Source organism: Rhododendron vialii, chromosome 12a (genome assembly GCF_030253575.1).
Source record: "Rhododendron vialii isolate Sample 1 chromosome 12a, ASM3025357v1".
NCBI classification, from domain to species: domain Eukaryota; kingdom Viridiplantae; phylum Streptophyta; class Magnoliopsida; order Ericales; family Ericaceae; genus Rhododendron; species Rhododendron vialii.
In genome coordinates, this window is record NC_080568.1 from 30,697,966 (window position 1) to 30,840,430 (window position 142,465).

Below are 142,465 nucleotides of genomic sequence, written 5' to 3' on the forward strand. Positions count from 1 at the left end.
CAAGGTGGTAGAGGTTTATTGGTAATATAAGGTTTTTGTGCTAGAGGAAGTTGAACAGAGATAAGCCTACCAATGAACAGAAAATTGAAAATAGAGCAACGGTGTGACAACATACATTTTGGACTTCACTTCAGAAAAATGATCAAATTGGGATTTTAAAATCGTCTCGTCTCCAAATTTCTTGACCACAAGGAAGAAAGAAGCGAAAACAATTGATCACCTCATATGGTCGTCACATGTCGCGGGATGAGACTCACTATGCGCGGTCCCATTCAACGATTTGAGTTTTTTTTTTTTTTTTTTAAGTCTTGATGTGTTTATCGTCGGGAAATGATATTGGCACTCCAAAAATTGATACAGGCACTCCAAAATCAATGTAATTCCAAAGCCATTTTCTTTTATTTTTGGAGTGCCAATATCATTTCCCTTATCGTCTATTCAAAAATCACGTCAATCGTATATTAATTAACGAAGCCTTGATAGAACCATATTTGTCTGAAGAGAAATGAATGGTGGGAGGATGGCCATCCATTTATCTTGTGACGAATAGTGGTGAATCTAGAAAATTGATGTTGGGGGCACTTTTCAATTATAATCTAGGAAAAAATTCCGACGCATAGAGCATACCCAACTTAAACAATTCTCACTACACATAAAAAGTTCTAATGCACTTTTTTACAAAAAAAAAAAAATTAAATTCAAACACATGCACGAAAATTACACTGTTCTACACATGAAAGGGTGATTTTTTAGGATTATTAGGAAACTTTGACATATTTGGGGTGATTACTGATGTAGTCTTTTTTTTTTTTTTTCTCGGCAAAACGAAACTTTTATTACTGATGTAGTCTTTGAAGGAGATAATTGAAAAGAAGTAGAAAACTAGAGGTAAAAGTGAAAATATCAAAAATTCAGGGGCACAAACCCCCTCTTTACTAGACCCACTCGACAAATATAGTTCGTTCCCACAGATACTGATGTCCGATTCACCTAAACTACCTAATTGTTTGCATGGACGATAACATATCAAAAACTACAAAATGAACTATTCCAATTGCTGAATAAGACTACCTGAAGGATTTCTATCTTGTTCTTTTTTCAATGCATTTTTACACACATCTAAGGTCACCATTGTAAATTCATGTGTATAAAGACCAAAAAAAAGAGTGTTAATTGTAAAAAGAGGGGTGTTAATATCATTTCCCTTTCTAATATTTCTTCCAAGTGTTAGAAATTTCCTAGTTTAACATTCTGCAGAACACAATCCCTAGGGTTGGAGTCTTTGGACAAAGTTGCTAAATGGATGGTAACATTGTTTCGGGATAAAAGAAAAAAGGAAACCGCTATGTATAACGAATATAAAAGTTGAAGGGCGAAAATATAATTTTAACCCTCTAGCACCGAAGCTACCAAAATCAGGGGTATGAATATCGTACCGGACCGGTAAGGCCGGTACCATTTTTGTAGATATTCCGGTACACTAAACTTTCAATCTTGGAAGAGGTGCAAAAGTAACAAACGTGTATAAAACTTAAATAAGAACAAAATTAAAAAGTTATAGAAAAAGTTAAGTGGAATGGGATCTCAATTGTATGGAAGAGGATACAATGCCTATATAAGTTTCTCCGAAGAATGTGTATCTTTTTAAAAATATAACTACTTAAAGCAATCAATCCAAAACGATACCCGGTATTTTATCAAGAATGGAACTTTACCATAAAATAATCACTTTCAGAACCTTGCGCGCTCCAACCGCCCCACATTTTCAATCCACTCTTTCATGGCATTTGATGCATCCTACAAAAGAAAAAAAAATGTTCATGTGCCATTGGTTTCTCAAAATATGGTAATTACTAAAAGATAATGCGCATTAGCAAAAAATAAGCAAAGAAAACAACCTTAAATTCGGTTACTAGATTTTCCTCAAAGAATCTTGAATTATGTTGTTCCTTGTTCATTTGCACAATCTTTCGTAATGCCTCCTCGAGCTGATGAAACCACAAGCAACCTTTTAGGATAGAGATGAGAGAATGAATATGTGCCATGACTCGGTAGTGTACTAATATAATTCTATTGGATATAAAACACAACACTAATTCACACCACTAACAATCAATACGATTAGAAATTTGATGACAGACAGCAGATGCTTCTGGGTGTGGTATAGGCACGTGAAAGTGTCTCATTGACCAAAGATGCAACAGATATAACTCATTAGTTCAATTTGTTTTCTCTTGGGGGGTTTCAAATATGTGAAATAACTAGCACTTCGATGTGTAAGTACATCGAAGCCTCAAACTAAACCATGTATCGTAGGAGAAAGGGACATGGATCCAAAATGGGTATGCATAGACGACAGATTTCATAATGTTCAGTTGTGCTGCACAATTTGCAATAACTCTTAAGACATTGTAAACTAGTCAGAAATTGTCCTTCACTATCAAATGTGAGTTTCTTTCTGTGTTCTTATTCTCAGGTATAGGGGTTGGACACACCGTGTATCTACCGTTGCCTAAACACCCACAAGCCCATTTCGAAACAAAAGCAAAAAGAAAGCCCTAATAAAGGCAAAATATAAATACCAATACAAAATAGTAAAGCATGTAATTATAATTGACATCTTTGCCAACATAACATTGGAATACATAACATCAAATTAAAGAAGAACAAAAACTAAAAAGGAGAACATAAGATAGAGAACGCCTAGGTAACTAAACACAAGCGAACAATGTCCATTTAAGTACAACACTACTGATACTGTGATACAGCACATACCTTGGTTTCTAGCGACTTGCACCTATCTCTTTCATTCTGTATATCATGCTGCAAATCACCCAAAATCTTTTGTTCCAACCGCCTCACCCTTTCCAACAAGTCATTGATGGTATCTGATGCATCATCCTACAAAAGAAAAATGGAAATAATTTCATTTGCGCCCCCATTTATCAGAGAACGATAATTACAGAAAGATTAAACGTATAAGGAAGAAATAAGCTGAGAAAACAACCTTTATTAACTTGGTTCTCAGATTTTCCTGCACTCTCTCTAAGAAATCATCTACTGCAATCTTATCCATCTCCTTATCCTCTTGTAATTCTTGTAATTCCTCCTTGAACTGATGAAATCACAAGCGACACTTTAGAATAGAAAAGACACTAAATAGGTGCCCTGACTCGTTAAGGTACCAGTTTAATTATATTGGATGGACAATGGAAGACCATTAACAATCAACGCAACTGAGAATTTGATGACATGCAACAGTTCCCTCTGCATATGTGTCTACAGGTGTGAAAGACCCTCTTTGGATGGAGATGCAGACGGATATGACTTATTTCAAATTCTTTTTCTGGCGGGTCTCAAGTATGAAAGTGGATAGGATAGATGACAAATATCATAATACTTTATTGCGTTGCACAATTAACGATAACTCTGACTTAAGAATATGTATATTAATCACGAATTTACTTTATTTCAAGAATAGTTTGGGGTAAAAATAAATTTTTATACAAAAAAAAATTCTCATTCAGCATTAGATGGTGTGAGTTTCTTTTAATTAATGGTGTACATTAATCTCCGGTACAGACCGCATATCAAATACCATTTACTATAGTTTGAACACCCACGACCCATTTCGAACCAAAAGAAAAGAAAGCAAAAACAAGCCTAGATGAAGTAAAAATTAAAATACCGATATAAAATAGTAAAGAAGAAAGAAATATAGCATTTACCTCTTGCATATCACGCCGCAAATTGTTAATGTCTTCTTGTACTGAATTCAACCTATGGGAAAAAACATACCAAATGGAAAAAAGGGCGAAGTCCAGTATTGACATATCAAAAGCAATAAACTTAACTCACCCTTTTCTGAATTGACGCGTCCCTTTTTTCAACCGGCAGTTCTCTTCCTCCAACCGGCGGTTCTCTTTCTGGAGTGGAATAACATTAGGGCAAAGCAATTTACCACAGAAAAAGGAATTTGATCTAGCTATCGAGAAGAAAGGAGACACGGGGAGAGAGAGAGAGAGAGAGAGAGAGAGAGAGAGAGCAAATTAAATTTGGCAGAGCCACTTGAAGCAATGGCGGCCGCATGATTTGTGTGTACAAGGGCCCGAAAATCGTTTATTTTCCCATTGATAATAAAACATATATTTTATATGTATATATTGCTACATGCGAAGTTCGAAAAAGAGATGATATTGTGTGTATGTTCGCACTACCGTTTAATTTTATACATTCAACCCAAAAATTGAATGATAACTTGAAAATTTGGGAAATTTTAACCTACACATATAGAAAATTTAAAAAAAAAAAAAAACTTCACACAAAGGACTTTGCAGGGCTTGATCCCATAGAATTTTTTCTAATTAACCTAAACCAGCGTAGCACCCCTTGGGATTGGCAGTGACCCGAAGTTACAAGTCTTCGTCCATGTATAGACGTATCATTCATGTATCCATATAGACACACCAATATTCAAGCAAATAATGTCAAAAACCACGGAAACTCACCACAAGGAGGAACCAGCTTTTGATTCTACTGTCACGCAATCCCCAAGCAGGTCTTTTTAGTGGGAGTTTCTACGAGGGCCGAAATTCAATCGGAACACGAAAACAATAGGAATGAGATCAAAATCGAACACGATAAAACAAGAGACCTGGCCATGGCTGGCGGAGTGAGAGAGAAAGAGAGAGAGAGAGATAGAGAGAGATAGAGACCCGAGCGGCGGCTGTGCGATAGCTGTTATTGAAACAAAACCCTAGTTCTTGTGGCTTCACTATCATCAGCTTCCTCCCGAGTAAACGCAGAGCCATTGTTTGGTTGGTACTTGGTATCTCAAACAGAAGTCTAGAGAGCTAGGGCTAGGGGTGGTTTCACTTAAATACGTTTGGAGTACATTTTATATTCATTCGAAAAATTTTGTAGTATTTGTTAATTTTGCTTTATTCTTTTGTATGAATTATTACTTGGTTTTGAGAGGAAAGGAATCTACACATATCGGATTTGAACTAATTTTTCATGGGCCCCACACGGTATTCGGTGGCCTTGGGTGCGGTGATTCTAGACTTTTTGTTAATTTTTTACTACCGTTCATTCAGCAATTCAAATATGCCAAACGGAAAAAAAAAAAACCCCTATATCCTCTGAATTTGGGGATGGTGTTGTGCAGTGGTGTGCGCAATACCGAGCTGCGCATCTCCGAGCCATCGGATCGTGCATTCAACAGCTCGGATCTCATTTAGGCAAAGAACAGCTCTCGATCGTTTGTTGCCGAGATGAGATCCGAGCTATCGAATATACAATCCGACGGCTCAGAGGTGCACAGCACCAACCCATATTCTCCATGCATGCCCAGCTAAATTGCTGTAAACTTCCAATAAAGGAGAATTAAAGTAGTGTTGCAGTCAAATCTAATCTCCAAAAAGATGATAGTCGTGTATAGTCAATTGCGCACAATTAAGAACTAAAAACATATGAAATTGGAGCTTACATTTGTCAATATTTTGTGCTTATAATTTTTTAGAACTTCATAGATAATACGGCGTAATAAAGAGTCAATACAGCCCCAATCAGAAATACAAAAAAAAAAAAAAAACTACAGAGTTATATGATAAATAGATACAGGAAGCATAACTAAGAGATACATCTTCCAAAGCAAAAAGATCTATTGTGAATTCTATCCGTTTGTCGAATGGATAAGATGAATCCAAACTCCGAATGGATCCTAAAAGATGCCTCAAATTCAGCCAAAACACGCGGTTCAAAAAAAAAATATCCAGCCCAAACACATTCTCACACGACTACCGATATCGAATAGATGTGATTTATTTTGGGGAAAAAACTGAAATAGTCCCTGTAGTTAAGTGTTTGTATCAATTTGGTCCATGTAGTTGTAATTGGCTCGATTTACACTCTGTACTTTTCATTTTGTTCCAATTTGGTCTAATTACTAACTTCCTTTAGTCCGCCGTTAGTCCTTTAAACAGCAAAATCAAATGGCCCCCTTTTTTGGGGTTAAAACAGACCCGTTCGGCTAAATAAGCCAACTGGCTTAATTTTTTATCTTTATTTAAATTTTTTTCGTATTTGTTAGTTTTTCGTCAATTTTTTGGGGTTATTGTCATCATGACGAGAGAAATCTAAAGTAAAAAATTATGATCAAAATTCATTTTTTCTAATAAAGACGAAAAAATTGGCTTAGGTTTATTTTTCAACATTCCTAGTCAAGAATCAGTGCATGGACCAAGTATAGGAAAATGAATGGAATGACATGGCCCTATTTTTTGTAACCACTTGGGCTGTTAAGTTAGTTTTATTGTAACCTAGTTGAGTGGCTTGTTATGTCTATGTATTAGGTTATGACTTGTTAAATTTAGAACTGAGTTTATGTAATATTCTGATTTTTGGACATGGTACTTTATCATATTGTGACTTTTGAATCTATATCATGTTGTGACTTTTGGACGTGATTCTATATGCATTTTTAGTACTATGCAGAAAAATAAGACATCTTAGTATTTGTCCACAAGTTGAGCTGGTAGACAATACCGGTGGTTATGATACTTCATGACTGATCATGAAAATGATGAATTTGAGGGCAATTTTTTGAAGAAAACTATAACCAAATTTCTTCTCCGGTGCCTCCTTATCAATGGAGAATGAAAGAATGAGCTGTGTTTTGGTTTAGAGGTATGTTAGGGCAAGAGGGGAATGAGCAACCCTGTTCAATTATATAAGCCAACTGGCTTATTTTTTGTCCTTATTCAAATATTTTTCGTATTTGTTAGTTTTTCGCCATTTTTTTGGGGATTATTATATCGTCATGACAAGAGGAATCTAAAAAGTAAAAAATTACGTTCGAAACCTAATTTTTTTGAATAAAGACAAAAATAAGCCAATACGAAAAAAATTTGAATAAGGATAAAAAAAAATAATGCAGTTGGCTTATTTAGCGGAACGGGTCTGTTTTAACCCAAAAAAAGGGGGCCATATGATGTTGCTGTTTAAAGGACTAACGAAAGTTAGTAATTCGACCAAATTAGAACAAAATGAAAAGTACAGCGTGTAAATCAAGCCAATTATAACTACAGGGACCAAATTGACACAAATACTTAACTACAGGGATTATATCAGTTTTTTCCCCATTTATTTTTTTGGTACAAACAAAGTGTTCATTGAACGCCATAAAATAAAATAAATTATTCCAACAACAATAAGCTCGAGAAAAATCCCACCGAATCCCATTAGAATCTCGTACTGCACCAGTACACTACCAAAACAATAATTCTAACACCACACCCACTCACACACCCACACTCACAATAATGGTGGGGCCCACACACACTGAATGTGTAGTGTGTGCGGGCTCCACCCTTGTTGTGAGTGTAGGTGTGTAATTGAGTGTGTGAATGGGTGTGGTAGTAGAAGGACGAGTAACACTACAGGTACAGAAATTTTGGGACCGAATCCGGACCCACGGCCGCCGGCGAGACATATACACATACGAAAAGGGGTGCTCCGATCAAGCACCCTACACACCTCGGATGACGTTGATTCCCGCGTGGGGCCCCTCGGTTTTTTTTTTTAGAATTTTTGGACGGCTCGGATCGGCCGTCCGGTGGCCGGAGATGGCTCGCCGGCGGCCGTCGGTCCGGATTCGGTCCCAAAATTTCTGTACCTGTATCATTTTTGATTGCCCAGTGAGATCATCAAAGTCCAAAAGGGATTCCCTGTTGGTCTTGCCCAGATACGTAGAAGCGGTTTCCTTTTGGGGCCCTCTAAACCCCGTCTGTACCTATTAATGTGAAACGGGTGGGTGACGGGTTAGCAGCAGAGGTGGTAAATGAGCGGATTTGGTAAGTTGAAACAGATCTGATCGAATATGGGTCAAGTCAAACCAAAATCTGTCCGACCCGACCCGCTCCCCCCCTCTCCCTTTTTTTTTTTTCCTTCCTTCTCTACTGTCTTCCTCCAATATGGGTTGAAGCACATTCACAAATAGGTAAAACTCCATGAGATCTTTCGGCTATTAAAGCCTTCTTTCTTTCTTTTTAATTGTACGTTCTGCGTCAATTTTTTGATGGTTATTGGTTCTACTCAAAGAGAGGAATCAAAATTTTAAAAAAATTGGTCCAAACCCACCCGACCGGTCCCGCTTTACTTCCTTTTCTCCCTTTCTGAAAAATAGGGGGAGATCTTTGTATATATACATGTTGAAGGGAATCAAAATGTTGGTATGTACCTAAGCTAAAATATCCGGTATACCAACGCCGGCTTCGGGTGCGTTTGGATTAAAAAGTGAGCATCTTTTTTTCTTTATTTAAATTTTTTTTTGCATCAAATTTTTGTAGTTTATTAATTCGTCTCTACGAGAGGAATCGAAAAAGTAAATATTATGATCGAAACTCATGATTTTTTGAATAAAGATAAAATAAGTAAAAATAATAATCTTTTTCTTAAAAAAATTCTGAGTTTCGATCAAAAAAATTTACATTTCCGATTCCTCTCGACGAGACGAATCAATAAGTTATAAAAATTTGAAGCAAAATTTAAACAATACGAAAAAAAATTGAATAAAAACAAAAGAAAATTCATTTTGACTTAACAAGCCAAACCCATCCAAAGTCTTCTTCTCTATCCTTTAACAGAAAATCTTATTTGCAGATCGTTCCGTGAAGAAGGTTTTACGGAGGTCAATCGCACAAATCCAAAATGTTTTTGGACGGTCCATATTGAAAATCAATTATGACCGGTAACAATTAATTGTGACTAGTCATAATTGAAAATGAATCTTAGCAAATTGATTGCGTGAGTGGAATTAGAGTTAAGCTTCAGTTTTTTTCGAGTTTAAAAAAAAAAAATTTAACCTGTAGTTGAATCAGTTTTGTTTTGGTGCTCGGTGCTGAAACTGAGCACGTGGAACTCCACGGTTGCTTTTAGGATTAAAATAAAAAAGGGATTTTTAGCTTAACGATAGTGAATGTGTCTTTTAATTCCAACCCATTTTTAACCCATCTAAACCCATGTAAGTATGGGTTGAGATGGGTGAACCCATCTCAACCCATTATATAGTATGGGCGGATTGGATTGGGTTATAAGTGGATGGATTTGGGGGTATTGAAAAATATGAATTGAAATTGTCACCTCTAATTAGTAGGAATTAATTCGGGAAAATGATTTTGTCACTCTGTTTTTTGTTAATATCACTCCCCTGCAAGTGTATTTTTGATATGCAAATGTATTTTTGTATAAAAAATATACTTACAGAGGAATAGCGTTAACGAAAAAAAGAAGTAGCAAAATCAGCCGCCTTAATTTGAGATGCGTATGTATAAACTGGCCCGAGACATTCTTGTTACTGCTATTATTTTATTACAAAAATAAAAAAGAGGATAGACTGTCCGGTGAGATCCAAATCTAAAGAGCGGAAGCCGATAGCAGAATTGGCTGCGCGTGTTCACTATTGGCTACCGTTTTGTTTGACTTATAGTTTGCCTAGATCCTAAAGGAGTTGATCGAGCACGTCCCACAACAAAGCAAAACAGACTAATTAAGCCCTCAAAAAGGTCAACCAGCTTCCAGGGGCCGACATTTATTATCCAGATCCGATGTTCATGAATTTTTTAAACCAAAAGTCTACGTCACACATGCACCTCTCTCTCACCACTCCTCCCCCACCACTCAATTTCATCGTCTAAAATAATTTTAGATGGTCCGGACCACTAGTTGTCAAGACGAACAGTAAGATTGAACAAGTGGTGAAACAGAGCGGTGAAATCGTGTAGTGGGAGTAGATGGATTGTTAACTTGAAAGACTGTAAGAGTAGTAACCATAGATTATAATTTTGTTAGTACGTGCATCGGTGCATGCACATGCATGCATCTGTTTTATATATGTTACCCGCAGGGGCGGAGGCAGGCAGTGAGGAGGGTGGGTGTGGCAAGTACCACCTCCAATTGCAAAAAAAAAGAATGAAAATTGCAGTAATGAAAGCAGAAAGTCTACAGTTACCGATCGGAATCCCGACGCTCCGCCCGGCACTCTCCGGTCACCAGATGGCCGATTCGATCCGTCCAATAATTCTATAAAAAAAAACCGAGTGGCCCCTAGGGGAGAATAAATGGCATCCGATGTGTGTAAGTGGCCGATCCAAGCACTCCTTTTTTGGCCAATCCAAACACTCCGTTTTTGGACGATCCAAACACAAAAATGGAGTGTTTGGATCGGCCACTTACACACATCGGATGCCGTTTATTCTCGTGAAGGCCCCCTTGATTTTTTTTTTTAGAATTATTGGACAGATCGGATCGGCCGTCCGGTGGCCGGAGCGTGCCCGGCCAGGCGTCGGGATTCCGATCGGAATTTCCCGATTGGTAACTGTAGACTTACTCTAATGAAAGTTGATTAGGTATTTATCGACATCTGAACTGCTTAGTACTTTTCTGTTTGTTTTTTTGTTGCAAAAATTAATGATACTAATAACCATCCGAGCCGTTTGTTTTTTTGTTGCAAAAATAAATTATACTAATAACCGTCCGAGCCGTCCAATTCGACATTAGACGGCTCAGATTTCATCTCAGCCGTCTATGCGTGCATTGCCGAAATTGGACAGCTCATCAGGGACAACACCCATAGAGACAATAGGGTTCCCGGATTTTGATTGGACGTTGAAACTAGTAATTCAAAAGATAGACAGTTCTTATCATAAAAGTAATACGTATCTCAATGACTTTTCTTTAAAGATCCCAAAAGAGTTGAACCAAGGCTTTATTCATTTTCAACAACAAAAAAAACACACTCGGGACGAAGTCTGCCTTTATTGTTAACACATTCTTTTGTATTGTTTTGAACGACATGCGATAATACCAATGGACTCCCAACAAATAGCGCCACTCTTCTACCCAAATCCTACTCCGTTACGTAGTTCGGAAATTTATATAGATACAATTGCGCATGTTTCTTTCGTGTTTGATGGGTTAATTAAGTTCATGCAAATCACACGCTATCATCAATTGTACCAAGTGGGCTCATCAGTCATACATACATACGTTATATAGTTGAAAAAAAATCACAACCGTGACAATTAACTTCTTTGAATAGAAAAACACATACATAAATACGTACTTCACAAGGCGAGATTGAAATTTTTCGAGTTCGGACGAACTAAAATTCAACCCGTATCCGCCCAGTTGTCATTCCTAACTTTGCTTGTCAAAACGTATACAAGTTTATTTGGTTTCTGTTCCTGATATTTTTGCTCGAAATTAATATAATAGTATTATCTTTATATCTAGATGTATATCCTTCTGATAGCGCACGAATACATATAAAAATGTGTAATTATTGATCCTTAGCTGTTTGTCGACTACATCGAGGCGTTGAAACTTCCAAAACAATTGGCCGTACTTTTGAATAATATATATATATATATATATATATATATATATATATATATATGTAATTAAGCAAATATATATATATATATATATCAAAATACATACATATTTTGATATACAAACTCTTTATGAAATAACAGTGGCTAATTTATTTTATTTTGTTGAACTGTATTATCTATTTATTTACAAATTTAATTGAATTTTTCTTCATTCTTGGCTACGTATGAATAATTCACTGTCGACAATATATAAAGAATTAAATAATACTCCATATGTTAAAATTCTAAATTTTAGTACATTATTTGAGCAGAGTGGGTTCGCTTGAATCTCCCCATCCATAGTGCAGCCAATCCTGATTTGCCCCTCCTTTTTGATAAGGTAAATATATGCTACAATATATATACTATACTAGTAGATATGTTTAACCACAAGGGATTTGACCAAGTGGTTGTAAAAAAGTAATAAGTGCTAATTTATGAGATCATAAGTTCAATTCCCACGGAAGAAAAACATTCTAAATCCTAGGGCCACTAGGGGTTATGTTTGGTTGTTACCTTCAGGGCTTCAAAATTAGACGAGATGCGCGCAAATTGGCCCAGACATACGATTATAAAAAAAATGTATACTATATATTTATTGTCCATTCAAACTATTATGGCGTTGACAAATACAAAATGGAGTAGTCATGATTAGTTGGAGTATCCATATGGACTGGTACCGTATGGGCCTATATACTCAGTTTTGCCTTTCCTATGCAGATTTTGCCCAGATACCAACTCACAACACCCTTATCTTCTTGATCTCACTTCTCTTTTTAAAGACTTTTGGATTCCTCAACCACTCCACCAAACTTACAAGTGCTCTCTCCCCTATTTTTGTGTCCTACTATAGCTTTTGATCAAAAACTCTTGTTTGATTTTCCTTAGATGATCAAAAGGTTTTGTTGCGAGTTTGTCTCGAATTCAATTCAAATGCTGTTCATAACCCGTTGATTGTTCTCAATTTTCGGTTCCGCGCTTTCAAGTTAGTTATGAGTAACCCGACAAGCCCAAGGACTAGGCCTATGTCCGATTTGGCTTACGATCGAGGTTGATAGGGAAAACCAAGCACCCAATTTCATTTTTTTTTTTTGTTTCTTCAAAAAAAAAGCTTGTAGATTTGTCTGGAGTGTGAGATGGATGTTACAAAGGGCAAGGAGAAGAAGAAGAATTTCCTCGTCAAGGCATGGGAAAAGTGTCGGTCGATTTGCGGCAGAGGTGATCACATGAAGTCTCCGTCTTACCCATCGGGAAAATTATCGAAGAGCAAGTCGTGCCATGTCCAAGTCGCTCCGGAAGGTTGCTTCTCGGTATACGTGGGGCCGGAGAGACAACGGTTCGTGATCAAGGCCAAATTCGCCAATCACCCGCTGTTCAAAATGGTGCTGGAAGATGCTGAAACGGAGTATGGGTTCAATTGTGACGGCCCTCTGTTGCTCCCTTGTGAAGTTGATCTGTTTTACAAGGTATTGGCAGAAATGGATTGCAAAGAGACTTCACCTCATTGTGGATTCGTGTATGGATCGTGTAGCCCATTCAGCCCGTGTCGTCGTCGTCGGGGGAAGGGAAGTATGGGCCAGGGTTATGGATCGTATGGGCTTTTGACTCCGTCGCGATTGCTTAAGATGAACCAGTTTTAGCTTAGTAGTATGAGGATATCTTGGTTTGACTTAACAAAAAAAAACAAAAAAAAAGCTGGATTATAGGCTTATTCAAATCCGGCGTACTAATTTGCCATACTAGTACTACCCCGTTCGGCTAAATAAGTCAATTGGCTTATTTTTTTTGTTCTTATTCAATTTTTTTTTGTATTTGTTGGTTTTTCATCAATTTTTTGGGAATTATTGCATCGTCATGATAAGAGGAATCTAAAAAGTAAAAAATTACGATTGAAACTTTATTTTTTTGAATAAAGAAAAAAATAAGTCAATAAGCCAATTTTTTCGTCTTTGTTCAAAAAAAATTAAATTTCGATCATAATTTTTTACTTTATAGATTTCTCTCGTCATGACGATGCAATAATTTTCAAAAAATTGACGAAAAACTAACAAATACGAAAAAAAATTAAATAAAGACAAAAAAATAAGCCAGTTGGTTTATTTAGCCGAACGGAGTTCGTTCGATAAGCCAATAAGCCGAAACTTGTTGGTTTATTGCTTCCCAATAAGCCAATAATCCTGGCTTATATATTTTGCCAAACCAGTCCTAAGTCACTTTAGAAGGAATCACTTAAATTGTAGTTAAGGTTTAGCCGTTTAGGTAGTTTTTTCTGGTGTGTCTTTTGCTACTGAATCACTTTAATTAAGCTAGTTTCTCTCTCTGTATGAGTACATCCAAGTCCAAGAACATCACTATGCATGTCCTACCCATTAGGGTAGGGTAGGGTAGGGTGGGTGAAGTTTGAAACCAAACTTAGTGTGCAGTGGATGATTTTTTTTTTTTTTTTTTTCTATTGTAGTAAATAGGTGTTACAGGGTGTTCAGGTTAATATTGGTGTTTGATGGATCTGCATTAGTGTTTGTTTGACAAGAAATTGTTGTGTATAAGGTCTACTTTGGTTGTAATATTTCTTTCTTTCTAATGTCAAGTGATGGGAGATTAAACTCACCCAGACTATAGAATTGCAACAAATTGTTGTCAATCTTATGTGATAATCCTTCAGGTAGTCCGTTATGTGAAAGAAAAATAAGACTCATCACGATCTTATTTAACAATTGGAACCGTTCATTTTGTAAGTTTTGATGTATAATCGTCTAGGAAAATTATGCCTCTCCGTGTTGGTGACCCTGGCCATTGGGGAAGAGACCGTGTCAGGCCGGTGGCCCTAATGCTCAACGGCATTCTTTCGCCGGATTGCCTTAGGGTAAAGTATCATAGGCTGCAAACCCTCATGACTCTAAGTTCGATATTGGATTCAATCTTAAGATATATATTTGTTGGCCATGGTACTATTTGGTTGTGGTTCCCCATTGTTGATGGTTGTAGTGTTGTGATCACCACCAAGAATGATTATTGGTTTAATTTGTTATGTAATTATGTTTAATGGTAAACTATTTTTATCCCCGCTTCCTTTCTAATATTTTCAGTATTACCCCTAGTCTTCTACTTCTTTTCAATTGTTTCCTTCAAAAAAACTACATCAGTAATCACCCTAAATGTGTCTAAGCTTCTTAATAATCCTCAAAAATCACACCTTCAAGGGTAGGACAGTGTAATTTTTTGTGCTCGTGTTTGAATTTTTTTTTTTTTTTGGAAAAAAGTGCATTAGAATTTTTTGTGTAGTGAAAATGTTTAATTTCGATACGGAGTATTATTTAGCTGTGCTCTATCCATGGGAATTTTTTCCTAGATTATGATTGAAAAGTGCCTCCAACATCGATTTTCTGGATTCGCCAAATGGATGGCCATCCTCCCATCATTCATTTCTCTTCAGACAAATATGGTTCTACCAAGTCTTCGTCAATTAATATACGATCGACGTGATTTTTAATTTGAATAGACGATAAACACATCAAGACTTACATAAAATGAATATCGTCGAATGGGACCGTAGTGAGTCTCATTCTGAGACATGTGGACGATCACATGAGGGATCAGCACATAAGGTGATCAATTGTTTTCACTTCTTTCTTCCTTGTGGTCGGGAAATTTGGAGAAGAGACGATTTTAAAATCCGAATTCATTTTTTTGAAGAGAAATCCAAAATGTATGTCGTCACACCGTTGCTCTATTTTCGATTTTCTATTCATTGGTAGGTTTATCTCTGTTCAACTTCCTCTAGTACAAAAACCTTATATTACCAATCAACCTCTACCACCTTGATCTTCATATCTCTGCCACCAATTTTCTAACATGTTTGTCTGCTTTGTGGTTCAACAAAAAAACATACTATTATTCTACTTTAAAAACAACACCCCTACAAGTGAGTCGATCAGCATTACTCGCTTCATGTGGGCCCCACACGAAGTTCTATTTTTATGATAAGGATCGTTCGACTTGTACTTTCAATTTTTTGGCCTATACTACAAAAACTCAAGTCAATGCCGCCACATCGATTAGTGCTTGATCAAGAAGAACTAATTAATCGATGTGGTCGACTTGGTCATAACCTCCTATCTTGTAATTGATTGGACACATTTGTCTTGTCTTGTAAATAACGTTCACGATTTAGAATCATCCAGGCCCATTTGATGATCCAAATCGTTCACGATTTAGAATTTGTCAATAACATCAACCACGCAAAAATCAAGCTGATTGGACGCCGATTGATATAATTTTGGAATGCATTTGTCGCGATATAATTTGCTTAAATGAGTTCCGATTCGGTTTTGTAATCTTGTTACGTTTTAAAATAAATACGTGTTCCGAATCAGCTTTATTTTTGGTGCGACAAATGTTCTTGACAACTTTAAAAATGTGGACAGTTTGAATCATCACAGTAGATCTAGGACGGGCCTACGAACAGGCCCACTAGAGAAGAGCTGATTCCGAAAGAATAAGATGAGATGCATCAGATCTCTATGATTTCCTTATGCGACGGCTTATAAAAGGGGCGGGTTACCTAACTTACATTTAAGGACCATGAGTTTGCTTCTTTTTTTTTCTAAGCAAACGAATTTATTAATTTTTATAAAAGATTAAAATGATCAAGAGCACACCAACAAAAGCCACCCGAGATCTAAAAGAAGGCAAAACGCCAATTAAAGCCCAAAAAGAACCACCGAAACCCAAACAAAAAGCAATCAAAGACCCAAACGAGCCTCACACCCAAAGCCTAAATCCCCACCAACAACAACAAAAACACAGAGAGAAAGCCAAAACCAAAACCAAAAAGCCGCCAATCAAAACCAAAAAAGAAGCAAGACACCTCAAACCCACCCAAACTCGAGATCAAAAAGCCATAGAGAGGGATGCATCCTCCACGAAATTACCATCGTCCTCCGAGATATCCTCTTCCTCAAAATCATCTATAGGATGTATCCTATCTTTTAACTAGGGTTTGCCCGTACCTGAAGGCACGGCCAACGTGAGATTTAATTAGTGGCAATTGTGCAATTAATATTGTTTGAGAGAGAAAGGAAGAGAGCCGTAGGATTTATAGAGCAAATCAATGGTTATGATTTATAGAGAGATAAGATTCAAAAATTGTTCTCCATTATTATGTAGACTAGTGTTTACCCCGTACCTACGGCCCTACCCACTCCGGCCCTTGCCTACGGCACTACTTATCCCAATTGGAATTGAAATTACCATTTGAATCTTGATAGTGGCTCAAAACATTATTTCAATTTTTAGGTAGCTATAAAAATTTTAGAAAAGATAAAGGAAAATAGAGAAAAAGATAACCAAAACCAAAAAAGTACTACGTATCAGAGAAAAAGCGATAGAGTATGTTACCAAGGACAGTAGATTCCGGGTTCTAAGTGACTCACCGGCAAGGACGATGATTGTTTGTGGCCAGATAATCAGAGGAGAGGCTTTGAAGAGGGGGAGGGCGACTACGGGTTTTTTTTTTAATAAAAAACAGAAGCTGATTGGTAGGGAAAGAAAACAAATTGATAGCGTTTTTGTAATAAATTTGTAAGAGTGTGAGTGTTTTCTTAAGAGAGTTGGAAAACACGCATGAGCCATTGGATCAAATGAATCCTAACCATTCCAACAATTTGTCCTCACACCCTTCTATTTTATAATAGTGATTCTTCCTCTTGCATTTCAACAAATCTCGTCAGATTATAATTCCTCCCTAAACTTGTCCAACTATTTTGTTATGGTCGGTTATTTGCAACGCGCCTCTCGCATGGGGGAGAGAATCTCGTGAGTAATTTCTTATAGGTACAAGATACGCGCGTGTTGCGATTATTTATATCAGAACGTTCATGCCCCAAGTTCAGCTAGAGATTCAATAAGTGGAAGATTTTCCAACTTCAAGTTTAAGATATTAATTATGAAAATTTGCTCTTGGTATTGAAGAAGAAATGCTATTCCTGTCAATATTGTGTTTCCATGCAGTATATGCCTACTATATATAGGATCTTGGATTTGCTAAGAAAAAGGGAAAAATTAGGAACACATTTACTTATATATGTTATATATTCTCGTTGTTTTTGTTGTGCTTATATTTAATATTCTTGCCATTTTTAATGGTCACTCCACGGTTTCCACCACATATCTCAACCTGGATCTCTAAATCAAGACACAAATTACTACCAGTCTCGGTCTCTTTTTGTGTTCCGAAATCAAGCAAAACTTTTGAAAATTTGGACATGCATAAATACCTTAAATCGGAATCTGTCACTCATTTATCATTCTTCATTTAGGATAATCTCATTAGAAGTAATATTCCTAACACAAGCTAAGGGTTTCTCGAAGATTAGGGGCCCAGCTAGTGCCCAAATTAATATCTTGGAGCTCATCCAATACAAGTTTGGATTCTTACCAAGCTCTTATCATTACCTATTTGTGGCTTTTGTCTCTATTATTTTGGTGTGTGGTTCACCAAAACCACTTCCCTTTACTCACTACTAGTATAGGCAAGGAGTTCAAGACTCCTTCGTTTTTGAACTCTTGCAATGAAGTCATCAGCTCTTTTGTTCAACTTTTCAACTGGCGAACCTAACCCCTCTCCCTCTAATTCCTCTTCCGCGTCTCGTTTCTCCTCTTTCCATTCTTCTAATTTACCCTCCGACGAATCTAATTCCTCTTCAGCGTTCTGGTTCTCCTCTATCCTTTCTTCTAATTTTTTCTCTTCCGCGTCTAGTTTCTCCTCTATCAATTCTTCTAATTTTCCCTCTCCATCTGATTCCTCTCCCGCATCTTGTTTCTCCTCTATCCATTCTTCTAATTGCCCCTCTCCACCTTCACAACCAGTAATAATTCTCTCTTCAAAAAACATCTCCAAATTTTCTTCTTCCTTATTGTCAAGTGGAGGGAGATTGTCAAGGCTTTTACAACAAACATCGCTAGTGGAAGTAGCGTATGAGGTAAAAATCTTGGACTCACCAATAAGAATGATGAAGATAAGGTTTCCGACGACGAAGAGAAACTTGGAGCTGAATAAGACTGACGCGATTTGTGGGTTAGGGAGAACAAGGAGGACCTTAATGCAAGAAAATAGAGGATGTAAAAAGGGAGAAAAACACAATAAACTAGAAGTCATAGCTGTTAAAGAATAAATGAAGAGGTTGTCCAGAAGTTGCTGCTTGTTGTGCATTTCTGTGGCTTTGAAGTGTGAGGTCTAAAGGGTTTTAATCTGACTGAACATAGAGCAAAGGAAACAATGGCTTATATAGTGAGGGAAATGTGGATTCTTGGTGGAATTCACTACCCTACTTTACTTTACTTTGTATGGGAAAATAGCTTTTGAAAAGCTAAAAAAGATTTGATTTGAGTTTATTGGGGGGCTTTAAGTCCCACTTTTGATGGTGGTTCTCTTTTTGTTTCGCTTTTAGAACCATTCAGGGGAAGAATTATTTCTTTTTTAAGTGCAAATTGTCAGCACACTGTTTTGCCCTTGAGAAATGGCCGCATGAGTTTTTTTTTCCCTCGTGGCCACATGAGTTTACCTACCCATTTTCCATCAAAAACTTTGTTTCACCCTTTTTTTTATGAGCCAAAAAAAAAAATTATTAACTCAAAGAGATAATAGGAATTTGGATACAACGTCCTGACCATTCAAAACCCTCTTTTCCAAATCACATGGAGGAACTAATTTAGGCCCAACACGCTGAGCCTAAATTATAAAGAAAACCCCTAAAACACCCCTAAAGTTGGTAAGGAACCAACCCAACCCAAAACCCCAGCCCAAAACAACTAGTTCAAACAAACAAAACCTAAAAAAGAAAAACCCTAACCCTAGAAAAACTGCATCAACTGCCAACACACCTTATAACAAATTATCAGACCAGTTTACATGGAACTTTGACTAATTTCGGAACCTTAAAGTTAGTTTTCGATCGAGCAAACATATACTGGTCCCAAGAGTTTTTCGCTAGTGGTGTGAGTCGAACATGCAAGCTCGAGGGTAAGCCCTTTAACTAGCAGGAATTGATCGGACGATCGGGAAAAGTGAAGTATTTTGCCCCATTTTAAAATTTCCATATATTGACATGAGTGTAAACATTTTGATCAGTTTGTGTTATAGCTTAAAGAGGAACTCCACTCAAAAAAGCAAATTTATTTCACTTTTGTCATGGGATGTTCACTGATGAAACTGAAGTGGGGGTTTCTTTTTTCCTTTTTTTTGAAAAGTTACCTTTTTCATTTCATAAGTAATTGAACTGATGGAAGGCATAATTTTCTGTTTTAGGGGTATGTTTTAACTTATTCTTAAGAAGGTATCAAGGCCGGTACTGAATCAAGCAAGCAAAACAATGGTAGTAAAAGTTTTGAAAAGAACCGACTTCTTGCAGGGAAAGGTTTAGCCGTTTAGTTGGTTTCGAGTCTAGACCTAGTAGTCTTTGGACTAAATCCTCGATACCTTTGAAAGGTTAATATTTACATATACCTCAGTCTTCGCCATACTTACAATCCTACTAGTTCCACCGGTTCTTCCAAACACGCGTGAGCGGGCCCACCTCTCTTTTTCATCAGGAAAGTGGAATATTTTTATTTTTTTTTCATCAGGAAAGTGGAATATTAATCATCTCCAACTGTTCAAGAGTTTCAAATTTGATAATTTCTTCTAGGCTTATCTACTTATTTGATACCTACAAAATATGCTCGGTTTCAATTTCTTCCTCTTAAAATTTTTAATTTCAATTTATGACGCTTTTCAATGTAATCATTTCCGTCAATAAGTAGACGGAAATTGCTTAGGGAGGCTGATGTGGAGGTCAATCTCTCTCCCTCTCCAACTCTCCATCACACCTAATCTCTCTCTCACCGCTCTCCATCTGCTAACGTAGCATCCTCACGTACATCTTAGGCCGATGCCAACTCCGGCCAAAACCATTGTCTCTGTCACGTAATCTTTTTCTCTCTCCCTCCCTTCTCCATCTCACGCAATCTTTCTCTTCCTCTTCCTCTCAAGTCTCACCGCTATTCAGCTTGACGCTTACCCAGATGGAAAAATTACAATCTACTAGGGATGGCAAATTGAACCCAGATCCATCAACTAAAAAATAGACCCAACCCAACCCATTTATTAGTTGGGTAAGAATGGGTCCAAACCCAACTAACCCATTATTAGTTGGGTCTTAATTGGGCCTTAATTGGATCAACTTAAATGACCCAATAGGCATGAAAGTAACTCATGAAAAATTCTCCTTTACCCTCCAGAAGTCCCTCTCTTCCTTTCCTCTGCTTCTCTCTCTCTCTACAACTAGACCTAAAAACACCATGTCCATTCACCCCCCCTCTCTCTCTCTCCTCTCTCCTAACTCTCTTCCTCACCATCTCTACCCTCCCACACCCATCAACCCCTTCCACCCAATCCTTCCTCTACGGCGGCTGCTCCCAGCAAAAATACTGCCAAGGCACGACCTACGAGTCCAACGTCAACTCGCTCCTCACCTCCCTAGTCAACTCAGCCTCCTCCTCCAACTTCAACGAGTTCAAGATCTCCGTCCCCGGCTCCACCCAGGCCAACATCGTCTACGACCTCTACCAGTGCCACCGCCACCACCTCCGCGCCACCACCACCGCAACCATCACCCCCTACCATGCCACCACCGCCATGCCGCCGCCGCCACCACGCTACCCTCACCTAAAAAATTTGACAAAAAACTAACAAATGCGAAAAATATTTGAATAACAACAAAAAAATAAGCCACTTGGATACGTTGCGATTCGGTAATTAAGAGTGACCAATATGGTAATTAAGTGTATAGGGGTAATTTGGTCATTTTTGTAGTACAGGGATAGTACGGTAATTTTAGTGTACATATGTATTTTTGTCATTTTAGTATATAGTATGTAATTGGGTTAATGGGCGGGTTGGGTTTGCTTATAAATAAATGGGTTGGGTATGGGTATGGGTAATTAGACTCATAATTAATGGGTCTAAATGGCTTAATGACCCATTAAAGATCCAACTCACTTACAATTTACCTATTTTGGCCTAAATCCGCCCATTTGACACCCCTACAATCTACTAAGTTAATTCTCAAGTCTTTCACAAACCCAGTGTAATAATATGTACGAATGCAAGAAACAAATGCCAAAACCATTAGAATTTGAGCTATTGTCTGCAATCTGGGAACCAGGTGGGAAAAAGTTAAAAAGCTTAAATGTACAAGTTCGTTGTCAATTTTGTCAAAACTAAAATAGAACAATTGAGTAGAGTCCGGATTTGAGCTATTATCTGCAAAATGGGTTAAATTAGGGATATACTATCATGTACCCAGATGGGGGAAACGAGAAAACTGAAAGCAAAGTCAATGTTCAAGGGTTTTCATGCAACCCTGTCCACAAATCGAGCTTGTGATGTTTGTAGTGAACGAATTTGGGGAGTTAGATGTTGTTAACTGTAAAGTGGATTTCGGGGAAACGATTTTGCCGATTTGAGGTTTGGGACCAAAAGGATTTGGAGATTTTAGGATTTAGGGCTTTTGGCCGGGGGTGGGGAAGAAGTATAAAAGCTAGTCCTACAATCCACATCACCAAGCTGGTTGCCACTTGGGCATTTTCCGTCCAAGTTTCTAACGGAATTGAAATCTGTTAGAAAGTGGAAGGGTAAAATTTTAGGAGGACGAAATTGAAACCGAGCATATTTTATATGGACCAAAAAAGTAGATAAGTCTTTTTTCTACGGTTCTACTTTTTGTTCTAACTATAACCAAGGATGAAGACGGGGGTCTAGTGCAGTGACCGTCACGACAAGAATTTTAAAAACTACAATTATCATATGTAAAAAAAATTATCCCTAACTCATGGATCCGCCACCGCAAGATTTTTTTCATTATTTTTTGCTATATACTAGTTCTTAATTCTCTATTTTTTTTTCAAGAAAGGAAACCGAAAAAACTATTCCAAAATTAAATTTAATAGGTTAAAGTGAAATAATATAAAGGATGAGGGAAAAAACTCCACACTTTGTTTTTTTTACTCTATATGAATATGACAAGACAAAAAAGAAAGAAAACAAAACTTAAAACAATTTAACCTAAAGGTGTACACTATTCACGACTCCAATGCCAGCAGTAGTAGTCGTGTGATGTACTGGTATTGAGGAATGGCTTACCGCTCGTCGAGACTTCCGAAAAATTAAAAAATTATTTTAAATTCCACAACAAATAATACATATAAATAGTTCAAAACCACCCCTAACCCTAACTGCAGACTTGTGTTTGAGAACCCAGCAAGGACCTACCGAACAATGGCTCTGCGCCTACTCGGGAGGAAGCTGATGATAGTGAAGCCACAAAAACTAGGGTTCGGTTTCAGAAACATCTCTCACACAGCCGTCCATGACAATCCACCTTTGGACCCACATGCTCGCATCCGTCGAAGCGTTAATATGGTCTACGTCCTGCCAAACCAATATGAGGATGACGTTCTGCTCTCTCTCTCTCTCTCTCTCTCTCTCTCTCCGTAGCTAGATGGAATTTCTTTTACTGACGCAAGGGTGGGTAGAATGGAGGCATTTAAAGCAACTGGTAAATTGCTTTGCCTCATAATGTTATTCTTATTCCACTGCAGGGAGAGAACCGCCGGTTGAATGAAGAGAACCACCGATTGAAGGAAGAGAACAGCCAGTTGATAGAGAACTGCCGGTTGAAGGAAGAGAACCGCCGGTTGATAGAGAGGCGAGTTGAGTTTATTGCTTTTGATACCTAGCCCTTTTTTTTTCCATTCTCACACTTGGTTTGTTTTCCTATAGGCTGAAAACAGTGGAAGAAGAGATTATAGGTGATTTGCAGCATGATACAAACAAGGTAATTAGTGCTCTATATAAAAAAAAATGCTAAAATGAAGCCCTTTCCGGTCATTTTTTTCGCAAGTACTCTTAAAATCACGTTCTGCACACAGCACACATTGAGCGGCTCGGATCATCGAAATTCAATCGGGAAGGAGAGTCCCGCATTTTAAATTAAAATGCGGGATCCCTCACCAGAACCTGACTGTATATATATATATTTGGTATGCTATATATATTTCTTTCTTTCTTTTTCTAATCAGAAGTGTTATAAAAGTTTCCTTTTTTCCCAAAACTCCTTGTAAAATAAGTAATTTCGTGATTAATTTATAATGTCTTATGAGTCAGAGTTATCGTAACTTGTGCAGCACAATAGGATATTATCACGTCTGTTGTCGACTGTAATCTATGCATACCCACTTTCGTGGATCTATGTCCCTATCTCCTACAATTAAGATTTAGAGAGCTCTGAGGCTTAGATATGCACTTCCACACCTTGTACTCGTCCTCTCACATATTTGAGACCGGCCCACCAGAAAAAGAATTTGAAATCATTTATATCCGTCCGCATCTCCATCAAGAGAGGCTCTTTCACACACCCACATCCAGACATATACGATAGGGAACTGTTGTCTTTCGTCAAATTCACAACTATATTGATTATTAATGGTGTGAATCGGTGTTCCGTTGTCTATCCAATAGAATTGAATTGGTATGCTAATGACTCACGGCACCTATTCACCTCTCTATTCTAAATTGTTGCTTGTGATTTCATCAGCTCAAGGAGTCGTCACGAAAGAAATGAATTTAATGGACATTAGTAAGAAGGAAAATTTGAAGGTTGTTTTCTTTGCTTATTAATTTCTTGCTAATATGCTTCATCTTTCTGTAATTATGGTTCTCTGATAAGCGGAGGACATATGAAATTATTTTCTTTTTCCTTTGTAGGATGATGCATCAAATACTATCAATGAGTCGTTTGAAAAGGTGACGCGATTGGAAGAAAATATTTTCGGTGATTTGCATCGTGATAAACAGAATGAAAGAGATGGGTGGAAGCCAGTTGAAACCAAGGTATGTGCTATATTTCTTTCTTCTTTCTCGAATCGATAGTGTTGTACTTAAACGGATATTGTTCGCTTGTGTTTAGTAATAACTATGGTATTTTTTATTTTTTTTTTCTGTTCGTTTTAGGTTTTTTTTTGGTATTTTTAACTTGAGGTTATGTGTTCCAATATAATGTTGGCAATGCGTGGCTATCTTTAGGAGATGATTAGGGCTTTCTGTTTCCTTTTCTTTTCTTTTGTTTCGAAATGTGGTTGTAGGTGTGCAATAGTAATGGTATTAGATGTACGGTCTATCTAACCATCGTACCTAATAATATATAACCACACAAAAAAAAAAAAGTCACATTTGATAGTGAAGAGCATTGTTTACAATTGAATCAGTGTTCTATTTTATATACAATAGAATTTAATTGGTACACTGCCGAGTCATGGGACCTGTTCGTTCTCTCCTCTATCCTAAAATGTTGCTTGTGGTTTCATCAGCTCGACGAGGCATTACAAAAGATGGAGGAAATGAACAAGGAACAGCATCATTTAAGATGCACTGCGGAGGAAAATCTTATAGCCAAGTTGGAGGTTGTTTTCTCTGCTTATTTCTTGTTAATCCGCTTCGTCTTTCAATAATTAGCATTTTCTGATAAATAAACGACACATGTAAAGATTTTTCCTTCTCTTTTGTAGATTGCATCGAAGACGATGAACGAGTTGAATCAAAGGGAACTGAGGGTGGAGATGCAGAGGAACCATGATCTCTACTGCCGTGACGGCTGTTCCTCTGTTGCGTATACAAAAGGACAGGCATTTTCTTAATGGTTTATTTGGATTGGTGTTTGAATTTTTTTTTTGAAAAATAGTAGGGGTAATAAGTGGAGAGAGATAGAGAGAGAAATGTTGAAAGTAGGGGAAATTTTTTAAAAAATTCTTTTTAAATTGTAAAGAGAACAAATGAATCTTTCATCGATGGACATTTTTTTTTATCTTTTCCTCAAACGTCTTTTCATTCAGGGTTTTCTTTTCTATTTTTTTGCTTCTAAATTTACAGCAGTTTATTTGTTAGGATTTGGATTTGTTTTAAATTAATTTCGGGATTGAATGCTTGACGCAGCATGGTTTGCTAAATGTCCGTTTCCAAGGAAAATTCTACACGTAGATTTTTCAGGATCTTAGCTTTCAAGAAACAATAGTGAGTACTGTATGTACAAAAATGTTACGCCCTCCGTCCCTAAATAAGTGTCCGACGCGCAAACTTAGGCCTTCAAAAAGATGCATTTGTTTCATTAAAAAAATCAAATTTTTTTCACAAATCAATAGATAGCAATGAGTTTTATTAGATTGTGAAAAAAATTAAATTTTTTAATGAAAAACATACGTATTTTGTAAGGCCTAGTTTTTCGCGCCGGACACTTATTTAGGGACGGAGAGAGTACGATTTTATTTATTTTTATTTTTTTGCGGGGGGGTTATAGGGATTCTCAAAAGTTTAAAAAAAAAAATGGATTTTAGCTGCCAATTGATGACGCTCAACCATTCTGCTATCGGCTATTCGGCTTCTGCTCTTATGATTTTAATCTCACCGGACAGTCTACATCGAAGCCCTTCTACTCTAATTATTGGATACGTTTATATGGTAGATCTCGTCGAGACACTATACTATGTAAAAAATTCTGTTAACTAATTTACTATCATAACACATTTGATTTACCAAAATGGATCACATGGGTTTTTTGATTTTCTTATTTTTTTTGCCAAAACAAATTTGTTCCCATCTTGTGTCCGAAGAGCATCAGAATGTGGGAGTCCTTGTGGTGGCATGGGTATTCTATCTCTTCTTGATAGCTTCTTGAATGTGGAGACTGGAGACGTGTTTTGTGAGATGGAGTGAGAACTATTGTGTATAACTCGATGTTAACTAGCTTTTTGAGCCACGCTGTTAATTAGGTAAATAGTTAACAGGTCAGCTAGCGCGAGTCGGTACATTTGATTTCGACGAACCGAATTCCAATAGTTCAATATTCAGAAGTAATTTCATTTAAATGTCTGAACTAATTTTGAAATCGTAGCAAAAAAAATATTGATGTAAAAAATTTATTAGAGTCGCGTCTTCCTTTTTGTATGAATTGAGCAGGGAATCTAATAGGGGGAAAAACCAAAATGGTCCCTGTAGTTTAGCTTTTGTATCAACATGGTCCCTGCAGTTTGAATTGATTCGATTTACACTCTGTAGTTTTCATTTTGTTCTAACTTTGTCCAATTACCAACTGCTGTTAGCCGCCGTTACCCCCAGACACAAATGGGGTTCCTTTTCTAGTGAATTACCGAACCCTTTCTTTTCTAACCTCGCAGACCTAAAGCCTTTTCCTAAAAAGCAAAACAGAGTCAATCTTTTCTAAAAATCGGGTTCTCTGGCCCGTGTTCTTTTTTCTAAAATATTTGAATTATTCTTCCGATATTCAAGAGATGACCAGATACACCTAAACTCTATGTCCGGCGGAGACTCTAAATTTTTTTCTAAACCCCTTTTGGAGCCCGAACCACAACAAGATCAGATTCTCCTTTACCTGGATATATGTAGGCAGTTTGATAAAAGCTCCGTCCCTTTTTAAAATAAAATCCACTTCATTTTCTAAAAATCAAACATTTTTCAAAAATATCCAAACCCCTTTTATAGAACACAAAACTCATCATTTTTCCTTTCTTTTCAATAATCACGTCGCAATTCATAATAATCGGATCATTTATCCAGGCCCTAATCCCTCTCGTTCCTTCCCCCAGAAGGCGAACGAGACACGTTTCGGTCGAAGGTAAAATCCCGGGCGTGACAAATGGAGAATGGAAGCTATGAAAAAAAATAGAGAATGGAACAATGAGGTTATGTGTTTTGTTTCAAAGGTATATTAGGGTAAGAGGAGAATGGCAGATTACGGTTTTAACCCTAGAAAAGGGGCCCATTCCTAGCTGGGGTTAACGGAATCTAACGGCAATTAGTAATTGGACCAAGTTAGAACAAAATGAAAACTACAGAGTGTAAATCGAGTCAATTTAAATTGCAGGGACCAAGTTGGCACAAAGACTAAACTACAAGAATCATTCCATTTTTTTTCCAATCGAATATTATTACCTAATAATAAATGAGCAAGGCAATTCTACCAAGATAAGCAATACTTGTATCCAAACGGCGTCTGAAATCATGGGATTTGGATGGACAGCAATAACAGCATGTAGAACCCACGTCGAATAAGGAGTTAGTGGGAGCACGAGTGCGAACACGTCATTTGAAGATATCTATCTATCTTCTATCTTCTATATGCTATAGAAATGCGTGAGTCTCACAAGTCTTCAAACCATTATTCCCAATTTCCTGGATTTTTCACTTTTTTTGTTTATAAAAAGAAAAAAAGAAATGTGGGGAAGTGGGAGATATAGAAAGAGGGAGGGAGAGAGGGAAACGTCGGAGAGGGAGGGAGAGAGAAAAAATATTATTCTATACCATTGGGCACTGTCACATGATACTCCTAATTCATTTTTCATCACACGTCTTTCAGTGTATATAAAATGAGACCAATACTAGTATACATCGAACACGAGACCGGATAAAATATTAAACCATCTTTTTTATTAATTAGCGTTTTTGCCCGTTCGATAAACGAGACTGAAAATAAACCAATGAAAATGCTAGTTTCAAACTATTAAAATACTATGTGAGAGCGAGAATTGAGAGCAAAAATATTAGCGGAAGCGACAGGTCCTATAGAATTAATTATGTTAGCTTGAATACAACCCAATGAAGCCCAATGGGCCAAATCAAGTCCATATTTGTTTTAGGATTCAGGATTTTGAATTTTCTCACAGCGCACGGTCTCCAATAAATTGGGAATGAGGTGCGAGAATACGCGACTGATCTCCAACGAGCTGCAGCCTTGTTCAACCCACAACTTGTCCAGATGATTACTACCCTCAACAACAAAATAGGCAGCCATGCATGTCTTCGTTGCTGCCAATACACAGCAAATGCAAACATGGATTTCATCGCTAATCCTCGAGCATATGGTACGCATCCGCTTCTTCTTCTACCTCCAAAATCCAAGTCTATTCAGACCTAGAAAGAACAATATCAATACCATTTTACAATAACATATCTCTGGCTTTTACCCTTAATTGATTGTTTGGCAGGATTTGTTACGTCAAAAATAACATGTTGTGGGCAAGGACCATATGTATAATGGGCTAGGACCATGCACACCGGCATCCAACTTGTGCCCTAACAGAGAGCAGTACGCGTTTTGGGATGCATTCCATCCGTCGGAGAAGGCAGACAAGATCATCGCACAACACATCGTGTCGGGCTCGAACAAGTACATGCACCGCATGAATCTCAGCACAATCATGCCATTGGATTCTATGCATGGCATGATGAATAATGTGATTGATCTCTAGCTACAAAAGAAAATCTCTCTACCTCTTTGTTGCCCAATATCTTTGCTGATCACTCTCAGTTTGTTCCTCTACTTGTTTTTATTTGTTTCTGTTTATGCTTTCTACAGGGTTATTCCGCTGACTCTAAGCCTATTTCCGACCATAGTTTTAGAAGCCGAATCATCATTGCCGACTTGTAGCGTTGATAGATGATCAATCTTGAAAAATGCATTTTGGCTTTTTCTTTTGACTATGGAATGCAAGGATATTGGCAGGGGTTTTTTTTTTTTTTTTACTTATTTGTTGAGTAAGGAATAGAAAGATGTTGAATGATGAAATTTTTTTGATTATAACTCGGCTCCTCGGGAATCTTAATCATAGCTCCACCACTGCACTCATCTCTCTCAGCATGATTTCTAATAAATTTTCTTCCCACCTATTACTCTCATCTCTGTCTACCATTCAGCTAGAGAAATTATTGGTGGGGTTGGTTTTCTCGGTTAGGAAGGGAATGAAATTTTTTTGGAAAAGGAAATGAAATTCATGACAGCGGAAAAGAGGCCTTTTTTTGGGCCCTGCTATTCACAAGGAAGATTTGCAGGGAACTACGTAAGGAAAAACGAGTTTAGACCTATTTCGGCTCCCACAAAAATCTAAAAAAATATCCATAAATTTTTGAATATTATTTTATGGACTCCTGTAAAAAATCAGCTCCAACGGACATCGATAAATATTACTTTTGGATTCGTATGGGCAAATTCCCTGCAAATCTTCCTTGCGATTGGAATTTCCGGGAGAAGAACTTACTTACGGAGGGTTCCGTCAATAAGTTTTATGAAGGTGAATTGCTAGTGTCCAAAAGTGTTTTTGAACGGTCCAAATTTTAAAAAAACTTTTCCGAAAAAGAATTTATCAGAACCATTAATTTTAAATTCCTCAACTAGTAATACATATAAATAGTTAAAAACCACCCCTAACCCTAGCTGCAGACTTCTGTTTGAGAGACCTAAGTACCTACCGAACAATGGCTCTGCGCTTACTCGGGAGGAAGCTGATGATAGTGAAGCCACAAAAACTAGGGTTTTATTTCAGAAACAGCTATCACACAGCCGTTTTCCATGACAATCCAGTGAATTCACCTTCGGACCTACATGCTCGCATCTTTCCAAGCGTTCCGGAAGAGTACCACGTCGACGTTCTGGTCTCCCTCTCTCTCTCTCTCTCTCTCTCTCTCACACACACCCACCGTGTGTCTCCGTTCTTCTCGGTAGCTAGATGGAATTTCTTTTTCTAACGTAAAGGTGACTAGAATGGAGGCATTTGATGCAATTTCTAAATTGCTTTGCCTGATCATGTTAATGTTATTCTACTTCAGGAAGAGAACCACCGATTGAAAGAAGAGAACCGCCAGTTGATAGAGAACCGCCGATTGAAGGAAAAGAACCGGCAGTTGATAGAGAACCGCCTCTTGAAGGAAGAGAACCGCCAGTTGATAGAGAGGTGAGTTGAGTTTATTGGTTTTGATAACTCGCCCTTTTTTTCCATTCTCACACTTGGTTTGTTTTCCTATAGGTTGAAGCCAGTGGAAGAAGAGATCGTTGGTGATTTGCAGCGTGATACACACAAGGTAAATGCCGTATTTCTTTCTTCATTTTCTAATCAGCAGTGTTATACTCAAATGGATGTCGTGTGCTTGTGTTTAGTTACAACTATGGGGTTCTCTATCTTTAGTTCTTATTTTTAGTTTTTTTTTTTTTTGTTGTCGGACCGCTTTTCCACCGTCTCTCCTAAAATCAATTGGTGGTAGAAAAGATTTCAATTAAGTCTTTTATGACATTCGACATCACATCCGCAAGTCTGTCCTTAGAGCGGTCGCAGAGAGTGGCATTGTGTAACCAAATCCATAGGATCCCTCCCTCACGATGACGCTCCCGCGCCTCAAACCCATGACTTCTTGGCTCTGATACCACTTGTCGGACCGCTTTTCCACCATTTCTCCTAAAATCAATTGGTGGTAGAAATGGGTTCAATTAAGTCTTTTATGACATTCGACATCGCACCTGCAAATCTATTTTTAGAGCGATCATAGGAAATGGCATTATGTAACCAAATGCATGGGATCCTCCAGACCCAACATTTGTTCTTCATACTTTAATGTTATGTATACCAATATAATGTTATATTCGATATGCAGTCTGTCCAACCTCCCGTAGTGGAGATTAACACTATAAAAAGAAACTCACATTTGATAATTTACAATGTCTTGAGTCAAAGTTATTGTAACTTGTGCAGCACAATAGGATATTATGACGTCTGTCATCTATGCATATCCACTTTGGTGAATCCCTTTTAATTGTTTACAAGTTTGAGCTGTGGATTCCTTTTGATCCTCTGTTATTTAGACCGAGATTGGTTCTTATGTACCGGCATTATCGCGGGGCCTGCTTCGGCAGTAGGTACTTGAGATCGACGTTTAGGTTACTTTGATTCTTTCCTGTATTTGTTTTGAAATCTGTTTGCCCAGTGGGCTTTTGATGAATGAATGACCTTTTCAAAAAAAAAAAAAAAACTTTGGTGAATCCATGTCCCTATCTCCTACGATTTAGGGTTTAGAGAGGTCTGAGTCTTAGATACACTTTCACACCTTGTACTCGGCCTTTCACATATTTGAGACCCGCAAGAAAAAGAATTTGTAATCAGTTATATTCGTCCACATATTCATCCAGAGAGGCTCTTACACACTCCCACATCCAGACACATACCCAGAGGGAATTGTTGAAAACAAAGTTGAAGGTTGTTTTCTCTATTTATTTCTTGCTAATAAGCTTCATCTATCTGTAAATATTACCGTTCTCTGATAAGCGGACGAAACATGAAATTATTTTCTTTTTTCCTTTGTAGGATGATGCATCAACTACTATCAATGAGTTGTTTGAAAATGTGACACGATTGGAACAAAAGATTTTAGGTGATTTGCATCATGATATACAGAATGAAAGAGATAGGTGCAACTCACTTGAAACCAAGGTATGTGCTATATTTCTTTCTTCTTTTTCTAATCAGCAGTGTTATACTCAAATGGATATTGTTCGCTTGTGTTTAGTTACAACTATGGTGTTTTCTATCTTCGATTCTACTCTTTTTTTGATTTTTCTTCTTCTTAATTTGAGGTTATGTATTTCAATATTAAGTTGGCAATGCGTGCCTTCTACTCTTTTTAAGGTGTTTTTAGATGGTATTCGGAAAATAAAATTGTAACATAATCCGTAGGGGCATCTTTCAACCTTTTGTTGGAAGATTTGTTTTGTTTTTCTTATAGTTGTGCTGGTTGTCTTTGGCTCCTTGAGCAAAGATATTTCGTCCTCGATGTACCCCTTTGAAATATATAAAATCTTTCGTTTGCCGAGAAAAAAAAATTTGAGGTTATGTATTCCAATATTAAGTTGGCAATGCGTGCCTATCTTTGGGAGATGATTAGGTGGAGTTGTTCAAAGACAAGATGAGGGATTGAGCAAGAACATTGGGCCGATTACAATTACATGTTTTACTATTTTGTACCGGTATTTTTATTTTGCCTTTATCTGGGCTTTCTTTTCTTTTATTTCGAAAATGGGGTTGTTAGATATTTGCATGTCTAACCACCGTACCTGAGAATAACCACACAAAAAGAAACTCACAGCAATTTCTATATAAAAGTTTCCTTTTTTTTCCCCCCAAAACTCCTCTTGAAGTAGAGTAGATTCCTGATTAGTTCACAGTATCTTAAGTAAGAGTTATTGCAAATTGTGTTGCACGTACAATTGAATTTTATGACGTCTGTCATCTATGCATACCCACTTTGGATCCATGTCCCTTGCTCCTTCGATTCAAGGTTTAGAAAGGTCTGAGACTTAAATATGCTTGCACACCTGATACTCAAATGCTAGTCCTTTTACATATTTGTGACCTGACGAAAGAAATAAACTGAACTCATCATCAGTTATATCTGTTGCATCTCCACACCTAAAAGGAGTTGTTGTCTGTTTTCAAATTCCCAGTTGTATTGGTTTTTAATGGTGTGAGTTGGTGTTCCATTTTATATCTAATAGAATTTAATTGGTACGCTACCTAGTCATGGTGCCTATTTGTTCTCTCCCTCTATCCTAACTAAAATGTTGCTTGTGGTTTCATCCTAAAATGTTGCTTGTGGTTTCATTAGCTCGAGAAGGCATTACGAAAGATCGAGGAAATGAACAAGGAAATAACCAAGTTGAAGGTTGTTTTTCTCTGCTTATTTCTTGCTAATGCGATTCATCTTTTAGTACTTAACATTTTCTAATAAATGAACAGCACATATAAAGTTTTCATTTTTTATTTTTTTAGAATGCATCAAATTCGATGGACGAGTTGATTGAAAGGGTGACGCTGTTGGAGATAACGAGGATAAACAAGAAATCGATGACTCATATTTTTCCCAACAAGCGCTCAATTCGAATCGTCCGTCCCTAGATGAACGGTCGGATACCGCTCGACATCCTGCTTGGTACGGGCTGCTCTGCAACATCCCGGATGGGGCAAAGCCAATAATATAGTACTTTTCTCTCTTTTGGTTTGCTATAATTTGATTTTGGACTTCAACAAAATTAGATCGCACGGGTGATATATGGTAATTAAATATTGAGCTGATAGCTGTTGAAACATGGAGTGATAGTTATTGTTGTATAACTCGATATTAACTTGTTGGGCCACGTTATTAAGGATAGAGTTAGCAGGTCAGCTAGCGCGGATCGTTACATTTGATCTCCACGAACCGGATTCCTATACTTCAATATTCGAAAGTAATTTCATTTCAAATGTCTGAACTAATTCAATAATTGTGGCAAACAATATTGATTTTGAAAATTTATTAGAGTCTCGTCTTCTTCTTTTTTACGAATTGAGCAGGGAATCTATATTCCTCTGCACAAAGTACATTTCCCCCATAGCTGCTGCTGCTGCTGCAATGAATTCGCCATTACAAATTCCTGATTACAGCTCCGAAACCTCCCCTCAAACTATCCTTAATCCAAGCACCATCCACGATAATTTTGTTAAAAAAAACCCGGGCACGGTCGCTGCTGTGGGACGGTCGACTACGTTATCTGCTCTGAAGCTCTCTGAAAATCCCGTTCTAACGGTTGTCAAGTCTGTCCAGACAGTCGATATGCGGTACAACCGATTTTCGGTTGTATTCTGGACCTCCTCTAAAGATTGAGTTTTTGATAGAGTTGTGTGAGTAGACAGATTGACTGAGTTTTTTTTTAACTTACTGTGTTTGGGACTAATTTGGGATTAATCTCGCGGCGGTCGCTCGATGGTGATAACAGGATCCAGTTGTAGTCTTAAAGCTTTGGAGCTCACTACCATGCATGGGAAGCTTTAGAAGACGATTCTGACTTTAACTGGGATTTGGCTAGTCGATCTCCTAACTCTTCCGATTATTTTACTATGTGTCGTGATATGCTTCACCATTTACGTACAATCCTCATATTATCTGAACGAGCCTATTCCACGGATGTTATTCCGCTAACTCTAAGCCTATTTCCAACCGTAATTTCAGAAGCCGAATCATCATTGTCGACTTGTAGTGTTGATAGATGATCAATCTTGAAAAATGTATTTTGGCTTTTCTTTTGACTATGAAATGCAAGAATATTGGTAGTTTTTTTTTTTACACTTATTTGTTGAGTAAGGAAACAAAAGATGTTGGACTTTGAAATATTTCCTGTTATAATTAACCCGGCTTCCCGAAAATCTTAATCTTAGCTTCGCCACTGCAACCATCTCTTCCAACAAGGTTTCTAATAAATTTTCTTCTCGCTTATTACTCTCATCTCTCTTGGTGGGGTCGGTTTTCTAGGTTTGGAAGGAAATGAAATTTCATATATGACAGTGGAAAGGAGGCCAGGCTGGCCATACATGGGTAATATGGAGGTTTTTTTTTTTTTTTTTCCTTTTCCCGTTTGGTGTATAAGAATTGCTGGATGAACGTTAGGAAAAATTCGTAATCCATTGTGATAAATGTTTCCAATCGGTCGATCATCCATTCGCTCATTGTTTGATACGGTGGGCGGCGATTTTAGGGTTAGATTTTTTGAGTTTTCTTTTGGGCTGGGCTTCCATTGTTGTTTCTGGGCATTTAAGCCTTTTGCGTATTTTGTCTTATTATTGTTTTATCTAGACATTCTAAGTGTGTATTTTCAACTTTTAGTTGGAATTATTCCCTTCTCCCCTAATGAAAAATGTCGCTCATCAATGATTTCTGTCTTTATTAAGAAAGTTGATTTGAAATGCATTATTTTTTTACATGTTAAATTCCTCAACTAATAATACATATAAACAGTTATTTACCGAAAACAAATACATATAAATAGTTAAACCCACCCTAACCCTTGCTGCAGACTTCTGTTTGAGAGACCCAAGTACTAGGCTACCCGAACAATGGCTCTGCGCTTGCTCGGGAGGAAGCTGATCTTAGAGCCCGTTCCAGAAATGGAAAAAAGTCCTTATTTTTTAAGAAGGCAATTTCAAACTCAAAAATTATGGGTTTATTGAAATTTAAAAATATGCAATATGGATCTTGTTTGAAAGATTTCAATGAGATCTTTAATACGATGCAAAAAAAATTAAAAAATTATTTTTTATTTATATTATTTTTGAGTTTGAAAATGTGAAATAAGCTGCTTATTTTTTAAGAAGGTTTCTGGAACGAGGCCACCAAAACCAGGGTTTTATTTCAGAAACGGCTTTCGCACAGAGAACCAAGATCTTTTTTTGAACAGCAAAGAAAATTTATTAATCTTTGAAAATAGATTACAAAGATTAAAATGATTCATAGCATGAGGCATCAAAACAGAGCAAAGAGAACTCCGACAATCATATGCCATGCTGCTAAGAACCAGAAGGGAAATAACCACCCATAGATGACAACAAGTCAACCCGGCCCAAAACCCAAAAAAGAGCCAAACACACCCAAGATCCAACTACCTGCCCCTGAGATGACTAATGATCGATCATGAGATTACTTAAGACTTCCTCATCATCACCCAAATAATCTTCGCCCAAGATTTTCTCAATAGACCGAGTAGCCTTTGCATCATCAAGATGTAACCCGTTAGTGTCTTTGGAAAAAGCGGATAAAGCCGCAGCAGCAATTGCAGATCTAAACAATACGCATTTTTTCTTCTTTCTTCCTACTTTCTTCTTAGAATTAGGAATGCCCAACATTTTCTCATTCGACTTATGCTTCGAATTTCCTTTCCCCATTTCTTTAGTCTTCTCAGTTGGGTCAAGGTCCACAACTAACTGGATGCCATCAATAGATTTAACATGGGTCGAATTAAGTTCAACCATTTCCAAATCAGCTTGATTAAAAAAACCCACTTCTGAGAGGTTCCAGAATCCTTTGTCAAACACCCCAACATCCGAAACTGGATCATGAATCAATAATGGGGTTATATTCTCAGCTGCAATTTCGCCATCTTCCAAGACCAAATTGCTAGAATCACCCATCACTGAATTCACAACCTTGGGACTAAAGTCATCCCCAATGAGTCTAGAGTCAGCTCCACCACTTACTGAAGAGTTTTCACAATGGGTTCCACTCTCCTGGACAACATTAAGCTCCACCTCAGAAGATGACCCTTTGGTTTCACTAACGTGTGATTCCAACAGAGGGAGCTCACAACCTGAAAAAGACCCGTCACTCGTAGATACATCGCCAACCTCTTTATCAACAGTAGTATTTTGACCAGACCTACTCCGGACCTCAACACCAAACGCAAGAGGATCTTCCCTAACCTTGACTTTGTAGAGAATACCATCAATGTCGAGTTGAATAGAATCGTCAATAGTGGACATGATCTCAGTAGCAACCATAACCCTCCCATTTGTAAGTGATAGACAATGAAGAGTGGAGTCATCAACCTTCATGAAAGCACCCCATTTTTCACCAATCTTTCTAAAAGAATCCAAGTTCCAGACATTTAACGGCATCCCTATGCAGTTTAACCAAACAAACCTTTCAGCCATTGCAGCTTCACCTTTCCAAGGCTTAATTTCACTAAACCACCTTTGAAAGCAATTACCTTTGATCATGGTATCCCTAACCTCAGTAGTTTTAAAAGTAATCAGACAATATCTTCCCCCCATGCTTCTAATCAAAGACTCCTTAATATTTTCCTTTTCCAGTTCCCTCATTAGCTCCTCAACCTCCATAAATTTATGGAGTTTGGCCACCCCACTCCTGAGGAGCCAATCATTACCCATTGGCTTAAGCTTTAGAGAAACTGACTTGACACCACTTCCCAAACCACCTTGGTTGTTGCCTTTCAGCATTTGGGCATATGAAAAGTTTCCACCCATCAACTCCCCTCTTTTGCTGGATTCGGCACTCGGAATATTAGAATTCCCAATCAATCCGGGATCTTTTCTGAAGCTTTCCAATCCAGTGACAACCTTGGAGGACCCTTTGTTCAATCTCACATTCCTTTCCTTATCATTCTGATCAAAGCTCGCAATTTTAACAAATAGCTTTCTGTCCTCCATCCAAAGACCGTTAGCTTTGGATATAGCAACATCAGCAGAAACTGCACAATTATATCTAACAAAACCAAATTTTCTCCCTGTCGCCTTGCTTCTTTTTTCTGGAATGAAAACATCCCTAACAACGCCGAATTTCGTGAAGAATTTTTTCAACCACGCATGGCTTGTGTCTTCCGGTAAGTTATCAACAAAAAGAGTAACCCATTGAGCATCCCCTTTTCCCCCTCTGTAGAGATTTTCATATCCCACTTTAGCATCCAATTTACGTTTGTTACCCAACACAGGAATCCAACCTCCTGCTTCACTTCTCAGTTTTTCCATTGCCACCCAAAATTATACCATAGACATAATCACACCAAAATCAAAGCCAGCAGGGAAGAACACCAGATAAACAAATGGAAACAAACCCCAAAAACAAAACAAGAACGAACACCCACAGAGCCGTGCAAAACCAGAAGCCTCAAAAAGATGGAACTGACCTTTTGTGCTGTTTCTCTCTGCTGCGTTGCTTCCTCAAGCCCACAAGTTGCGGAGGCTGCCGGCGACCCAAACCCAGAGATTGTAGACGCCCAACGGAACGGCCAGAGAACAATCGGCGGATCTGGAGGCCAACAGACCGAGAGGTGGATCAGTCAGTCAACGAAACTGGATGAAGATGGTAACCAGAGAGCGGCAAGACGGTGAATCGGCGACGATTAGGAGTTTTGGGAGCAATAAAGGCGTGGTGAAAAGAAATTGGTAAGGGGTACGGGGAGGGTAGATGTGGGAAGGAGTAGTTCATGGGAAAAGAGGGGGTGAGGGGAGGCCAGCCGGCATTGGCCGCCGGCGTTACGGGGAAGGAGGTGGAGTTAGGGTTTCATCGCCTATTTCGCCCAAATCGCAGGTTGTCCGAAAGTTGTTTTTTCAGAGAACCAAGATCTTTATGACGATATGGTCTCTCTCTCTCTCTCTCTCTCTCTCTCTCTCTCTCTCTCTCTCTCTCTCTTTACATCCAAACTTTCTGTTGGATGTTTGTTTTACTTTCTTTTTCTTTCGAGTAAGTTCATGTACTTATCTTGTTCCGCCCTCGTGTACCCTTTTCGAGTTTATATAAGTTTCGTTTACGGAGGAAAAAAAAAAAAGAATGCTTCATAAATAATAATTAAGAGTTTACAATTCTAGGGTCTGAAACCCCAACCAAATCCACATGAAACAAACTAGAAAAACACTAGAGATATACGGTAGATAAGAAAATCTTCCACCGAGACTGGGGCGTCATTTGCCAATGCATCGGCACACCGACCTTCATGGTAGACGTGCTTGATAGAGACCACTTCAAGATCTTGAATCAGGGACCTGCAATCAAATCAAATAAGATATTGCCAAATGGATGGTTAACCATATTTTGATTCGAGATAAGTTGAATAACCGCTAGTGCATCAACTTCAATTTCCAGACGACATAAGTTATTTTCCTTCACCAACACTAAACCATCTCTCAAAGCCCAGACCTCACAGACTGGAATTAGTCACCACATTCCTATGGAACCCGCCAATCCATTGGCCACAATGATCGCGAAGAATTCCTCCTGTAGAGGTAGTCCCGGTTATTGAGTTGAAGGTGCCATCCGTGTTCGATCAGATTTACACAATTGTAGCTTGGAGGAACCCAACCCACAATAATATCATTCTGCAGTTTGGGCTTCTTGGGCTGCACCAGAAAGAACCACTCCGCAGATTTGCTCATGATAGTTTTGACCGTATGTAAAGGGTCCGGAAAACTCAAGTTGGAATTATGCTCAAAAAGACATTGATTACGGGCATTCCAAATCTATCTCTCTCTCTCTCTCTCTCTCTCTCTCTCTCTCTCTCTCTCTCTCTCTCTCTCTCTCTCTCTCTCTCGGTAGCTAGATGGAATTTCTTTTTCTAACGTAAGGGTAGCTAGAATGGAGGCACTTGATGCAATTGGTAAATTGCTTTGCCTGATGATGTTATTCCACTGCGTGCAGCGAGAGCAAGATTGGTTGAAGGAAAAAGAGGTTCCCCGGTTGAAGAAAGAGAACTGCCAGTTGATAGAGAGGTGAGAGTTGAGTTTATTGCTTTTGATACCTCACCCTTGTTTTCCATTCTCACACTTGGTTTGTTTTCCCATAGGTTGAAATCGGTGGAAGAAATTCTTATATGTGATTTGCAGGTAAGTGCTATATCTTTCTTTCTTCTTTCTTCTTTTTTTTTTTAACAGCGAAAAAATTTTATTAATCTTAAAATTGTTACAAGACTAATAGGAGTAAGAAAACAACGTCATGTTAAGAAGAACAGTCGGTCCAATTTGAAATCCAAACTTACGATTGACAAGAAACTAATCCAGAACACCCAAATGGGACAAATTCCAAACATCGTATATGGATCTAAAAACCCAGATCAATACAAATATAGCACAAAGAGGCCTAAAATGTCTAAATCATACAATAACACTCAACAGTGGGCCAAGCCCAGTCCAAATGGAACCAAACCTGGTCCAAACCGCAAACCTAACCCTAACCAACAGAAAGCCACCACACACCCCTGCCCCAAACCGCCGACCACCATATATACCCTGGTGAACAACCACCACCAAAGACCCGAACAAGGCCGTGAGCAAGACCACCAGACGCCGAAGCTGAAGACCTGCGCCCACCCACCAAATCGGCCGGAGACAAGCAGCACGCCACCAAGTCTTTCTTCCTTTTCTAATCAGCAGCGTTATTAATTTCGTGATTAATTTACAATGTCTTAAGTCAGAGTTATAGAAACTTGTGCAGCACAATAGGATATTATGACTTGTGTCATCTATGCATACCCATTTTCGTGGTTCCATGTCCCTATCTTCTAGATTTAGGGTTTAGAGAGGTCTGAGGCTTAGATGCACTTTCACACCTTGTACGCGTTCTTTCTCCATCTAGATAGGCTTTTTTACACACCCACATACACATACCTAAAGGGAATTGTTGTCTGTCATCAAATTCCCAATTAATTGTATTTTTTTTTTCTCGGCAAACGAACGATTTTATATATCTCGAAGGGGTACATCGAGGACGAAAAATCTTTGCTCAAGGAGCCAAAGACAACCAGCACAACCATAAGAAAAACAAAACAAATCTTCCAACAAAAGGTTGAAAGACGCCCCTACGGATTATGTTACAATTTTACTTTCCGAATACCATCTAAAAACACCTTAAAATCTTCCACAGAGTACACTTTGATATCGAATTTTGCCTTCATCCACATCGTGACCCTTGTTTTGATTAGGTCCCCCACCTCCCAAGCCTGAGTTGATGCATTCTTAAAAACGTAGTCATTCTGAACCAACCATAAAGACCACAGAGTAGCAAAGAAACATGCTTCCCATATGTGTCTTTCCAGATTGTGGAACCCATGACTGAACCACCAATTAGATAAGTCTAGAACCGTATAAGGGCACACCCATTTGACATCCCACCATTTCATAATTACTGACCATACAACCCAAGAGAATCTGACATCCCATCAATTAATTGTATTGATTATTAATGGTGTGAGTCGGTGTTCCGTTGTCTATCGAATAGAATTAAATTGGTATGCTAACGAGTCATAGCACCTATTCATTCTCTTCTCTATTTGTAGCAGGCCGAGCAAAATGGCTCGGGCCATTCCGAGCGTGATCTAGTATTACTTTCAACTCCAAGACATCTTTCTTTGGACGTTCGGATCAGCAACCGTAGCCGAAGGTCCCTGTCGCCGAGGGTTCCTCTAATTACGCCTCCTTTAATGCTTCATTCCCTACACCTGCTCGGGGTGGAGGATACGTTCGTTTGGATAGCTGCCGAAGGTCCCACAACATGCTCGGTGCCGAGCATGGCTTAGCCGACGATCCAGCTCATCCGCGTCAGAACAGCAACCATGGGTATGATGATGGTTGTGACGTCATCCGAACGGTTATAAGAACAATGATGGTGGCACGTGAAGGTGCCAGCTCATCATGAAAACGGTTGCAAAACCCTAAACGTGATGTAACAGTGACATCAGCCGACGCGTGTCAAGCGTTGGTGCAATCTTGGAGACCAAGAGAAGGTCTTCTTATAAATATCCCATTATGCCTTCTTGGTGCAGGTACGCGAAAACAAAACCCTAGCTCCCAATCTCTAAACTCTTCCTTACAAGCAAACTGACTCTTGCACCGGAGGGCCATCCCGGAAAACCTCCGGTGTGGTCTTTTAGTCGTGCTTCGTTTTACAGGACTGATCAAGGAGATAGAAGCTAACCAAGAGCCCACATTCAAGAAGTACGAACCATCCAAAACGGAGCCCCACACTATTCTAAATTGTTGCTTGTGATTTCATCACCTCGAGGAGGCGTCACAAAAGACTGAGGAAATGAATTTAATGGACATTAAGTCCCCGTTTGTTTGGGTGTAGAATATTTTTCTTATCTTTGGTGTTTGGTTGTGCAAAAGACAAAAAATATTTTACTAGGTAAAACATTTTACTTCATTTGGTTGAAAATATTTTCTGCTTGAAAAGGTAGTAAGTCACTTTCCAAACTTGGTTTTGCTGCTCGACTAATAATTACATTATTTAACTGAGCTCTCCTATAGCCCAATCTTATCCACCTATTTGACAAATCCTGACATGGAAACGAATTAATCAATAATCCATATTTGACGCAAAACTAAAAAACAAGAAACAAATTTGAATAAGGAAAAAAAAAAAAACCTCACTCTGCAAAAAAAAAAAAAAAAAAGACATTAATTTGCGCGCGCTCTGTCTCTGGAATTTCTCTTCCTTACGGAAGGGTGGCTACAATGGAGGCATTTGATGCAATTTCTAATTAAATTACTTCTCCAAATTAATTATGTTATTCCATTGTAGGAAGAGAACCGCCAATTGAAAGAAAGGTGAGTAACGAGTTTATTGCTTTTGATATGTGAATACTGAACCTCGCTCTTTTTTCCCATTCTCACAGTTGGTTTGATTTTCCCATAGGTTGAAGCAAATGGGAGAAGATATTATAGGTGATTTGCAACGTGATACACAAAAGGTAAGTGCTACTACGAGAAAATCTTATTTACGAAAACTTTCCGTGAACAAGGCTTTACGGAGTCTCAATAGCGCGCGTTCAAAGTGTATTGGATGATCTGAATTTTAAACAATTTTTTTTTAAAGTCCGGACCGTTGATTGCCGAAATGGACGACTGTAATTTAGCGCCTCTGCAAATGATCGACTTATTTACGGCTACTCTAATTACAATTACATACTTTAGGCCCCGTTCCACTAAAAGAAATAAGTACTTAATTTCTTGAGTTAAAGACGATACATTGTGAAAAAATAACCTGTCTCGTAAAACAAAAAAATAAGAATTTAAAAGTTAAAAATTAAAAGACTTAGCAGAACAGGATCTTACCATTTTGTGCCGGTATTAATATTTTGCTTTTATGTGGGCTTATGCAGTCTATCCACTCCCGTATCGGAGATTAACGCCACAAAAAGAAACTCACATTTGCTATTGAAGAGAAATAAAGTAAACTCCTAATTAATTTACAATGTCTTTAGTGCATCTATGACCCGATCTCCTATGATTTAGGGTTTAGAGAGGCCTGATACTTAGATGCACTTCCACACCTTATACTCACATCCTAGTCCTTTCACATATTTGAGACTCGCCAAAAAAGAAACTTGAAATCAGTTATATCTACATGCATCTTCATCCAGAGAGGCTCTTTCACACGTCCACGCCACACCTACATATAGACACACACACCGAGAAGGAACAGTTGTCTGTCATCAAATTTCCAATTGTCTTGGTTGTTATAATGGTTTGAGTCATTGTTCCGTTCTCTATCCAATAGAATATAATTGGTACGTTAACGAGTCATGGCTCCCTATTCATTCTCTTCTCTGTTCTAAATTGTTGCTCGTGGTTATATCAGCTCGAGGAGGCATCACGAAAGATTGAGGAAATGAATAAGGTTGGGGAGAATTTAAGAGATATTCTATCAGAGGAGAGAAAGCGGCAAGACATTAAGAAGGAAAATTTGAGAACCAAGTTAAAGGTTATTTTTTCTGTTTACTTCTTGCTAATACACTTCATCTTTGTAATTACCGTTCTCTGATAAAGGGATGACAAATAAAAATAATTTCTTTTTTTTTTCTTTTTTTTGTAGGATGATGCATCAAATACCATCAATGGGTTGTTTGGAAAGGTGACGCAATTGGAACAAACGGTTTTCAGTGATTTGCATAATGAAAAAGATAGGTGCAAGTCACTTGAGACTAAGGTATGTGCTATATTTCTTTCTTTTTTTCTAATCAGCAGTGTTAAACTTAAGGAGGCGGCTTCTCTGCAGTTGGACTGTAAAGAGTCCCTGCAGTTGCATCGTAACCGTTCAACTTTTCATTCAACGGTGCAGATTTTAAAAAACTTTTCAGGGAATCCCCGGAAAAGTTATTTTTTCTTAATCTCAACCGTTAAAATCATTATCCGACGATTGCAATCACTTGGACCGCAGAGAAGCCAAATTCTATACTTAAATAGATATTGTTTGCTTGTGTTTCGTTATGACTATGGTGCTCTCTTTCTTTAATTTTGTTCTTCCTTTTTAGTTTTTGTTCTTTTTAATTTGAGGTGGCTATCTTTGGGAGATGATTAGGTAGAGTTGTTCAAAGACAAGATGTGGGATTGAGCAAGAACACTCGGAGGATTACAATTTTTTGCCTTTATCTGGCCTTTCTTTTTGCTTTTCTTATCTTTTGTTTCGAAATGGGGTTATGGGTGTTCATGCATCGGTAATGGTATCAGATATACAATGTCTTACGAAAGAGTCATCGCAAATTATGCACCACAATTGAATATTATGACGTCCGTCATCTATGCATATCCACTATGGATCCATATCCAAGTTTCTCCTATATATGATTCAGGGTTTAGAGAGGGTTTGGAGAGGTCTGAGGCATAGCTTCGCTTGCGCACCTAGTACTCCAATGCTAGCTAGTCCTTTCACATATTTGAGACCCACCTGAAAAAAAGAAATTGAAATCAGTTATAACTTTCACATGTCCACACCACACCCAGAAGGAACGATATATTGTCTGTCATCAAATTCCCAGTAGTATAATTGATTGTTAATGATGTGAATCGGTTGTTCCGTTTTATATGCAATAGAATTAAATTGGTACATTAACGAGTCATGACACTTATTCATTCTCTTCTCTATCCTAAATTGTTGCTTGTGGTTTCATAAGCTTGACAAGGCATTACGAGAGAATGAGCAAATGGATAAGGCATTACGAGAGAATGAGCAAAAGGACGAGATGCTTGATATGGCATTACGACAGAATGAGCGAATGAACGAGGAACTAAATAGGCTAAGATGATACTGTTGAGGAGGAAATTCAAGTTGTTTTCTCTGCTTATTTCTTGCTAATGCGCTTCATCTTTCAGTAAGTACCGTTTTCTGAGAAACGGATTGCACTTGAAAAGTTTTTTTTTTGTTTTTTTTGGGTCTTCTGTAGGATGTGATGCATTTCTTTGCTAATGCATGAACAAGTTGATTGAAAAGGTGAAGCGGTTGGAGAAGATGAAGAACCCCAAAGCGCTAGTTGTTTTGCGGTAGATGTACGTCTGCCATTTTCTTAATGGTTTATGAATCTCTAAACTCTATGGACATTTCTATCGTCTCCTGGTTTTCTTTTTTCCTGTAAATTTACAGTAGTTTAGCTGTTCGGATTTGGATTTGTTTTAAATTAATTTCGGGATTGGAATGCTTGATGCATTATGGTTTGCTAACGTACGTTGACAAGGAAAAATCTAGAAGTAGATTTCCGGGATCAGAGGGAAAAATATAGAAGTAGATTTCAAGAAACAATTGTGAGTGTATGGGAAAAAAAATGTTGTGAACAATTTTTGGGATTAGAGGGATTCTTGAAAGTTTTAAAAAAAAATGATCTAAAAGTTGATTTTGGATAAATTAGGGAAATTGAATTTCACACTCCCTTTTTTGTCCAAGTGCACTCTATTTTTTTGTCTTCATTCTTGTGAAATTACAAAATTGCCCTTCATACATTTTTCTCTCCACACGTGAAAAGGGTAATCATGTAATTCCATATTACCACAAAACAAAACAAAACAGTGCATATGGATAAAAGAAGAGTGAAAATCAAACCCCAAAGTAAGATTTGAAATGGTTACGGGAGGATTTTGGATTCTTGTTTAAAAACCTTTTTTTTTTTTTTTAGCTTTTCTGCTACTATAAAATATGGAGTATGAGATTTAGTAATTATAAGCTCAAGAGCAATAACGGACACGTGTCAAGGTGTCTTTAGGTACGACAGTCAAAAGTTTAACTTTTCTTCTAGGAAATTGATTTCCATAATCTCTTTTTTATATTCAAACTTTTTTTATTTTTAGTGTTGAAAGTATATGTATTTTTTTTGCTAAAAGACAAAAAAAAGAGTGCGAATATAAAAAATGAGAGTGTGAAAATCAATTTCCTTCTTTTAATGTGGTAATCTAACTATTCTAACAGTACTATAAACATTAGATAAATTTTCGTAAAATACATGTTTGTAGTATGTACTCTTTCGATGCACATAAATTCCCCACGTAGATGTAAAATTCACAAAAACCAAACCATTTATACTTATATAGAGCAGGATGTGTGTATGTATTTGTGCAGAATGTGTATGAGACAAACTCCACGTACCCTGATCATTTTCCTCTCTCATACACATTCTGCACAAATATATACACACATCCTGCCCTATAAGTATGAGAGGAATTTACGTACACCTTTACTAATCTGATCATTTTCCAAATGAGAAAAAAATGATCATTTTTTGTGTGTGTATGAGAGGAAAAGAGTTGGCTCCACGTACCATGATCATTTTTTATGTTTCTTTTATTAGGTCTCCAGACGAATTTACGTACACCTCGACTAATCTCTTTTCCAATTCGGTCAAAGAGAGATCATTCACGTTGAAATTATAAAATTTACAAAAAAATTACCTTCTTACTCGCTGTTTGACCTCTAAAATTGTACTCTAATTAATTGTTCGGAAAGCCAACTCATTTTTACGATTTTACTTTTTCATGGTTAGCATTTAGATGTAATGAATTATACTCCACTATTTGTGGTGCATGTGAGTGTGTTTGTGTCTATACACTTTTTTGAGGTGTTAGACATTTTTTGTCCTTATTCAATTCATCCTCTATTTGAGAGCATGGTTTTCGGAGGAAATGTAATTCAAACCTATTCTCAATTTCATCTTCTATTTGAGAGAATCAAGTTTAATACTCCAAATCTTATTTTATTCATCAAATTAGTTATGATACGTACATTTATTTTCAATAAATTTAATTATGAAATAAATTAATCAATGATAAATGCGAAAAATTTTATCATTGCCTTTATTTAAAAAAATAATTATGAATATATTTTTTGGCATTTTAGATTTCTCTCAAAACAAACTCATAATTCATAGAAAAATAAATAAAGCAAAATTAACAAATACCAAATTTTCCGAATGAATGTAAGAAACAAAACTCCAAACGTATATTTAAGTGAAACCACCCTAAACCCTAGCAGCAGACTTCTGTTTGAGATACCAGGAAGGACCAACCGAGCAATGGCTCTACGTTTACTCGGGAGGAAGCTGATGATAGTGAAGCCACAAAAACTAGGGTTTTGTTTCAGTGACAGCTATCGCACAGCCGTTCCGGCCGTGGTCTCTCTCTCTCTCTCTCTCTCTCTCTCTCTCTCTCAGCCGGCCTTGGCCAGATCACTTGTTTTATCTTGTTCGATTTTGATCTCATTAATTCCTATTGTTTTCGTGTTCCGACTGAATTTGGGATCTCGTAGAGAACACTTGCAAGAATCGTAAAACCCAAAAGCTGGCCCGAGATCCAATTGGTGAGGTTCCATATATTGTTTGACATTTTTTGCTTGAAATTTCTTTGCTCTTTTTATAATCCTTATGGGTGTATGTGTGTCTATTATACATACACGGATGATACGTGTATACACATAATTGCACTGATGAACACTTGTAACTCCAGGTGGCAGCGTCGAACTTAGGGCTTGTTTGGCAACAATAAGCCTCTTAGCTCTCTTTATTTATTTTTTCCCTATTGTCTTTATTTAAAATTTGACTCATTTGTTAGTTTCACGTTAAATTTTCGTGGATTATTGATTCGTCTCATCCAGAGGAATCGCAAAAGTTAAAAATTATGATTGAATAATAAGTTCAAAAGACGTTTTTTTGGCTAAATTTTATCTTTGTTCAAAAAATATTTAAGTATTTTAATTTCTTGATTCCAGGCATTGAGATGAATCAATAATTCTTATTTGACAGTAAACTAAAAAATGAAAAAAAAATTTGAATAAAGGAAAAAAATAATAATAATAAGCTACTTGATTTATTTTTCCAAAAACAGACCTTAATTTTGCGCGTGCCCTCTCCTTCTGTAGAATTTCTTTTACTTAAGAAATGGTGGCTAGAATGGAGGCATTTGATGCAATTGATATATTGCTTTGCCTAATTATTATGTTATTCTACTGTAGGAAGAGAAAAATCGCCAATTGAAGAAAGAGAAGGAAGACAACCGCCAGTTGGAGGAAGAGAACCGCCAGTTGAAAGAAAGGTGATCGAGTAATGAGTTTATAAAGCTTTTGATATGTGAATACTGAACCTCGACCTTTTTTCCCATTGAGATCTCACGTTTGGCTTGTTTTTCCCATAGGTTGAAGCAAATGGAAGAAGAGATTAGTGGTGATTTGCAGCCTGATACACTAAAGTTGAGTGCTATATATGTACTTAAATGGATATTGTGTGCTTGTGTTTAATTACAGAAAAGTCATAATTCCCCCCTATGACGTATGTAATCTATGCATACCCACTTTCATGGATCCATGACCCCATCTGATCTTAGGGTTTAGAGAGGTTTTGATGCACTTTCACACCTTGTACTCATATCCTAATCCTTTCACATATTTGAGACTCTCCAGAAAAAGAACTTGAAATCAGTTATATCCGCCTGCATCTCGATCTAGAGGCTCTTTCACATCAACACCACACCCACATGTAGACACACACCCCGAGAGGGAACTGTTGTCCGTCTTCAAATTCCCAGTTTTTTTATTTGGTTTGAATCTGTTTTTCGTTGTCTATCTAAGGAGTAGAATAAAATTGGTACGCTGACGAGTCATGGCATCTATTCATTCTCTTCTCTATTCTAAATTGTTGCTTGTGGTTTCATCAGCTCGAGGAGGCATCACAAAAGATTGCGGAAATGAATAAGGTTGGGGAGAATTTAATAGATATTTTATCTGAGGAGAGAGAGAGAGTAGGGAGTAGGGCTGTAAATGAACCGAGTAGCTTGCGAACTCGGCTTGGCTCATTTACTAAATGAGTCAAGCTCAAACTCAAGTTTTTGGGTCGTTTAGTAAATGAGCCGAGTGGAGCTCGGCTCATTACACAAAAACTCGTCTTGTTAAGGGTGGCTCGACTCGATTAAAGAGGCTTGTTTAGTAAAAGACTAAGCTCGGCGCATTAAAGGCTTGGCTCGTTAAGGCTTGAGTCGAGCTCGAGTTTTTGGCTTATTTAGTAAACGAGCCAAGCTCAAGCTCGACAAAGCTCGGCTCAGCTCGTTTACAGCCTTGGTGACAAGATATTAAGAAGGAAAATCTGAGAACCAAGTTAGAGGTTGTTTTCCTTGCTTATTTCTTGCTAATAGGTTTCATCTTTCCGCAATTACCGTTCTCTAATAAATGGACCGCAAAATGAAAATATTTTCTTTTTTCTTTTGTAGGATGATGCATCAAACACCATCAATGAGTTATTTGAAAAGGTGACGATGTTCGAACAAAGGAATGTGCTCCGTGATATACAGAATGAATTTAACTCACTTGAAACCAAGGTACGCGCTATATACTCAATTGGATATTGTGTGCTTGTGTTTAATTAAAAAAAAAAAAGTCATTATTTTTTCCCCCAAACTCCTCTTGAAATAAAGTAAATTCGTGATTAAATTATAATGTCTTAATTCGGTGTTCTTGTAAATTGTGCACCACATATAGATTATTATGACATATGTCATATGTGCATACCCACTTTCGTGGATCCATGACCCTATCTCCTACAGTTTAGGGTTCAGAGAGGTTTAAATGCACTTCCACACCTTGTACTCACATCCTAGTCCTTTCACATATTTGAGACTTGCCAAAAATGAACTTGAAATCAGTTATACTCCTTTCACATATTTGAGACTTGCCAAAAATGAACTTGAAATCAGTTATATCCACCTACAAAGAGGCTCCTTCACACATGCACCCACATATAAACACACACACACACACTGAGAGGGAACTGTTGTCTGTCATCAAATTCCCAATATTTGGATTTGGTTCGAATCAGTGTTCCCTTGTCTATCCAATATTTGGTTCGGTTGAGGAGTTCAAAGGGTTTTTAGATGGTATTCGTTTGTTAAAATTGTAATCCTTGAGGAGCCCTCTTCCAATCTCCTGCTGGATGAGTGTTACTTTGTTTTTCTTTTCGCTGTGTTGAGTTAGTTTGCTTCCCAGCATTTCCTCTCGATGTAACCTTTCGAGTTTAACAAATTCTCTTTTGCCGAGCAAAAAAAAAAAAAATAGAATAAAATTGGTACGTTAACGAGTGATGGCATGCATCTATTCATTCTCTTCTCTATTCTAAATTATTGCTTGTGGTTTCATCAGCTCGAGGAGGCATCACAAAAGATTGCGGAAATGAATGAGGTTGGGAAGGATTTAATAGATATTTTATCAGAGGAGATAGATTGGCAGGACATTAAGAAGGAAAATCTGAGAACCAAGTTAAAGGTTGTTTTCCTAGCTTGCTACTAATAGGTTTCCATCTTTCTGTAATTACCGTTCTCTAATAAATGGACAGCAAATTAAAAGAAAATATTTTCCTTTTTTCTTTTGTAGGATGATTCATCAAATACCATCAATGAGTTGTCTGAAAAGGTGACACTGTTCGAAAAAAAGATTTTGGATGATTTGCAGCATGAAATGCTAATTGAATTTAACTTCCTAGAAAACAAGGTACGCGCTATATAGTAGTGCTATACTTAAAATGGATTGTTTGCTTGTGTTTAGCTATAACTGTGGTGTTCTATCTTTTGTTTTTCTTTTTCAATTTTTGTTCTTCTTAATTTGAGGTTATGTATCTATCTATTCTAATACTAGGCCAGGGTATGTCATTGCTACGTGTTACGCACGATCGATCATGCCTGTTGATTCGGTAACATTAATTACTTTGCGAATATTGTCCCGTGTCATTGTTTATGCTCTGTATGCAATCTTGACCTACCCTGCCCCACTCCATTGTCATTCCTAAGCCACACCCCGCGTCTTTTCTTGGAGAGACCCAAACCAAGTTGTTTTTTGTTTTTTTTTTGGATAATCTCATGGTTTGAAATGTTTGACGTACGTGGGAATGGAACCTGTGACATCATAAAAGAGCAGTTATTACTTTCTCACAATTACTTGGTCAAACCCAGGTTTTCCTAAGTATTATTCTCTCTTATCCGTAATTTTTTTTTCCTCTCCCAACAAATTGGTTGATGTCCACAAAAATCTGTGATCCCAGACCCCATCAATTAAATCTGATTTTCAATCCTTGATTATGGGCTTCTCATTACCAATCCTGAGGCCACCGGAAGTATCAAATTCAACATCTACGAAATCAAAAGATTTTTGTTACTTATTTTTTCCGTTGGAAAAGTGACTGATGGCTTTCATTTTGAAATTGGTCGGATATAATGAAACTTGCATTATAATTTTTTTTGTCATATTAACCGAGCAACAGACAGTTCCAATCTGTATATGCTTAGATTCAATTCGAACCGTTCATGTCGAAATGAATGGGCGGATAACGCTCGACACCCGCTTGGCAGCATTCCCGGGTCCTCTCACAGTCTCATGTACTCTTGAGAAAATTTATGATCTATTCTTGATGCTTACTTTTAGTTTATTTTGTGCCCATACTTCCTTAAAAAGACATGCACTTGGACATCATTATAATAAATACCACTGGGCACACGCGATGCGTGTGTAAATTATTAAATTTTTATAGGCTATGAAAAATCGCTTTCTGCCTATTGTGTGTTTGATTAAATTTGACAAAATATACAAAATTTGACTTACACACATTGCGTGTGTGCCACGGGCTCTCATTCCAATACGATGTTGGCTATGTGTGCAGCGTAGCTATCTTCGATCGGGAGATGATTGGGGGGAATTGAGCTAGAACACTGGGCCGATTACAATTACATGCTTTACTATTTTGTAATGGTATTTATATTTTGCTTTTATTTGGGTTTTCTTTTTGTTTTTCTTTTCTCTTGTTTCGAAATGGGGTTGTGGGTGTTCATGCAATGGTATGTCCCTTTCTCCTATGATTCAGGGTTTAGAGAGGATTTGGAGAGGTCTGAGGCTTAGATGCGTTTGCGCACCTTTACTCAAATGCTAGTTCTTCCACATATTTGAGACCCGCTAGAAAAAAAAAATTTAAATCATGTTGATCTCCAGCAAGAGAGACGCTTTAATTTCACATACCCACACCACACAGAAGGAACTATTGCTTGTCATCAAATTACCCGTTGTATCGATTGTTAATGGTGTGAATCATGTGTTCCGTTTTATATTCAATAGAATTAAATTGGTACACTGATGAGTCATGGCATCTATATTAATTCATTCTCTTTTCTCTTTCCTAAATCATCGTTTGCTTGTGGTTTCATAATTAAGCTTGGGTTGGCATTACAAAAGATTCGCGGAATTAACGGGGAACCACATCGTTCAGGTTGTTTTCTCTGCTTATTTCTTGCTAATGCGCCTCATCTTTCAATAATTACTGTTTTTTTGATAAATTGACTCACTTGAAAAGTCTTCTTTTTTTTTTTCCTTTTATTTTGTAGGATCCATGGAATACCAATTTGATTGAAAAGGTCATGAGGCGGTTGGAGAAGATGAAGAACCCCTTTCCAGTAAAGTTGATGACGACTTAACCAGGTGAGATGGGCGTTATTTTGCGGTAGACGGCTGCCATTTTTTTATTGGTTTATGAATCTCTAACTCGATGGACATTTCTATCTTTTCCTGGTTTTTCGTTTTCTTCTAAATTTACAATAGTTTTAGCTAGCTGTTCGGATTTGGATTTGTTTTAAATTAATTTCGGGATTGAATGTTTGATGCATCATGGTTTGCTAATGTCCCAAAAAATTAAAAAGTAGATTTTCGGGATTTTAGCTTTCAAGAAACAATTTTGAGTTTATGGGAAAAGAATGTTACGAACAAATTTTGGGATTAGAGGGATTCTTGAAAGTTTAAAAAAAAATATGATCTAAAAGTTGATTTTGGATAAATTAGATTTGGAATGGTTTCGGGAGGATTTTGGATTCTAGCAATTTAAAAGCTGTCTTTCAGCTTTTCTGCAATAAAATACTCCTATGGAATATGAGATTTAGTTATAAGCTAGCTAATAAAATTCTCCTAGCACAGTTTGTTTATCTCGTCTCCCTTCGGTGGAGGCCGGAGTCTGAGCCTCGTGAGAGGCGGATTTGGAGATCAAGGCTATAAATAGACTCCGAATCTCTTGTTAACTAACACTCTAACACCTTGCTAAATCCTGTGAATGTATAAAGTGTTGAAAAAAAAATTCAAAATTATAATTTTAGTAGCAGGACAAAGTCAATTGGTTCGAGTATGATCGTAAAATTGTGAAAAGCTAATCGACAAAATGCATTCTTTCTTCTTTTTTATAGAGATTATGAATTCTTTCCACCGGTAGTGAAAAATCGATCTCCCTCTTTCACCACCACCCTTTTCAGTCCTACCGTATGTTTATTGTTGATCTAAACCGTTCATTTTGATCGGACATCGATAGGAGTATCAAAATTGAATTTTGCTTTATAAAATGGGTAGTTTATATTTATTATTATTGACAGAAATCAGATTGTCCATTTTATAAACTAAAATTCAAATTTTAATATATCTATCGATTTCCGATCAAGCTGATTTTTTTGAATGACAGTACTATATTGTGGGTCTTAAACTATGAACAACTCAAATCACAACAATAGACACTCGATGGGGCTCATAATAGGCAGTAGTAGAAAAGTGAGATTTTACACCGGCAGTAGATAGAAATTTTTTATTTTTTAATATATCAACGACGAAAAAGGTGAAAAACAAATTGTTTTCCATCAGTAGGTGGTCCAGGCTTTGCTGGGCTTGGAGAACTATCCTGAGGCCCATTCCACAACAAATCAGGTCCGAAAATATTCATATAGCCCAGCCCACTGGGCTTAAACCACAAATCTCAAGCGCTACAAATCAAGGCCGGTTAGACCTAGCTAGACCGGCCTTATGTTTTTGACGAGCAAGATAATTTTTGACGACCAAGCTAAATTCCGACGTACCCAAAAAAATAAAATAAAATAATTCTAGCGTGGGACAAACTGGTTGTAAGGCTAACTTCTTTTCTTTTTTTTTTTGAGAAACGGAAATTTAATTTCATTGCAAATGCTGAAATCTATCTAGAACTATGTACATTGTACGATGGGAGTGCCATATACCAAAAAGGGGAAAGGATTCACTAAAATTCGAAGATACAAAAAGTAATTAGGCTCCGTTCTAGAGAGGTCCCTTAAAAAATAAGTACATATTTACAATGTTCAAGTTTAAAAATAATAAGCTTACTGAAATCAAAAAATATGCAATATAGATCTTGTTTGACCTTATAAAAAAATTTAAAAATTATTTTCGTAAACTCATTATTTTTAAATTTAAAAATAATTCTTTATTTTTTAAGTACTTATTTGAGTTTCTGGAACGGGACCTAAGCCACGGTCTTTCGTGGTTGAATCTGCATTGAACTACGGTGATAATAACATAATCAGATCAACTCTTGGGCTAGGCTTTTACCCTTTTCAGATTTTCGGTTATTTTAGGCTTCGTTCACTTGGGGTTTTCAGAAGTCAGAATCACCCCCTCTCTCAACACGGTTTTGTAATAAATCTTTTATCTCGACACATTACTTTTGTGAGAATTTTTGTTAGATTATTTATTCCGTCTCGACAAGAGAAGTCGAAAAAGAAAACAATCAGAAGCCGTTCCATTTCAACAGTAAAAAGAATGTTAGAAAAAAAAAGGTTTTTCAAATTCAAAAATCATGTGTTTACGCAAATAATTTCTCTATCAATATGAATCTTATTTGATAAATCTCATTGCGATCTTTTAAACGGTGCAAAAAAAATTCAAAAATCATTTTTAATTTTCGTTATATTTGAGTTTGAAATTACGGTTTTTTTTTTTTAAAAAAGGTTTTTGGAGATGCGGAGTAGGGCCAATCATTAATCAAATTTTTTAATAAAGACACAAAAATAATACAATAAATCTGTTTGATTCACCATTTTTTACGTTTACAAGGACTGTAATGCCCCGTTTCAGAAACTTTCTTAAAAAATAAGTAACTTATTTCACATTTTTAAATTCAAAAATAATGTTAATAAAAAATATTTTTTTAATATTTTTTTATATCGTATAAAAGATTTCATTAAAATCTTTCAAACAAAATTCATATTACATATTTTTAAATTTCAATAAACTTATAATTTTTAAATTTAAAATTACTTTATTAAAAAATAAAAATTTAAAACTCGTTCTAAAACTGGGCCCAATACCTTTCGTTTTCGTTGAAACGAACCACTAGTTTAAAAAAATTTGTCACAAAAGTACTGTACTCTGTAAGAAATATGAGTACGAAAAAAGTTGTACAAGCTACACCAAAAGCTTGAGAAGTCACATCACTGTGATTTGGGATTAAATGGGTCGCATCTTGGTTTCTGTTTGGTCTGTTCCCTATGGACAAGCTACACCAACCACATCCACATGCAACCAGCCCCTTAAATGATGTACTCCAAATCGGAGGCCGAGTCCCCGCCGTGCTTGAAAAGCGCTGGAAAAAGCAGCGCCTGCAAACGTCGTCGCTTGGGGCCTAGTTAGACAGGCCATTCATTCACCTTTTGCTCCTCTCTCCCATACTCTATCTTTTGCTCCTCTCTTTATTGTATGAATTATTTTGACCATTAAAATATTATTTTTATGTTAAAGAGTTATCCATTAAAATATTACTTTTTCTCTCTCCCTATCACTCTCTCATCCTCTCTTATTTTTTTTATATATTATTAAACAGTTTTAAAAAAATTAAGTGCTCAAATTTACGATCTATTTTATTTCTGAATTTGTAGGGGCGAAATTAAGTAGTTAAGTAGTTTCGCCTCCACAAATTAAGAAAAAATCCTTACCGATATCGGGTTGTGCTGATTTTTTACAGGGCTCCATAAAAAAATGTTTGAAAAATAATGGGTGGTTTGAATCATCTTTGTGGGACCTGAGATGGGCCTCACAAAACGGATATGTACATAATATGTACATTTCATATGTACCCCTAGTATTTTTGGTAATTAAAATCCAAAACCCCAAAACGAACAGGGTTAAAATTAGCGAGAAAGAAGAATGAGAAAAGCCACGTGAAAACTTTATATCCATTTAAAAACTAATTGTCAATAAGTGAAGAGGTCTCAAACGTTATCAAGTGATCACGCATCCCACCCCCAAGTAATATGAGACTCTATTTCCTTGAGATCCCCCTCACGTGCATCCTTGTTTTGAGGTATGCCACGTGTGGTGTAGATTGTGAATATATTTTTTAAAATGTGGAGTGGAATGGATTCCCGCTCTGATACCATGTATAAATTTTGTGTCTATCTCAAAACTCATTCCAGTCCCAAGCAATATGACTTTATTCGGTTGTGGGATTGGAGATTTGATTTTGGATTCTCTCTACTTTTTACCTATATTTTCAATCATTACTTTTATTTTTCTCTTTATCTTTTTCTAATAATTACCTTTATTTTCAATCATTATTTTATTTTTTTCTATACTTATTACGTACAAAATCTAAATTCAAAATTCCAAAATGAATCGGCTGGACTCTATTTTCTTAACAAAACGCAGTGTGAAAATTGAGATCGATTGCACATAACATTTTAGGCCCGTTTGATAACAATGCTAGATGATTGTGATTCATAAGGAGATAGAATTATGATTGAAATTGGTAATAAGAATGAATTGGTAAGGAGATGAGATTGGTGATGAGTATGTTTTTTTTAGATGAAATTATTAATATCATGTTTGTTTCACATGGGATATGATTGGCTTGATAGTATACATTTTCGTTTTTGCTCTTCACATGGGATATGATTGGTAAGAAGATAAGATTGGTGAAGGCTATTTTCGTATTTGTGCATTGACAAAGAGGGGATTGGATTGTTAATATCAAATGAGAGAGATCCTTCTCAATATCTCTAAGGACTGATAATCCTAACTCATTTTGGATTACTAAACACAGTATTAATAGTCCCATAGAATTGATAATCCAATCCCAAGCGCTAACATGGTTATCAAACGGGAGCTCAAGGGATTATGCGTTCCAACTCCTTTTCATATCCATTCAGCGCACTGGTTTGATAGGATGGCGGATGCTATTGAGGCTGTCTTTGACTTCACTTTCCAGATCTGTAGATCTTCAGATACAGGAAAAAAGAAAAGAAAAGAAAAAGAAATTAGTGTGAGAAGGGATTATGTGAGAAATTTTTTGATGGAGACAGATAGATTGAAAAATTTATTAAGGCTTTCCGTTTTTGTAAACTTATTTTTCTCTTTCGTTTTGTGTATTTTGTTTTTTTTTTTTTGAATTTTTGTCATATTTTTTTGAATTAATCATCCGTCTCGATAAGAAGAGTCTAAAAAGTATGAATTTATAATAGAAAGCAAAAAAACATTCGCTAAAGACAAAAAAAGTCTTAAGCAGCTGTCTTATTTGTCTAAAGTGTCGTCTTATTTTAATTTTTTTAACATCGGTCCATATTTTTATACTTTTTCGATTATTGACATTTCCAAGCGATTTCTTTTTCTAATGCTAATTGGGCTGGAACGTCCATGAATTTGATCAATTACTCCTTCGCGCTTTATGAGCGAACATGGATATATGACCTATGTCCACTTTAATAGCCATGAGTCTAACCTGGCCTTTTTTTTGCACCTCATAGTGAGGATAATCTCCCAGTAGTGTTTAAGGACGAGGTTTTGCGAAAGATAATTGATATATGATTTATTCGAAGCTATCACCGGTATCGTAAAAAATATCGAAATAAATTTTAAACTTATAAATTTTCAAGATCGCAACCTAAGAACCGTGCAGAGAATAAAAGGCTAAGTTTAAAACTTGTAAATGAACAAAGTGGACTCATGTACGATTCTCTCTTGGTTCTATTCAAGGTCTAAAACAACGAAATCTCTAATAAATATAACCAGTTCATTTGGACAAACAACTCATTCAAAGTAGGGATGGCAATCTCAGTCGATTCGTTCGAACCCGCCCCGTTCCCCCCCCCCCCCCGGAACTTCGGGGATTCGTTTGGGGATTGGGTAGGATATGGGGATAGGTCTGTCCCCGCCCCGAACCCTACTCGTCCCCGTTCCCCGTACGTTACCCGCCCCGTCCCGTCCCCGAATCCCCGAAATATATATATTTATATATAAAAAGTGATAAATATGGCCGTTCCTGATACCTTACTTTATTTTATTTTGTTGATTTTTCTAATTCTGTTTGTGGAGCTTTGTTGGTTCCTAACTTTCTGGCCAACCGACAACCGTTATTAGTACTGTTTCCTCAGCCCTTTTTCCCTGGAAAAAAATACAAAACAATCCAAGTCCTTTCGGCTTTCACATGCTAGTATATGCTGTTAGGTGCTGAAATTGTGAAATACAGGTGCCCAAATTCCGAATCCCCGTTTTGGATCCCCGTTCTCCGTTTGGGTCGGGAATGGAAGAAAAAAACAAATCTCCATTGGAGATCGGGTCGGAGATGAGGATGAGGTGGGGGGTAATGGGTAGGGGTGGAGGTGGAGGTAGTACCCCGTCCCCATTGCCATCCCTAATTCAAAGTGAGTGTTGTAAGTCAAAAATATAGTTGCCGTTATTTTTCAAAAAAATCGATTGCCCATAGTCTCGAATGGACAAAGCCTATAACCAAAAAAGCTTGGCTCAATGTATGATTCACAATAATGATCCAAATAATGATCCATAAAAGTTATTTGACTGAAGATCAATATATATTTCGAGTTTATCTCTCCTAGCGTTTTCAATAAAAAAATTCTACATTTTCTTTCCGTTTCGTTAAGCTTTTTATTTTTCGCTTTACGAGACATGTTATTTTCTAATAACAATACATCACATTCAATTCAAAAAATAACCCTTAGGTACGACAAAGGTGGTCAAAAGTTGATATATTTTCGTCGAATATATTTTGATTAGTGGAACATCACCCTTAGGTACGACAAAGGTGGTCAAAAGTTTTTCATTTTTTTTAGGTGCTAATCTAACTATTCTAAAAATAATAGTTTAGAAATTTGATACTATTTTCGTAAAATATGTGTTTGGACTCTTCGATGACGTAAATTCCCCACGTAGATGTAAAATTCACACACCAAACCATTTATATAAATCTTTTATATTTATATTTGTGTGGAACCTATGTGTATATATCTACCTATATGTCCATTATATTTTCCAAAAATCTACTCCTACCGTTCTCGTTCTCGTTCTCATTTATTGCTTCCATTGTCACTCTTAATCACACCGTCAAAATGTGTTTTGAAGAATTTAGATTTAAAACAAACTATTAATGATCTAAATTATTTATTTCCGGTCAAATCTTAAAAATATATCTTAACCATTTATCACCGAGAAGAACGATAAAATTAAGCGAGGGGTAAAACAGAGCAGGTAGTCGGACTATTATATTTTTGGGCCCCAGCCCTAAAATACGGGGGTAGATCATAGATGGCTACTGGCGAGGCAGTTCGCAGACAGAAACTGTGGGCCTCTGCATGCGAAGTTAAAGGAAAAGTGGACAAAAAGTTCCAACACATTTTAAAAGATTTTTTTCAAACATCTTTTCCTCTCTCTCCTCCCGTTACGACAGGAAGATTGTTTCTTCTCTCTCTGTAACGCCGCCCAACCCAATCATCCCACGGACGAGTTTACGAACATCTTGATTATTTTCATTTTTAATTTGATCCAAAACGTTTCATTAACACCGGAATTAGGCGATGAAACATGATTTTGATAATCCACTCTCTATAATGGCACTTTAAAATTTATCTTTTTATTATGTCTTATTATGTATAATTTTTATTTACACTAAAAAATATATTTTGAAGTGTTGTTATAAAAAAATAGAGTGTCAAAATCATTTGTCTAAAGAGACGCATAAGAAATTACTTTCTTACATGCGATTAACCTAAAAAATTGTACTCTGATCAATTGTTTGAAAAGCCAACCCTTTTTTATGATTTTACTTTTTCATGGTTAACTAACCTTTAGACAGTGGCATTTTATTTTTTATTTTATAATCTCACATGATTAAGATGCAAAGTAGAGTGACAGTGGTTAAAACTGGAGTGCTAAAATCAATTTTCTTTTGACCTATTCTCAATTTCATCTTATGTTTGAGAGGGTCAAGTTTGATACTACAATTTCAAAAAATTAGGAAAAAATAGGGGTTCTTCTTCATTTTTACTACCCAATCACATTTCATCCATCAAATTAGTTATGATAAATTTATTTGCAAAAAAAAATTAATACCAATCACAAGATATTTTAAAAAAATTAAAAAACAAGATCAACATTAGATATATTTTTGTACTAATGAACGCTTTGTTTGGATTGATGTTTGAAATTTTTTTTGAAAAATAGTAGAGGTAATAAGTGGATAGAGATAAAGAGAGAAATGTTGGGAGTAGGAGAAATCTAGGAGGAATTTTGTAACGCCCCGATTTTTGGGTACGTTAACGAGGCATTTATTACATAATAAAGAGAATCTGGCTCATAAATACATCATAAGTAAATGGTACATTTATTCAACAAGAATGGAAACTAGGGTTCCTAACACTATTTTGCTTGCTCTTCCATCTTAGCAAGCTCATCTGCTCCAAAAGCTTCCACGTTGAACTGTTTGTCTTGAACATCGATCTACAAGGTCTGACACATTATACCAGCGTCGCCACCGATATAATATGTCAGGGTCACCAAAAGGTAACACCGTGAGCTACAAAAGCTCAGCAGAACAATCTCATACCCGCTAACCCATAACTTACAAACAACAGGTTATACAATCATCGATTTCCACATGATACATGTATACACAGCTAACAACGACACATCCATATTCGTTAATCAACTATCGTTGGTGTCCAAGATTTTCTGAGTTTCTGCTATGCGACTCATCGTAGACCGTGTCAACATTTTCACATACCAATCCATCTTTCAAAAAATTTTTTTTACACACCCAACCTCGGTTCCGCCGTTCCGAGTTCTCGAGTATCCTCACAATGGTTCTGCCGCACTGGGTTCCCATTGGCACACAATTGCATTGGCTCCTTTCTGCGGATAACCAAGCCACAATTCAAAACCCTTGGTTCCACCGCTCCGTGTTCCCGAGTATCCCACAATGGTTCTGCCGCTCCGAGTTCCCATTTGGGTTTTCGAAAATTCATCCCTCGGTTCCGCTGCTCCGGGTTCTCGAGTATCTCCACAATGATTCCGCCGCTCCGGATTCTCATTGGGTTTTTCACAAATCTTTCTTTTACACACGCACACACACAACTCACATTATGCAACCAAAATCGATCATAATGTAGTTTCAAAATATTTCCTTCCTCGAAATACATTTCCTTTCATTGACCACACCCTAAGTGCCATATTTTTACTTTCTCGATTTTCGTGTTTCGTTTTCATACAAATACTCCGCGATAGGACAAAAGCAAGCATGAATCTAACAAGATCATCCAACTTCATAATATACCACAAGTAACACAATCAATTCACATATGCAACTCAAACTCCTCGAAATATCAAATGCGAATACTTCGATCCAAATAGTAAGTTTTAACTTTTTCGAAAACCGTTCTTTCTTAGTAATTCAAAACAACAACGTTATACTTGAGTAAGTAAGTAAATAGGAAGTAAGTAAGTATTTCCTTACCATTCTTCTAGGCGGTAGTAACGGCTTACGGACGGTAATCAGCGGTCGGACGGAGTAACTTCCTACAGTATGCCTTCGGGAGTTTCGAAAGAGAATAGTTTCTCTCGAAACTTCTTGACTAACACTACTCTACTTTATGGATCGAAGGGTGGTCGGGTGGCGGTTTAGTGGCGGCTTTGGATGAATTTCTTGAAGAACTCAAGAATACTCAAGAACAAAGTAAGAACAAACTAGAACACTAGAATTTTCTAGAGATAGAAGTTGCTAGGTGAAGGTGTGAGTTGAATGAGAAACATAGGGTGCTATTTATAGCCAAAATCTTGGGCTCTCCCTCCCCTCTCATGGCCGGCCCTCTCTCTCTCTCCAAATCCTCCATGGATTTGCTCTATTAACTTGTCAAATCACATCACATGTCATGCCATGCCTTGTCCAATCGTATCTTAGATGTAAGGCTATAGAATCAAGTAAGATCTTAGGCTTTTTAGGTGAATCTACGTAATTACAACCTAGGTCTAGCTTGTAATCAAATCTTAGGCTAACAAAGGCTAGGATTGTGTCATAATGGCCCATCAATAGGTTGTCATTAGGCAAATAGGCTTAGGGCTATTAAGTAGCTTGGAGTGTACTACACACTAGCACACACCTCGCTTTCTCTTTCCTCTCCCAACCGGCCTCCCTCTCTCTCTCTCTCTCTCTCTCTCTCATGCTAGTATACACACACATATGTATATAACCAAGTACAACTACAATTAAGTACTATATGAATCTTTCTAGATTGCAAGTACAAGATTCCCTCATAAAAGAAATCAAATAAGCACATGTTTTTATTAAACTATAATATTAAAGTACAAAATAATCTCAAGGTACAAGTTAAATCTTCTCGTCTTTCAAGTACAAGTCAATTAAAGAATGACTAATGGTATTAACCAATGGGTAATAATTTCTCTAGCAGGTAAAGACCAATGGATAAAAGAAGTACAAGTACTTTTATACTTAAAATAAGATTTATTAAAAGACTATATGCCCTATATGTACTTTAAACAAAATATAATAATGAAAAGGTTATTAACCAATGGACAAAAGTTATCATAATATTATGGACCAAAGAATAAAGAATAAAGTAAGTTTGATGAGAAAATTCGAAGTGACAAGATTGGCTTCTAGAAAACAAGGTACAAGATTCTTTTATTATGACTAGTCAAATCAAATTTATTGGAAGATTTTCTAGTCACATCGGTACTTTATTGGTCATAAGACTCTATTACCCAAGGGTTACTAACTTCCTTAACGGTTATTATCCAATGGGTAAAGGATCCAAGGAACTAGGTAGTTGGTTTCTAACTAATCGGTTTAGAATCTAGTTCTATGTGCTCGGGAAACTACTTAGCCAATGGTTAAAATTTATGGATGAAAATTTAATTATCACGAAATATCGGAAATATAGAAGGAATATAAAAAGTAGAAATAAAATTCAAATATTTAACGAAATTTTTATTGACCAAAATTCGGGGGCGTTACAAATTTTTTAAAGAATGCTTTTTGAATCTTAAAAAGAACAAGGCAGAAGTCAAAAAAAAAAAAAAAGAGAAAAAAGAAAAAAGAAAAATATAGAAAAATGTGTTGGAGAGGGTCTTGTTATTTCTCCAGAAACACTACAGTCACCGACTGGGAGGGTCGGTGACCGGCCACCGATCCTGTGTGAGGTCCACTCCGGGCCTCGCACAAATGATCCGAGCCGCTCAATAATTTAAAAAAAAAATTGAATGGGCCATGTGAGAAATAAGCTCAATCCGATATGTGTACGTGCTCGATTCGAGCCGTTCCAAAATCAGATGATCCAAGCCGTTCAAAAATAAAAGTTTGGAATGAGCACGTACTCACATCGGATTGAGCTTATTTTTCATGCAGACCACTCGGTTTTTTTTTTTTAAATTATTGAGCGGTTTGGATCATTCGTGCGGGACCCGAAATGGACCCCACACGCGGTCAGTGGCCGGTCACCGACCGGGGGTCGGTGACTGTAGCACTGCTGTTATTTCTCGTGCAAGTTTGGCGTGTGTGAGGGGCCCCCACCATCCATCAGTCGCAACGTGCTGTGCGTCTGCGTGTGGTACTAATAGGTAAAAAATATTGATTTTTACTAGATCGAGGTTAATCCACGGGTGCGCACTATTTACTGTCACAAAAGTCGTCCTTCTTCGGACCTGTTCTTTGAATATCCCTCTCTCTCTCTCTCTCCGGCCGGCAAAACTCCTTCCTCATCCCAACCGCCATTGACATGGACGCCATTCAAGTTCGGGTAAAGCGAGAAGTAGCCGACAACTTAAACCCCCCTAATCTAAATCCGAAACCCCAGCCTTCGAACCCTGCTGCCTTCATTGATCTCAGCAGCAGCGACTCCGATTCCGACGATTCCTCTTCCTCATCCTCCTCCTCCGGAACAAACGGGAAGAGGCCCAGGGATTCGTGCGGGGAGGGTTCGCTCAGCAAGAAGAGTAAGAAACAGGAGAAGCTCGGTGTTGCCCTGCCGTTAGGGTTTCTGGAGCCCCTGCCCCCCAAGAATGCGCCGTTGCCGGCTCTGCCCCCGCCGCGGCAGTTGGCGGCGGAGAAGGATCGGGCCGCGCCGCTTGCGAACGGGAATGGGAAGGGTGGGGAGATGGTCGATGGCAGTAGCAAACAGTTCTGGAAGGCGGGTGATTTCGAGGACGGGAAGGGCGGCGATTGGGATAGTTCTTCAGGTATGCATGTAAGTTTGGAGTAACGAATAGAATGGACTAAATGGTTTCACGGATTCCTAGGCGGGGACCATTTAGCGGAAACTACCAAAATGTTGTCATTCACTTATCTTTCAAATGACATGGAGATTGTGCGCTGATTATTCGTGGCGTTTAAATTTCACGGGTTTTCGATTTTTGGAGGATACTCTGTAAATAATAATGTACTTTAAATAGTTAGACGGTGATACATTTTCAGGTATGCATGTAAGTTCTGGTATTATTGTAGGCATTGAGGTGTTATTGTTTTATTCGGACTTGGCTGGGGCTTCTCTCACCTTTTTAAAGACATGGAACTCTGAAGATTCCGTGTTGATTATGTCGTGGGATTTAGATTCCATGGGTTTATTAAGAGGATACTCTGTAATTAATACTGTACTGAAGACAGTTAGATTGATTATCAAGGAAAGTTAAACATCATATCTAAGATAGACTGGCATTGCCTGATCTGGATGATCAAAACAATGAATGATAGTCGAACCATGTTTTTTACTTTCCTATTTGGTATCTCCAAGTTATTAAGAAATAAGGGATTGCATTTTGGTGGGTTATTTCTTATCAAAGTCTATGTAGGGAATGTAATTAAAGGAATTTTGAAGGGCTAGGTTTGGGGGAATGAGTTCTTTGGTGATGATTGTTCTTCAGATTGTTTATTCTGACCTCATCATAGAAGGTTTTTCCTTTTTTCTTTTTAGGCATCCCATTCTTGTGATAACTGATATGTTGCATGATTGAGGCATTTTTGACGAAGCCCACCTTTATTTGGCTTTGTTGATGACCTTCCATTTGTTCTTATTACTGTGTTTAAATTGGCAAGGTCAGCAATTTAAGTTAGAAGGGCCAACCATGAGACTTTTGTGGGAATCATGAAGATCAATAGGCTATTAGGTTATACATGAGTTTAAGTTTTTGGTGATAGAAGGAAGGTATAAATTGCCGAGGCCAGGTATTAAAGTTAGAAGAACTAGACTACAGGACTTCTATTGTTGGTGTCATCAGATCAATGACCATACATGGTTTAGCTTTTCTTTTTGTGCTCTCTATCACCTTTCAGGGTAGGTAAATAAATGGTGGTTATTGTTTGCAAGTTTGATTCTAGTGGGGCTGCATTGTTTCACGGCAAAATCTGATCGAGCTGTTGAAATTTTAGTTTTGATTGGCAAAGTAGATAGCTAAATTTGAATCTTAAGTTATAGGGAAACCTTATTCTTTTGTTATTATTTGGTTTTGGATTGTTAAGGCTAACTTACAATAGATGGAGTATGAATGTAGAAAGATCAAAAGTAGGACTAATGGCATAGAGAGACAAGAGATGAGTGACTCGTTGGTCAAAAAATAAAAATAAAAGTATTTATGAGAGTGAACTTTTTTATGTTTCATTTTTTATCTTAAGTTATGTTGTTGTGAGTATTTGACCCATAGAAACAGTGTAGGATGACTCTTATAAGAATTGCATAGGGAATGTGGGTGATCCTTAGTTTTTATATTTTAGTGAATTATTTGTCCTTTGGCTTAACTTTTTGCTGTCTTTTTTGTTTTCTTTTAATTTTTACTAGATTCGAGCTAAATTTTTTGTATTTATTGTTCGTATCAATGAGAGGAATCGAAAACTTATAAAATTATGACAGGAAGTCGTAAAAAGTTCAATGAAGACGAAGAGAAAGTATGAGAGACAGTTTCACGTCTTTAGCGTTGTCTTATATATAGGTTTTTTTCAACTTTGGGCTATATTTTTATAGTTTCTTTATTCCACTCATCAATACAAACTAGTAATTCAAAAAAATTGACCCAAATCTTGGAAAAATTAAGAGAAAACAACCAAAAGGACGGAAACCAAAAGACAGCAAAAAGTTTAGGCAAAGGGACCCTAAGTAATTTGGAATGGATGTAGTTATGGGTGACTGTTGGCCTGGGCGGTTGCTGAGGTCATTTGGGGATGGGTTGGGGAGAGTAGAGCCAAGGTGACTGAGGGCTTTTTTGTATAGAGACCGAAGTAAAAGGGCCTTGTGTGTTTGCTTTGTGTTGTTGGTTATTGGTTAATGACTTGGTGTGTTGGCCCTCGGAGTTGGGAGCCTTGCCATGCTGGTGAAGTCCCAAAGACAACTTGCTAGGGGGATATATGATCATATCAGGTGCATGCCACCTCATGAGGTTGGCACATGGGCCTCTCTGATTGGCTGTGATTCAGCCATGTGTCCATGCCACAGGGCTGAGCCCATTAGGTAAAGGTCTACGGTCTACGAAGTGACCACGTAGTTGTGCCACATTGCGGGAGCTGACTCCGTCTAACTACCGTTGTCAATTTGCTTCTTTGGTCAATACCATTAATCACAGTTAACCGTTTGCATACAACAATGTAGTTTTGCATTAGTTGTTACTGTGTGAGCTGAATTTCTGCACTCTCTTTCTTTCCAGGTGGCATGGATCATGTAAGGGTTCATCCGAAGTTTCTACATTCAAATGCAACAAGTCATAAGTGGGTTCTTGGTGGTAATCTTGCTGTCCCGAGCTACAAAACCTTGTGTTTATATATGCAACCGTATATGCTTGATTGGAGGCACTGCCTTAATCTTGGTTTTATTGAAGTCAAATGCTCTGATCTACTTGCTGTGTGTGTGTGTGTGTGTGTATATTCTTGCAGCTTTTGCGGAGCTCTTGGATAACTCTTTGGATGAGGTATTCTCTAAGCTATAATTTCTTATTCAGACACCACTCTTTTTTATTTAAGAAATATATACGAGACTTTCTTCTTGATACCAGGTTTGCAATGGAGCTACATTTGTGAACTTAGATATGGTGGAAAATAAGAAAGATGGAAGCAGAATGTTGTTGATTGAAGGTATTTAGTTTTATTCGTTGAATGAAGGTGCTTAGTTTTATGTGATTTTTCTCTCATCTTTGTTAGTTTCTTGTATGGTAGTAATGTTGATGTAGGACGAGTGTGGCATGCAATCCCACGTATGATGGTGAATAAATTGGTGTAGTATGAGTGCAGTCTACAAGTGGTGATGGTGAGCCCAAACTTCCCTTAGACGACATGGTAGAACAGTTTCTGAGAAGTGACTGAGTTCATTCTGTGTCCGCTGTTAGGTTTCATATAGAGTTCAAAACTGAAACTAGTGCAATCATTCTGCAGCAATGTGAGAATATTTCTGGGACTAAACAGGCTGCTCTAGCTTTATAGTGCATAGATCACGAAGAAGATCACCCATTGAATTTGATCTTTTGTGTGCAGTAATTTGTGGATTGAAACCCAAGTGAACTGGGCTTGTGTTACGATTCTAATAAGATATAGCAAAGCTCAACTTGGATTTAAAGGTCTACTTATCAATATTAGTTCCATTCCCATCATGCCTCACTTTTGTTGAAGTCTTGCGCTGTGTGAGACATGGTTTCTTACTGTTTTTTAGATAGTGATATGGTGATAAAATATGCATTTTGGGTACTGCAAAGTTACTTTGGATGTTATCTTAACTGGCTTTTGGCTCATAGAAGGTGTATTTAATATCTTTTGCAGATAATGGCGGTGGCATGAATCCAGATAAGTTGCGGCATTGCATGTCCCTTGGGTATTCTGTGAAGAGCAAAATAGCAGATACTATCGGTCAATGTGTGCCACCAATCTTTCTGAAAGCACTTATTTGATCAATTGGTTAATTCCTTATCTCCCTTCATTTGAATACCATATTCCATTCTTTTCGGAACAGATGGAAATGGTTTTAAGACTAGTACCATGAGGCTTGGAGCTGACGTAATTGTGTTCTCCCGCTGTGTTGGACAAGATGGAAAGAGGTTGGCTAGTTTGATCATTATCCAGTTTTGCTTTTCTGTTTGTTTTGCTTTTGTTGTTTGACCGTATAATGTTACTTTCTCAGCTCGTTTAATATTTGCTAGCTGCTTGCCAGTTTTAAAATGTAGTTTGAAGCAACTTAGTGATCTTGTATTGGCAAAGTTTTTCTGTAGTTTCAACTGCCTTGTTTAAAACATAACTTGGCAAATCCTTATCAAAGGAACACTACACTGAATTGGTAGAAGAGTTCTTTTTGCGTTTTCCAGTTATTTGGCTAACTGGTTATCTGAAGTGGATTCATGCCGAAATAATTGATCTGATCAGAACCCAGACCGGGATATGACCCAAGTGCAATTGTCTGTATAAGGAGATAGACATTCCAGTTGGAAAGGTGGCACCATTTCTTTTCAATTATGTGGAAATGGGCCGCAGCTTGAGACATCCACAATTTGGCTGGTATAGCTGCATAGGTGAGGCTATCAAAGGTACGGAGAGAACACAGGGAAATGCTTTGGTTAGAAAAACCCTCGTCACACTTTTGATTCGACCCAAACATGATAATCGTTTTCACTTGAATGTCGTGATGACAATCGTAGTTTGTGGTGTTTGAGCACTTGTGTAATATTTTGGAAGTGCTTTTTGTTGACATCAGCTTTTATGAGAGTCTTGTGAGATGTTAGGGGAGTTACTCGTTCCAGTTCTGAGTTTTCCTGTGTCTTGGGCTTCCTATTGGTATTTATGCTTGTTTTGTAATTTACTTTTTTATATTGGTTGTTTATTGAGTGATTGGGATCTTGTTTTAGGCCAACACAGAGCATTGGGTTGTTGTCATACACTTTTTTGAGGAGCACAGGGAAGGAAGACATTGTAGTTCCCATGGTAAGATATTTCAGTTCCCATTATAACTATATGATTTGTGACTAGTATCGTTTTATGTGTAAGATATTGCAGTTCCCATGGTAACAATGTTATTTGTGACTGGTATCCTTGTATGTAACACAAGTTTGTTAAATCAAAATTAGGCGGGGGTAGTGTGCTTCTATACATCCATTACGAATCTTTTGGTGCACTAAGATACCATATTGCAATGACATGATTTTAGACAAGAACGAACAGCCTAATACATAAGCGTGCTACCTTTACAGAGAAAACTGTTATTCCTATTCTCATTTCAAGTGCTAACGTTTAATCATCATCTATAGGCTAGAAAATTAAACTAAATTCAATTTTATAGGACACTTGATGTTCTCAAATGGTGTTTTTAGGATGCTTGGTTGATCTTGTGCTTTATTATTGTGGTTGCAATTCTCTGACCAAGTGTTTGACAGACATTACAGACCTCTCCATTTTAAGAATGGATGGCCTCAAGAAGAGATTTGTAGATACGCCATTCGACTCTAGTCAAATTTTATACCTCTAAAAAAGTACAGGGCAATTGTTTAAAGGCAAATATCTTGATTTTGTGGCCTAAGCAGCTGAGATTGGTGAAGTTGGATGTATGGGATTATGTGCGTGTTTTCCAAAAATTCTAGGAGTAGATTGTGGAGCTTTTAAAAAGCTGTTATCAACTGATTTTGGGTTTCTAGTGATTCCTAGAAGCTGAAAAATGGTCTGAAATCCCATTCTAGAGAAGTTGGATTTGGATTGCTTTTCGGGGCAAATTTTATTACATTTAAGTTTTTGGAAGCTGATTTCTGACTACCAGCTTTTATTGCAACTTGGTCATAATTTCACAGCCTTAGTAAACAAGTTCATATGTTTCTACAAGTATAATCTATAATTTGAAGCAGAATCTACAGCTATATTTTAAAATTTGTTCCCATAGGTATTGCAAACAACACCTATGTGTTTCCTGACTAGCACATTCAGTAGTCAAGGTACGATATTAGTCTCACCTTGGATGTATAAAATAATGGACCTTGTCTAGAAGATGTTGCTTTTGGTGAGATGTATATAATAATGCGAACCCTTTCTAGCAGATTTAGGTTTCAAGGAATGATATGTGTGTGTGTGTAAACATGTAAACATATATGTATATACGTTTAGATATTTTTCTTGCGTTTTCATGTCCTGTAACTTCCATAGATAAAATTGTTGTTTGGACCTTGACTGCTTGAACTAGCCCCTTCGCCTGAAGCTTGTTTTATGTAAGCAACAAAAGCTAACAACAAGCAACAAAAGATATTCTCAACTGATGTCTGTCATCATTTGTTGTATGTGGTCCCTTCCTGCTTCTGGCACATGGTTGAACAAAAAAGATTTGCTGATGAACTCTTTTAATTTTTCGTCGCATGTGAATGCGAAAATGTAGATTCAAAGTCTTCCTAACAGAGCATATGATGATTTGCTTTGGTAATTTCCCTTACCATAATTGTTGTTGGGTAATATAGATGAGCTTTGTGGTTAACCTACTGTCTCTCTCTCTCTGGATTCATTATAGTTTGTAGCAATCTATGGACACCCCATTATGGTTTGATTTTACTGTTTTGACAATTAGTCACACAGTGAGTTAAGAGCAGTGTTGAGCAACTGCAGTTTGCTCATGTCCATTAGTCAGTATCTTTTCGTTTATGTTGTTATATATGGCCTTTTGACAATGAGGGTTCTTTTAATGACATGAAAAGCTTGACTACGAAGGTGGGGGACAAGAGTGGAACAGAATGAGAAGATCCTCTGCCAGTGATTGGAACACAAATGTAGAGACAATTTTGCAATGGTCTCCTTTTTCAAGCGAAGCAGAACTCCTCCAACAGGTATTATCATATCATGTACAGAAGTTGGATTAATGATGGTATTCGTAATTCAATGCAAGGAAGACCTAGCACTTTGTTATTGACACCTTGATTATCTACCGAGTGCTACTTCTAGATTTGGTATTTCCTAATTATATGCTACTTTCAGATTATTTGCTTATTATGGTTGATGAGCATAATTTTTTAATCTGCTTTGTCTTTTTGGTTGTGAAGTTGTATCTTTTATCCCACTGATGAAACATATTGTCTTCTACTTTGCTTGTTTGTAAACTCCCCCCCCCCCCCCCCCCCACGCAAAAAAGAAAAGAAAAGAGACAATGTATGAATCACAATTATATATGATTGTCGCAAATGAAAGTTAATAAGGCTGGTATGTTATCCATTTTGTATTCTGCATTCAGCAAACTGAAATTATGTTTCTGAGAAGTCATGTAAGGAGTTCAGTTTCTTTTGTGTTGACAAGTGCCTATAGTTAGCTTGTGAGAGATTAACTTCCTTTACTGTCTACGCTTCTCTTTCTTCTCTCTTGCACGGATATTGGATTATTGGATGGTGTGCATTGTGCATTATGTTGGTAACCTTGAATCTCTGACCAAGTTGAATGCTTACCATTGGTTGTATATTGTGTTTTTCACCTTTAGACATGGCTTATACGCTTTATGAACTCTATGTCTCATGTTTGGTTATTTAATTCTGAGCCTATTGTAATTCAGTTTCCTCAAATTCCTCAACAGTTCAATCAGATGAAAGATCATGGTACGCGCATAATCATTTACAACCTTTGGGAGGATGACCAAGGACAGCTGGAACTTGATTTTGATACTGATCCATATGTATGCCTTGGGTGCCATTATATTTTAGTGTGGACCATTTTGTTTCATTTAAGACAATTATCTGATTAATTAATCTCTTTTTCTTTTATTTTTTTCCCGCTTCCGCGGCTTAACCTCATACGAGACATTGCTTTGCAGGACATCCAAATTAGAGGGGTCAACCGAGATGAGAACAAAATACTGATGGCAAAACGATATCCCAACTCCAAGCACTTCTTGACGTATCGACATTCATTAAGGGTAATTCTATCGTTCTGTGTCATGTTGATCAGCAAAATTGTTAGTTTCCCCTTCCTGAATGGATGTTTGGTTGTTTTTGAAGTGTGAGAATTTCCTTAGAACTTAACATATGCTTCTCGCATTTACTTAATGGTTCCCCTGTTAGCTCAATAGTATTCCTAATTCATGATATTCTTCCTCTTAATCTCTTTTGTTGTTGTTTATGGCCCTTGGTAATGTCATACTTCGTTGTGATATGATTATTTGATGTTCCTATTTGGAGTATGGGACATGTAAAGTGATTTAGAGGTATGTCAATGCTTATATGGGTTCTTTATTGGTTTGGATGTGGATATAAAACATAGCCATGAGCTCTTCTTTCTCATCTCTCTTCTATTTCTTCTATAACGTTACTATGGCCTGTTTCCTTGACCAAATGTGAAGCGTCAGGATTGAATTCGAGTTTCTTAATAGTCCTCCTCTCTTGTTAATCATTAAACTCATCATTTGTCCTTGAGCTGAAGGCCTAGAACTTACTATAGGTCTAGGATCTCCTACATCAAATGTATAAAGGTGGAAAGATACCCTATTGGGATGAATTTGAAGCTGGAGGGAACTCGCTTCATCTGTAACTTGTTTTCCAAGTTTGAGCGTCTCTTCCTGTTAACCTGAAGGAAGTAGAGAAGAAAGTTCTTGAAAATTTCTGGACCCTTTCGATACTTGTAGCATGCTAAATGCTAGAAATGAAATTAGGCAATATATTAAATTTTAAAACCTGCATATGAGTTAGAAAAAAAGAGTACCCAGTGCATGAGGCTCCCGCTACTGCAGGGCTTGAGATGGGTTGGATACTTGGATGTATGAGGCTCCTGTGACCAACAAGTCACATTTGAGCAACCTTACCGTTGTGCCTGCCCTTCTGAAATGGGCGTATGAGTTGTTGCAGTAAATTTTCTTGTTCTGAGGTGATACTTGTTTTTCTTAGTTGTTTTAACTCTCATTCTTATTGTTTAAATGTTCAGAGTTATGCATCAATTCTCTATCTCAGAATTCCTCCACGCTTCCGTATTATTCTTCGTGGAAAAGATGTTGTGCACCACAACATTGTGAATGATATGATGCAGATAAAGGAGATGACTTATCGCCCCCAGCATGTTACTGATGGGGTTCCAAACGATTCTCAGGTAATGCTTGGTATTGTTTGATTTCTGTGAATGGTAAGTTCCACATTTGTTGTTGTTGATTGTCTGCCATTTTGTTTATCAGATTCTTGCTGTTGTAACCATTGGGTTTGTGAAAGATGCTAAATATCATATTGATGTTCAAGGATTCAATGTTTATCACAAGAATCGACTCATTAAGGTTTGTTTCTAGTTCAAGTTGACATTCTCTTTTCTTTTTAGCCATGCTGCTTTTTTGTTTGACTGACATTTGATCCAACTATCTATTTCAACTATTCTCTTTTTAGCCATGCTACAAATACAAATAGGATAGCCTTAGCTAGATATTTATATCACGGACTGGACTCCAGGTGTATCTGGCGGTGACGTCACTTTAAAATGAGTGATGCCTACGTGTGGTGGATGTGTTGTAAGCTTAGAAACTTATTCACATGATTTTTTTCTTCTTTTGTCAGCCATTTTGGAGGATCTGGAATGCTGCTGGAAGTGATGGTCGTGGAGTTATAGGTAACTAGTAACTACTGTTTCTGGCCTGGAAGTTCTGAATCTCTTTCTATAACCAGCTTAAAATTTCATGAGAGCATCAATTCTACTGCAGGTGTATTGGAAGCAGATTTTGTTGAACCAGCTCACGATAAGCAAGGATTTGAGCGTACAACAGTTCTTTCTAGACTTGAGACAAGATTACTGCAGATGCAAAAGGATTACTGGTTTGTTCACCTTCAAACTTTTGCTTTGGCTTCCCAGTGCTTGTTGAATCATTTGATAATTTGCTATTTGCTGCTTCATCCAGGAGGGCGAATGCCCATACTATCGGCTATGCCGCACGCTGTAGTATGAAGGAAAGAGGTATCTGATCTAAGCCAAGTTGGCCAACCTTACATTCTGTAATTTGTGTGGTGTACAATTACATGACTAGTTATAGCCAAAATCATCTTAATCTATTCAGTGATACCAATATACCCTTTCTCATTAATATGACTAAATCTTGTAGCGACTTCTCTTGATTATCTTCCTGGAAAGCCATCTCGATCTTTTAAGAATAATGCTGGCTCAAGCAGCAAGGTACCTGTCTCTGTTTCTGAAAAATTGCGCTCTCCGACGAATCAAAAGCAAGGAGTATCCCAAAGATATCTCAAAACAGCTGACAAGAGTCACGCGAATGGACATGCTTACACCAATGGGGGAAATGGAACTGAGACCCGTGCTAAACTTCAGAAAGGATCAAGCTATTTAGAACCATTATCACCTTCTGAAGAGGACGTTAGTGACAATGAGATGCATGCCTTACCCAAGAGACGAGCAAAAGGTGGTTCTCGAAAGGTATTGGCTCCTAACAAGCCTTATTGACCCTGTAGTGTCTCTTTTAATACTACCATAGATGCTTGATAATATGAACTTCGTGCTGGATGTTATGCCCGTTGAATGGATTTGCCATGAGATGTCATTGGTTGAAGCTTTCTATAAGGTACATCACCAATCATTTGATGGTGGTGAGGGATGGACTTTTTATGGAGCTAACATGTTGCAACATTACCACGCAGTCATGGCATATCCTGATTCGTGTGAAGCATACCGATTTGTGTCTACGTGGGAGATTGTTGATGCAACCTGGAAATCTAACCCTACTAGCAAACTGCAGTTTTATATTGCATCAAAATTCACTCAAAGTACCTAGAGAATGAAGGATAGAGAGGATAAGAAGGAAGGGGAGAAACCTAGTTCACTAGGGTCTTTGAAACCACAGGGATTATATAGAAAAAAGAAGCAAGGGGAGAAAACAGTGAAACTCTTGAAACCACAAGGAGATGAAGAGCGAGAGAATAGGGGGAAGGGATACATGGTTGTAGCCTCTGATTAACTTAGGGTTTTTACATCCTCTTTGCCTCCTCTAAGTTACTTGAGTTCCATTTATGTTATCTCATGACCTTAGAAAACATCAGAAAATTAACCGTTACTGAGACGTATGACATAAATAAATAAATTCATTCTTTCATCCTTTTTTTGAAAGATAACATCTCATCAACTGATCTAACTCTGATGTTTAAGGATAGGCAAATTATTTGTATTTTGCGGTATTCTTCTGATAATTTCTCAAGTGAGATGGTATTTACAATTTGACAGCCTATACATAGGATGATTCATCAATATGCTAGGTATGATTCATCGGATTTGCATCAATATTCGATACCCTTACAAAGTATTGAGTGACAAAAGTACTGCACCCATTTTGAAGAGTCTCTCTAACATAAGACCAAGTCCGAAATCACAAGCTTGCATGGGGATCTTCGGCATATAATTATGAAAGAACCCAGATGACAACGATTGGGTAGCCTTTGGATGAATTGCGTGATTTTTAGTCGAGGCGGCGGACCACTACCTAGCGCCTAGGCGCACATTGCCCAGTTGGTACCCACTAATGGGTGTTTGGGAAGGGGAATGTTGAGGACAAGCCTAACCATGTTAGAATCTCTCTTTTTTTACCGGAAGGGTGGCTAGAATGGGGGCATTTGATGCAATTGGTAAATTGCTTTGCCTGATAATGTTATTCCACTGCAGGAAGATGATGTTCATGGCTCCACTTTACATGCTTTAGAGCGGTTGAAGGAAGAGAACCGCCAGTTGACAGAAAGGCGAGTTTATTGCTTTTGATATGTGAGTACTGTACGTCACCCTTTTTTCCCAGTCTTATAGTTGGTTTGTCTTCCCATAGGTTGAAACAAAAGGAAGAAGTGATTTTAGGTGATTTGCAGCGTGATATACGGACTGAAAGAGACAGGTGTAAGTCACTTGAAACCAAGGTATGTGCTGTACTTAAATGGATATTGTCCGCTTGTGTTTAGTTACTTTCTCGGTTCCAAAACCCTATGCTGTTTTCTATCTTCCGTTTCTTCAATTGTGTTATTGTTCTTAAATTTGTTATGTATTCTGTTGTGTTGGCAATGGCTATATTTGGGAGATGATAGGGTGGAGTTGTTGCAAAACAAGATGTTGGGATTGAAACATTGGGCCCATTACAGTTACATGCTTTACTATTTTGTACCTGTATTTATATTTTGCCTTTATCTGAGCTTTGTTTTCCTGCTTTTCTTTTGTTCCAAAATGGGGTTGTGGGTGTTCAGACAACGGGTGATGGTATAAGATATATGGTCTGTCCAACCCCTTGTGCCAGAGAATAACAACAAAATAAGGAAATCACATTTCGATAGTGAAGAGAAATTTCTGTATAGGAGTTTCCTTTTGTCCCCTTAACTCCTCTTGAAAAGTAGATTCCTGAAGTTTAAGTATATTACTGATTAGATTTTGGTGTTTAAAGTCGAGTTATGGTAAATTGTGCAGCACAATCAAATATTATGATGTCTGTCATCTATACAAACCCATTTTGGAGGATTCCATGTTCCTATCTCCCACGATTTGGGGTTTAGAGGTCTGAGGCTTAGATCCGCTTGCACACGTGGTACACATAGTTGAGACCCGCCAGAAAAAGGAAATTGAAATCAGTTATGTCCATCTGCATCTCCATCCAGAGAGGGGCTCTCACGCGGTGCGCACGCGCACACACACAGGACTTTCATCAATTCCCTGTTGTATTGATTGTTAATGGTGTGAATTGGTGTTCCGTTGTCTATCCAATCGAATTCAATTGGTTTTGGTAACGAGTCATGGCACCTATTCATTCTCTTCTCTATTCAAAATTGTTGCTTGTGGTTTCATCAGCTCGAGGAGGCATCACTAAAGATCGAGGAAATGAACAAAGAACAGGAGAATTTAATAGATATTTTCTCGGAGGAGAGGGAGCGACGAGACATTGAGGAGGAAAATCTGAGAACCAAGTTGAAGGTTTTTTTCTCTGCTTATTTCTTGCTAATGCGCTTCATCTCTCGGTAATTACCATTTTCTTATAAATGGACGGCGCCTGAAAAGTGCCCTTTTTTGTTTTTTTTGATCTTTGTAGGAGGCATCAAATACCATCAAAGAGTTGATTGACAAGGTGAGGCGGTTGGAGAAGACGAAGAACATCCCTCCCAGTAAGGTTGATTATTTAACCTTGGAAAAGGATCGCTGACCTCTTTTTTTTCATTACCCTAACCTTGTGTTTGTAGTGTAGAGAGAGTGCTAGTCCAGGAAAAAGTCGATGAGAATGGCATCGATGCCGAGTTTGTTGTAATGAAATGAAGCACCGTAGCTAATACTCTTAAGTTTATTTAGCGTGTAAAGCCGATTTCTGTTGCCTGTGTAGTGTCTGGATTAGCAAAATGATGGCCGAAGGGGAGCCTGTTTCTATGTATCCACAAGGCCCAAGCAACACAGATTCCAGGATAAGCTCCATGGATGGAGCTTTCTTCACCCAATCGATCAACCAATCCTTCACATCCACTGAATTACCCAGATCAAAGTTAAAGCCCAGATTTGAATTGAGGCTCTCCAAATATGTTCGAAAACGAGCAATGAAAAATAGAATGCTCAATAGATTCATCAGCTTCCCCACATCTCAGGCGCCTTCTCAACATACATGCGCATATATATTTGTTGCCACGCCAACAAACAATTAAAACCGATTTGATAGTATTCCATTAAAGTTACCATAGCTTTTTCACTCTCCCGGTTACGTTACAATTAAGTGGAAAATTATTGCTCTGTAAAGAAGCTGTGAGAGGCAAAGGTTGAGATGTTTTCTTCAAGGGAGTAGAAAAATTCTACATAAATTCACCTTAATAACACGTGAGTTGAAGAGTCACTTGCAACAATTAGACATTTTTTCTTCTCATAATGAGCAGAAACTTTTAATATGGAATAATTAGACACAGTATTTTGTTAGTATGATCATCGTATTATTCATCGATGAAAATAATGCCGCACAGTCTTGGATAATTGTTTCAAAGATTTAAATGGAGAAGTAACACAACATTTTGATTATAGACATTTTTTTTATACAGGATTATTATTTTTGGGTGGAAGTGCAAGAAATTTTGTAGATATTAAAACAGAGATTACAAGAGAGTTCGATAATTACAGCTACAAAGAAGTAAAAATTGGATCACTACTAGCTGTATTACAAAAAGGATGGACTCTTGTATCTGTTGGGTGGACAAAAGTAGCCTGTCTAGCAAGACGGTGGGCCTGGCGGATGTCCTTGCACTCTAGTATTTTGGTAATCCTGTGAAAAGATAGTCTCGAAATTGCTTGACCAAGTTTGCGGGAAAAAAAAAAATGCCAGTATGGTGGCACTCATACCGCTCTCCTAATTGCATTACAGCATTTACAGTTAGTAAAAATATATGCAACAATGTAATTATGATGTAATGATCATTTGATAGCGAGGAGAATGGCTAAGAGCTCCGTTTGCACAAGATTGGAGCTGTAGTATGAATCAACAAAGAAACCGAGAGTCAGAACGATCTGGACAATGATCATGTAGAAGGTTTGAAGGGTAGGAGCATGCATTGTCGGAGGAGCCTCTGCGTTTTGAGTCATAAAGGGACCGGTAACCAGATTAATGGACACCTTCATTGGTTTGGTGGTTGACAAGAGGCTCGAAACTTTGGTGTTATCCGGGCCAGTGGCTGAGGGGTTTAATGGATGAAGGCATCCGTTTACCGAACCCGGGGAGGTGTTGTGCGGCAGCGTGTTGCGCACATTCGAGTCGTTGATCTCAGCAATTAACGGTCCGAATTGCCGAACGATTAGATGGTTGAGATTACGCACAATACCGTGTAATATCCAGACCGTCAATTGCCGAGATCAACGGCCCGAATGTGCACACCACTGTGTGCACAACCCGCCCCCTGGCTGCCATTTATCATGGAAAACATTGATAGATTCCCCATTGCCAGTGGCCCAGGTGATGTGTCCCTGCAATAACCTCTCTGCCGTAGAGGAGGCTTTTCCATGCCCGGGAGGATTTAATAGTAGAGTAGTGCTATTGCTATGTGTACATATACTATGTATATACAATGTACATATGGATTTTGTGGGGCCCACCTCGAATTTTACAAAAATGATTCGAATCGCCCGTTATGTTTAAAACATTTTTATACGGAGCCCTGTAAAAAATCAGCTTAACCCGATATCGGTAAGGATTTTTTCTGAATTTATAAGAGCGAAACTGAGCAGTTTAGTAGTTTTGCCCCCACAAATTCAGAAAAAATCCTTACCGATATCAGGTTGAGTTGATTTTTTACAAGGCTCTATAAATTTTTTTAAAAAATAATGAGCGGTTCAAATCATTTTTGTGAAACGCGAGATGGGCCCCAAAAAATCCATACGTACATAATATGCACATTCCAATATGTACCCCTAGCTTTATTGTTAAAAGTATAGGGTCTGACTCTAAGAAGGTGCACTCGAGAACAATATTTGGGCAATTAGACTATGGAGATAAGAAGATTCGGGTTATCTATACCATAAAGTATAGAAGAAGGACGTTTCGTGAAGAGTATTGATGTGACAAGTGGCGAAACATAACAATTCCTAGAATTTTAATGTTTTCCTCCTCCATAAAAAGCATTTAATGGAATCAATGGCCAATAATGGCTTAAATGGAAATTTAATTGGATATCTCCCATGATTAATGTTTTCCTCCTCCATAAAAAGCATTCAATGGCCAATAATAGCTTAAATGGAAATTTATGTTGATATCTCCCATGATTAATGGGTGCTCATGTCCATAACAAAGAAATCAAAATAAATTAATATGAGTTGTACGTGTTACAACAATTAACCAGACTTCGGGTTGGTGTTGTGCACCTCCGAGCCGTCAGATTGTGTAGCCGACGTCTCGGATCTCATCTCAGCAACCAGCGATTGAGAGTCATTCGTTGCCTAGATGAGATCCGAGCCGTTCGATGCACAATCCGACGGCTCAAAAGTGCGCAGCACGGTGCTGCGTATACTACTACACAGCACCATCCCCCAATTGCAATTAACCTTCCGTAATTTTTGTTTGCAAGTAAGCTAACGCCTGATTTATCATTCCTAAAACATCTAAAAAAGGCAAATATTCTTTAGCCCATTAAACCAATCATATCCATTACTAGGGCAATTAAAATCCCACGATTTAAGGATTTTATAAAGAATGATACACCTATATATAATTTGTTTGGTATCTGAAAGTTTTGTATTTTTCATGAACGGCTCCGATCCACAGGTATATGCATCCCTCAATTCATGTATGGTTTTTTTTAAGCTATTGTTTCTGTAGTTCTAAGACATAAGATGGTTTTGTGCTCATTTTCACGTGTTTTTTTTTTCCCGGTGTTTGCGCCTCCAACCTCTCTTCATGTTGATGATGACCGAAATGGGTTAGTGTTTTCATTTTCTTAAGAAAATTCTCTATATTTATAACTTCATCGTTTCTGTATTTTTGACTTTCCTAGCTATCTCTGGATGCCCACGCTGTATTTTTTGTTTTCATCAATCACTCTCCGTTTAGTGTATCGGGAATGTTTTGTGGGAAATCGGTTCTTAGAAAAAATAAAGTGAGGTGAAGTAAAAGAAAATGAAATTCAATTTTGTGTGTGTGTGTTCTGTGTTGACAAAAAATCTTGCAGGGAAACAAGAATTCTTTCTTTTTGACAAAATCTATTTTGCAGAAAAGTATTTTTTAGTGGAAAAATTGAAACTGTAAGTCCTACAACTTTTTTGATAACTCAACACACAGGAAATTACAGAAAAACTGATTCATTTTCCGTCATTTCCGTTCAACTGAACGTGGCCTTCGGAAAGGAGAAAAATGTGAAAAATATACAAAGATTTTCCATTGGAAAAAAGATAACACAAGATTTGTGATAGTGCATTTCAAAGCAAAACAATTACTCCTATCCTATGAGAATCTTGTAGGAGGATATTGTGATTTTATGGTATATTTAATGGGAAGTAAAGTGTAATAACTAGGAGAATCTAGTAACGTGTCTTGGATGTCTGGATTGTCTCCGGACCTTAATTTCAAATTGATAAAACCAGGTGCAGAATAGTGTTAACCCAGGAAACAAACAGTACGAAAAGGGCAACAAATAAAAAATCATTGAATCCCTGTGTCGTGCAATAGCGCTTGACACGTGTACCCCCACGTGGTTGCGGTGGGCCCACTTATAAGACAGAATGTTTTCACCCCGTCCCTAATTAATTATTACTACGAATTTGAATCAATCAACACGCCACGTGGTTGCGGTGGGCCCACTTATGAGGATTTGCTCAGTGATCTATGCTCAGAATGCATGTCTAATCCCCAGTGATGTCAATCTTAAGATTGTATAGGAGTAGATTCTTTTCGGATGAAATTATTGTGCAATTTTGTGATTAAAATTTTAAAAAAATCAAAAATACAGGACAATTTTTTGTTTTTTCGAGCTGTCAAAAATTCAAGATGGAAAAGATTTGACCTCATGATTTGTGAGCTTTTTTGGTCAACTACAATTTAAAATGAAAAATAAAGAAGACTCAAGCCCGTTCCAGAACTAAAAAAAAAGTCTTTATTTTTTAAAAAGGTAATTTTAAACTCAAAAATTATGAATTTATTAAAATTTAAAAATATGCAATATAGATCTTATTTGAAAGATCTTGATAAGATCTTTTATACGATGCCAAAAAATTGAAAAATTATTTTTTATTTACATTATTTTTGAGTTTAAAAATATGAAATGAGCTGCTTATTTTTTAATAAGGTTTCTGGAACGGGGCTTAGTTACGTTGAAAATTATATTCATGAGCTAATGATTAGTACTCTCTCTGTCCATGATTGTTGGTTCACTTTTATTACTTCACACAACTTAAAAAATCACATGAAGAAATTTGAGTTCTAATTGATTGTTAGAATATTTGGGTTATTTGTCACTCGTAACTTTTGAAACAACTCACATGCACATCGAGTAAATCTCTGAGAGACTAATCCCAACATTAATTTATATGGGGCGCTTTCTAAGAGAAATTTAACAAGATTTGAAATACGAGACTTTCGAGGTCATTAATATTTGTTTTCTCAACGTAAAATTCTTCTGAAAATCTTAATTATATTTATAGCCGATGAACATGATTTTTAAATAATTTCATGATCTCAAAAAACTTTCTTACTACAAAATTAACGATTTCGAACTTTAAAAGGGTTTGGAAAAAGCACACAAAAAGTAAATAGTACTAACCCTCCCTCACAAAAAACTCAACAGTACCCACTTTTCCCTCCACAGGACAGAGCGATCGAACCACCGAATTAAAACCCCTCACAGAGAATGAGACAAACATTCGTTTTCAAAAAAACCCTAATTCTCTCCCTCCCTCTCTCTCTCTCTCTACCTACACACAGGCAGCAGTGAGCACGCACGCGTCTCGGAGCTGATTTCTCTCTCTCTCTCTCTCTAAACCTCGATTGTGTGATCATAAGGCGGCAGGCAAAGGTGAGTCTCCTCTCATCAAACATGCATCGCTTCAAATCAGCTTTTTCCTCTGTAGCTCTTCTGCTTTATCATTTCTAGCTAACCACGTTCTCTGCCATTCTTGTCCACAACCTCCTCTTCCATCTCTCTGTACATTGTCGCCTCTTCTCTCTCTCAGAGCTAATTGCGCTGGATTCTGCTATTTCAATGCTTCCTTGAATATTGCTGTGTGTTGTTCTTTTGTCTGTCTTTTCCGTTTCCATACAAAGCATTAACTCCTTCTCCACGATTTCGAGAAATTGCACTCAGAGCCTTGTTTCCACTCTTACAATATGAGAGAGATGATTCGAAGGCGATGCACATGGCCGTCGACGCGGTTATTTTGAGGCAAGTCAAACTTAGCTAGTCTCGAGTCTCATGGATTCTGCCTGACCAGTAATCGTTCATCGCCATGGCTGTTTCGGCTGTACTTCTTTTTTTCTGATTTGAAATAGTTTTATGAATATACGTCTCTCTCTCTCTCTGTCTCAAAATCCATGAGAATCATGAGCGAGGAGTCAACTCGTGAGTCACGCTTTTAGAAAAAAGAAAAAGAAAAGAAATAAAACTCGTGAGTCATGAGTCTATCAAAGGATTTTTGCCTAAATCAGTTGTTCATCGCCATGGTGACTTTGGCGGTGTTTATGTTTGATTGTTTTTGATACGTTTTCAAAATATAAATGCGTCCAGAATCATCCATAAATGTGCACAGATTCATGATTCATGTTTGATTGATTTGGCTACGATTTGATTCCTCTCTTTAACTCCAACGGTTCGGTCCCCTCTCTCTCTGTCTCTCTAGCTCGAAGATAAGGCGGTGTACGATTCGGCAACCTCCGCTTCCGAGTCAAACTCGCTGACTCGCGGATCAACTCGGTTGCTCTCTCTCGAAGCGGCTGCGAGAAATCACTGTTTCAGCTGGTCGATTGGCTCGTATCCGTTTCTGTAAACACCTTTAGGCGTTAGTAATCATCGGCTATGAGGACTACTACTCCACCATCATCATCATCATTAAGGCGGCGGAGAATCGCTTTGGTCGCGGCGACGATCGCGCTTGGAATCCTCCTCCTCATGATTGCGCCCCATACAGGTGTGTTTACCGAAGATTCTATTCTTATCATTCTCCATTATTATACGCACATATACATATATACATACAGTATACTCTAGATTTTTCCTATATTTTAGGCCTCGTTAAATAATATTCTTACATTGTTCTATATTTCAGGCCTTATTTGTTTATGAGGCCTCTCTTCACGCGACAGTTGGGTCTGCTCCATTGATTTTCTTTATCCAACTACTTTTCGCCTTGTTCTTGTCACTATTGATGTATAAATACAATATAGTTTAGATTTTGCTACTGTGTTTTAGGCCTTGTACGTATAAATACATTATAATCTACAGAGTTTGGTATTTTAGGGCTTATAAGCTTATTTGTTTTCCTTTCAAAAAAAAAGCTTATTTGTTTATGAGGCTACTGTTCACGCCACAGTTGGGTCTCCTTTGTAAATTTCTAATCTAACTACTTTTCGCATTGTTCTTGTCGTTATTGATGAATAATGGAGTAAATTAGTAACTACTAACTACCACTGTCAAGATTCATTTATTCGATCATTATTTTCCTTTTTCAGGTCCTCGTTCTGGTCAACGTTCTGTACAGATTTTGAATCCTGTGGCGTCCTCTGTGGGAACCAACGCCACTCTCTCTCTTCCTCATCGCAAGCTCCTCCAACGTGGTAAGCTCACAAAAAAAATTTAAACATAGATCGTCTCTATTCATCTTCAAACTTCTGTTTTCTGGCTCGTTTTGAATATGGCTGCGCAAATGACCTGCGCTGAGCCTGAGTATTCAAGTGTTTGATCTTGGCTTGGTCAAAACTAGGTAGGCGTGAGTCGAGCCCATATAATCGAGCTCAAGCCGTTTAGTATCGAGGTGTTCGAGCTCCGTTTGCTAACTAAAGGAGCCTCTGTTAACGAGTTGAATTGTTATAAATGTGTCGGCTTGATTTGCTAATCGAACTTAAAACTCGAGCTTGACTCGTTTTCTAACAAGCTGAGTCGAGCTGCAAACGGCCGAGCACCAAACTACTCCTGAACAAGTCGGTTCGTTTGCACCCTATTAATTTTTGGGACCAATGGAATCTCTGATGCTCTGCGTTTTGCCTCTTCCTGTTTTCTGATACTGTTTCGTTCCCTCACCTCTTCACTTTTTCCGTATCCAATTACTTGCAAACGATGCACGTTCAGCGATCCGACACTGAGCAACATTGCTCAGACGACGCGTACGGTTCTGTTGCGTTGGAGGGATGTGGGCGTTTTTAGTATTTGAGTCTTGCATTTATGTTAACGTGCGCCTTTGGCAAAACTTGCCTCCCCCATGGGGATATATTTGTATGGGATTATTAGGTGTCATCAATTCTTTGGCCTGTCAATATGAGAGCATATTGCGCGCCAAGCACAAGTTAGCATTAATTCTTTTGTTTCCTAAGCTGGCAATTTTGTATGACAGTACTTAAATGTGGAAATTCATGGTTAGATTTAAAAGGAAAAAAAAGTCATGGTTTGCTGAAAAGTTGTACCATGAGTGCATGTTAGCCTTTTCTTTGATTACCAATGCTGGCAAATGAATTTGAACGAAAAGCATTTTTCTTTAATTTACCTCTCAAAATTTGGGTACATTCCTGTCCTAGTCCCTGTACTTCTCCCAAAATCTTAATTTGGTCCCTGTACCTTAAATTTGTCTGGTTGTAACTTTTAATTAAATTTTGTCTCTGATTCTGTACATCCCCTTTATTGCATTGTTTTATGAGTGATGAGATTATCTGTTCACGTGCTGGTGTTCACAATACTTATTTTTTGGTTACTGAAGCTTTACATTTTGATACTAGTGCCAAATTATTTGTTTGCTGAAAAGTTTTAGGGCTTGTTCGTTTTGGATCTCACATTGAATTTTTTCTCTCTTTACTCTTTTGCCACTAGCTCATGTTAGCATTTCGACATCTATTACCATTGTTGGAAATCAATGTGCACAAAACGCATCCTGCCCCACGTTTGCCTTTTTGGATAGATTTGTTCATTCCTTTTTGCTTTATGATCATTATTATTACCTCTTGCAATGTTTAATTTGTCCGTTTGGTGGCTTGGACCCTTGCATTGATGCTTATTCTGCCCCATGGACAAGTCAGCTGCATTAATCCTCTGTTTCCTAAGCTGGCAAATTTTTTTATGGCAGTGCATTAACATGGAAGTTCATGGTTGGCAAAAAAAATTTGTTTGATTACCGACGTTGAAAAATTAATTTGAACGAAAAGCATTTTACCCCCCATTTAGCATTTTTCTTTGATTTACCTCTTAAAAACTTGGGGTAAATTTTAGTCATAGTCCCTGCACTTCTCCACAAATCTCAATTTAAAATCGCATGGTTGTGACTCTAGATTCAATTTTATCTCAGATTGATCCAGTTGATTACCTCCCTACAGCGCATAGTTCTTTGAATCATTGCCTATTAGCGTCCAAAAGTTCGCAACACTGATTTGATTTTCTAACTAAGCTTTACCTTTTGATACTTGTTACCAAATTATTTGTTGGCCGAAAAGTTGCACCACTAGTGCAACTTGACGTTGATTACCATTGTTTCCTTTTTGATCACATCATTGATTACCACTGTTGGACTCAATATGAACGAAATGCATCATGCCCCACGGTTTTATTAGCCTTTTTTGATGGATTTGTTCCTTTTCTTTTTGCTTTCTCATATCTCTTGCAAAGTTTAATTTGTCCTTTTGGTGCCTTTTTCTTTTACTACTTGGCTTTTAGTGGTGTTTTCCCCCCAACCATTTCCCTCTACCATTTTCCCATTAGCAAAATTGGTCCCTGTATCTCTATATTGCTTGATTCGGACATTGTATTGTAAAAACTCGTCCTTAATTGGTCGGATTGCAATGTCGCACGTCTTTTACGAATACTTCTTAGATTTATTGTCTATCAAGTGCACGTCTATTATTCTTTGTTACTCTAATAAACCTCAAGCCCATTATTATATTCGCTCCAAGCACGATTTCGCGATATTACTAATGTTAGCGATTACAAAGGTGAAAATCAATGCGAACGAAATGCATTATGCCCTACATTAGCCATTTTTCAATAGATTACTTCCTTCCCTTTTCCCCCTTCTATTTAATCATACCTCTTGCAAAGTTCAATTTGTCCTATTGGTAGCTTTTCTTGACGCTTTACTTTTCTTTCGCTGCTGTGTCCCCACTGCCAATCCTTCTGTACCGACCAATTTTCCCCCCAATTGGCTCACTCATTTTGTATGCATCTCCTTTATGCAGCAGCAGAAGTGGAACCAAACCGAATCTGGGGAGACAAGTGTTCGAAATCAGACATAGTGATTAACCAGGGCCCCACCCCGCCCCTCCCCAGCGGCATCCCCACCTACACGGTCGAGATCATGAACGTCTGCATCTCCGGCTGCGACATCGCCGGCATCCACCTCAGCTGCGGCTGGTTCAGCTCCGCCCGCCTAATCAACCCCCGCATCTTCAAACGCCTCCGTTTCAACGACTGCCTCGTCAACGACGGCAAGCCTCTCGTTAACGGCAACACCATCTCGTTCCAGTACGCCAACACCTTCCACTACCCGCTCTCCGTCTCCTCTGTCGTCTGCCGATGACATACTGATCACACTGGAGACCAAAAACAGATACACGGGATCATACATATGAAGCTTTAAAGCAGAACTATATATATCTATCCCTCTTAGATTTTTGTCATCTTGCTTTATTGCTTTATATGTTTGGTCCTCTGAGGATTTTTGTTTTTTTGGGAGATGTCATGCTCATGTAAATGACAGAGAGACAAGAGTATACTGAGTTTTTGAGGGTCTATAATTAGTTGGAAATTATCTTAATAGATAGATGAGAAATTATTCGGTGATCCAGGACTAACGGTACTAGAGTCCTTACGATTATACAAATTTGTGGTTTCTACGTATGTATTTGTATGAAGCGTAAAGACTCTGAAATCATTGATTCCGGATCATTGAATAACTTTTCGGAAAGATTGAGGGAGGTATAGAGTTTCCATTTGGGTCCAAGGTTCATGGATTTGAGGGGTTTTGGTGGGATGGGTGTTTATCAGCTTCCATCTCTTGATATTTTTGGTGATAATATATATCTAATGGAATACTTGCTTATTTGTGAATGGTGTGGCATTGAAATTTCGAAAGTGGAATTCTTAGTTTTGGTAGTTCTTTTTAATCATGTTGATGATGCTGTGAATGCTGTTTTTACTCTTTATTTATGGCAAAAGGTCTTCTTGCTTGAATTATTATTGAGTTAAAAAGCACACGGGATTTGCATGTGGAGACTCTGTTGCCTTCAATTTCTCATTTTGGACTGTTTTCGTTTACCTGTTTGTTGACCACTTAGGTTCTCTTGTGATTGGTAGCTTCATTGTGTTTGTGTTCAGGATAGTCCTTCTTGCTACTGCCAATTGCATCCGAGCGAGGCTATTGCTTGTTGACAGTGACAACTAGACAATTTTTGACAGTGGACATTATCTTGCTAGCTATGGCTAATAATCTGGTCCCATTATCATTCTACTTGGCAGCATGTTATTTGTTGAAGTAAATCTGTATTTTTGTTGACTTTTTTTCAATTAGATATTGAACCTGTAAATGTGTAAAGAAGATTAGCGGAGCTGAGTTTTGTAGTATTTGGGTTTTACTTGTTTACTAAACAAGCCCAAAACTTGTGCTCTTAATGAGTAGAGTCCATTTACTTAACGAGTCCCTCAAAATGCACCGAGTCTGAACAAACGAGCGAAGTTTTTCCGAGCCAAAATTTAAGTACTGCTCATTTACTACACGAATCTAAAATTTAAGTTCAAAATTGGCTTAATTACTAAATGAGTGGAGCCAAGCCTAGCCTTGCACTGCGCTCGCACTTTCTATCCTCGCTCTCGCGGAATTTAGTAATTTAGGATGTGTTTAAAAGATGCTATCACGCGCTCGCACCAAGACCCGTAAGCAAATTATGAGATTTATGCATTGTCACGTGGTGCCGGAACAACCATATATTTTAGTGGAATCCACATAAAATGTTCCATGACCTCTGGTGCAAGCCCTTTGGGCTTTCTGTCGTGGTGCCACTCTTTAGTGGTGAGACTCTTGGGCCTGCGGCAGCTGGGCTGGCTTCTCCATCGGGAGTTTGGGGTATTTATGTGTGTATGTTTAAAGGATCCATTATGCCTCTCCCTAGTTAGCAATTGTCTAAGTGAGTTGTATGTGAAATTACCCTCCTGCCCTCGTTCAAAACATAAGGGCTGTGTTTATTTCCCATTTTTGTTTTGTTAGTGGGTGGAGAGAAAAATAGAGTAGTGATTAGAGAGATGGGTAAGAGCATCTCCAACCCATGCTCTATTCCTCCATTTGAGAGTATGGAACTCCTCCAATCCATTCTCTCAAGTTTCCTCTATTTGAGAGGATGGGATTTTGATCCTTCATATTTAGAAAGTAGGAGAAAATATAGAGGATCCCCTCTATAACACTATTTACCTTTTAAAATAGCATTTGTATCCTTATGAGCTTTTATTTATGTCAACCATATCCTTTCACCCTTGCACGTTTATGTCAATCTTTTAACACTGTCTACACTTCTAGAAAATTGGAGTAAAGAACAAGTGGGAGGGAGGGGGAAATGTAGTGGAAGCCATGGGGTCTACAAAAACAGGAGTAAAAAACAGGAGGATAATTTGTTTTGCTGTAGCAGAGGTTAATTTTAGAGGGAATTTTTGGAGGGTGATTTTGGAGGGAATTTGTAGAGGTTAATTTTGGAGAAAAAATTTTAGAGAGAAAAATAGAGAGTTTGTGGTTGGAGTAAATAAGAATAGTGATTTCTTCTAAAATCACTTTATGAATAAAATAGAGTATTTTGATACTCTCAAATAGAATATTGGATTGAAGACCCATACTCTATATATCTATTTGAGAGTATCAAAGCATTCCAACCCATCTTCTCAACCTTCCTCAATTTGAGAGTATTGAATTTTGATCCTCTATATTTAGAAGGTAAGAGAAAATATAGAGGATCATATCCATAATACTATTCATCTTTTTAAAAAACATTTTTGTCCTTGTAAGCTTTTATTACTAAATTTTTATACCAACCATATCCTTATGAGAGTATAAAAAAAAGATTTTTTTTTTTGTAAAGTGATTTTAGAGGAAAAAGTAGAGAATTTGTGATTGGAGTAAATAGGAATTGTGATTTCCTCTAAAATCACTTTATGAATAAAATAAAATATTTTGATACTCTCAAATAGAATATTAGATTGAAAATGCTCTAATGAGTAGAGATAGATAGAGAGGGATGAAAAAATAATAATTAAAAAAATAAAATAATAATTGAAGAAAGAAATAAAGTAATAATTGAAAAACAAAATTAAAATTAAATTAAAATGGTAAACAAACACAAAATGTTCCAACCCAACGACGTCTCTATGTGGGCCAGAGTACTGGTAATTTTAAACTTTATATTGCAGCAGTCGATCAACAAATCTAAACCCTTCGTTTTGGCTCACAGTTTTTGACCTTCCAATCCATCAACGGTGGCGGTAGCGTTTGGTGGGTTCTCTTCTTATCTTCAACTCTGCCAAGGGGTTTTAGAGAGAGAGAGAAGCAACAATGGCAGCAGGGGTAGGGCTATCATGGCCTTTGAAAATCGCTCGAATACCCAGTTCCATCCCTCCCTCATCACCTTCTCGATCCCCTGCCCGCAGTGTAGTCAGAATGGCGGTCTCTCTCGACGAGAAACAGAAGACTTTCTCTCTCAAGAAGTCTGAAGAAGCTTTCAACGCCGCCAAGGTAATTGCTCTGGCTGTGATGCCTTCAAAATTGATGTGGATTTTGGTTAATTCGTTTGAATATCTAGTTCAGTTGATTAATTCTGAGATTTCTGCTCAACAATGATTACATGGTTGGTATAAAACTGTGGTTTGTGGAATTCCATTTTGCTTTTATTTCGATACTTGGTGTAATTGATAGCACTGGAGATTTGCTGCTTGGAAATTGGTAAAGATAGTTCTTGTTGTGTTGCTCTTTTGAATTGCAGTGAACTGAAACATTGGTTTTGCTTGAAATTGGTATTAGTTGGGCCCCTAGACGGTTTGTATGGTAAGGTCCCGTCACTAAGACAAAATTGGGTCATAGGCAGCTACATTGGTTATAACTAACAACCCTTTGGCCCTAATTGATTGGCTGGACTCGACATGAGATTGGATTACGAATCTGTGAGGGGCGCATTTTTGGGCTGGATTACGTATCCATCGATAACCAAACCCATGAAACAGGTGTTTAGTCTGGCGAGAGTACCTGATCGGTCTGGTGTGATTACTCATTCTAGGAGATTAAAATCTCGTGACTAGTAGTTTGGTCAATTAAAGAGGACGTTGGAGAGTCACCAAATCGCAAATACCACTTCAGTTCATAACCCGTTTTGATTAGACATTATGCTGGCATCAGTATCACTTCAAGTCATGACAACACCACTTTGATTCATAAACATTAAACAGTTCGCTTCTTAGTACTTTAGCGCAAAAGTTGCATATAGCGCAAACGCTTTGAATTTTGCCTAATGTAGGAAATAATTATGCTTTTCCACAGAGCACTAGTCACCTGTAGAAGTGTATCGCTTTTGGTCCTGTTTTAATTCTTCTAATGGTGGTATGTCTTGGATAAGAAAGGTAATCCGTGTTTTGTCGTTAAAATATAACCTGCTAGAATTAGTTCATTACATAATCAGTCCACCATTAATAGAAGGTAAGCATATGCAGGTGAATACTGTGTGCACTGAGTGAAGACAGCAGTGTTTTAGTCTAGAAAGTTTAGAATGATTGAGAAACTTGACCAAATGTATCAGTTCTTTGGGTGTGGAAGTGAATAGTTTGACATATTTTGGTTTGCAAGAGAAAACTACTCCTCTTGAATAAAAAAATGGTATGTGATTTGAGGGACAGGGCTACACATTTCTGAGTTCCATATAACCATGCATGTCATTACTTGGTAGATAAGGACATGCCATAAAGTGTCAAAACAGTGAAAGGATGTAATAACTTTGTAATATGTGCTGCAATAGTAGTGCTTGTAAGAAAGAGAAGATGAAAAAAAACATATCATTTTGGCACTTATTTTCATTTAGTTTTGTCAACTGTTGTATAAACCCCTGTTAGCTTGCTTGGAGTCGTTGTGCTGATCTTGACTCTTGGGAATTCATATCCTGAGAAATTCTCCCAGTCCGATTCTTACGATCAACAAGTGGTTGTTTGAACAGCTCCATGAACCATGCTTAGGAGCTATATAACCTATATTGATTTTAGAGGCAGGCAGGGGTGACGCTATGTAGAACCCAGAGGGTTCATGTGAACCCACTCAACTTTGAAAAACTTCTACTCTGCATATGATAGTTTTGCTGTTCAAGTATGTGATGGGTTAAATGAATCCACTGAATCTTTTTGTATGAACCTCGTTTCCTGATCCATGTCAAGAACTACTTTAGGGTTCGAAGAGATGAAGAGTGTTTCAAGCGCCACTTGGGACTTACGAGAGTAGCCTAATGTAGAGTTCTGAAGATAATATTATCAGGTGGTGTTGTCCTTGTAAAGTTAGAAGAATTGGGTTTTCTGAATGAATGACACGTAGCTTAATGGGAGAAGTCAAAAATTCTGGAGTTTCTAGATGGATGACAAGTCATTTATTGTACTGTACCATACCATTAGAACATAGGACTAACATGGCCAAATATTCTGGCACTTCAAAAGGCTGTAGCCCCGCCATTGTCATTATTGTCACTACTCGTCTTGGGTGTTGAGTGGCTTGAGCCTAAGAAAATGGTCTCCTTCTTTATCTGGAGAGTAGATTGTATCAAAACACTGGTCATCTACATTAATGTGCCAATTGGACTGAATTTTGGTCTTCGATGCACCTATTGCTACTCTTAAGGAAATTTTTTGAACCCACTGGATGCATTTCCGGGCGTTGCCCCTGGTGGCAGGGGTACTAAAATGACCTGAAAGGAATATTGTTAATATTAGAAATGGATTGAAGTATCGCATTTCAGAACTTGCTGTTCATGAGATGGATGGAGCTAGTTTGAAGTCATTTTGTGGCCACACCCCTTCAGGTTCATATTGAGTCATTGACTGTAACATAGCCTTCTACTTTATGTTTTGTCGATTTGTGTTGGAATTCAACTCAACCTCATCCTTATTGTGGAAGGAGTTTCTCATTAAGTACTCCTATCATGTTAGAAGAGTAAAAGACTTTCCTAGTCCAATTTGATGACAATAAGGATTTCCGATTTTGTACTGGTGGAAGGGGCATAGATTGGCCTAAAATGCACTTGTTTGAAGTTGCAGTGGACTGAATATTAGTTTTGAGAACATTCATTTGCTAGATGGAAGTATGGATCTCAATTACGTTGTTATACACCTGCATCTCTTCATTTCTGATGGCTTCATGGAACTTCATACTGATTGTAACAAGTTTAGTTTGTCCCTAGAATTATATCTGGATTCAACTATACTGAGCCCTAGTCTTTTTGAGGTTGGTCGACGACGGTACTTATTTCAAATTTCTTCTTAACTAGTTTTTCTACTGTTGACAGGAGTTGATGCCTGGTGGTGTAAATTCTCCGGTACGTGCTTTCAAATCAGTCGGTGGACAGCCAATTGTAATGGATTCTGTCAAGGGCTCTCACATGTGGGATATAGATGGCAATGAGTACATTGATTACGTTGGTTCATGGGGACCAGCTATAATTGGTCACGCAGATGATGAGGTTCCATTCCTTCTCCTATCCTTAATAGCCAAAATTTGCACAAGTAAAACTTCCATCTAGAGGTTATCTGGATACTGGACACTGAAAAAATCAGACTCGCCCATTTTGGGTTGCTTCTTTTTGTGCTATACTTTTTGGATCCATTGACTTGTAAGTTGCAACAGTTTCTAGCGTTTCCTCGTCAGAACTTGGTGCTTTCTCAGATGATAATTTAGACTCGTCCTTTGACAAAGAGCATAACCGGTAGCCAAGGTTGTTAACTTGTGAAATGTTTATCGTACTCCTTTAAAAATATGATTTCATATTGGGGGACGATTTCCATCAGTTTATATCAAGTCCTCTCATCAGGAAAAAGGGTGCCAAAGTTGGCTGCCCTTTGTTACTAAAGATTAACGAATACAAAGGGAAAAGGAATTGTAGGATCTAACTGTAAACTTTTCCCTAGCTACTCGATTTGATAAGATGAATCCGATGGTGGAATATCGTTAAAAGTCTCGACAGATGATGACGATTGATCAAAATTTTGTTTCGGCATATTGTTCTGTTTAGCTAGAAAAGGAAATATTTCAGAAACATTTGGGAAATGCTGCGAAAATGTACCCGTTACATAATGAAAATGTCAAAAGAATGCAAATGTACGAAACTGTCATTGTTGAACATTTCTAATAGGTCAACGGAAGTATCAACCATTTCAATGGAAACAAACTGGAATTTAGTTCCTTGGTGATTATGCGAAAAATCATCGTCTTCTTGCTCTATATTTTACTCTGCAGGTACTTGCAGCCTTAGCTGAAACAATGAAGAAGGGAACAAGCTTTGGTGCTCCGTGTCTTTTGGAAAATGTTCTTGCAGAAATGGTCATCTCAGCTGTTCCAAGTATAGAAATGGTCCGTATGGTCAACTCGGGCACGGAAGCATGCATGGGTGTTATTCGCTTGGCCCGCGCCTTCACCAGGCGGGAAAAGATCATCAAGTTCGAGGGTTGCTACCACGGCCATGCAGACCCCTTTCTTGTCAAGGCGGGAAGTGGGGTCGCCACCCTAGGGCTCCCTGATTCCCCCGGAGTGCCCAAAGGAGCCACATATGAAACTCTAACATCCCCCTTTAACGACATCTCCACTGTCAAAAACCTCTTCGACTCGAACAAAGGAGAGATTGCCGCAGTTATACTCGAACCCGTGGTTGGGAACTCGGGCTTCATTGCTCCCAAACCTGGTTTCCTTTCTGACCTCCGCGAAGTTACTAAACAAAATGATACTCTTTTGGTGTTCGACGAGGTTATGACTGGGTTCCGCTTGTCTTACGGTGGGGCCCAGGAGTATTTTGGTATAACGCCTGACTTAACAACACTCGGGAAGATCATCGGTGGCGGCCTTCCAGTGGGTGCCTACGGAGGGAGGAGAGAGATTATGGAGATGGTGGCTCCGGCAGGTCCAATGTACCAAGCCGGGACCCTCAGTGGAAACCCATTGGCTATGACCGCTGGAATCCACACTCTAAAACGATTGAAAGAGCCAGGACGTTACGAGTACCTAACCAAAGTCACAAGCGAGCTTGTTGTGGGCATCGTTGATGCTGGAAAGAAGGCCGGGCACGCGATTTGTGGTGGGTGTGTAGGCGGGATGTTCGGGTTTTTCTTCACTGAGGGGCCTGTTTACGAATTCGCTGATGCAAAGAAGAGTGACACCGCAAAATTCGCTAAGTTTTACCGGGGGATGCTTGAGGAAGGGGTTTACTTTGCGCCTTCACAGTTTGAGGCCGGTTTCACTAGCTTAGCGCATACCCCAGAGGATATCCAACGGACAATAGAAGCAGCCGAGAAGGTTTTCCGGCAACTTTAAAGCAATGGTCTCCCTATGATGCCATTTTTTTTTTTTGGCTCTCTCTCAAAGTCCACTTTTTGTAGTTGATTGGCGCGAGTTTTCGAATGTTTACTTTGATTGAGAGAAATGTAACCCAGCATTGTACCGTGTTAAATTGTTTATTGTGTTATCTAATGTTCAATAAGTTTGTTACCACCGGCACTTGTTGGGATCACAGTTGAGGTTCTACCATATTTTGAACTCTGGGCACACGAGAATGTAGGAGATGGGGTCTGTTCATTTTGGTCTTTTTTTTGTTAGCTTCCAGGTATATATGATTTAGGTACTATTTGATGGTTTCTCTCTTTTTTTAACCAAATAGATGCTCTAACTCAGCAGGTTTTTGTAAATAACATTAGACAACTTGTGAAATTTAAAGGAGATATCGTTAGGTTTCCATTTTATCCTTTGTTTCAAACGTTTTAAAACATCAAATGGAGTATGATATAGGAAGGAAAAGAATTCCATATTTGTGGTGAAATAGCCATATAAGGTAGTATTGAATTACAAAACCATTATCCCACAATTTAAGGAAAGGTCAACCAAAAACTTTCCTATCCGATTGTTTTGGTTAAATATTTTGCAAAAAAAAAAATAAGAAAAATAAAAGTTAATTTTGTCAACCACTCAATTTGTGCCACTTGTTGCATCCACGTTTTTCCTCACTAAAGGACCTTTTTGCTTTTATACATAAGAGAAGATACACAGGAAATTGGACTCTAGAATTGTAAGTAGTTAAGTTATTTGGCTAGTGACTCAAATAATTTTACCCTTGTTCTTCGAAAATTTCTCTCAACTTTTTCATTAAACGCAACCATTTCCTAGTTACTAAAAAAAAAGGGTCAAATAACAACATCGAGTTGTATTATTATACACAAAAGGAAAGAATACATAAAAATGAAGGTGTGTTTTGTGTTGAATTTTTTCGTTAAACATAAACAATTCTACTTTCTAAAAGAAAAAAAACAAAACAAAAAGTCACTATATAAATTGTATCATACACAAAAGGAAAGAACATATAAAAATGACAGTGTGTTTGTGTTGATAAAATTTAGCTTAATTCAATCAGTTCAACTCTTCCGAATAAAGATCCTGGATGCACCTTTGCTTAGATACATCCCGAAAACTAAAGTCTATGAGTCCATTCATATAGGTACATACATTGCGTACACACGCGTTCTAGCCTCATATTGGGCTCTAAAAAATGATCCAAGCCACTCATTTTATTCAAAATAATTTGTTTAAGGTTCCTGTAAAAAATAAACTCAATCAAATATCCGTAAAAATGTTTACAAAACATCTAACTTTGCTTAATCCTGGCATAGTTTATGAAGAAAAGTTGGATGTTTCGTATATGCCTTTACAGATTTTAGATAGATTTTATTACTCGTAAGGGCCCTAAATAACCCATTTTGAACAAAATGAGCGGCTCGGATCAATTTTTTGGAATCCAAGATGGGTCAAAAGCGTGTATGTATCCAATGTATATACCTCTAGCAAAGCTGGATACACATCCCTTGTTTCAAAGGAAGATGGTATACCATCTTCTCAAAACATACATGCACATTACTTTTTTAACTCCCCATTTGTAGTCTTGAAAGCATCGCTAGCTTTCCAATTATTCTGAATAATTCTGAGGAATATTCATCATTGGATGTTGTCAACAAGCCTATTAGGCTATCAGCACTAGAAAAGTTGAGACCCTCAGTACTCACTTTCCAGTCATTCAACACTACACAGGGAATCTCAATCTCTTCAACATATGCCATTTTGGATTTTTGGCAGAGCCAAAAGTTTGTTTGGTTTGGTATTTGGCCTACAGGGATCTTCCCCCTTGAGGCAAAAATGGACATATCCACTTGAATAAATGAAGTGCTTGTACCCAAAAATTGCTCAATTGAGAAGAGAAAAGTGGAGCAAATGGGTTGGCTTCACTACAATCAATAATGACATATTGCTTTTACTTCACTGTCTCTTCTGACTCTTCTTGGCAGAAAATCTCCAACCAAATTCATTATTGAAATTGAGATTCACACCCCATTTTTAGAGTGCAAATAATAATTTATGGATTGCAAAAATTACGGTACGAATATAAACTTCGAAGCTTTATGGCGTTTACAAGTACTAACCCTAAGCACACACGTCTAGTTTCCACCTCTTATTGTTCTATGTATTTTTAAGAGACTTGTCATTCGTAAACTAGAAAGTTGCATAAGTACCTATTTTATGGAATCTCTCTAAAAATCTTCAAATTAATTACTGTATGAGCCTCAATGGAATTCACTATTTTGGACAGTCAGTCACTGTCCAAAATATACTTAACTTAATCAATACGGTTGGGGATACTCTAATGTACTCCTTCCGTCTCTATTTAATTGTTTTCTACAGTTTTGCATGCATTTTCAACGGTTTATATCTCTTGAAGTATATTATGTTTTATGTTTTTAAAATTATTGTCTTATAGAAAAAATTGAGATATATCAAATAGAATCCATATTGCATATTTTTAGCAATATACGTTGAGATATATAAGCCATTAAAAATGCACACAAAACCGTCATGGACAATTAAATAAGGACGGAGAGAGTAACATATTACATGGGTTTAGCAAACTTTTGCAATACCCAAACAGGAACCAACTTCAGCAACTTTATTTTATCCAGAGTGTCTACCCAAAAAATAAGGGCCGGACTATTTGCAACTGCGAATTTGCTATATGCAGTCAATTCATAAGAAGGAATCCAAAAATTTCCTCTTATGAATTAACTACATGCAGTAAATTCGCAGTTGTATTTAGCAGCACCCAAAAATAAGAAGAAAACAGAGAAAATAGCTCTAGATTTCTCATTAAATAATCTGTATACTCCATTTCGAATGAATGTCCAATTCGTAACATGTGGGTCACCCAAGTTTTGGATTGGCCACCCGACATCCTTTCAGGTTTCTTAAGAGCATCAAAAAAAGTATCCATCAGCGGAGGTTAGGGGGATCGAGTTAGCAAATTAGTCCACAGGTAACTATAACTCTAAACCCCAACCACATCTCATGTGACTCAAACCCGGACCTCCACTGAAAAAGGCGATGAGTGATGCCAAGTGAGCTAAGAGCTCATGGGCTAAGAGTATCAATTAAGTATTATATAAGTTTGGACTCTGTTTTTGAGAAATCCACTGAAATAACTAGCCAACAGGCTTGTAGCCGGCTCAACGATACTTCTTCACCTCTTCCATATGGAAGGTGAGGGTTCGATTCTTACTAGGAGCATGAGAGTTTGTGGTGGTTGATGTCCATTGGGCTTACCCCACCCGTATGCCGCATAGCGGTACCCACTCCTATAGGAGTAGGTTAGATATCTATCGAGTGACAAAAAAATATAAATTTAACATGCAAAGTGTAAAGGACAATACATGCGGAATAGAATGCAAAGAGAAAAGACACAGATATTTTACGTAGGCCCTTGGATAGTCAGTAAAGATTAAATTAAACCGTATCAAGTATAACAAACCCAACAATTTTAGCTTCTTTTTTTCGCTTACTTTTATTGTTAGTGAACTATTTTACTAAGACATCTGATTTTTTTGATTTGTCTTGATGAGAGACATCAGAAAGTTAACTAATTTAAACCGAATTATGTTTTTTAGAAAAGGCAAACAAAAGCCCAAAAAATCTATCTGTTTTAATTTGCTTTTTGTCTTTAGTGATTTTTTTGTTAGCCATTAGCTCTTTTCATCCAAACAAATCGAAAAACAAGAAGAATTTTCCACCCATAACTAACAAAAAATTTAAAAGAGATAAAAACCAGCCAATTTTCTATAATCTAGGCCAAAGGAACTAAAGTTTTTGAAATCGATTGGTTATCTTTTCTTGAGTATGTCGATGTAATTTGGTTTTTATAAGTAGAGGAGTGCTACGGACAAAGAAAATTGACAAAGAAAATATCCTTAAAGTGTACATGAACGACTCAGATTCACTATGCAGTGCATCTGAGCCGTTCATGTATACTTTAAGGGTATTTTCTTTATCCAAAAACCAGCCAATTTTCTATAATCTAGGCCAAAGGAACTAAAGTTTTTGAAATCGATTGGTTATCTTTTCTTGAGTATGTCGATGTAATTTGGTTTTTATAAGTAGAGTAGTGCTAGGAACAAAGAAAATTGACAAAAAAAATACCCTTAAAGTGTACATGAACGACTCAGATTCACTGTGCAGTACATCTGAGCCGTTCATGTACATTTTAAGGGTATTTTCTTTATCCATTTTTTTTGCACCTAACATTTCTCTTATAAGTATCTGACACATCTGATATTGTTGAGGACATAGCCAGCTCATCTGCAACTAATAAACTCTAGAATATCTATACCAATCGATCAGTTGCGTAAAGCCTACGATAGCAACCAAACCGGGAAAAGTGTAACACGACAATCCTTAATTATTACAAAGAGAAATCATTGAATCATAGGGAGCCTAATAAATGCATTATTATGTCAGGAGGCCTAACCGAACCCACTGCCACATTGTTGCTTGATTATGGAACAATATTCTATCACTTGCCCATTTTACAAGGGACAAAAACTTTGTACAAAATTTGGACAGAATTTAGAGAGACATTTGAAAGTACGGTGTATTAAAAATTTAACAACTTCTCCAAAAGGACAAATATTTCTAAACAAAAAATGATAGGATCCATGACATCCGGACCATAAAAGTGAATCTAAACCATTTATTCACTTTCATGATCCGGATATCATGAATTGTAATCTGGACAATTTATTTACTTTCATGGACACTTTTATGGTCTGAATATCATGAATTGTACCAGTCCTCTTTCCAAACAGAAACCTGAAAGGAGGTCAAGGTGGTCTATCATATAGAGTAATCTAGGAAATTGATTTCTACGTGCATTCCCATTTTCTCCATTGGCACCCCCTTTTTTTATTTTTATTTTTATTCATGTTAAAAATTACTAAAATTACTCTTACCTCTTGAATCACTTTTGTCATATGAAGGACAATTTCGTACTTTTAAGTGAGTAAAGACAAAAACAAAGGGAGTGCCTGTGAAAATCATTTCCCATAATTTATCAAGTCGATTCTTGTTGTTTCTCTGTTTGACAAAACAGGGTAGAAATTAAAAAGTGTAATCGTGACCACCACACAAGATAAAACCATAGACTAAGCCACCCCATTTCGTCATCTCCCCTGCTTCTCGACCTCTTCGTCTTGAACACCAGTGTTTAACCACCACCTCACAGCTCTCCACCACCTCCTTCTCATATCTGAAAACCCCTTTTGTCATCTCCGCTCTGTTTTCTGTAAGCTGTTGTATATATCTGTAGGTAATTTTTTAGTAATTCTATCAAAAACGCCTCACTTAGAAGATGACACAGTAGTTCACAGCTCAATTACGGAGGTAGCGGAGTTTGAAGATGGCTTTTGGAATCTTTCTGAAGTTGGCTTTTTAAATAATGAGGAAGTTGAGAGTATCCAATTGATTGTTGACCTTGACCTCAATCCAGCAAAAAAGGTCAAGGATTATGAGAAAAGAAAATGGAAGCAGAGGTTGATTGAACAATTTTTAAGCATTCCTAAGTCCAAGAAGAAAGACGGAAAAAACAAGCAAAGTATTGCCGTTGCAGCTGCTGCTTTACCAATTTCTTCTGAAGGGACTAACAAGATTTACATAAATGAGGCTCAGGCTGTTTGGTCATTAAATAAGATCACGGGCCTTCATTATATAGGTGATGAGAAGGAAGTTATTTGTAGAAACATGATTATGGAAGCGGAAGTCGGGCCAACACGATGTTTGATCTTTAATAAGTGCTCTTTGGGTGTTGTGTGCTTTTGTTGGGTTTTGGGTGTGGTGTTTCTTTTTTGGGTTTTGGTCTTGGAAGTCAACCTAGATTTTTCTTCTTCTCTCCCTTCAGGTTTTAGCGGTATATGATTGTCGGATTTAGTTATGCTCTTGCTCCGGTTTGATGTCTCATTCTCAGGGTCTTAATTTTTAATCTTTGTAATATATTTTCAAAATTTTAATAAATTTCTTTTGCCGTTCAAAAAAAGTTTGCCTCACTTAGCTACTTAATTAAAAATCAACAAATATCCCAATTTTAATTTTTGAAACATCTAAATCCTATCCTCGTAGTTGTTGGATCATGGGCCTCTCCAAATTTGGCATGGTATCAAGCACCGGCAAGCTTTCATTTTCAATCAATGCAATTAGCAGTTTTAGTAGTATAATTTAAGGAAAGTTGGCCACATTGCCCTGAGGAAATTATACTGCTTTAGTCTGGATATAAGGAGAAATTTTTCAGTGCCGGGTGGGTACCACGTCACTCGGCTGACGTGGTGCCCAAGAGGGCACATTCCGTCTAAAAGTGTGTTGGACGTCAAATTGAAACACTTTCTCTCCTCTCATCCCCTCACTCTCTCTCCTCTTTCTCACTCTTTTTCCTCTCTTCAAATCCGAGCCGTCTAAAACCGAAATAGATGACCCGGATGGACCGAGCGGGCACCACGTGGTACCCGCTGGCACTGAAAAATTTCTCGGATATAGGAATGTGTTTACACCATATTTTAGCAAGATGGTCATTACTAATCGACTGGACTAAATAATGACACGCGGCAACAGTTAATGAATCAGCTTGATTACCGCTCGATAACAACAAAGTGCCAAATGGACTGATGACTAGTCAAGAATGTGCATCATAGTTGGGGACCCGTGGCAATTAGACAAGGCACAAGTGAAACAAACACATCTACAGACATGATGATGGGTAGTTGAAAAAACAAGCACATCATGAGAGAAATAACTGCCATGTAGATCGTGGAGCAAGATGAGGAAGTACAAAGGCAGTAACCGTCCAATTCAAATCGAAGGAGGGAATTCCATCTGGTTTGAATTTCAAGTCGAAGACAGCCTATAAATACAAGAATATAAGACATTTAGAACCCCCAATCAATCGCCCAAAGGCTTCTATTTTTATCTGTACTTTACATTTTTTGCTCTAGGAGTAGCTTGTAACGTAACTGTCTGTTCGATTGTGTTCTCATCGTCGATCGACTTCTACCTCGAAGAATAATAAAGTCCATTTTGTTATTCTTCTTTCATCTCCATTCACTTCATTAAGTTTGCTTCTAGAAAAGTCCTGAAATACGGCTAGGAACCAAACTCCACCACCACAAACACCCACATTCCAGCACACACACACACACGCAACAACTCTTAATCAATTCGTCGACTGCAAGTAAAAAATAGACAAACAATTTTGGCGCTAGAAGGAGGGCATCTTACTAATTTGGAAGTAATGGCACACGAAGTCAGGAAATTGGTTCAAGTTTTGACTTCTTTGTGGCAAATCCACAAGATGGCTTAGCCCAAGAATTTTCGACTCTATTACGAAGGTTGATTGCACCAGGACAAGGAGAAATTCCTTCTTCCAATGGTTTGCTTAACGACAGGAGAACTCCAGAAACTTCAGATATGCCTGGGGGGCATCCTCAACAGGTATATACTAATCCTACTTTTGAACCTCTAAATGGGGCGAATTGAATTCCATTAGGGTCCAGTCAACTTAGTGTAACACCCCGTCCCACATTGGAAGTCTACATGGATGATCTTGGGCATATAACAAACCTTGTGGGCTACTACTAGTACCTTGTGCTTAAGTTTTTGGGCCATGTGGTGTGGCCTGTGGATCAAAATCAGGGGTACTGGGCCAGTGGTCTGCTGGGGGTGTTACAGGTGGTATCAGAGCCATCCATGTGCACGACCATGTGGGCCTTGGAGTTTGGTTTGATTTGGTTGTTGGTTTGATTTGTATTGGTGATTATAGTGCTCAACCCCTCGCGAGGGTGCGAGGCTATAAAGTTGGGGAGATTGTAACACCCCGTCCCACATCGGAAGTCTACATGGATGATCTTGGGCATATAACAAACCTTGTGGGCTACTACTAGTACCTTGTGCTTAAGCTTTTGGGCCATGTGGTGTGGCCTGTAGATCAAAATCAGGGTACTGGGCCAGTGGTCTGCTGGGTGTGTTACACTTAGGCCTAGCCCAACAAGGCCAACAAATTTTTATCAACCAGTTCCAAATACTAGTGGAAGTAATGGAATTGGAAGTCAATATGGTAATGGCCAAAATGGAAATATTCCCATTGGTTTCAAAGTACCGCCTGGATTTGGTACTAATCAAAGTCAATATGTGTCTCCTATGGTACACTACACGGCAACCACAAGGGCCCCAAAACCATTTGTTCAATTGTTGATCAAAAGTATTCGTAAGAAGTATAGATTTTTCAAAAGCCATCTGTATTGGTATCCGTATTGGTTTTGGTTGAAATATGCCCAGTTTTGGTTAAGATGTGTAGATAGTGTTCATTGCTTTTCTACAATTTTGGGCAAATATAAGTGGCCAAATTGGCCACAGTTTTGTCCGCACCATCACTAAATTGGAAGTGATGGCAAAAATCAAATGTGGAAATGAAAGCCTTGCGTGAAAGGCTTGAACATTTTGCGGAGATGGAATAACGGCCATTTATTGGCCAACTCTTGAATCATTCTGGATAAAGAAAAGAACCAACAGAAGTGGATAATGGCTTGATAGATAATGGCCAATTCTTGAATCTGTTTGCATATATGGATGATATTTGGAAGAAGCAAGTGTAATATTGAGAAATGACAGAATTCTGCCTTGCATGAAAGGCTTGAATAATTTGAAATTGACCCATTAAACATATGGCCATAAATTAGACAAGTGGCTATGAAGTATAGCCAAATGGCCGTGAATTAGAACCCTACAGTGGTGCATGGAGGCAGAAATTCATCTTTGGATATATGGCAACGATTGGATTGGTTGCTTGGTCCAGTCGATTTTGAACATTTTGCAGTCGATAATGGACATGCGGAGACTTATAATTTTGGATGCCACCTGTGTTTGTAAAGGCCTTCATAGTTTATGAATTTCAACTGTTTTAAAAAAGAGGCCATGGTTCATCATTGGCGACTGAAATTTTTTGAAAGGTCGTGTTGGCATCTATGTCTCCTTCATCCAGATTTTTGTAAGGATGATTGAAATGAGAAATAACCCTCTTTTGATATCAAGTTTGCATGGGGGGCAAACTCATCTTTAGAAGAGCCAATTTGGTTCAAAAGTTTGAAACTCAAAGCAAGTCGAATCGTGAAAATTATAATTCGACTAGAGTTTTTAATTTAGACCATGAATGGTCGAAATAAAAAATGATCCCTCCACTCTATCTATACGGGTTAAGAATAGTAAAAACTTAACCATGAAGTATGAGTTCAAGTCAATCATAGCTGCGACTCATGAACAACCATATGTTTGATACGAATTTTTGATCGGCGTTGTTCATATGTTCAAGGCCTCTTGTATTGGCTGTGTTTGGAATTAATTTGCCCAGCGTGGATTTATAGTTGTAATCCACAATTGATAAAAATTATAGACAATGCTCTCTGTTTTTGTACAGTTGTGGGCATTAGTGAGCTATTTGGCCAAAGTTAGGGGGCAATGCTTCCACCATAAAATTACCACCCCTCGATATCAACAGAGGGGTGATTGATAAATATCATGTACTTTTTATTAGTGCATTAGTTATAAATTATCACGCTTTATATAGGCGATGAGTTCTAGGTGTTATATTTACCAAAGTTAATTCTTAATTCAGGTAAATAGGGGGCATTATTTACACCATATTTTAGCAAGATGGTCATTACTAATCGACTGGACTAAATAATGACACGCGGCAACAGTTAATGAATCAGCTTGATTACCGCTCGATAACAACAAAGTGCCAAATGGACTGATGACTAGTTAAAAATGTGCATCATAGTCGGGGACCTGTGGCAATTAGACAAGGCACAAGTGAAACAAACACATCTACAGACGTGATGATGGGTAGTTGAAAAAACAAGCACATCATGAGAGAAATAACTGCCATGTAGATCGTGGAGCAAGATGAGGAAGTACAAAGGCAGTAACCGTCCAATTCAAATCGAAGGAGGGAATTTCATCTGGTTTGAATTTCAAGTCGAAGACAGCCTATAAATACAAGAATATAAGACATTTAGAACCCCCAATCAATCGCCCAAAGGCTTCTATTTTTATCTGTACTTTACATTTCTTGCTCTAGGAGTAGCTTGTAACGTAACTGTCTGTTCGATTGTGTTCTCATCGTCGATCGACTTCTACCTGGAAGAATAATAAAGTCCATTTTGTTATTCTTCTTTCATATCCATTCACTTCATTAAATTTGCTTTCAGAGAAGTCCTGAAATACGGTTAGGAACCAAACTCCACCACCACAAACACCCACATTCCAGCACACACACGCAACAACTCTTAGTCGATTCATCGACTGCAAGTAAAAAATAGACAAACAGAATGTTTACAAGAATGGTACTTCCACAACATGTGGGGCGTGCAATACCTAGTACTTTTACCACTTTATTATACAAGAAGTCAACTGTATTTATTAACAAAAATATAGTAGCAAAATAGTTTTAGATTAGACGTCCTAGAGAAATGTTAAACATGTTCAAATTAAAAAAAAAAAAAGAAGAGTCAATTTATTATTAAGATATCCGTTAATTTTCATGCTTCTGCGAAAGGAATGCTCAGCCGAGTCATTCTGATACTACTGTTATTTCTAGAGAATGCGAGGATGTTCAATTGACTGTGTATCCTGTTCAGCTTCATATGTGAGGCATAATATTTTCTTACTACTTTTTTAAGGGGTCATATTATTAAGATACTTAAAACCGGTTGCACGCTTTTTTTTTATTTATAAAAATGGGTGCATAAAAAAATTACAACAAGCTTAAGCTCGAACAACTTCTTCCGCCCTTACGGCCCCGTTTGTTTGCGGTAAAAAAATTGAAGAGAATATGAGAATATAACAAGAGTGGATATGGTGGTAGGAAACTACTCGATCAAACGAGAGAGAGAGAGAGAGAGAGAGAGAGAGAAAGAGAGAGAGAGAGAGAGAGAGAGAGAGAGAGAGAGAGAGAGATGAGAATATAACAAGAGTGGATATGGTGGTAGAAAACTACTCGATCAAACGAGAGAGAGAGAGAGATGGCTTCCAATTACTTGGATCGAGAGATGGTTTCCAATTACTTGGATCGACTAAGATATGTAGTAGTCAAGTACATAAACATAATCAAACGTAGAAATAATTAACTATAGAATTACATAACCACTTGGACACACAAATTAACCCTTAAGTACCCAAATAATAAATTTCCCATTAATTTGGCTTAGCCAGCTTATAAATTCCCCATCGATTAATTTGCCTTAGCCAACACAAGCTCTGCAGCAGTATGATCGTCCAGTTCATTGGCAGCACAAAGCGCCAGTGGAACGGTCTCTTGACAAACGGCCACCATCTCGCTCAGCATCGCGACATCGATCACTTGATCCGCAATCACTTGCTTCTCCAGCATTTGATGAGCATCGATCGTGGCCATGATCTTTTGCCCCTCGAGGACCAATGCTAATTTCTTCGTGCCTTTTCTCTTGTAAATCCCGTAAAGCACCATCTGAATTATCCCGAAGATGAAGCCAAGCACATTTGGAATCTGTGATTCACGAGTATAATGAGAGGATCTTGATTAATGAAAAAACTTATAAGAAGTGTAGTTTAGGGGTACTGTTTGTATGGTACTTACAGCAACGTTGAAGTCTTTGATTAGAAGGCCGTAGAAGAACCACATGACCGCGTTCAGAGTGAGGGAAAGGGATAGGGAAAAGGGCATGTACTCTATGCTTTGGGTTCGTATCACTTGTTTCTGGAAAATAAAGAAGCAAAATCGTGAATAATTACAGGAGAAATAACACGTACCCATAAAGTTTATTTAGTTATTCTTTTTCGTGCAGAAAACTACTCAGAATGTTGCTCAGATGAACATGATATCGATTCATCTCGCACAAAAATTCAAAGGCATGTATATATATAAGCACATTTACCAATATGCAGAGAGGTGCAACAAATACGCTCACAGAAAACACCAGGCAAATCCAACCAACAATCTGGAGGCAAGTTGGGCCTTTTGCAAGAAATTGAGTTAGGATAACGATTAGGCTGAAACCGACAGTCATCAGCGAAAGTAGTTTGATTGTGTAGACCTGAAATGTTTAGGCCAAACTAATTAGTAGTAGTCTATTGCAATAGGAAAAGAGAACATAGTACTTCTGCATATTGTCTTCGGATACAGAAATGATACGGACCAGGACACTCAGTCCAGGAAACTCAATCAACGGTCCAAATTCAAAGAAGCTCTTCCGGGGAAGAGTTCTGGACCGTTGATTGGGTTTCCTAAAGGTCTGTTTCTGATATTCTTGTACAAACGTGGTAACAAAAGATGTTTTTCGGTTGTAATACCTTAGTCATCTTGGGTGCATAGAAGAGGTAAACGACGATGTAAACCGTCTCGACCAAGCAACCAAATGAGTTGATAGTGATGATAAGAATGCCATCGCTGTCCTTGAGAAATGCATAGTACATCAACAACATGGCACTGAACAAGGCAACAACGTAGGGGACTGATTGGAACCCTTCAGTTGATTTCTTCTTGTATATTTTGTAGAAGGTTGGCCTGATCAGTTTGAAGGGTTTAAAAAAGAGTGTTACTTCATCAAATTAACCCAATGGTTATAGCAAGAATTTCGGGGAGAAATTTTCTGGATAGTGAACGGGAGAGAAAAAACACTTACAGCGGTGAAAGAAACACGAAGAATGAGATAACGTTTCCTACAATAGACAAAAAAAAACAGCAAACTGTTAGATAAGTGTGCATGATAATAGAGGAGATTAAGATAAATAAAACATGTTGCTTAAGCTATTTAAGTAGTTAATGTTGTGAAAATTATGACTAATATCTAGCTATGCTCATCCTTTTTTTTACAGACATTTCATACCCATTAGATAAGAAAGTAATTTTCCGTCAAAAAAAAAAAAGAAAAAAGATTACAAAGTAATTAGTAGTCTCGAAGCACCTCAGATGTGCATGTACTTAGAGTTATAGACCAAGAGGGTGCACAATCCCTAACAACGTGAGTCACTCAGGTCAGCTCTACCCACTCATAATTGCTACTCTTGTTGGTAAAGTGACACCTTGTTAGCGTGCTGTGTTGGTACGTACTCAAAGACTAGAGACTACTGAGTATCCTAGATATAGGCTAATGACGAACTTAACAAGCATATGTTGAATCCAAAAACTTATAGTATTCCGGAGCTCAGTAAAAACCATGATGATCGTGTGTAGCATCTTTCGGGTAATAATTGTCATGTCGGACCCTTAAATCACATTCCTTTATCTAGTGAAAATCCACCATCATATGAGGCTCTAAAACTAAGAAGAAAACCATGAAAGTAGAAGAATTAATATACCTAGAAGGCCAAATGCAAAGGCCAAATTGTGGGAAGAGAAACCACCCATCTATCTCTCTCTCTCTCTCTCTCTCTCTCTCTCTAGCTCTCTCTCCTCTCTCAAATTCAACAAGACAATACTATATCACAGTGATACTCTCAGAAGAAAAACTGCTAATTTTCTCACTCAAGCACAGTACCTAAGAGTCCGAGCTAGTCCCATTTATATAGAGGGTATAAACTGCCCATAGTAGTATCCTAGAAATTAAGCCAAATTTAAAAATCAATGCAACAGTGGATGCCAAATTTAAAAGACCCTTTTTGTTATTTGGGTTACAGTTGTTTAATAGAGCCCTTTATCACATTTTCTATGAATATCACAAATGGTCCCTGAAAATGCATGCCTTTTTTCTATTGCCAATGCCAAAATTTGCCAATTTGGGTTGGTTTTGTAGCAAGCAATGAGAAGGTTTCACCAGATGAATTTAATTCCATTGTGGACTGCGAGCCCAAGACCCCCGTGGGCTCCACCTGGCCCCTTTATGATGTGTCCCCCACCTATCCAATTGGGACTTAATAAGGCTTACAACTCACAGTTTCCGTTTTGGGAAGGGTTGGATTCCTCAGCGTGGTTCTAGGTTTTCCTCCTACTCAGCAATTCACCAGCCAATTGAGTCACGCCACATTGAACCCTCGTCAATCGTGGGATTACCATGACAGCTGCTCATCGACATTCGGCATGCAGTCCTCTGACATCTTACTGCCAGATCAATTTATCATTAGATATATCCTTCATTTGATTCGATTGTTTATTTGTCTTTCTGTGTGCACTTTGTTTTTAGATTTGATTGTTTATTTGTCTTTTTGTATGCACTTTGTCCTTTTTAGTTGTATTACTTGCACGCGGTAGGTTGTATTATTCACATCATCAATGAATTTCTATCTCTTACCGACATCGGATGAATTATTGCGCTCGGGTACTTCATTCTATTTGGGAGAAAAAGTGCCCCAATACTTCTTTTCTATCCATCCAATATCAAAATAGCTAGTTAATTTGCACTAACGTACATAGTGTTGCAAACAAATCAAGCTGCTCGTGGCTCGGCTTGACTTGTTTAGTAATTGGGTCGAGCTCGAACTTGAGTTTTAGGTTTGTGTAGTAAATGACCCGAGCTCAATACTCTAATGCATGCTCAGCTCGATTAGAAAAAGTTTGGCTCGTTTGAATAGGCTCGACTCATTTATGGAGGCTTGTTTAGTAAATCAAGCAAGCCTGACTCGTTTACAAGCGAGTCAAGCTCGAGCTCAACAAACCAAGCTCAAAACACTATATTGCTAAGCAAAGTACGAAATGGAGACCAAAAAAAAAAAAAAATCATCACAGAGAAAATAGAATAACTTATGAAGTTCAACCCGAACGTCAGATTCACGTGCGAATAACGACAGAGTTACCTTAATGAAAGGAAAGAGTTCGGTGAGCCAACAGTATTACACTAAGTTGTTACTATTTTCTAAGTACTTATTTCTCGTCTTATGAAACGGATCATTCTCTCACAAAATATCACTTTTAAATTAAAAAATAAGTATTTTAGTTAATAGAACACATCCAAAATTCTCTCTCACGTAAAATTCTGACGTAGTTCTAAAATGTCCATTTACCTTAGAATATTTTTATATAACCAATCAAGTCAAGATATCTGCTAATAATGAGTTGGACAACGACTTAGGATTTTGCACCCCCATACTTGATATCAATCTACTCACTAATCGAGCTCAACGGGTTATAATAATAAAGTGAGACGAATCCTAAACCACATAATTCGTGTGCACGAGCATTGGCAGGAGCGTGAAAACATTTTTTAAACACATTCAAACTACTAAAATTCATAAGAAAGAGAATTGAAAGCACGGGTGCAAAACATTTTGAAAAATTATATGAGTAAGGGACCCGAAACTCAGCAGCGGGAGCTATTTATGGTGGTCCATTTATATGAATGTTTTTTTTTGTTATCAGCAATCCAGTACCAAGGACTCAAGCCATGTGGAAGGTTGTGTCATATCTAGGGGTGGCAAACGGGCGGGTTTGGGTCAAATTGGGTAAGTTGTTAGTGGGTTGGGTCTTTAATGGGTCATTGACCCATTTAGACCCGTTAACTATAAGTCTAATTACCCATACCCAACCCGACCCATTTATTTTAAAGCAAACCCGACCCGCCCATTAACCCAATTATATATAAACTAAAAATTATGATCGAAAAATTAGAAAAGTAAAAAAAAATTATGATCGAAACTCATAAATTTTTTCAAAAAGACGAGAATAAGTAATTTTTCTTTTCTTATTGATTTTTTTTTGTCTTTATTCAAAAAGTTATAAGTTTCGATCAAATTTTTTTACTTTTCTGATTCCTCTCATCAAAACAAATTAATAAGTCACAAAAATATGACACAAAACAAAAAAAATGCAAAAAAAAATTGAATAAGGACAAAAAAATAAGTCAATTTTTTAATCCAAACCCTTTGCGGGACTACCATGAGAGAAATTTATTCACGGCGGAGCACAATTTCACGGGTCCATTCGCGCAATTAATGGATGAGATGTGTTTTCAATTTTGACTGGTCAAAATAATTGTTACCGGTCACAATTGATTTTTAATTCGGACCATTCAAAATATTTTTGGACCCGTGTGATGTAGCACAAAACAATTGAATAAAAGAGGGAGAAGGCCATGCTCCTGTGGGGGGGAAAGAGAGAGAGATGGGGGGGGGGGGGGGGCAGGGGGGAGAGAGAGAGAGAGAGAGAGAGAGAGAGAGAGGGGCGGGGGGAAAGAGAGAGAGAGGGGGGGGGGGGGGGGCAGAGAGGGGCAGGGGGAGGGAGAGAGAGAGATGGAATTTGGGACCAATTAAGAGATGGAATTTGGTGGGTTACTTTCATTGCCCATTGGGTCATTTAAGTTGACCCAATTAATGCTCAATTATGACTCAATTAATAATGGGTTAGTTGGGTTTGAACCCATTCTTACCCAACTAATAAATGGGTTGGGTTGGGTCTATTTTCTAGTTGATGGGTCTGGGTTTGTTAATGGGTCTGAGTTCAATTTGCCACCCCTAGTCATATCCCAAGACATTATTTGCACTAAAGTTGTATGGAAGGTCGTTCTCTTGTTTTTGCTTGCTTGTGCATGTTTTCAGTTTCTTTTGTAAGGGTTAGCTTAATTAAGATGTTTTTTCAGGGGGCTGTTTTGTTTGTTTGTTAGTGGAGGTGTTCTTTTTTCTTTGTTTCCTTTCTGCAGGGTGTTGGAGTGCTGGAGGCGTTTCCCTTTCAGGTATAGGTGTGTCGGGGTTGGTTCTTTTCTTTTGTTGACTTCTTGCCAACGTCTTTTTGGTCTTAGGTAAATTTTTGCTGCCCTTATTCCTTTTAATCTTTGTTCTTTTTTAGAAATTAATAAAATTTCTTTTGCTGAAAAAAAAAGCTGTATGGAAGGTTGGGCTTCCGATGGAGCTGCGCCCAACCCATTTTTTTGAATCAACTTGGTACTTGAAGAGAATATCAAAATCAAATCAATCAACTTCTGCAATTCTAGGTTCCTCAAGTACTTTTTAAGGTCTGACTACATGGAATGTTTTTCAGTCTTTTTTCGTTTCGTAAATGAATCGAAATGAGCCAAATTTCTAGGCCGTTCATGCACAATGTGATTTGTTTGCAGCCCCTATGAGGGACTATATTTCTTATAATGAAAAGTGAACGATGTCCCCACAGTTTGTAGTTTGTGCTTCAATGGGCCTCAAAATGCGTATACCGTAGTTCTCTCTTCTTAATAAACCTCCGCATAGCATCGTGCTGTGCGATATTTGAGCCGTCCGTTCGGTAATTCTATGGTCCAAATTTCATCTCAGCAATAAACGGCTCCGATGCTGCACAGTAGAGATGAGATTTGGACCGTTAAATTACCGAACGGACGGCTCGGATGCTGCACAGCACTATCCACATTTCGGCTCTTGGACATTTGGGTGGGATAATGTAGAGTCCCCACAAGGAAGCTTTTGATCATTAATCCACTTGATGGCATGTGTGAGAGAGGGTGATGATTTTTTAGCTCGTTGGGTATAGACGAACTATAAGAGGAGTGACTTGGGGTTTCTACTTTTATTAACATTCAGCTCATCTGATTAGCTAGCCAACAGGAGAGTCCTAAATTGCTCTCGATAGAATGACAAACACTAAGTGTGAGAATTATCGACACGATCTGTTAACACGACACAAACCTAACATGAAATTAGAGGGTTTAGGTCGATCACTTTTCGACACAATCACGAATATTATACGACCAGCTATCACGAATTTTAAATGGGATGAATAAGGGTTAATTAAACTTTTAATTTCGTGTGTCGACCCGTTAACCCCAAAATGACACGACTCGATGATATCAACAATGCCAACCAATAGCCCGTACTTGTGTAATTCGTTAATTAGCTAGCTATTAGTTTTTGATTCCTTTGAATTCCTCAATCAGCCGATCGAAGATTTGATTTTCCAAAATCATACTGGATCAACTTTGTGGAATTGTGGTTTCATATGCAGTAAGCACTACTGGTTTCACATGCACCAATCAAACCCAAACACAGCATAACCTACCACACTAATGACCGTTCCGATCAATTTGAGAAGTACGTACCATGAAAAGCCGCAATATCACAGGAATATTGTATCGATCTCCTCAGAAATAATTAACCGCTAGAAATCATTTGAGCCCTTAAAGTAGCCAAGGAGAAAGACAAACAAGAATTTATGTGATTTGGTCATAAAGTGTAATTCGATTCGTCAAACAAAGTAAAAAAAATCTTATCAATGGTGACCTTAAACAATTTATTTAGTGATGTGATTAGTGTGCAAAACATCCAATAGAAAATGCTTAATTAATTAGTTAAGCCCACTCAATCAGAGTAATGCTAACACTCCGGGTACATGCAGTTCATTTTTTAAAATTATTTCTTCGAAACTTCTATTAAGTTTTTTTATTTTATTTTTTGGATTGGCGAAAGTAATATTTTGTTAAGGGATTGGAAAAAAGGAAATTCAAATCAAAGATTGGAAATTACATCCATAAGAGGCAAAGCCAAATACACATGCTGGCCTAAAAGCCTAGATCATACAAATAAAGCCCAAAAAAAAGAGAGAAAATGACGGTCTAGGACATATTTTGATAATTAATATCTACCAAGGACATGCTGTGAACAATTGTTAATGCTGAAAATGTCCTTGGCGGCTATTAATTATCAAAATACGTCATTGGCCGTCATTTTCCCAAAAAAAAACATAAAGGGAAAATGACGGCCCATAACGTGTTTTGATAATTAATATCTTCCAAGGACATGCTAAGAACAATTGCTAATGCTGAAAATATCATTGACAGGTATTAATTATCGAAACATGTCTTTGGCCATCATTTTTCCAAACATAAAACCCACCAAAGTTTTGGTGAGCTAGGCCCAGCCTAAGAAACCCAAAACAAACCCTAATCTATTGAAGATCGTCCTCCCAGCCGCCCACCAAAGTGGGGTTTCTACAATTTTATTATATATTAACAATTAGCTCATCTGATTAATTAGCTAGCCAACAGGAGAGTCGTAAATTGCTCTAGATAGCATAACAAGCACTATGGGCGAGAATTCTCCACACCAACCTAACATGAAATTAGAAGATTTAGGTCGATCACTTCTCAACATAAACACGAATATGATACGATCCGCATAAAACTAAAATGGAATGAATACAAGTTAAACTTTTAATTTTTCATGTCGACCCGTTAACCCAAAATAGCACGGCATGACGATATCAACATGCAATGCCAACCAATAGCCCGTACTTTGTGTTTCATTAGCGATTAGTTTTGATTCTTTTGAATTCCTCAATTAGTCGAAGAAATTTAATTTATTCAAAATCATACTTGATCGACTTGTATAAGAAAAAATATCAACGTAATTATTGAAGGACAAACCATGCATGTCATCATCATATATACTCCTACAACCCATCACAGAATTAGGTTGCTGTTGGGATTGGAGAATTTGGTTCCCGTTACTACTATAATACAACCCATCACAAAATTGAGAGAAACTTATTTTTGGAATAGCTAGAGATAGCCTATTTACGGAGCTGTGTAATCTCAGTCGTCCGTTTCGGCAATCAATGGTCTGGATTTTAAAAAAGGCTATTTGCACAAATAGTTAAACTATTCGTGCGAATAGTTTTTTTAAAATCCGGACCGTCTAAAATACTTTTGAATGACCGAAATTGAGCTCCGTAAACATTTATTTACATATGCTTTGTTAACAAGATTTTCTCCACAAAATTATGGAAAGACATGCAAGGCATGCATATTTCAGTTTTTGGTGTTTTTTTTTTTTGCACGTGTTTTGCTTGTACGTATATGGGCACCAACTTAGTAGGGATTTATCTGCCTAGCCTCGTTGTTTCGATCTTCCCGTAGCTCTCGATGTATCCGTTATCGAGTTTCGCAATAAACTTCTTTTCGCCCATAAAAAAACATTTCAATCTGCATCCAAAATATCCTTCTAAACCTTTTTTCTAAACTAGTGTTTGTCGGGTGGTTTGGACTGCTTTGGGGCTTTAAGTCTGTTTTAGTTCTTGGTTGTTTTTGGTTTTTAGGGTTCTTGGCTGCTTTCGATTTTTGGTGTTCGGTTATCGTCTTGCCTGCTTTTAGGTCTCGGGTGGCTTTTTCCTGGTATGCCCTTGATCATTTTAATATTTGTAATCCTTTATAAAAATTAATAAATTCTTTTGGTTAGAAAAAAAAATTGTTCGTGGAATTGTGGTTTCACATGCACTAAGCACTACGGTTCCGATCCAATCAAACCCACACACCTTAACCTACCACACTAACGATCGTTAAAAGCCGCTATATATATATATATATATATATATATCACAGAAATGTACCAATCTCCTCTTAAATTAACCGCTAGAAATCGTTTGAGGCCTTAAAGTAGTCAAAGGAGAAAGAAAAACAAGAATTTATGTGATTTGGTCATAAAGTTTAATTCGTTTCGTCAACAAAGAAAAAAATCTTATCAGTAGTGATCTTAACAATTTATTTAGTGAAGAGATTAGTGTGCAAAACATTCATACAAAATTCTTAATTAATTATTTCTTCCACACTTCTATTAATTTTTTTTATTTTATTGGCGAAAGTAACATTTTATTAAGGAAATGAGGAAAAGGGAATTCCAACCAAAAATTGAAATTACATCCATAAGGGGCAAAGCCCATTACACCTGATGACCTAAAGCCCATATAATACAAATAAAGCTCAAAACACCATATGACCTAAAAGTTTAAATATTACAATTAAGCACAAAAAAGAAACATATAACCCAGCAAAGTGCGCTAGGCACAGCCCAAGAAATCCAAAACAAACCCTAATCTATTCAGGTGGTGTTCCACTTTTGTGGAAAAAGAATTTTTTGAAAAAGAAAGCAATTTCAAGCTCAAAAATCATGTATTTACGCAAATAATTTTTCTACCAATATGAATTTTGTTTGATAGATCTCATTAAGATCTTTTAAACGGTGCAAAAAAAAATTAAAAAAATATTTTTATTTTCATTATATTTGAGTTTGAAATTACATTCGTTTGAAAAAAAAATACTTTTTGAAAAAGTGGAACACCACCTGATGATTGTCCTCCCTGCCGCCCACCACAGCCAACCATAGATCAGACAGTCAACCACCAACACTAAACTTCTAATAAGTTTGCGGAATTGTTTATGAGGCCCTTGGGTGTTTGGGAAGTGTTTAGGGCGTTTGCCTTCAGGTGTTTTATCCAACCTTGGTTATATTCCCCTTGCCCTTCCTAAATTGTTGTAACATTTAACAAGTTTTCTTAATAAAATGTTAGTTAAAAAGAAAAAGGTTTGCGGAATTGTGCTTGCATAAGCATTAAGCACTAAAATCAACTAGGTTTAACTAAGTTGGTCAGGACTCTTGCATCTCATTAGAAGGTCAGGAGTTCGAGTCTTCCCACCTGCGTGTGGGTGTTCCTCCCTTAGAGGGTTTTTTCTTTCTTTCTTTGTTTCTACCCTGTAAGAGCATCCACAGTAGATTAATCAAATTTGGATAATCAAAAGTTGTCACATCATCTTTTGATTATCCATTTAAGGGGTTGCTAAGGTTAGCAATGTAGATGTCCATAGTGACATAATCAACACTGAATAATCGAAACTTGTCACATCACATTTTTAACCTGTAAAAATCTAAAATTATCATCATATAAAATAATTTTTTTAAAATAGTTTTCAAAATAATAAAAATAGGTTATTAGAAATAGAAAATAATTTTTCAAAACCTTTTTATTTTGAAAAAACACTTTTCCAAAAACGTTTAAATTTTTTTTTTAATAAAAAACAATTTTTGAAAACTAGTTTAACTGTTTTCAAAAAAATAAAAAAACTTATAAAAATGTTTTTCTTAGAAACATTGTTGAGAGAGAGAGAGGGAGAAAATGTTTTGGTTATTGGCAAAAGATTGTTAGTTTTGATTATCCAAAAGTCAAAATTTGATGAGTTGCTAAGAGGTTGTTAAGATTGATTATGCCACTGTGAGCACTTTTTTTGAGAGAACATTGCTAAGTTTAGCAACTTTATGGTTTTGGTTATTCCACTGTAGATGCTCTAATAGACTTATTTTTTGTATTGGTTGAGTTATTGGGCTTGGTTATCTCATGAACTCTTAGGCCATCCACAGTGGTATAATCAAAAAAGAATAACCAAAAGTTGACACATCAGCTTTTGATTATTCACTTAAGAGGTTGCTAAGCTTAACAATGTTAAGCTTCACTATGGTCACTTCTAGTCCATAATCAAAATATGGGGTCAACTACAATTTCATTCTCTCTCCCCCCTGTTTCCCGTCATTCACTTCCCTCAATTTATATTTTTTATAAGTTAAAATATATCGATTCCCTCTCTTAATTTTGAAAAAAAAATCGGTGACTTCCTTACCTCCTATTATGATTTTTTTTTCCGGGGGTGGGTAGTAGAAACAAGAAAGAAGAGTGAAATACCTTAATCCGGCGACGATGAATTGAATTGTAGATGATTGAGAGATATGAGTTTCACTTTTGGAGGAAAATAAAGAGAAATAGTTTGTTGGCGAAGTGAAAAAGATATAGAGAGCGAAAAAGCTTGGCTACATAAAATTTTTATTCTTCAATTTTATTTTTTTAACCAAAAAAAAAAAAGAGTGGGCGAAGAATAGAAGAAGAAAATACTAGTTGAAACACGTGTGTATACAAATTTTGGAATTAGTTAACTTATGTGGTGTAGGATCCACAAATTTTGATTATTGAAAAAGGTTGTTAGTTTTGGTTATCCAAAACCCAAAATTTGATTATTTCTAAGGATGTTGCTAAGTTTGATTATACCATTGTGAGTAGTCTTTTGCACAAACATTGTTAACTTTAAAAACAATTGGTATTTGATTATACCACTGTGGATGGCCTTACAATTGAAATTTAGGGGAAAATGACGGCCATAAATGTGTTTTGATAATTAATACCCGCCAAGGATATTTTCAGCATTAACAAATGTTCTTAGCTTGTCATTGGCGGGTATTAATTATCAAAACACGTCCTCGACCGTCATTTTCCATTGATTTTAGTGTCCCGGGCTTGTACTATGTACTTCATATCTGATGTAAAATAATCTTTTTTACCGATTGAAAATAAATAAATAAAAAACATTAAGCACTAGGGTTCCGATCCAATCAAACACAAACACAGTTTAACCTACGACTCCAGTGATCGTTAAGTTTGTATTGGAATCAGATCGTCATTCTCAATTTTAGAAGTACTATGAAAAGCCGCAATGACACAGTATCGATCTCCTAATAAATTAATCGCTAGAAACCATTTGAAGTAGTATTAAAGTAGCAAAAGGAGAAAGAAAAGCAAGAATTTATGTGATTTGGTGATAAAATATAATCTGATTCGATCGACAATCAAGAAAATATCTCATTATTGGCGACTTTAACAATTTGTTTAGTGAAGAGATTAGAGTGCAAAACATAGTACATACAAAATGCTTAGTTAATTAAGCCCACTCAACAGTAATGCTAGTCGTGATCAACTCTAAGAGTTCAGTGGAGTGATCTTGGATTGAGACTTAGGAGTTTGTTTCTTTTTAAGATTTTAGATTTGATTCTCCTTGCCCCCAACGCTTGGAGTCACCTCGCCCCTCACAAGTACGTGTAAAACAACTGTGGGAGAGAAGTTGTAGGGATTAATCCGAGGTGCGCCGGAACACCCAGCATGTCACGACTCACGAGGATGTCCGTACTAACACTCCAGGAGTCCAGGTACCTGTAGTTCATTTGTCCCACCGTTTGTAATAAAAAAAATGAGTCATTATCATGAATATCTTTAGGAGTGTTTCTTTTCTTTTCTGTTTTTAGGTCAGGCGATAGGGTTTTTAAGGGTTAATTATTTGGAGTTACAACAAGAATCGAGCACCTCTTCCATAAGGAATCGGAGTCCGGCTCCTCTCCAATCCCATAAGAATTGGAGGATCCTTCAAATCTACATTCAAAGGTCAGGATTAATCCATTAACTAATCTATTTTTTTTTCTTAATTTTAACTCACGTGATACTCTACGGGCACACAATTATCTCTGTTAACCCTTTCTCTAAAGTATTTGTCTCTTACCCAGGCTCTTACCCATCATGTGCTCCTTTGTCAACAAAGTATCTCTTTTTAAAAAAAAGGGAGCTCATTTTTTGGTAAAAAGTTGCTACTGATTGAGGGAACATTCTTGGTGGAGCCAACGAGGGATCGTAGTCTCGATGTTATTTTGCATTTTTCGATCTCTGTTTGGATTTCAGATTTGTGAAGCCTCATTCAATTCTAAACATAAAAAATAAAAATAAAAATTACAAAGGCTTCATAGAAGATAAAAGTTCATCCATCCAACCTCTAAATGTTTTGTTTGGTTAGGAGTTTAGTTTAATTTAGTTTTGGTAGTGGGTGGAGAAAGAAATAGAGTAATGATTGAAGATAAGAGTAATGATTGGATAGAGATGAGAAAGTAATAATTGAAAAAATAGGATAATGATTAGAGAAATAAATAGAGTAATAATTGAAAACAAAATTAAAACTAAAATTCAAATGTTAACGTAATGATTGGAGAAAGAAATAGAGTAATGATTGAAAACAAAATTAAAACTAAAACTCAAATGTTAACCAAACAAAGCAAGCACCACCACTTGAGTACTGAAGGGAAAACCTTAGATAATGAAGGGAAGTCATATTAGTTAATTGGGTGCTCATTGAGTAGCACTTGAGGTAAAATTAGGAAAGGAAAAGAAATAGATAAGTTAATGGATTAATCCTGACTTTTGGATGTGGAATTGGAGGATCCTTCAATTTCTATGGGATTGAAGAGGAGCCGGACTCAAGGAATCGAGCTCAGGAGTCAAGACCTCTTCCTTAGAAGTAAGATTTGTGTTCGACGATTTTCTAGTCCTAAAATAATAGATTGCCCCAAGTGTAGGGCTGAGACCGACATAGCACAATATCTAGTAAATTCGAAGTCAAATCCACAGAGACGGTGATGTGTGCTAACTAAAAACTAGGGTTGTTACTGATTAAAATAGGCTCTTAGGTAGTCACCCCTTGTCGATTGGTTGAAATTAACTAAAGCTTAGGAAAATATTTATTCTTTTCAAATAATTAAAAAAGAGGTACGATCGTAGGATTCATAGCACTCGTAATCAGTTCGGACTTAACCGCTCCATTCGATGTTCTTAAAAACATTCGACTTTAGAGAGAAAAAGATACCCCGAGAGATGCAAATCTTAATGGTCTCCGTTTACCCATGCGCAGCATGGAATGAGTTTTGGTCCCTCATTCCCCGTTCATATGGGCTCCGACAATGCCTTAGTTCGTCTAATGGATGTTCTTTATTAACCTAAAATTGCTTTTTCAAATAGGAGCAGTGCCCGGATTGGTCACGGCGTGCTGTCACCTCGCAATCTTACCTAAACGACTACTCACTAATCATTGAACAAGAAACACAAGAAACCCTAACATGCTTCTATTACGCAAAATGAAAAATAAACAAGAAATATCAACTAATCAAGTACCAGCGAATAACTTTTATTAAAAACAGAAATTAAAACTAGTTACCGGAGTACGAATAATTGAACAAAGCATCAAAAACTTAAAAGAAAAAGAGAATACTAAACAATATTGACCTCAGCCCCTGTTCTTCGTTCCCGGCAGCCCAGTTCGGTTCTATTTCGTCCGTGCAAAAAAAAAATCCATTTATCTGTTGCTGTCTTCTTTTAGAGCATCCGCACCAGACTAGCCTCCTCCCTCTTTAAACTAAACTAACGAGGGAAAACCTCCAAAACACTCAAAAAAGCCCCAGCATCAGACTCAACAAATCCATTATCAAATTACAGAATTTATAAAATTGCTACAGTTACTTGGCTGATGAAACGAGTAATTATTCACTCATTTTCTAATAAATGTCAATATTTTATTGGGGGAGATGGTGGACCTCTTCTTGTGAATATTTTATTGTGAATAGAGTGAGAATAAAGAGTCTGATTTCTGTATAATTATGTGAAAGTCACTAGCTAAAGTAAAAAAATGAGTTTTGAGGATTAATTTGGTCCAAAATTTGCTAAGCCTGGTGCGGATGTTCTTATACAGTAAAATACTACTCGTATAACTCTATTCTTATGCTGCCGTCAACGTCGTGGGCCACGTTAGTTGCCAAAAATTGGCTTAGGCCCAATTCCTTCACTTGGTCGCATCAGTGAATCAACCACGGCTTCCTCACTCCATATTGACCTCCAAATGAGCTAGCTTCGAACACTGTTTAATATTTCCCTTTTACACATTCTTTTTATCAAATCAGCCAAATACCTATAACACAAAAATTAAGCATTAAAATACCAAGTAATAAAATAAATAGACTTAGCGATGATAAATTATGAGGCGCTTATGTGAACATTTATGCGCCTATCAATTTGAGTAACGAACCAACCACACTAGGTTGTGATGTTCTTTAGGAGTGCGCTTGATTAGGAAGACAAAAGATGAAAATAAAGATGGCATAATGTGCAATTACTATTGCAATTTTTGTTTTTTGTTTTTTTTTTTTTGATAGGCAACAAAAGTTATTGCAATATTTGATGAGGAATTTTTTGGTAGAATTAGGGAAACAGTTATGTATCATAAGTTTTCATGAATTGAATCTATTTGATGTTTTAAAGAGAGGAATTGGCCTAATAGTTAAAGTTTGGAATTCAGGAGTTTGCTCCCTCTAAAGTTTCATGAGATTCAAAACTCTTAGGAAAGGAAAGAGCTTGGGTATATCAAGAAGAGAGAGAGAGAGAGAGAGAGAGAGAGAGAACCCGGCCCATGATATTGAAACATGGGAAAGGAAAAAGAAAAACCTCCAACAACAAAGCATTGGAAGGTGGAAAAAAAAATCGAAAAACAAGAAAGGCCGAAACAGGTGGCCCAATTACAGAAACAGAAACCATACAAAACCAGATATGGCCATGTTTGTAGATCATTGCCCGGTGCAAAAATATCTGAGCTATTGGACAACAAATATATAGCCACTAAAGTAGCCGTAAATATATTAATGAAGAAAACCTCAATGATTTGTTCAATTAACTGTTAATTAAGATCAATGATACCGCACGCTAATTTTGATTACTATACTAATTTGTTTTAAACATATTGATTACTATTCCAATTTCTTTTAAACATCTTGACTAATACTCCCTGCATCCCTATTTAAATTACCACTATTCCATTTTGGGTTGTCTCAAAATAAGTGTCCATTTTGAAAACTTAATTAGTAAAGCGAAGGTAAAAGTTGATGTGGAAAGCATAAAGTGAAGGATAATTTCAGAAAATGGAGGTAAAAATTGATATGGAAAGTATAAAGTGAAGAGAAAAATTGATGGAAAAAATGTAAAGTAGAGGTGAAAGTTAATTTCTAAAATTGCGTGTTTTTTTTAACTGAAACATTTAAAAAGGACCGGAAATAGTATTAAAATGATTATAAGAGATACACTCAAAAGGGGAAACCTTATCCCTTTCAAATCAAATTATTTTACTCTTCTCCACTTTAGTGCAACTCTATCCACCCCTAACTAGGACAGATGGTCATGCCATCATGAACTTAAAATAATCAATTATTTTGCATCCAAACTAGTAGAAAATTACAGTAAAAGCTAGGGAAAAGGAAATTGGAAGAAATAGAAAAAAGCATTCAAGCTCTCGTATTTTATACTCTCCACCTTGATACTCCACAATCCATTCTAAAGTTCTCACGAGGACAGATGGGCACACAATGAAGTCAAATAATTCATTCTTTTGTATCCTAACTAATTAAAAAAAAAAACACAATTGGAGTATAGAGAGTTGGAGAGAGAAAAATCTCAAGGAGTTTTGTCGAGCAAAAAAAACCCCACACGTTCAATTATCACTACCAGCAAAAAAACCCTTGGGTCACTAGAGATTTGTGTGGAAGATGATTGCAGGCTTTGCAATTAGTCGATATGCTTGTAAGTTGGTTTGGACACTCGATTATCAGCAGCACTACAGTCACCGAAGGCAAAATGCGGTGGCCGGCCACCACACGCCATTTGGAGTCCATTCCGGACCCCACACGGATGATCCGATCCGTTCAATAATTTTAAAAAAAAAACCGAGTGGGTCTGGCAAAAAATTAGCTCGATCCGATATGTGTAGGTGTTCAGATGAAGCTTCTCATCTTTGAAAAATCGGAAAAAAATAGAAAGATTGGTTTTTCAATTCCTACACATATCGGATCAAGCTGATTTTTCGCGATGCCGACTCAGTTTTTTTTTTCTAAAATTATTGAACAGTTCGGATTATCCATGCGAGGCCCAGAGTAAATCCTCATGGCGTGCGGTGGCCGGCTACCACATTTTGGATTCGGTGGCTGTAGATTTTTGATCGATTGTAGGGGAGACTGGAGAGTAAGAGTAGTCTGATGTTATGGGAAAGGTCGAACTTGATCAATGGAGTTGTCAGGAGATCTATGGTGCCACTTGTGAATGAATACAAGAGAGAGATGCCAACTCAGGTTTTTTTTTCTAAAATTATTGAACAGTTTGGATTACCCGTGCGAGGCTCAGAGTAAATCTTTATGGCGTGCAGTGGCCGGACACCACATTTTGGATTCGGTGGCCGTAGATTTTTGATCGATTGTAGGGGAGACTGGAGAGTTAGAGTAGTCCGATGTTATGGGAAAGGTCGTGATCAATGGAGTTGTCAGGAGATCTATGGTGCCACTTGTGAATTAATACAAGAGAGAGAGAGAGAGAGAGAGAGAGAGAGAGAGTTTGGGATGAAACCCACTAGTAGGGAAATAATGTGACAGCTAAAAAGCCTATGAGATGGAACGCAATAGCGTTTGGTAGCTGATCATCGATCATGGTCTCAAAGCTTAACACAATCTCTTCCAGTACGGCGCTTCATCACACTTGTCATCACTAGAGATCTCTCTCAAAGGCATGATTTTTTGGTTGTGATTTTGGGTCAATTTGGGTTATGATTCTTTGGTTGGTTAATTAGTACTACATGATTGGAATGACGGGAAGAACGAAACAAGGGAAAAAGTTTACACACTCGCCTCTTAAAAATGGGTACCATATACATCTATTGTATGATTTATGTACAACATTTTGGTGTTTCATAACTTTTATTCTAAAAACTCGTATCATTTTCAATAATAGGATTCATAACATTTTTACAATGATTCATTGTAATATTGGCCGGCCCAAACGCCTGATTACAAAGAAGAAGAAAAATTGCTCGTGAGAGATATGGGCAGTACAGAAACTAAATAATATATGAAATCATGTTAGACTTTATTTCACATTACTCAAATATTAAAAGTCACTTAAACTTGGTCAGTGTGTTATAGAGACTACTTTTTCAATCAATTGTTTTTAAGTTGGACACCTTCAAGAAAAAGAAAAAAAAAGGGACACCTGTTGGTTAATTTGGCATACGTCTATGTGGCAGTTTCAATACCTAGTGGGTGCTGATCTGTCAGCATCTGGCTATACCATTCACCAGGGCCTCATTCCTACACCCTCTAGTCTCTTTCTATAAATAGATTGGCCTTTGAATTGTGTGACATTGCTTGATTGAGAGAGAGTGAGAGAGAGAGAGAGAGAGAGAGAGAGAGAGAGAGAGATGGCCATTTGCTGTATTCAGGATTCATGGGTTTTCACATTTGGCATAATAGGTAGGTCCAAACGAGTGCAAAAGAATAAAGTTTGTTTTACGAAAATGGAATTTCAAATTCTTCCATTAATTTAAAAGTTGGATGATTCTCATGGGTACTTTTGTATTTAGCACTATTTCTAGTTTGTTTACATGCTATTAGTAGTAACCTTCCTTCACTTGCCATCTACAATTTTCCCTGATAATTAAATAGAGAACTAAATCTTTCCATTTTTAAAATGTTTGCATGCAGGCAATATTGTCTCCTTCATGGTCTACCTTGCTCCAGCGTATGTTTTTATCACTCCTATCTTTTTTATTATGGTTAATTTGTTACTTTATGTTAAGATTCAATGAAAGGAATAGTACTAACTAAATTTCAAAATTTTCCCGAATTTCGCATGCAGACCAACATTCTACCGGATTATCAAGCGAAAATCAACCGAAGGGTTCCAGTCGTTCCCTTATTTGGTTGCACTTTTTAGTTCTATGCTATGGATATACTACGCCTCTCTTAAGCCCAATGCTTACCTTCTCATTAGCATCAACGCTGTTGGTTGTGTCGTAGAGACTATCTATATCGCTCTATACATTGCTTACGCACCGAAGAAAGCGAGGGTATCGTCAAAACTTCTTATTTAGCTGTTATTTTTCAGAATTACGGTTTCGCATAACACTTTTGAGGATTTGTTTTCGAAAGTTAAACACCCATATCCTTTTTATATTAAACTTGTATTCAAGCTCAGATAGATTTTGAGAATTAAAAAAAAAAAAAAAAGGGTAAATATTCAAAAAAAAAAAATATTTTCATTATTTTCATAAATTTTGCAGATGTTGACCGTGAGCTTCTTGCTTCTGTTCAACTTTGGGGTATTTTCTGTGGTGGTTCTTTCCTCCCACTTCATAGCAAAAGGAACCTTTCGACTCCAATTACTCGGGTGGATTTGCCTTGCGGTTTCTGCTAGTGTATTTGCTGCACCTCTGAGCATTATTGTAAGTATATTCATTTTTTTTTGCAATGCATATGGTCTCTCATACATCGGACGGCTCCAAACATAGTTATGTGTGTTCGGAAATGTGTTTGTAGAATGCAACTTTGACTAAGGGTGACCATTGTGGCGTAGTGTATTGAATCAATATACTCTCATGAGATGTCATGCATGTGAAGTATTGAATCAATATATATACTCTTATGAGATGTCATGCATGTGAAATAAAACGGAATCTATTAGGATTTTATTTCACAATCCAAACCATTCATTTTGCAAGTTTCGATGTTTGGGTCATCTATGTCAAAAATTAGGTTGATCGGGAAAAGATATTTATCCTATTTGTCTCAACTCTCAAGAGTGATCTTGAAGTATTAGGTCTAACCGCTCATTGATCTTAAGATAGATATATGATTCGATCAAGCTTCTACCCATGTCTGAGCAATCTGGTTTTTAATTACGTGGAAGAGTTGTTCATGAAGTTATGAGCGGCTGGGATTGTGGAATTTGACGATGATGGGGCCTATTTTACGCTGCATTAGGAATCATCACAGAGTCGTAACTTGTATCATACTATTAGTATTTTTTTTGTTGCATTATTTAAGGCTATGTTTGATTTTGTGATGATAATATGCTATGTTATGATGCAGAGACAAGTCATACGCACTAAAAGCGTGGAGTTCATGCCATTTACGTTGTCATTTTTTCTCACATTAAACGCGATTACATGGTTCTTCTACGGTTTATTGCTCAAGGACTTGTATGTCACGGTTAGTCTCCCATTCTACGAAAGAATAACCACACAAATTATCATCGGTTTTTACCTCTCCTATTTTTTTGGGGGTGATTTAGTAGAAAAATTCAAACATCTTTCATGTTTTGTTTACGTTTTTAATTTCTCAAGTCAAGATGAATCAAAAAGGTAAAACAATTTTAAAATAACTGTCGTAAAAAAAGTTACTTTCTTTAGACACCCAATTAAACACAAGGTTAACCTACGTATAAAAAGATTCTTACACTAATAATTATTGATGTCATTCCCCCTAATTAATTCATTTTGTTTTCCCCTCTAAATTAATTTACAGGTACCAAATGTTCTAGGTTTTGTCTTTGGGGTACTTCAAATGGTTCTTTATCTCATCTACAAGAACTGCAACAGAGTTCCAGAGGAGGAGCAGCAAAAACTGCCATCAACTGTGAAACTAGAAACCATCATAATAAGTGTCGATCGGGTGCATTCGGTGCCTGATCATTTCGGTGAAGATGAACAAGGAAATGATCTAAACAAGCACGGAAAAACCAGTTGTGATGAAGAAATTGGCATGGATGCCTCCAATCAAGTTTAATCAGTTGACACTGATGAGTAACATATAGTATATCGTACGTCCTTCAATTAAATGTCGTTAAAGCTTCACTTTATTTAGGTTGCCGATTTTGCCACTCCCTTTTTTGTTAACGTCACTCCCGTGTATTTTTGTACCAAAAATACTTGCAGAAGAGTGACATTAATAAAAAAGAGAGTAGCAAAATCATTTCCCTTTATTTACTACTCGTTTCCATTTTGTTTCGCATGTGTACGGATGTCACAACTTGTATTTATACAAGTAATTGCCTTCCGGCACGGACACATCTTTAGGTCATTATTAATATTACTGTTCTGATCAGGCTAAGCTCGTTTGTTGGCTTCACGAGTTGTGTTGGCATCTATAGGATGAGAGTTTATATCGTCTTGTTTCACGTGTATTGATAATGGAAGTCGTACCGTCACAACTTGTTTTTTTTTTGGAGGATTTCAATTCCAGCTCGAAAAACGTTTTTCCCGAGCCTATTTCTATGGTCGGGACTATTCATGTTTAGAACTCATGGAGAGCATCAAGCATGCAAAAAAACCAATTAAGTTGATCTCACATCGTTTGATATAATTTCACAATAGCTAGTTGAAATGGTTTCAATCAGTGTAGCACTCTTGTTATTATCTTTTAAAATATGCGTATTCTGAAATTATGTCAAAAGATGAAAGAAAACTTATTCAAGGCTCCTATTCACGGCTCCGCGCAATCTTAGCCGTTCGTTTCAGCAATCAATGGTTTGGATTTAAAAAAAAAAAAACTCTTTCAATGAAGAGTTAAACTCTTCCAACGAATGGTTTCTTTAAAATTCGAACCGTCCAAAACACTTTTGGACGTGCGCGATTGAGCGCCTTAAAGTACATTCACGGCTCTGCCATAAGAAAGTTTTTCTCTCAAAAGATATTCAATCAACTTTCACAACATGGCCGGAAACTTGTACACTTTGGCTATGAACTTTGTTATTCTGGCCGCAAACTTTGACATCATGGCCGCACACGAACATTGTGTACCTTAATAAAAACAAAGAAGATTGGATCAAGTACAGTTTACTCATATTCAATTGAGCTAATTTTTTTTATAGAGCCACTTGAAAAAATATTTTAAAATTTATCAATGGATTGGATTAGGCCTGTCAATGGGCCGATCCGGATCCGACAGATATGAATCTGATACGACCCAAATCCAATTCGAATCCGATGAGACTAGAATCCGACAGTGGTAATCCAAATCCGAAAATCCGAATCCGATCCGAAAACTTTTGTACTTCAAAAATTTTAGCATATATATATATATATATATATATATATATATATATAATATTTTCCAAAAAAAAGTTCAAAAAAATAAAAATAAAAATACAACTTCTTAAACATTTTTTTTTCAAAATAAAAATTTTACTTTTAAAAAAAAAGAAGAAGTTTGGATTCGTTTTATAACAGATTTAATCCGATCCGTATTTGGATTACCGGATTTAGATTATCGGATCGACGTTATTGGATTTGGATCGAATCTAGATCGGATCCGGTCCATTGATAAGCCTAGATTGTATCATATGTCTGGGACCGGTAGTTTGCCCCACACGACGTTGTACACAGTACACCTACAAGTCTTGGTCGGTAGACTTGGTACCCTTAGCCATAGTACGACACGACTTGTAACACGCCCATAAGCGTGAGTCAAATTTTTTGATAACTCAAGTGTCCGAGTCAGGTTACGCGCACTCTTAATCGTGGGCCTAGTTGAGAGAGTATTGTAGAACGACAAGGGATGGCACAATAAAACTCGATTAACGAATAGGTTCGGAATATTCCGCGGAATGAATGTTCAAACCAAAACGTCACACCCCACCCCGGGCCAGCACTCAAATGAGCCAAAACCGACGTGAGGGTGCAACATCAACCACCAACCCATTCCTATAACTTAAGTTCTAGCAATTAAGTTAACCAACGGCCATTTTATTGATAACGCAACATATATCGTTCTTGCAAACACAGTGGAAGTCTCAAGAAAGCAATAAACTATATAACAAACTAAATATCAACATAGGCTGCAATTACATCTCTATCTACAATATTTCACCAAAATCAGTCCAGCCTTCCCGACATGCTACCCTAAGCGAGGGTACAACCATACGATGATCAGCAGTGGATATCTACAACGCCTGTAAAACTGGATTTCAAAATGGAATCCGGGAGTGTTTATGAGACATAGATGTAATTCCATATTAAAGGTACAACTAAAAGATAATCTCAACTTGTAACAGTTTATCGAGAAACCAAAAGCAATTGAAAACAACATCGGGTACACGGCCAATAATTTAAGGCATAAAGCCAATCACTGGGCACACAGCCAATAACTTAAGGCATAAAAGTCTTTTGGCATAAAGCCAATCACCGGGCACTAAGCCAACATTCAAGTTCAATTCAATATAGAACAACATCTATGAATCAAACACTCACCTTGTACTCCAAAAGAAAGTACTACTATGGTTTCGGTGCTCCTTGATTCACCGACTCGTCACCTATCCATAAGCCAAATGTTTTAATATAGAAATACTTGAAAGGCTTTAACAAATGCATTAATAATGTCTTGCACCAACTCAACTAGATAACAAATGTCAAAACAATCCTATTTATGCTTAGAATACCCTAACTTCAAATAAAATCATAACATGAATCCAAACATGTGCTGATTCCGCATAGAAACATCTCAAAACAGTTCCAATTTCGACAAATCACTATGCGTCGAGTCTTTTATCATTATCGAACGATTTTGGTGTCAAAAGCTTCGCAAGAGGATGTACTTCAAGAGTTATGAAGGAATCAAGACCAAATTCAAACTATAAGGATGGGAAAATTGACAAACATAACAGATTCACAAATTTGTTTCAAAACAGATTCTCAAGATCAAACCAACATTCAAAAATTCACAATAAATTGAGTTCTTAACATTTTCAAGTGATTCTAAAGCCAAAACATCACCAACTTAACAATACTTAAGACTCATAAGATCTCATGTCCACCCAGCATGCTTAATCTTGAGGAATTTCATGAAGAACACAAGCCAAAAGCTGTCCAGAATTTCAGAAGTATCAAAACCTGAACTTTAATTCAAAAACTGTTATAATCTAGAAAGCACCACAACACAACCCATACATATTCAGAAAGATATACAAGTCTAGTTTCAGAATCAAGAAACGGTGCATAAAACCGATACCTGAGCTAGAAATTATGCCCGTTTTTCCAACACATGTCTGTGCTGCCAGCACAGACGCGAACCAGACACCAGTTCAATTCATGATTTTTATCTTTTTCCACTTTTCTCAGAACATTCTGAAATTTTTACAGCATAAACTACACTCACAGGGGCATCTACAGTAAAATTATCAGAAAATAACATGATCGGAACGTTGATGAGAGAAATTCGTCAAAACAGGACAAATTATTAATTTGGTTCAAACACAGTTTTGCATAACCATAAGATGCACGAATTTTTTGGAATAAAACTCAACTACAACTTCAAAAACCCTCACCCATGGATTCAATTCAGCGCATATTAGATGCAAAACAAGAAACCTAGCATGAGAAATAGGAAATTCAACACTTAAAGAGATGTAAATTACCAAATTAAGCTTGAATACAACATAACCCTAATTCCTCCTCCTTCTTCTTCCTCTTTCTCTCCTCACGTCTCTCTCTCTCTCTCTCTCTCTCTCTCTCTAACGTAGGAGACAACTCCTTCCCTGATGGGTTTTCTTTTCTTTTCTTTTTCTTTTGTTTTAAAAGAAACACACACGCACACAACACCTCAGCACACACACGGCGCATATGCACAATTCTAAAAAAAATTGCACTTTAGTCTTTTAAGTTATTAAATGTAGCATAAAAGCACCTCATATAATAAGAGTGTTACACCAAAATGTGTGCAATTTTGCTTCGTAAACAGTACTGAGAGCAAAACCTCTCGTAAACGTGGGAAAATCAAACGAAACATTAGTGGAGATTCCCAAATGAACCGACGAATTCATCGAACACATTCGAAGCTAGCAGCTGTGTCTTTTCCCCTTCATCTGCCTTCTTCTTATGTCTCTTCTCATTCTACTGTCTCTTTACTTCCTTCCCCCTACCAACCTCAATTCCCTCCTCCATATATAAACACCTCATTCCAATGATCATTTACTCTCTCTCTCTCTCTCTCTCTCCATTTGAGTAATCTATTGATTGTTTTGAGTGAAAATGGCGACGCCGAGAGAGTACATAGAAGAGATCAGGAAGAAGAAGTTCAAGATCGGAGAAGAACCGGATCCGAAGAACGAAGACTTGCATCATGCCGTCAACTACCTCTCTGCTGAACTCTATACCAAAGATGTCCATTTTCTCATGGAGCTCATCCAAGTAATACATACATGAATATTTATATCTACAATAACGTGTGGTCGGCATTCTTTGGTTGAACTCATCATCAATCAAATATATATCGTATATCGTTTATTTATTTATTTTTTACATATTCTTCACCTCTATCTAACATCTTCTACCAAGGATCGCTTCACCCGTCATGTACATACCAAGCAAGAATATTAATTAGCGAACCGAATTATACGATATGTACATGTATTTTTTTGTGTTTGTCAGGTAAGATTTATTTAAACATAATGCGTTTAAAGACACCTATCGATTTTATCTCCGATTGTATCGAATTGTAAGATCGTATCACGTATTGTAGGACTTTGACAAATTAACTTTTCGTAAGAATTTAAGTACATGTCATGTAATGTAATGTACGTACCTGTTTCTATTTTTGTGACAGAATGCAGAGGACAATGAGTACCTGGAAGGAGTAAAACCATCACTGGAGTTTGTGATAACGTCGCGGGACATAACGGCCACCAGAGTTTCCGTGACGTTGCTGCTACTCAACAACGAGAAGGGGATTTCTTTTTCTTTTTTTTTTATCGGCAAAAAATGAAAATTTTATTAAAAATGGGGAGAGGGAAGAGGGGATCCAACAAAAAGTTGAAATACATCGCTAACGGGTAAAGACCCAAACACCGAAGGGTCTACAAGGGATTACAACATAGAAACAATAAAGCCCAACCCAACACCCAAGTAAAACAATACAGCCCAAACACCCAAATTCCGGCCCAACCCTGGACCGGCCCACCCAAGCCAACCCCCATAACCCTAACCACAACGGCAGCCACCACCGTACAAGACACCGGAGGCCCCAACCTCGCCGTTAAGCTGATCCGGCCGCTCCCAGATGTAGCAATCGGCAGCTGGAATCCGGCCTACGAGAGAGACCACTGAGGCAGCCACGGCAAGGGTACCAAGACCAACCACCAAAAAAACCCCAAGCTTCATGATCAAACAAGCAGAACGAGAAGGGGATTTCTGCGAGGAACATAGAGTCCATTTGCTGTGTTGGGCGCTCCACCAAGAAAGGCAACCGTAAAAGTGGTTATATTGGCGAGAAAGGTTTCCTTCAAACTAACTTCTTAAGTTTTCGTTAACCTCTCTTTTTTATTTTTTATTTTTTATACATTGTATCATGAGCGGGGGCTAGTGAGGGTGTTAGGAGTTAGTATTACCACAAGAGGTTGATCTCCATCCATAGGAATCGAACCCGCGACCTCTCACCTCCAAAGGGAGCTACACAAGTTGGTCAGCTTTTGTTAACCAATCATTCTACCTCTACACCTACTTACACATCCAATTACACATTCCCACTCACAATAGCGGAGGAGCCCACATATACTACACACCCAATGTGCCTATTGTGAATAGGGATGTGTAAGTGGGTATGAAATTAAAATTTTTGTTTGTCAACTTTACTCCACTTGAAATCATGTATTAGTATATGCATGGTACGTACGTATTCGAAAATATTACTACCCGTAACTAAACATTTTTAAAAATATTCAAAATAAAGTAAAAAATTCAAAAGCAATTGATAATGCCAAAACTAATATTGTTTCTGCCAAAATAACAGTGATGATTCCTCGTTGACTTACTTATTTGCCCCTGCTATGACTTTTCAACCTCATCTTTGCAAATGTTCTCTCTCTCTCAGACTCAGACACACCGAAACACACCCACTCACACGCGCTCTCTCTCTCTCCCTCTTCTCCAAAACCCACTTTTTGGCATTTCCCCCAAATTTCACCACATTTCCTCCCCCAAAACAGAAGCCAAAGCAACAAAATGACGGGATTAAATCCTCCGCCCTTAGTGATTTTGGTTTCTGATAATAGCAGAAGAAAAAGATAGCAACAATTTAATTCTTTCTTCTTTACGATTCCATTTTGCAGTCAGAGGAGGGAAAAAATAATAGGCCGAGGTAACTAAGCATGATCATCTAACATCAAATGATTTAGATCCCAAAATACAATTGAATGTGATTCCATGGTAATTGGTACCCAATTTTCTTCATGGAACTGATATCATATACGTTCATATTTTACCAAGTGGAGTGCCTATGCGAATAAAGAATATGAACTAGAGCCTTCATGAGAGAGAGAGAGAGAGAGAGAGATAACGGGTGGTGGTCGATCGGGAGGAGCTTGTCACCATGTGTTGAAGTGGGGGCTAATTTGAGAGAGGAAACCGGAGAAACTTTTGGGATCCTTTGGGGGAGAGCTCAAAAATGGTTTTTGGAGAGAGAGAGTGTCGGAGGGAGAGAGAAACTGAATATTTGCAAAGATGAGGTTGAAAAATTAAGGATGTAGCTGGGGCAAATAAGTAGTAATTCAGTGAGAAGCCACCACTAATATTTTGGCAGGAACATTTTTGGTTTTAGCAGGAACAATATTAGTTTTGACATTATCAACTGCCAAGTTCAAAAGTTGGCTTCTGGAGCTTTTCATCTTGGGTATTTCTAAACATATTTGAGTAAAAATAAAAAAAAAAAAATTGGTTTTTTCAATTTCTCTAATCGAGATGAATTAACAATATATAAAAATTCGGTGTGAAACTAACAAAATGAGTATTTTTTTAAATAAAGACAACACCTTTTAGCCCGAAAAATTTAGCAGAACAGGGCCAAAAGACCACTACTGTAAGGCCCTGTTCAGCTAAATAAGCAAAGTTGTTTATTTTTTTCGTATTTGTTAGTTTGTCGTCATTTTTTTGAATAAATATTGCATTGTCATGACGAGAGGAATTTAAAAAATAAAAAATTATGATCGAAATCTAATTTTTTGAATAAAGATAAAAAAAAATTAGCTTATTGGCTTATTTTTGTCTTTATTCAAAAATAATTAAGTTTGGATCGTAATTTTTTACTTTTTAAATTCCTTTTGTCAATGACGATGCAATAATCTTCAAAAATTTGATGAAAAACTAACAAATACGAAAAAAATTAGAATAAGAACAAAAAAATAAACTACTTGACTTATTTAGCCAAACGGGGTTAAATACCATAACGAAACAAAAGCTTTCGCGCAGAAAAAATATTCGAACCTGATTTGAACTATCGCCTGTCGCCCGAGATAGATAAAACACGATCTTGTGAAACGTTTGCCAACGGCTACCGCTCCCCAAATATGACAGTAGGCCTGTCAATAGGCCAGATCCGACAGATCCGAATCCCATAAAACCCAAATCCGATCCGGATCTGATAAGACTCGAATCCGATAGTGGTAATCCGAATCCGAAAACTTCGGATCTGATCCGAAAATCCGAAAACTTTTTTTACTTCAAAAATTTTGGCAAAAAAAAAAAAAACGGAGTATATATTTTCAAAAAAAAATATTTTCTGAAAAAAATTTAAAAAAATTTAAAATAAAAAGTAAAAACAAAAATACAACTTCTTAAACATTTTTTTTTTCAAAATTAAAAATTTACTGTTTTTTTAAAAAAAATTTAAAAAATTTAAAAACATAAAGTTCGGATTCGGATTGATAACGGATTTAATCCGATCCGATTCAAATCCGATCTGATCCGTATTTGAATTACCGGATTCGGATTATCGGATTGATATTATCGGATCCGGATCGGATCCGGTCCATTGACAGACCTATATGACAGCAACAATTTTTCCGACGGTAATATCTTCATGATCAATGTCTTTTATCAAACTTGTTTCAGTTTAAAATGATTAGTTCGACTCGTCCTTCTATGGTCTTCAATCTGCAACGGGACTGGTGCATACGTTTTTTCGTCCGCCAACTGTTCGATCATAGTATGCATCAGCTAAACACCCTTCATTACATATGCTGGAATAAAGAAGTATTGGGTGGCTACTTTGGGTCTAATTATTAGTCAGTGCTCCACATGCATAGCCACCTGGTGCTCCGGGACACTCTTAACATCACACATTCTCGTGAGGTCTACGGCTAAACGTATGGACCCGACATATGTGTGTGTCTTCGTAAATCGTTCATCTGGATCACTGATTCTTGAACTAAAGGTAATGAGAAATGTGTTATGTATTCGTAAATTGTTCATGCTTGTCTGAGTTGTGCAAGTAAAAGAGTTTGAAAACTTTGGAGTTGTGTTTGTTAAAAAGTTTGAGATATGCTAGAGTTAGAGATCTTTCCTACACATTTTTCCTCCATTGGGTATGCAAAGAAGAAAGCTCTTCTCACTTTCTTTTAATTTTTCTTTCCTCCTTTTCTAAGCCTCCTTCGATCCTTCCTTAAAATCTAGTCATGTAGTTATGTTCCTTCTCTGTTTTCTTTCTGTTTCATCGCACAACCAAACGGGCGAAATAATATCAGTCCTCCCAAAACTTATCTTTGCTTACTTCCACTTCCTTTTCCAAATAGAACGCTTCTCCAATCCGAACATGGTGAGTTCTCAATTTAATTCAGGATACAGAGCCCCTTTTTTTTAAGTGGTCTCCAGTGTGGAATAAATGAGGACTAAAGGATGAGTATGAATATTTGCGCTCTTATTAATCAGTTATTTCTTTCTTACTTTTTCTTCTTAGTGACTGAACATGTTAAAAGTAAGTTTGACACCTACCTCCCCTTTCGACTTGTATACCTTTTTCATGTCAAATGTGAGTGTTATATTCCTTTACTTCGTGAGTTCATTAGGACCAGATTTGAGTTCCATTGCCTGACTACTTGTGGAGGATTTCAGTATTGCTTTCTAAAACAAGTTTTTCTCTGTAATTTCAGGTATTGGATTCAAGAGTGTGTTTCTCATCACATCTCAGCCTTACGTGTTTAGTAATGGCTATCAAATAAGATTTAATGAAGAACCTTGTCCACAGTGCAAAGTTGGATACATTGTCCCTGAATGGGTAGATCAAGACCCGATTCTTTCCAACATAAAGCAAGTATATGGTTCTGGCACTTCTCTTCCCACCACAATAATTGTGTTGCCTCTGAAGCCCGACAAGGTTATACCTGTGAAGCAGCAACTCTCCAGTGTTCATCCTGAACTTCTTTTATTTCTTTCGAAGATAAAGAGGCTTTCAATCAAGGAAGATAACAAGGATTCTAAGCTTAATTCTGTGACTGCAATATCAATTTCAAGCGAGACTAATTTTGCTACAAGGAAGAACATCGATGCTGAGTCCTTTCTGCTCCATCTCTCTGCCAATGAAAAAGGTGACAACTTGGAAAAAGAATGCAGCTACCATATGTGGAGGCAGAGGTTTCCTGTTAAGCAGGAAAATATAGTGGAAAGAAGAATGGATGTGGAAGAGTTGGTGATCACTTTGGCTTTTCCAAATGGGCAGCGCCTCAACAGAGGCATGCAAACTCCTGGAATCTACGCGTTCCTCCCTACAGAGATGGTTACAAATTTTCCCTTTATAATTCAGGCAGATTTTCTTCTAGCGTCGTCAAGGGAAACCATCCTCTTGGATAACAAATGGAACCAAGGGATTCTTGACAATGTGCCCTCTGCTTTTATTTCTGCATTAATTTCGCTGGTGAAATCAGTAGAAGATGCTCCAGCATCTAGCCTACCTCGTATGTTTGAGTTCTTACCTATCAACAGCTCTCCTTATCCCCAGTTGAATGTTGTTCGGGAAAAAATCAAAGCAAAATTGTTGGATGAAACTATAATACCTTGTGAGTCATACACGGAGCATAAGCTTTTTCGTAAACCCGGTGAAGTATGGAGGCTAATGCCTGCTTTTTGGAGCATATTAGATAAGGCGAGGAAGGAGGAAGGGCTGAGCTTGCACAATGTTTCTTCCAATGGGCGATATGTGCTTAGTTCTTCATTCGATAGAAAGGACTATGACCACATATTAAATTTCTTGGGATTGAAACTTGTAGAGGACGAATGGTATGCAAACTGCCTCCGGTTAACTAATCTCATGTTGGGAGTGTCAGAGGAGGTGTATTTGGATATTCTGTTGTTTCTAGCTGAGAAATGGAGTTCTAATTTTCAGAGAACTAACATCAGAAACATACCACTTCTGAAGTATGTGAATCTCAATGGGGATGTGTCTTTTTACACTGTAAATAATGTTTCCCAGAAGATTGTGGTTCTTCTATCCCGTGAACCTCATCAGATATCATGGCTGATTGATTGGAACCAGGAATTTAGAATTGGCCGGCTTTTCTTACCTAAATCTACACAAGAAGCCATCCATCGATGTTCGAAGAGGCAGACACTATTGGAATGGCTCTCAAAAGAGCTGAAGGTTGATGCTGTTAATGTCTACCAATATACAGCTTTACTTGCTAAATCACTATTTATTGATCGGAAGCTTGTTATTACTTATGTTCACTTCTTATATCACTCACTTACAAAGAACCATTTGTCTTGGATGGAGGTTAATCATTTATGTCGTAGTATGCCACTAGTGGACAACTATGGGCGGTTGATGGCACAAGGTAAAGGGGTTCTTGTTCCTGCTATTGGAAGCAAATGGTTCAGTCTGATTGGTTCGAATCCTTGGAGATACCAAGGTTTTGTTGAGCTAGGAGAAGACTATTTGCATTCGGGCACATTTGCTGGTGTATGTACTCCTGAGAAGCAGCTTATTTCTTTCCTTAAAAGTAATCTTGGAGCCTCTGACGTCCCTGATTTATCTCCTCCAGATGTTGCTATTCCTACAATGTGTTCCCCGCTTACCAAGCAAAACACGTTCTTGCTTTTGGATTGGATTCGTAACAGGAAACGAAAGGGCGTTGAACTGCCCAGAAATTTCTTGTCATGCATTAAGAACGGAAGCTGGATGAAGATTTCTCTGAGCGGCAGTCCTGGCTATAGGCCTCCATCTCAGTCATTCCTACCAACCTCATCATGGGGCCAACTTCTGCAAAACGAATGTGTGCTTGTTGATATCCCAATAATCGATCGGAGTTTTTATGGGGATGAAATAGATGGATACAAAGAAGAGTTGCGAGCAATAGGAGTGATGTTTGAATATGGAGAGGCTTGTCAATTTGTTGGGAAGCATCTCATGTCTCTGATGGCTTCCTCTACTCTGACGAGAGGGAATGTGGTTTCGATACTGAAGTTTATTAAGTTTTTGAAGGATAAATTTCTTTCTGCTGAAGAATTTATCCGTAGTATCAGATTAGGAAAATGGTTGAAAACTTCACTTGGCTACAGGTCCCCTGTTGGATCTGTTTTGTATGATGATGAATGGAGAGTTGCATCACAGATCAGCGACATCCCATTTATTGATCGAGACTACTACGGTGAGGAAATCGTTGGTTTCAAAACTGAACTCCAGCTGCTGGGTGTTGTTATTAGCTTCGGTCAAAATTACCAGGTTGTGTCTGATCATCTAAAATCTCCAGCTCACATCAATGCTCAAACTGCTGAATCCGGACTTTTTGTACTGGAATGTTTACAGCTTCTGAAATCATCTGACAAGTTTGTTCAAGCGTTTAGAAACAACAAATTTTTGAAGACAAACATGGGTTACACGTATCCAGTTGGGTCATATCTGTTGAATCCTGCATGGGGTTTCCTTCTTCGTGTTTTCAATTGCTTCCCATCTATTGACGAAAACTTCTATGGGAACAGCATCGTCTTGTACAAGAATGGGTTGAAGCAATTGGGGGTCGTAGTGGATTTTGAGGAGGCAACCATAGCATTTGTTCGCGTATTCAGGCAGCAATCGGCACTACCTTCCATTAATAAAGACAATGTTCTATCACTCCTGGCATGTTACAGAAAGCTACAGGGTACAACTTTTGAGTTCCCTGATGAGCTGAAGAGATGTATCTGTAAGGTTAAATGGGTACGAACTCGCCTAGGTGATTGCAGAGCTCCAAGGGATTGCATTCTGTTTGGCCCTGATTGGGAATCTCTCTCTGGTATCTCTTTGCTTCCCTTTATTGATGATACTGACAGTTACTATGGCAAGGGCATCGGCCGTGAATTTATAGAGGAGCTAAAGAGTATAGGAGTTGTTGTTGCTTTGAAGGATGGTTTCAGGTTTGTGGCTGCTGGCCTTTCTTTACCCCTTGATCCTAGTAGAATTACTCCTGCAAATGTGTATTCTTTACTAGAATGTGTCCGCAACTTTCAGCAACAGAAGCATGAGACTTTGCCTGATTCATTTTTGAAGAAAATTGGTAATGGATGGTTGAAAACCCACTCTGGCTATAGGACTCCTGAGAAGTGTCTGCTGTTCGATTCTGATTGTGGTTCATTCTTACAGCCAGATGATGGACCATTCATTGATGAAGAATTCTATGGCTCCAAAATTACATTCTATGCTAAAGAGCTCAGTTCAATAGGCGTCACTGTTGAAGCTAGAAATGGATGTCACCTGCTTGCTGATCACATAAAATTTCATTCCAAGTTCACTACTATCGTTCGAACCTATAGTTACTTGATGAACTTCAACTGGGTGCCTAACAGCGGAGATACAAGAATGATTTGGATTCCAAATGGAAGTGATGATGGAGTGTGGGTAAAACCGGGAGAATGTGTTCTCTCAGATGAGGATAATCTCTTTTGTATGCAGTTGAAGGTGTTGGAGAAACACTATGAGAAAAATTTACTTAAGTTTTTCTCAAATGTTTTGGGAGTTAAAGCCCATCCTTCACTTGACGACTATTGTTTTCTTTGGAAGCAATGGGAGTGTTCTGGGAAGCCACTTTCGCCTGCGACTTGTCATGCCTTTTGGAAATTTGTAACAGATAACTGGAGTTCGAGGACAGAGAAGACTCTTGTTGATAATTTATTGAAACTGCCTGTATATTCTTCTTCAGGTGAAATTTTGTTGTATAAAAGGCAAGATGTTTTCATTGCTGATGACCTTCAGCTGAAGGATCTTTTCGAACAGTGGCCAATATTTGTCTGGTTTCCTCAGGCGAGCTCACCATCCCTCCCTCGGTTCAAGCTTCTTGAGGTTTACAGCAAAATTGGCATCCGAAACATTTCTGAATGCGTGAGGAAAGAAGAAACATCTGCAATGGATGGTGGTGGGCCAAATCAAGGAAGTCCTAGGGACAATTTGATTGGGAAAGGGCTGATTAGGCTCATTCTCGGGTTTCTAGCTGGTCCAACTCTCCGAATGGAAGCAGAGAATAGGCATGAAGCTGTCAGATGCCTAATTAATCTAACTGTGCTTGAGACACCACAGCCAATTATGATTGGCTATAGTTTAACTCTCTCTTCTGGAGAAAACTTGAAAGCAGAAGCAAAACCGATGATCCGTTGGGAAAAGGATAGTAAAAGGTTATTTGTGAAGAATTTGGACAGGTCAGGTGGACATAGAAGTAACATTGAATATGCTACATATTTTTCTGAAGCAATAGCCAGGGGATTGCTGTGGGAGAAGGAAGATTCTATTGACCAACTGGCTGAACTGATCAAATTGGGATTCCTTGTGGAATTTGATGAGTGTGCAATTGGGTTCTTGATGAAGACCAAGAATCTGCAGCTGTTTTTGGAGGATGACAGGTTCCTCTCTTCGGCCTTTCCTTTTAGATTCTGGGGATTACCCGCCTCAATCGTCGATTTCTGCATGCATTTCTACAGTAGGTTTTTTTGAATTACTGCTGTTTGGAAGTGTGAGAAAATATGTCCATCTCCTCTGAAGTATGTGATGATGGAGGGCTCGTTTTGGTCAAAAAACAAAAGCATTAGATAAACAGCTGTTTTGTATTAGCTATGCAATGTTCTGCTGATGTTTTCTGAAGTAGTTTTGATAAAACCTTGTTACTGGGGTTATTTTGTTTGGTATGTAAGGTGATGAATTGTAAGCCTTAAATTTTGTTGGCTTTGGCCCTTAACCTTCTGTTTCACTCCTCCTCTGTTGCAATTGTTGTGCATATCATTTCGTCTCTCTCTCTCTCTCTCTCTCTCTCTCTCTCTCTCAACCATCAGATTACAATGAGAGTTCTGAAGTTTAATTTATAGATTTTCGATTTACTAGTTTCCAGGGAAAGATAGAATAAAACCTTTATCCCCTTACATTTTAGGCCTGATATCCACTTTATCTCACAACTTAAGGTCTACTCTCTGCATGCCTACCAAATCCTAAAATTATCTTTAGATGCAGTGAAACATTGGCGTGGAAGCCGATTCCAAAGGAAGTCCTAGAGCTTTGGAACTATGTTCAAGAGTAAGATTAACCTTTTCATTGGAAGGGAATCATATGAAATAGAATCTTTTGTGTGCCTTTTTGTACAGTGTTTGGATGGATAATCATACTTGGAAGAAGATTAATTGATCTCATACTTTCCAACAGAAAACCTACGGTCTATGGGCTCGAGTCCACTTCAGGTTAGTCGTGTACATTTCAAGTCAACCGGATACAAACAATTACTAGAAAGGTTGAAATCGTCAACTTCGGATTACACGAGTTTAATTTGAACACAAACTATTCAATTTCTATATTGTCAGGCCATGTCTAGTCGTGATCGTGTTAGAAAAAAGCCAATCCAAATTCGTTAATCTCGTGTAATGTTCCAACTAGATGTTACATTTGATTCGTAACAAAAGGCATACAAAACAGATATGACGCAAATCCAACCGAGTTTTAAATTTGAACATATAAAAGCCTACCCTCTGTTCACCTCTGTAAGCCAAATTAACAGAACCCATCTCATCTTCACTCGCACACACACACACCACTTGCTTTTCATCCCACCAAGACCTCTCTCTCTCTCTCTCTCTCTCTCTCTCTCTCTCTCTCTCTCTCTCTCTCTCTCCTGTGTGTGTGTGTGAGAGAGTGTCTGTGCAACCCTAGAAAGAGAGAAGCACATGAACAAACCCAAACCTCAAACCTAATTTGAACAAACCCATCTGCAATATGGAAAAGGTAGCATAAAATGGTGATCAGGTGAAAGACATATCGTACAAAAATATTGAACAAACCCATCTCTCCCAAAACTGAAAAATACCAAAATATTGTTCCAAAAATCAGTTTCCGAACAAAGCTGAAATT

The 142,465-nt window shown here is 37.5% G+C and overlaps 11 protein-coding genes and 2 long non-coding RNA genes across 16 annotated transcripts in view; 10 read left to right on the forward strand and 3 right to left on the reverse strand.

Moving 5' to 3' along the window:
* Positions 1 to 12,123: 12,123 nt before the first annotated feature.
* On the forward strand, positions 12,124 to 13,169 carry LOC131310956 (auxin-responsive protein SAUR41-like). The gene has a single exon (XM_058338233.1). It carries the CDS (start codon positions 12,569 to 12,571, stop codon positions 13,070 to 13,072), a length of 504 nt encoding a protein of 167 aa, XP_058194216.1. The 5' UTR covers positions 12,124 to 12,568; the 3' UTR covers positions 13,073 to 13,169.
* A 9,577-nt stretch (positions 13,170 to 22,746) lies between these two features.
* On the forward strand, positions 22,747 to 25,163 carry LOC131309669 (uncharacterized). The gene is made up of 6 exons (XM_058336271.1): positions 22,747 to 22,923; positions 23,070 to 23,176; positions 23,251 to 23,305; positions 24,235 to 24,360; positions 24,837 to 24,929; positions 25,035 to 25,163. Exons 1-6 carry the CDS (start codon positions 22,747 to 22,749, stop codon positions 25,161 to 25,163), a joined length of 687 nt encoding a protein of 228 aa, XP_058192254.1.
* Positions 25,164 to 37,796: 12,633 nt separating this feature from the next.
* Positions 37,797 to 44,695, forward strand: LOC131309670 (protein MICRORCHIDIA 4-like). The gene is made up of 9 exons (XM_058336272.1): positions 37,797 to 37,986; positions 38,212 to 38,261; positions 39,316 to 39,386; positions 39,461 to 39,500; positions 42,193 to 42,218; positions 42,307 to 42,361; positions 43,252 to 43,374; positions 43,486 to 43,599; positions 44,564 to 44,695. The coding sequence occupies exons 1-9, from the start codon at positions 37,797 to 37,799 to the stop codon at positions 44,693 to 44,695; spliced, it is 801 nt and encodes a 266-aa protein (XP_058192255.1).
* A 2,200-nt stretch (positions 44,696 to 46,895) lies between these two features.
* LOC131311964 (uncharacterized) lies at positions 46,896 to 47,937 on the forward strand. Its single transcript, XR_009195669.1, has 3 exons — positions 46,896 to 47,044; positions 47,179 to 47,229; positions 47,881 to 47,937. It is a non-coding gene; the product is annotated as an uncharacterized LOC131311964 (long non-coding RNA).
* Positions 47,938 to 48,521: 584 nt separating this feature from the next.
* Positions 48,522 to 51,798, forward strand: LOC131309671 (uncharacterized). The gene is made up of 6 exons (XM_058336273.1): positions 48,522 to 48,617; positions 49,128 to 49,235; positions 50,053 to 50,175; positions 50,284 to 50,400; positions 50,517 to 50,550; positions 51,764 to 51,798. Exons 1-6 carry the CDS (start codon positions 48,609 to 48,611, stop codon positions 51,796 to 51,798), a joined length of 426 nt encoding a protein of 141 aa, XP_058192256.1. The 5' UTR covers positions 48,522 to 48,608.
* An 11,859-nt stretch (positions 51,799 to 63,657) lies between these two features.
* Positions 63,658 to 77,254, forward strand: LOC131311961 (protein MICRORCHIDIA 7-like). Of its 2 annotated transcripts, none has more exons than XM_058339631.1 (20): positions 63,658 to 64,209; positions 66,661 to 66,735; positions 66,887 to 66,921; positions 67,006 to 67,084; positions 67,763 to 67,855; positions 67,953 to 68,037; positions 68,839 to 68,914; positions 70,660 to 70,788; positions 71,523 to 71,621; positions 71,760 to 71,861; positions 72,863 to 73,024; positions 73,107 to 73,202; positions 73,477 to 73,528; positions 73,620 to 73,731; positions 73,815 to 73,870; positions 74,016 to 74,344; positions 75,581 to 75,654; positions 75,735 to 75,822; positions 76,739 to 76,861; positions 76,977 to 77,254. In XM_058339631.1, the coding sequence occupies exons 1-20, from the start codon at positions 63,750 to 63,752 to the stop codon at positions 77,085 to 77,087; spliced, it is 2,436 nt and encodes an 811-aa protein (XP_058195614.1). In that variant the 5' UTR covers positions 63,658 to 63,749; the 3' UTR covers positions 77,088 to 77,254. The 2 variants fall into 2 exon arrangements, with proteins under 2 accessions (XP_058195614.1, XP_058195613.1); XM_058339630.1 differs by having other exon boundaries at positions 63,660 to 64,209; positions 71,502 to 71,621.
* A 4,620-nt stretch (positions 77,255 to 81,874) lies between these two features.
* Positions 81,875 to 87,597, forward strand: LOC131311963 (protein TAPETUM DETERMINANT 1-like). The gene is made up of 3 exons (XM_058339633.1): positions 81,875 to 83,518; positions 84,060 to 84,164; positions 86,763 to 87,597. The coding sequence occupies exons 1-3, from the start codon at positions 83,407 to 83,409 to the stop codon at positions 87,101 to 87,103; spliced, it is 558 nt and encodes a 185-aa protein (XP_058195616.1). The 5' UTR covers positions 81,875 to 83,406; the 3' UTR covers positions 87,104 to 87,597.
* Positions 87,598 to 90,095: 2,498 nt separating this feature from the next.
* On the forward strand, positions 90,096 to 95,284 carry LOC131311962 (glutamate-1-semialdehyde 2,1-aminomutase, chloroplastic-like). The gene is made up of 3 exons (XM_058339632.1): positions 90,096 to 90,295; positions 93,093 to 93,266; positions 94,040 to 95,284. Exons 1-3 carry the CDS (start codon positions 90,116 to 90,118, stop codon positions 95,105 to 95,107), a joined length of 1,422 nt encoding a protein of 473 aa, XP_058195615.1. The 5' UTR covers positions 90,096 to 90,115; the 3' UTR covers positions 95,108 to 95,284.
* A 10,960-nt stretch (positions 95,285 to 106,244) lies between these two features.
* Positions 106,245 to 108,689, reverse strand: LOC131310982 (bidirectional sugar transporter N3-like). Of its 2 annotated transcripts, XM_058338278.1 has the most exons (7): positions 108,640 to 108,689; positions 108,530 to 108,604; positions 107,854 to 107,890; positions 107,522 to 107,735; positions 107,107 to 107,265; positions 106,809 to 106,928; positions 106,245 to 106,718 (listed from the first exon to the last, which is right to left on the reverse strand). In XM_058338278.1, the coding sequence occupies exons 2-7, from the start codon at positions 108,576 to 108,578 to the stop codon at positions 106,425 to 106,427; spliced, it is 873 nt and encodes a 290-aa protein (XP_058194261.1). In that variant the 5' UTR covers positions 108,579 to 108,604; positions 108,640 to 108,689; the 3' UTR covers positions 106,245 to 106,424. The 2 variants fall into 2 exon arrangements, with proteins under 2 accessions (XP_058194261.1, XP_058194262.1); XM_058338279.1 differs by lacking the exon at positions 108,640 to 108,689 and having other exon boundaries at positions 108,530 to 108,612.
* Positions 108,690 to 124,716: 16,027 nt separating this feature from the next.
* Positions 124,717 to 127,559, forward strand: LOC131311025 (bidirectional sugar transporter N3-like). Its single transcript, XM_058338339.1, has 6 exons — positions 124,717 to 124,825; positions 125,057 to 125,093; positions 125,211 to 125,421; positions 125,635 to 125,796; positions 126,443 to 126,562; positions 126,878 to 127,559. The coding sequence occupies exons 1-6, from the start codon at positions 124,774 to 124,776 to the stop codon at positions 127,136 to 127,138; spliced, it is 843 nt and encodes a 280-aa protein (XP_058194322.1). The 5' UTR covers positions 124,717 to 124,773; the 3' UTR covers positions 127,139 to 127,559.
* Positions 127,560 to 129,075: 1,516 nt separating this feature from the next.
* On the reverse strand, positions 129,076 to 129,675 carry LOC131311995 (uncharacterized). Its single transcript, XR_009195677.1, has 2 exons — positions 129,601 to 129,675; positions 129,076 to 129,310 (listed from the first exon to the last, which is right to left on the reverse strand). It is a non-coding gene; the product is annotated as an uncharacterized LOC131311995 (long non-coding RNA).
* A 1,701-nt stretch (positions 129,676 to 131,376) lies between these two features.
* On the forward strand, positions 131,377 to 141,231 carry LOC131309672 (uncharacterized). Its single transcript, XM_058336274.1, has 4 exons — positions 131,377 to 131,535; positions 131,951 to 132,034; positions 132,519 to 132,618; positions 136,266 to 141,231. The coding sequence occupies exons 1-4, from the start codon at positions 131,377 to 131,379 to the stop codon at positions 141,065 to 141,067; spliced, it is 5,145 nt and encodes a 1,714-aa protein (XP_058192257.1). The 3' UTR covers positions 141,068 to 141,231.
* A 1,154-nt stretch (positions 141,232 to 142,385) lies between these two features.
* Positions 142,386 to 142,465, reverse strand: part of LOC131311996 (mitochondrial import inner membrane translocase subunit TIM8-like) — a 2,763-nt gene continuing 2,683 nt past the window's right edge. For both annotated transcript variants that reach the window (XR_009195678.1, XM_058339679.1), the window contains one exon: positions 142,386 to 142,465. This exon is cut by the window's right edge. The gene's annotated coding sequence lies outside the window, so the exon portion shown is untranslated.

Bases quoted from the DNA above. Each gene is read 5' to 3' on its own strand.
- LOC131310956 (XM_058338233.1), top strand. From the start codon at position 12,569: ATGGATGTTACAAAGGGCAAGGAGAAGAAGAAGAATTTCCTCGTCAAG.
- LOC131309669 (XM_058336271.1), top strand. From the start codon at position 22,747: ATGGCTCTGCGCCTACTCGGGAGGAAGCTGATGATAGTGAAGCCACAA. The intron at 23,306-24,234 runs GTAATTAGTGCT...TTTCCTTTGTAG, and splicing joins TGCAGCATGATACAAACAAG to GATGATGCATCAAATACTAT. The intron at 24,361-24,836 runs GTATGTGCTATA...TGGTTTCATCAG, and splicing joins GGAAGCCAGTTGAAACCAAG to CTCGACGAGGCATTACAAAA.
- LOC131309670 (XM_058336272.1), top strand. From the start codon at position 37,797: ATGGAACTGACCTTTTGTGCTGTTTCTCTCTGCTGCGTTGCTTCCTCA. The intron at 39,387-39,460 runs GTGAGAGTTGAG...GTTTTCCCATAG, and splicing joins AACTGCCAGTTGATAGAGAG to GTTGAAATCGGTGGAAGAAA. The intron at 43,375-43,485 runs GTTATTTTTTCT...TTTTTTTTGTAG, and splicing joins ATTTGAGAACCAAGTTAAAG to GATGATGCATCAAATACCAT.
- LOC131309671 (XM_058336273.1), top strand. The intron at 49,236-50,052 runs GTACGCGCTATA...TGGTTTCATCAG, and splicing joins TTAACTCACTTGAAACCAAG to CTCGAGGAGGCATCACAAAA. The intron at 50,401-50,516 runs GTACGCGCTATA...TCTTAATTTGAG, and splicing joins TTAACTTCCTAGAAAACAAG to GTTATGTATCTATCTATTCT.
- LOC131311961 (XM_058339630.1), top strand. From the start codon at position 63,750: ATGGACGCCATTCAAGTTCGGGTAAAGCGAGAAGTAGCCGACAACTTA. The intron at 66,922-67,005 runs GTATTCTCTAAG...TCTTGATACCAG, and splicing joins TGGATAACTCTTTGGATGAG to GTTTGCAATGGAGCTACATT. The intron at 73,025-73,106 runs GTAATGCTTGGT...TTTGTTTATCAG, and splicing joins GGGTTCCAAACGATTCTCAG to ATTCTTGCTGTTGTAACCAT.
- LOC131311963 (XM_058339633.1), top strand. From the start codon at position 83,407: ATGAGGACTACTACTCCACCATCATCATCATCATTAAGGCGGCGGAGA. The intron at 83,519-84,059 runs GTGTGTTTACCG...TTCCTTTTTCAG, and splicing joins CATGATTGCGCCCCATACAG to GTCCTCGTTCTGGTCAACGT. The intron at 84,165-86,762 runs GTAAGCTCACAA...TCCTTTATGCAG, and splicing joins TCGCAAGCTCCTCCAACGTG to CAGCAGAAGTGGAACCAAAC.
- LOC131311962 (XM_058339632.1), top strand. From the start codon at position 90,116: ATGGCAGCAGGGGTAGGGCTATCATGGCCTTTGAAAATCGCTCGAATA. The intron at 90,296-93,092 runs GTAATTGCTCTG...TACTGTTGACAG, and splicing joins AAGCTTTCAACGCCGCCAAG to GAGTTGATGCCTGGTGGTGT. The intron at 93,267-94,039 runs GTTCCATTCCTT...TTTACTCTGCAG, and splicing joins TTGGTCACGCAGATGATGAG to GTACTTGCAGCCTTAGCTGA.
- LOC131310982 (XM_058338278.1), bottom strand. From the start codon at position 108,578: ATGGGTGGTTTCTCTTCCCACAATTTGGCCTTTGCATTTGGCCTTCTA. The intron at 107,891-108,529 runs GTATATTAATTC...TGTCTATTGTAG, and splicing joins CTTTGCATTTGGCCTTCTAG to GAAACGTTATCTCATTCTTC. The intron at 106,719-106,808 runs GTAAGTACCATA...CGTGAATCACAG, and splicing joins TCAAAGACTTCAACGTTGCT to ATTCCAAATGTGCTTGGCTT.
- LOC131311025 (XM_058338339.1), top strand. From the start codon at position 124,774: ATGGCCATTTGCTGTATTCAGGATTCATGGGTTTTCACATTTGGCATA. The intron at 125,422-125,634 runs GTATCGTCAAAA...TAAATTTTGCAG, and splicing joins ACGCACCGAAGAAAGCGAGG to ATGTTGACCGTGAGCTTCTT. The intron at 125,797-126,442 runs GTAAGTATATTC...GTTATGATGCAG, and splicing joins CTGCACCTCTGAGCATTATT to AGACAAGTCATACGCACTAA.
- LOC131309672 (XM_058336274.1), top strand. From the start codon at position 131,377: ATGGCGACGCCGAGAGAGTACATAGAAGAGATCAGGAAGAAGAAGTTC. The intron at 131,536-131,950 runs GTAATACATACA...TTTTTGTGACAG, and splicing joins TTCTCATGGAGCTCATCCAA to AATGCAGAGGACAATGAGTA. The intron at 132,035-132,518 runs GTTTCCGTGACG...TCAAACAAGCAG, and splicing joins GGGACATAACGGCCACCAGA to AACGAGAAGGGGATTTCTGC.